This window comes from Dermacentor variabilis, chromosome 8 (assembly GCF_050947875.1).
Source record: "Dermacentor variabilis isolate Ectoservices chromosome 8, ASM5094787v1, whole genome shotgun sequence".
In the NCBI taxonomy this organism is placed as follows: Eukaryota; Metazoa; Arthropoda; class Arachnida; order Ixodida; family Ixodidae; genus Dermacentor; species Dermacentor variabilis.
In genome coordinates, this window is record NC_134575.1 from 138,389,544 (window position 1) to 138,533,722 (window position 144,179).

General features: G+C 47.6%; 1 protein-coding gene across 6 annotated transcripts; it reads left to right on the forward strand.

The window, feature by feature from the left end:
• The first annotated feature begins 30,429 nt into the window (after nt 1–30,429).
• On the forward strand, nt 30,430–102,764 carry LOC142591302 (uncharacterized). Of its 6 annotated transcripts, none has more exons than XR_012830451.1 (6): nt 30,430–30,551; nt 42,006–42,157; nt 66,204–66,307; nt 79,766–79,848; nt 83,698–83,775; nt 102,538–102,764. XR_012830451.1 is itself a non-coding variant. In XM_075703630.1 (5 exons), exons 1-5 carry the CDS (start codon nt 30,471–30,473, stop codon nt 97,459–97,461), a joined length of 549 nt encoding a protein of 182 aa, XP_075559745.1. In that variant the 5' UTR covers nt 30,430–30,470; the 3' UTR covers nt 97,462–97,564. The 6 variants fall into 6 exon arrangements, 1 of the variants encoding a protein (XP_075559745.1); XR_012830452.1 differs by lacking the exon at nt 66,204–66,307 and adding an exon at nt 77,251–77,287; XR_012830450.1 differs by lacking the exon at nt 66,204–66,307.
• Nucleotides 102,765–144,179: the final 41,415 nt, after the last annotated feature.

The window sequence follows — 144,179 nt, forward strand, 5'->3', positions numbered from 1 at the left end:
ACGGGGAAATATCCGGCCGTACCAGTAGGGGCGAAAACTGGTAACTGTCCAAACTAACGCCAGGCACTCCCGTTCGGTAATTAAAAAATTCCTCTCGGCAGGTGACAGGAGGCGGCTGGCATGTGCAATTACGCACTCTACGTTACGCTGCCATTGAACAAGTACAGCCCCATTTTCATGGCCACTGGCATCCGTGTGAAGTTCAGTGGCGGCAGATAGATCATACTGAGCGAGCAAGAGTATGAGAGCGGAGAAGGCTTTGGTTTTGAGCAGCCCCTCATCTGCAAGCAACGTCCTTCTTAGGCGAGTCGGTGAGTGGACGAGCGGTTTCAGCGAAAGTCTTTATAGAACGACGCAAGTACGAGTATAGCCGAACAGAGCTTTCTGCATCTGCGGCGCGACACGGAATAGGAAAGTTCAATACAGCAAGAATCTTATCAGGCAAGGTTGAACGCCAGTGGCGCTGACGAAATGGCCAACAATGGTAATTTGACGACGTCCAAAGTGGCACTTGGTTGAGCTCTATTGCAGGCCGGCGCGTCGCAAAATGCCAAGAATAGCCGATAGACGCGATAGATGATGGGTGAAAGTTGGTGAAAGCACTATGACATCGTCTAGACAACACAGACATGTGGACTATATATAGCCGCGAAGTAAGGGGTCCATCATTCTTTCGAAGGTTGCCGGGGCATTACAAAGGTCGAACGGCATAACTTTGAATTGGTAGGGGCCGTCAGGTGTTACGAAGGCAGTTTTCTCATGGTCCATGTCATCTACCGAGATTTGCCAATAGCCTGATCTGAGGTCAATCGATGAAAAGTAATTGGCTCCGTACAAGCAGTCCAAGGCGTCATCAATACGCGGCAAGAGGTAGACGTCTTTGCGTGTGATTTTGTTGAGGTGTCTGTAATCCGCACAAAAGAGCCAACTGTCGTTCGTGTTCCTGACAAGGACAACAGCGGACGTCTACCGACTACAATATGGCTCGATAACGCCTTTAGTGGGCATCTTAACAGCTTCTGGTTGTATCACTTGTCGTTCGGCATGGGAAACACGGTACGGCCGGCGGCGTATCAGATTGGCGTCTTCGATGTAAATACGATGTCGCGGTAGGGTTCCAAGAGACGGCAGAGGTCACCAGCTTGTGCAGGGAGAAGGTCAAGTACAATGACCTTGTTAAGCTCGTCTGTGAGAGTCGGTGAATCCGAGGTTCCTGTAGAGGGCGATGAATTTCAGCGTCAAGAGCCGATGTCTAGCAATCGTTCACAGGCGAGATGTGGCCCAAAGACATGCCTCAGGGAAGAATCTGAGTCGAGCATTTAAACTTGAGGGAGCGAAGCGATATAACCTGTAACAATGAGCACGGTACGGTGAACGGAGAAATTTCTTTCAAAAGTATGTCGGTGGTGAGACATAGTACACAGAAGCCAAGCACGTACCCAGGGGGGGGGGGGAGGGCCCGGCTCCCCCCCCCCGAAGTTAAGCGGACTACCCCCCCCCCCTCCCCGCCAACGGAACCACTTTTCACACACAATCCTACAGCGCCATCAAATCAATGTTGAGATTTGACAGCTATTCGGCGGTCAACATTTTGCTGCCTTTTACACTCCTTTTGGATGGCGATAGTTATCGGCATGTCCTGGGGTGTGAAGGCCAGTTTTCTCATCGATTCGGTGCCCGCGCGATTAATTCGAGATGCGTTCAGTTGTCACCATCTATTCCAACCGTCATGCACATCGCTGCTGCTTCGTTACTTAGTGTTTAGACTGATCTACGGACCAGGAAAGGCATTCCTTTCGTAGTCAGCTAGTCTGTATGCTCGAGGAACGAGTTGCGATAGGAGAAAACACCAGTTTCGTTTAACTTTTCCTTTTGTTTCATTATTTCCTCGAGTGACGGCTCGCCACGACGCTGGCAGATCCTCGGAAGCATATACCCGCGATATGGGTTAGATAAGATGGAAAATAAAATAATGCGCAACAGCGTCCATGATCAAACCCTGCAATAACCCTTACACCCATCAGCAATATGACTGTAACCCGTAACCTCATCTGGTTTTTCCCCAACTGTACAGCACTTTTCGTGCGAAATTGGCAACTAGAAACAAGAGTCGCAAGCACGTGAGAAATTACGCGATATACTAAGGGAGAGAGCCAAGGCAACAACCAAACAGGAAGGAAAAGCGAAAATTAACAAAATTAACCAGTGTTTATGAAAATATTTACAGATCAACATCTTTTTATTTAAAAAGGAAGTAGAGAAGACGCCACTGGAAGGTGAGAATGATTTTGTGCGTTTGAAATGACGCTTCTACATTTATCAGTCCAGCCGCCTGACGTAGCCACTTCTCTGCTGTGCTTTTGTGGGTGTTTTTTGAACCTTGCGCGGTGGGCGCATTACGTCTAGCACCGCAGCGTCCTGCGCTCTACGCGGCTGTACGGGACTAGCGGCCACCCTTCGTTACGGAATTTCCCAAATAACAACACGAGTCGCTTTTGGCACTTAGAGCAGTACACGAGAGATCCGAAGGAACTGTGATTCTTCCGCAAATATATAGATCTCTATAATTCTTCCAAAGCTAATTCAAGAAACGTTACTATAGTGGGATTACAACTTAAGTGTGCAGTGAAGCCCCACCCACGCTCTCATAACCGCCAGCCACTGTTCCTCCGCGAGGCTGCAAATAATTCATACTTCAAACTCTTCCCGTTACCCAAATAAGGCGGTAACCGCAAAAATAACATTATTAGCGCATAATTTTATACATTTTCCCTCGCCCATTATAGTGGAATGGCGAAAGTCTAATTCTTTATTGAACTGAAATAAAATGGTTGCATCGCTGCGACTCTTTATTGTCAAGTTTCACTTGAGTTGGCAATGAAATTTATGAGTAAAACGGTTTCAGCAGTGAAATGAACTGTACCGCAGACTTTTGAGGATTGAATTAATTAATTATGGAGTTTTATATGCCAAAACCACGATCAGATTATGAGGCAGGCCGTGGTGGGGGACTTAGGAAATGTGGATCAACTGGGGTTCTTTAACGTGCACCTAAATCTAAGTACAAGGGGGTTTTCGTATTTCGCCCCCATCGAAAATGCGGCTGCCCTGGCCGGGATTTGATCTTGCTACCTCGTGCTTAGCAGCCTAACACCATAGCCACTAAGCGATCACGGCAGGTAGACTTTCGAAGAGTGAAATGCTCAGACTCCATACACTTTGTACAGACTCTGTTGCACACCTGATTGCTTCCGTCGATGAAAACACTCTTCAAGAACAGCAGACGCTCCGGAGGTATCAAGTACGATGCCATATTGAAAAGGCCCCAAGACGACGATTTTGTTTGCTTCTGTGATTGCTTCTGTGATTGTGAACCCCGCGCGGTCCGTGTGCCTCGGTTGCGAACTGCTGTTCTTTTTAAGTTGTATGAGTGATGGGACAATGATACCGTCGACTAGAACATCCATCAAGTTTTGTTTGGTCATTAAAGTGATCAGAGGGTTTCGCAGTCAAGTCGTCAAAGCAGCGTCACCTACGAGAGCTAGGCCCGTGAGTTTTCCAGATGCGAGCGTCTGGGCTGCATCGGGGACGGTGGGAGATAAACATGCGACAATAGGGCCGATTGTCGCGAGCTGGTGGCGAATGGGACTGGTGACGTCGGAATGAGGACGAGGGACTGTTCGAAGGAGCACGAGCATCATTGTTTGGCTGTTGCGGTTCCAATAGAGACTGGTAACAACGTTCGCTCTGTTCGAGGCGATAACTTGTGAATGGAGGTCGCAGTACGGCTGTTACAATGGCGAGCGATGTGACCGATACGCCGGCAGGTAAAGCAGATTGCCTGATCGTCTGCGGTTCGCCACTCGGATGCATTTCGGTAGCGTGCAGGTTGCCGCGGACTAGTCGATGGACCTGGAGCATGAGAGAGCTACGAAGCGGCAATGGCACTCACAGAATGAACTCTTTCTTCAGAGAATTCTTTGCGGCCTATCACTTGCACAACTGGTTGCAAAACATGTTGTTAGGCTTACTGGATCGTGAAAAAAGGGCTATGAGAGCCATGGCTTCAAGTTCTCCGCAATATAGGCATAAGGTCATCTTATGATGATAGTCGCTGTACTCCTAGCCTGCGCTCAAAGAGGATGTCGCAGCTGCATTCGGCAGACGTGCAAACGGCGTTGCAATGCGGCAGCTCTTGGCCTGCTCAAAACATTGACACTTTCTTAAGATGCTCTTCACTGTTTCACAGTTTTTGCACATCATCAGGTTGCAAGCATTGTCGGTAATCCCCTTCGCTACAAGCCAACCTTGTATCCCTCAGCCATATCCCTGTCGGCTTTGCAGCACAGAGCCCGTACGTCCTGTATGTAAGAGACGTGTGACTCTGTGGACGTCTGGGCGCGGGTCGCTAGGTCTTTCTTAGCGGTATTGTTCTGCCCGGCAGGACGGCCGAACAAGTGCCTCAGCTTCTGTTCGAACGTGTTTCAGCCGTTAAGCTCTTTCACGTGGTCGCCATACCGCACCTTCGCCGTGCCTTGTAGATAGAACACCAAGTTAGCCAATATAACCGTCGGATGTCATTTCTTATGTGCAATTACATGCTCATACGTGGCGATTCAGCCTTCTGCGTCGAGGTGGTTAATGCCGCAGGGCGTTCGTGGATCCCGCGGCTGAGCCAGCACAACCATTGGGGTTGTAGGCGTTGATGTGGTCCGTGCCATGTCGGATTCTGTTTCGTTCGTCTTGGTGACCAGTCTGAGGTGAGCACCACTGCGGAGCTCCGTTGTTGTTTCTGGCGTGTACCCCGCACCTTCACTAATTTGTTACGTTACAGAAGTCACATATAAAAATATATTTACAATATTTGCAAGAAACGCAATAATGAATAAACAAGTTGGCTGTGGAGACCGATTCCACCTCTAGTGAACTCGTCTTCTTCTGACTGTCGCCACTCTTGGTTGTGCAGTAAAAATACAGAAAGGAATATGTACGGAGCTCGACTTAGCGGAGGCAAAGCATACATGTTTTCCCAGCTTGAGAACGACTGGCTTTATTCAAAAGTAAAAGCAAGTTTGTCGAGTGGCTCTAGTGACGCCCCGTCGGGTGAACAGGGCGCAATGACCTCTGCGGTGAGGCAAAATGGATTTCCGAGGAGTGGGGAAAATGAAGTAATGGATGGTCGCTACAGGGGAATTCCCCCTAGAATGTCGTAGGCTTAGGTGTAAAAGGAGGAATGAGTGAAGACCTAATAGTCGACATAAGCTGGTTTAACGCGGTCGCACGAGACTCTTCTTTTTCGCCCCGAATTCAATCTTCAAGGTGTTCCCTGAACGTGAAATCACACGAAAGTGGCCTTCATAGGAAGGAGTCAATGGTGGCTTGATAGAGTCGCGCCACAGAAATACATGTCTAGTTGTGTCCATTGTAGCGAAACTGAACACAACCTGCCCGCGAGCGACAATACGTCGGGGTGTAGGTCGAACCTGGTCGAGCCAGGAATGTAGCCTAAGTGCTGCGCGGCCTCTGGCGGAGTGCCTTCCTGGGTGATGAAAAACTGGCCTGAAACGCGCATTGCTGACCCATAAAATCTCTGCTGCGCTGATTCCGAGGTCATCTTTGATTGTTGTTCGCAACCCCAGTTGTATTGGGGGTAGTGTTTCCACCCAATGCCGTTTGTCAAACGTGGTCGTCAAAAACCCCTGCATTTGTCGGTAGAAACATTCGACGAGCCGTCGGTGTGTGGTGTTATGAAGGCTCGTGCCGAGAACTCTCGCCAGGACATTTGGAACTGCCGGCCTCGGTTAGTAGTTATGCTTAAAGGCCAACTGTACCGCGACACCCACGTAGAAGAAATGTTTCCACCATGGTTTTGGCCCCGATGTCTTGCAGAGGCGTCACCTCAGCCCAACTTGAGTCCCAGCCGATACACGTGAAGAAGCACCTGAAAATTTGACAGGGTGATAGACGCCCCACAAAGTATAAATGCACGTGATCGAAACAGATCTCTAGTGGTCGAAAGGGCTGCAAAGCTGAACGCGTATGCCGCGTCAATTTCATGGCTTGACGAAATTCGCAGCTTTTGAACGGGAGTCCACGCGTAACCTCGTCCATGAACCTTTGAAAAGTTTGTGCCGTTTCCTTCAAACCGTAAGGCATACGGACAAAATCAAATAGGCGACATGGAGCAGTGACTGCTGTCTTCGGAGTATCGCTGGGTTCGACAGGAATTTCGTGGTAGCCATTTATCAAAGCAATCTTGCTGCATTTTTGGTCCCTGCGAGACGGGCGCCGAAGTCCGGTAAGGGGGGATGGAGATAATGATTCGGACTAGAGACGGCATCAAAAGCTTGGTCATCACCTCAGGACCGCCAGTCATCACTGTCCTGCTGTGGAACCAGATAGACGTGTGAGAACCAATTGCTGGAGGAAGGAAGAATAACTCCGAGTTGAAGCATTCTTTCAAACTTACGGCGGGTGACTTCCAACCTCCGTCCAGCAAGCCTCCGTGGCCAGGTAGAGACAGGTGGGCTGGTAGGGGTGATACAATGCGTACCCTTGTGTTTTACGAGCAGCGAGCATATTGTTGCGGGGCTTCGTGAGTTGCCCGTACTCAGCAAGTATCTTGTCGTCCGCTGAAACCAATCGAAAGGTACGGGTGCCAGATGAGGTAAGGTTGAACTACAGGCCAAATACTTCCAGGTATGTGACGTTATTGTTCAGGCGCCAATAGCAAACGCTCACTTCTAGGTCGAAATGGATGAGGAAGTCCACTCCCAGCATGGCAAAGTGACGTCGGCGATCACAAACACTCATCTGTGCAAGCGCCGGAGTCCGATGTCTGACGTTATTGACGGGAGCCCATAGGTCTTGATGGCAGTGTTGTGTGGAGCGTGTGTGTGGCCTTGCTGCATTGGCTATCTGCGGCCGTGGCAGGGACGATGGACAGCTCGCCTCCGATGTTGATCAGGAGCCGAGTGCCGGTGATCCAGTCAACCACGAAGAATGCGCGGCTTGCTCGAGGGCTGATGTCACATGCCACCGTTAACGACTGGTCAGTGCGTTTCCTGTCCACGAACAGGGCTGACTTCAGCGACTTGCCTGTTCGAGAAAGCGACGTTTGTACCGGCACGAATCTCGTGGCGAGTCTCTAGGTGCACTGCGAGACTACGAATGTTTCGCCGAAGTTAGTCGTCAATGTTGCCGCCAGTCGCCTGCTTCTCCAGTCCACTGGTAAGGCGCTCGAGTGTTTCCTCCAGGCGCGAAGAGTCGGTATCCTGGCTCTGACACTCTCGCAGCGGCAATAAGTAGCTGCGCCGAAGACGTGCAGTCGAATATGCGGTCAGCGAGTACAGCCAGCCGATCGATACTGATCTCGTCGGAACCCGCCCGTACCATGCACGCGGACTGTGGAAGGCACTGCAGCAAGAGCTGGGGCAAAATTGTAAGCTGCCTCTCCTTTGCGGAGTGCTCACCCAGTAACTGACACCACCAGTGCAGCAGATTTGACGGTCGTTGGTAGCCGATCGGAAACGAGCTGTTGCCGCTCGAGGTGCTGCAGCACCGTGTGTTTCGTGTTGTCGTATGTGGTGCCCGAAGGCGTACTCCCCAGCATAGGTTCCGACTACGAGGGCTGTCAGGGGTCCGAGCCCCTTACGAATATTTCCGGAGGGGGGGGAGGCTCAGCACTCGCGGCGACGCTGAAGCCTCTCCCCCTCCCCACTTAATGTGTCATTGCCAGAGTTTTGTCACTCACATCAATTGAAAATTCTTTTGCCGTGCCTCGGCCTTTTCACTTTATATTTTACTGTGGCAAAAAGCTTACTGCATCATTGTTCGCGCAGACGTGCATGAATTTCAATTCACACTTTGCTTTATTTCTGCAAATACTGACAGTAGGAGACCAAGCGCATTAGGAGTACTAGCGGTAACTGCCTCATCCATATTTTCTCACTTCAACATTGTTTTTTATTCCCACTGTAAACACTGCACATGCGCAATATATTTAAATATATACACACAACAAAGTTTATTATATTTTCAAAACGAAGGATGTAGCCAATCAACAATTATTTCTAGAGAGAGAGAGAGAGAGAGAGAACACAAGGGTAGGAAAGGCAGGGAGGTCAACCAGAACAGCATCCGGTTTGCTACCCTACACTGGGGGTGGGGGAAAGTGGAATAGAAAGAGGAACAAAGGGAGAGAGTAAACACTGAGTACGTGTGGGAGGTACACCATACATAAGGACACTATAAACGGTCTCTTAAGCCCGTGCACTTCAAGTACTGCACTAGTTCATGAATCGCTTTTCGAGCCAGTGACGGGTATCCGAGTATCCGAGTTCACCGAGTATCTTTGACTGGGTGAACGGTCTCCAGTCCAGTCGGCGTAAAGTTGCCCGCAGAGAGAGGCGTTGGACATCGTAGCGAGGGCAGGTACACAATAGGTGCTCGATGGTCTCCTCGCACCCACAGGAGTCGCACATTGGGCTCTCGGCCATCCCCATACGGTAGGAGTATGCGTTCGTGAACGCCACTCCCAGCCACTAGCGACACAAGGTTGTTTCGCCACGGGAAAGGCTAGATGGCAGTTGTAGCCGTAGCGTGGGGTCCAGTTTACGTAATCTGCAATTGAAGGCACTTGAAATCCAGAGATCTTGTGACTTCTTGCCTGCAAGTAGGGCGAAGTTCTTTGGCAGCATCCGACCTCGCCAAAGGTAATTTTTCTAAGGTAATTATTTCTAAAGGTGTGGATAACTTATGCCTAGAGAATGAATATGTTGTTGTTTGTTCCCCGCATTTCAAAATGCCTTGCGTTCTATTTTTACACTGAAAAAAAAAGAACTAAAGTTTAGTGAAGCCTTCGGGAGAGTCTTTTACCAACGGCGTGTGAAATGCACGTGAATGATATCTGTCTCAGCCTAATCTCTCCAGTATGTAAATCTAACGAGTCATTAAAAAAACACTTTTCACAATTTACAAAATTTATAAGGGATGGAAACATCGTCACTTGCACTCAGAGGTCATAAATACATACAGGTTGTCCCCACTAACTATCATGCTCCAAGATTTTTAAAAAAGCAATGCGTTACTCGAAGAAACCCTAGCGCATATTGTTTCCGGTACACTGGGGTAGCTGCAGTAATTTTTTCGCTACTGAGATTTAGTTAGGTAATTGTAATTAATTATGTAACTCGAGACGTACAATCCTAGTTACCAAAGTGTCCATGAGGCATTTGTTTCACAGCCAAGGGACATCTAACTGCGGTATTTTGACCGACGTACTAATGGCGTACTAATTTGTTTTCGACTGATAAATAAACCCTGCGAAATATGGCAAATACAACGTGACTGCGCTCCCATCTGCATCATAAAACAGCGCCCTCGAACAGGCTCCTTCTGAGTTAGCCAGAACAAAATGAAGGAAATAAAGAAATCACCGCCCAGGCACTCCGTACCGATGCTTAACCAGCGAAGCTGAATCGTGCGGCCCTGGTATTTATGACTGGGTCAATCCCGACAGCTTGGTAGGATGCGGGATCTTCGGCACGCGGCTGCTGCTTGCGCTCGGCTGCACGAGCCTGTTTTTGTGCTCGGGCTGCAGCATCGGCACGGCGTAGACGAGCTTGTTCGCGGTTGTGATAAAGCGGACTCAGTACTGCGTAGCTGCAGAAGGAGACCTATTCGAATACGTCCTCTAGGCAGCAGCTGGTGTTCGACAGCATTACGAATTCATGGATAATGAGGTCACACTAAAATCTGGTGTACTTTTTGTTTGTTTTTTTGTGCAGGCGTCCCAATTGCCAATACGGTTAATTTAGAAGTGGTTATTTACGTTCTTGAACGCGTCGGTTTTGCCTTTCCTCAACACGTGGGTCGATTACCGGGCTGTCGACTTCCCTTTAATTTTTTTGCCACAAACACGTTTTTGCAGCACGTATATACTCTAATGAAAAATAAAACCGTCACTTTACTTTGGCTTTGATCCGAAGCAAATCTCTGGCACGAAATATAGCTGCGCGCGCACTCTTTCGATGCGGTTGCGAGCAGAAGAGCCTATTTCATTGCTTTTCGCGTTTCGTGCGCAGTCAGAGCGGCGCTTCGCCTGCGTTATCAAGCGGCTTTTGTTATCGATGCGATCAGTCGGCATTGAGAGACGGATAATAAGTGTGACGTAGAAATGAGAGGAAGGAATAGCTGCGAAGCCGCGAAACCTGCTGTTCGTGCTCCTTCTGTACCATTATCAAGGTGATGGGCTGTCTTCGCGTCTGCGACAGGTAGTGCAGATGCTTTCAATCAGCTTATTTGAGATCGCTGCTTTATGATGCGGGTGGGAGCGCAGTCACGCGGTATTTTTATATTTAGAGAGGTTTGCTTAGCAGAAGAAAAAAAATTTTACGAAATTAGTACGTCGCTGAAAACACCATAGTTCGATGTCATTTGGGGTGCATACAAATGCCTCATTGACACTTAGATTATTAGGACAGTACTTCACGAGTTAGATAATTAATTCGAGTTACCGAACTAAACCTCAGTAGCGAAATATTTACTGGCGGCTACTCCACTGCACTGGAAACAATACGCACCAGATTTTCTTTGAGTAACGCAACTGCTCTTTTTTTAAGTGTCGGTGCATGATAGTTAGGGCACCCTGTTTAATTGACTGAGTAACAGAAATGACGCCAAGCCGGATTCACTCGCAATCACAATCAACAGCAGTCATGCTCGGGAGCACTATACTCGGACTCACTGAAAAAAAAATGCAGAGAGAGGCTACGGTTTGGCCGGAAAGGTGAAGCAGTATTAATGATAGGGAAGTATACGACAATTACACGAAGGAAGATTACACCACCGAGGGACGCCAGATTCTGGGTGGCGGGAGAGGACTCAGGCTGTGAAACTGCACTGCCACCTACTGTGAGGTCTTTTAAATTCTCATATAAAGGCCGTCACTTCAGTGAACAATTCTTCGAGGTCACACGAAGTTTCTTCAAGCGCAATATATATATATATATATATATATATATATATATATATATATATATATATATATTAGGGTTGGAGTTCGGAGGGCTGGTCGGGTAAAAATGAAAACTTTCCGCCTATGCTCGCTAGCATGTCGTCTGTGGCGTCGGCGACGCGCAGGTACTTTGCTGTCTGTGAATTGATGCACCAGAGTTGAAAACGAGTCTCCACTTGCACAAATCCAACTCGGGGATACTTGGGAAAAAAGCTGGGGAGGTGAAGCTCTGCGGCGATGTCAGGACGCGTAATCGTGGCGTCGTCTCTGTCAGCAGGAGTAGGTGCTGGTTCATCCACGGCTAGTGTTCGAGGCAAAATGTACATGTCTTGGTTCACCACTTGTTGGGAGATCGGTTTAGGGAAGGTAATGAATACAAGTTTTGATAGCTTGAGAACGGAGAGATGACTCGCTTTATTCAAAAGTAAAAGCAGGTTTGCCATATGGCTCTGGTGGTGCCCCAGTCGGCCGAGCGCGGGGCGATGACCAGGGGTCAACCTTCACTCAAACATCAGCGTGCCGGATAGAGCTGGCGTCTACGCTTTTTTTTTTTTCGAGCGCGACGCCTATGACAGTTTTGAGGGAACTGCTAGGTTTGGTTTTGAATTAACATAACATTATTTGCCTACTTCAACCGTTTAGAAGCTATCCATCCATCTATCTATCTATCTATCTATCTATCTATCTATCTATCTATCTATCTATCTATCTATCTATCTATCTATCTATCTATCTATCTATCTATCTATTGATCCTCTTAGAGTCATATAGACGTTTCGCCTGTGGCCTCAAGATTAAGTGTTGCCAGGTGATCACATTACTTTTTCAGTCAGTCACTATGGCACACTGTTACCGTGTCCGTATTAATAAGTGTTTAATGCGTCCAGTCAATACGAGGAGTGGCGTTTTACCACTTGGATGATAGAACCCGCACGTGTGGTGATCAGTTAAAACAAATCGTAATTTATTGCCCATGCGCACCTGCCCTTAATAAAACGACCCGGTTTCAAGTCCAAGAACCTCGTTCCTCCTTTTGTGCTGAGCTCTTTGCTGTCCGAGAAGCGTTGTGCTCTGTGGCCGCCTTTCCCATGGGCCCCACGGCCCGCATCGTCATCCGCACTGATGCCCTCCAGGCGACGCGGCTTCTGCGACGCGTCAGTCGCAGCCCTGACATATGCCAACAGATCCATCTTCTGGCGGCACGCATCCCGCAGCCAATATCTGTCGAGTGAATCCCACGTGACCTTCTAAGCTTCCCAAGCCGTGCGGAATCTGCGACCCGTCTAGCGACCTCTCCATCGTCACTGCCTCAACTCTTTCACCTAGATGATGCCACCCTCCTTTTAACAAGGAGCACCTCCAGCGCCGCACACGTGCTCTCATACCTCCGTGTGCGGTAAACCTCCCCCGCGGTCTCACCCGTGCAGAGGAGGTTGCGATTCGGAGGATCCGGGTCGGGGTTGCCCTCACTCCTGCCGTGACTAGGAAGTGGCCGCACTTTCGCCCGCTATATCCTCGTCCTGAGTGTCCACTCTGCAAGTCGCGAAATGTTGAAGCCGACATCCACCACCTGCTGTGGGTTTGCCCTGCACTGAAACCGACGAGGCTCCGGCACCTCGCAGCAGCGGGACTGTCGCCGCATAATCAGAGCTATTACACTGCTTGGACGCAGGGACCGCATTATCGATCCCTCTTGGACTTCATTAGGTCAGCAAATCTATTTTTATTCATTTAATCATCGTTATTCACCCCCATCCCATACCCTTGCATGCCCTGAGGCATTTATCCTCGCATTAAAAAAAAAAAGTCTAAAAGCCGGATGGCACCACCACATAGCATTTGAAAAGTAATTTCGAGTGCACTTAAACATTCACGCATGACAGATTGAAAACTGGCACATTGATGCTTGAAATGTGCGGTTGTGCTGTCAGTGCATACGACAAAATTGTAAACATAGCACAAACTTTCAACAACTTTAGAATCTTTGAACAGGCATAGGACAGGCAGGACAGGCAGGACAGGCAAAGCAGAAGGGTGGGTCTAAAAATTAATCTGCACAAAACTAAAGTAAAGTTTAGTTGCTAGTTGAGCTACTGAAGCGTCTGCAATAATTGACAAAATTAATATTACTGATTACCGGGGACGAATTTCAAAATAAATCGCAGAGAATAGAAAAAGACAGTAGAGTACAAAATTCGTGTGTTTCATTAGAGATACCACATCAGAGCATATGTTTAGCCACAAGTTGAGCTACTGAATCATCTGGAATAATAAGCAATAATTATAAATCAATGGATGCCGGGGCGAAATGCGACATTAATCAGAAAAAAAAATAGAAAAATAGTACAGTACCAAATTCATTTCTTTCACTATAGATGCATCCCAACATAAGTTTAGTTACAAGTTGAGTTACTCAAGTGTCTGGAATAAGTAGAATTCACTGATTACCGCACACCATAGCTTCGAATAGTAGACTTTAGACACCCGCCGCGTGAGCACTTAGGCGAAATTGCTGTACACCCAGAAGTACACCGCAAAAATGATTACGTCACTAACGATGTCACACACAAGAAGGTGGCGTGATATTTAAACACCTAATTAATAAAAAAACAGTAGTCTGGCATAGACTTAACATCTGCCTAGCAGAGCGGGTCTGACGTCACTCCTTCCTCTATTCCTTCTCCTCTGCTAGCGCGCAAGTGCTCGAAACCGCTTGCTCGCAACCGCTACGCGGGCATGCTCGTTACATGCTCTGACGTCACGTTAGGTACACTTCGTGCGCCGCTGGTTAGGCGCATATTACGCCTGCCCTCCCCCCCTTGCACGCGCTGCACTTTCTCCTCGCCCTTCTCACTCCTCGCTCGCATATCGTGCCTGGGGAAAGACGTTCGCTCACTTGCTCCTCCGAGTTCGGTTTGTGCCTTTCATTCACGTAAAGTTAACCTAAAGAACAATGCGAGGTGCGGGTGCAACTAAGAGACACCTAAGTCCAAGATTAGGGTCGCCTACCATTTTTATTTTTTTTTTTTTGCTTTCGGTTACATTTTTCGAGTACATGTACAGTGACCCACGCAGTGAATGATGTATCTACTGCTGATCTCGCAAATAAATCTATTTTTGAACGTTAGCGATGTGTGCGTACATCTCAGTAGCACATGTAGCTGGTCTTGTCGGTTCATACTGTACTACGAACCATAAGACATATGGTCGCTTCGCGCAAGTCGACATGAAGGTAACGGAGAAAGGGAGAAGTAAGGGCTAATCTTAGTAGGACCCTCATCAATTAGGCCGATTTGTGCTAAACGCCATAGCTTTAGTTATCCGTGCTACAGTAGGAAACAACTAGCCCAGCAACAAGTATTACTCATAAAGCTTACAACGACAGAAAGCTGAGCTAGTTGGTAAGGATTCATTATGCAAAAAAAAAAGAAGTGAGGCGTGCAGACAGCACACAAGAGTAGAGAAGTGGACAACACGAACGCCGACTATCAACTGAAGGGAGCACAGCGGCGAAAAAAGAAAAGAAGACACAAAACTCATCTGCGCATGCTCAGGAATGGTAACACCACGTGTCAGTCGGGTACACGTGCCGGTCTACGTGAGAGATAACTGCTAAGGCACTTAATCTCTTCCTTATGTAAAGTAATCGAAGGCTGACTCACGTACGTACTTCCACCATTATAGATATGCCATGCCTCTACCATAAGGCGCGTATCTTCATTCTTATGCCTGTACAATATCGCGCATTCATCTAACTCTGGCGTGCAGTTACAATCTCGGCAATGTAACGAAAGATTAGAAGGCGATCCACCGGTTAACGACCTTTTATGTTCCTTTAGCCTCTGATTGATACACCGTCCCGTTTGCCCTACGTAGAACTGGCCACAGCCAAGGGGAATTTTACAAACCACACCCATACGACAGTCAGTAAAACTGTTGTTCTTATTGTGCTTCACTGGACAAATATCTGTTCGTTCTTTGCCTTTTACCCGCTCCTTTTTATTCTGCACGGCAGCGCATATCTTACCTAGCTTATTGGGAGCAGTGAAAGCAACATTAACATCGTATATACTTGCAACTTTTTTAAGCCTGTGCGACACTGAATGAATATACGGAATAGCCACTACTCTTTTTTTGTTATTACTGCTTTCTGTAATCACGTCCGTCCCTCTCGAAACCGACTTCTTTAGGCGCTCAGCCACAGTGGCCACCGCAACACTAGGATAACCTGCTTCTAATAGGCGCCGGACCTGCGCTTTAAAACTGGCGGTCATTTTGTGCATGCAGGATCTGGTGAGGGAAGACCTAAGGCACGACATGGCAATTCCGTTTTTTACTACTTAGGAATGCTTGGATTGAAAGTTTAGCAACGGCTTCGAAGATCTTGGGGAGTACTGCCAACAAACATGATTTTGTTCGAAGATCAAGGAAATGTCAAGAAACTGAATTACGCGCCGCTGAGGAAATTCCTTGGTAAACTTTAATCCTCCCCCATAAAGTTTAAATTGCTCACTTACTGAGGTAGCAGCACAATCGAATTCTTCCCTATTGCAGAAAATCAGGTAATCATCAACGTAACGAAATATCTTGATAACTCTATCACCTAAGGTTTTCTCTAAACAGTTGTCAACCTTACTCAAGTAAATGTTGCTAAGAATAGGGGCAACCTTTGAGCCAATACAAATGCCTGATTTCTGCAGAAAAACGCCATCTCTCCACCCAATCAGCGTCGACTTCAAGTGCATTGAAAGAATTTCAAGAAAAGCTCCCGTGGAAACACCGCATCTGTCAATAAAAGCCGACTCTTGCACTTGTTCTTTAATGCACTCATTTATGGAATTTAGCAACCCGTTATGCGGAAGGAATAATACAGGTCTTCGATATCCATACTAAAAGCTGTACAATCACCAGGATTTTCCTCTCTCAAATACTGATTTAGTACCTGAGAATTACGTAAGAAAAAGTGGTCTGAAAAAACTACGGAAGCTAAGCAGTTCTGTAGATAACTAGCGACACAGACCTGCCAAGTCCCTTTCTCTGACACTATAGCACGAAAAGGAATTTCTTGTTTATGGGTCTTGGCCGAGAAAAACAATTCTACGGTGAGGGATTTAGCTTTCTTGATATTACAGACAAGCCTATCAAGATTATGTCTTGACAAGAGGTCAACCCCACGTTGCTTAACTACCGAAGGCTTGAGTTTTACTGGCTGTAAATTCTTTTCTATGGCTGAAATCGCTCTTTCTGAAAACGTGTCATCTGGCATAGTTACGTAATAACCTTCCTTGTCAGATATTACTGGTCTATGTTTATGCTCCACAAGGTAATCAACTAACGGTCAGACAGGGTCAGGCGTCTTAAAACGAGAATTTGATTGTTTAATGCTAGCAATGCAATCCGAAATACAGCGTGAGCGTTCTCCTTCCGGGACGAACCTGGTTATGCAGCGCGGTATGCTTAAAACGTCAACGGGCTTTACGTTAGGCTTAAAACAGTGCTTAGAACCCTTGCTTTAGGTCCTAAGCACTAGAGGAATTCGAAATCCCACAGGTATCGCCGGAAGAAGTAAAGAAAGCCTTGGGCGCTATCCAAAGGGGGAAGGTAACAGCAGATTTGTTGAAGGATGGTGGGCAGATTGTTCTAGAGAAACTGGCCACCCTGTATACGCAATGCCTCATGACTTCGAACGTACAGGAATCTTGGGAAAACGCTAACATACTCCTAATCCATAAGAAAGGGGACGCCAAAGATTGAAATATTATATACAGATCAGCTTACTGTCCGTTGCCTACAAAGTGTTTACTAAAGTAATTGCAAATAGAATCAGGAACACCTTAGACTTCCGTCAACCAAAGGACCAGGCAGGATTCCGTAAAGGCTACTCAACAATCGACCATATTCACATTATCAATCAGGTTGTAGAAAAATGTGCGGAATATAACCAACCTTTATATATAGTTTTCATTGATTACGAGAAAGCGTTTGATTCAGTCGAAACCTCAGCAGTCATGGAGGCATTGCGGAATCAGGGTGTAGAGGACCCGCATGTAAAAATACTGAAATATATCTATAGCGGTTCCACAGCCACCGTAGTCCTCCATAAAGAAAGCAACAAAATCTCAATAAAGAAAGGCGTCAGGCAGGGAGATACGATCTCTCCAATGCTATTCACAGCGTGTTTACAGGAGGTATTCAGAGGCCTGGATTGGGAAGAATTGGGGATAAGAGTTAATGGAGAATACCTTAGTAACTTGCGATTCGCTGATGATATTGCCTTGCTTAGTAACTCTGCAACTGCAACTGCAATGCATGCTTACTAACCTGGAGAGGCAAAGCCGAAGGGTGGGTCTAAATGTTAATCTACAGAAAACGAAAGTAATGTTTAACAGTCTCGGAAGAGAACAGCAGTTTCCGATAGGTAGTGAGGCACTGGAAGTCGTAAGGGAATACATCTACTTAGGGCAGGTAGTGACGGCGGATCCGGATCATGAGACTGAAATAACCAGAAGAATAAGAATGGGCTGCAGTGCGTTTGGCAGGCATTCTCAGATCATGAACAGCAGGTTGCCATTATCCCTCAAGAGAAAAGTTTATAACAGCTGTGTCTTACCAGTACTCACGTACGGGGCAGAAACCTGGAGGCTTACGAAAAAGGGTTCTACTTAAATTGAGGACGATGCAACGAGCTATGGAAAGAAGAATGATAGGTGTGACGTTAAGGGATAAGAAAAGAGCAGATTTGGTGAGGGAACAAACGAGAGTTAATGATATCTTAGTTTAAATCAAGAAAAAGAAAGGGCATGGGCAGGACGCGTAATGAGAAGGGATGATAACCGATGGTCATTAAGAGTTACGGAATGGATTCCAATGTAGGGGAAGCGTAGCAGAGGGCGACAGAAAGTTAGGTGGGTGGATGAGATTAAGTTTGCAGGGACAACATGGCCACAATCTTTAAATGACCGGGGTAGTTAAAGAAGTATGGGAGAGGCCTTTGCCATGCAGTGGGCGTAATCAGGCTGATGATGATGATGACTCAACAATAGACCATATTCAGACTATCAATCAGGTGATAGAGAAATGTGCGGAATATAACCAACCCTTATATATAGCTTTCGTTGATTACAAGAAAGCGTTTGATTCAGTCGAAATCTCAGCAGTCATGGAGGCATTGCGGAATCAGGGTGTAGAGGACCCGTATGTAAAAATACTGAAATATATCTATAGCGGTTCCACAGCCACCGTAGTCCTCCATAAAGAAAGCAACAAAATCCCAATAAAGAAAGGCGTCAGGCAGGGAGATACGATCTCTCCAATGCTATTCACAGCGTGTTTACAGGAGGTATTCAGAGGCCTGGATTGGGAAGAATTGGGGATAAGAGTTAATGGAGAATACCTTAGTAACTTGCGATTCGCTGATGATATTGCCTTGCTTAGTAACTCTGCAACTGCAACTGCAATGCATGCTTACTAACCTGGAGAGGCAAAGCCGAAGGGTGGGTCTAAATGTTAATCTACAGAAAACGAAAGTAATGTTTAACAGTCTCGGAAGAGAACAGCAGTTTCCGATAGGTAGTGAGGCACTGGAAGTCGTAAGGGAATACATCTACTTAGGGCAGGTAGTGACCACGGATCCGGATCATGAGACTGAAATAATCAGAAGAATAAGAATGGGATGGGGTGCTTTGGCAGGCATTCTCAGAGCTTGAACAGCAGGTCGCCATTATCCCTCAAGAGAAAAGTTTATAACAGCTGTGTCTTACCAGTACTCACGTACGGGGCAGAAACCTGGAGGCTTACGAAAAAGGTTCTACTTAAATTGAGGACGAAGCAACGAGCTATGGAAAGAAGAATGATAGGTGTGACGTTAAGGGATAAGAAAAGAGCAGATTGGGTGAGGGAACAAACGCGAGTTAATGACATCTTAGTTGAAATTAAAAAAATGGGCATGAACAGGACATGTAATGAGGAGTGAAGGTAACCGATGGTCATTAAGGGTTACGGACTGGATTCCAAGGGAAGGGAAGCGTAGCAGGGGGCGGCAGAAAGTTAGGTGGACGGATGAGATTAAGAAGTTCGCAGGGACAACATGGCCACAATTAGTACATGACCGGTGTAGTTGGAGAAGTATGGGAGAGGCCTTTACCCTGCAGTGGGCGTAACCAGGCTGATAATGATGACGATGACGACGCCGATGATGATGATGATGATGATGATGATGGTGGTGGTGATGATGATGATGGTGATGATGATGATGAACGCGTACACGTCATTTGACGCGGTGAGTTTTCACGGTTTTGTGACGTCGCGTGACAGGCAGGCGAAATGGGTGCAGCCCGAAAACTTTTCACCAATAGCCGAGGGCTAATGGCAAAAAGGCGTCGAATGAGATATTACTATTTTTCTTTTTTTCGGTTCAATCATGCATAATAAGTGTGTACATGTCATATCAGATGGAGAGCTATTGCGGTTTTCGTGACGTTGCGTGACAGACAGGCGAAATGGGGATGGTCCAAAAACGTTCTTGTCCAATCGCGGAGGGCTGATAGCAAAATAGGAATAGAAAAGTTTGGAATAGCTTTAGGTTATAGCGCCCCGGGTCACGCAATACATCCAGTCATCATGGCCAACCCGGAAAACACTTCCGACAGAACTGACACCCTACCATGATGTACGGGAGGAGCTTTCTGTAGTGGATGGGCTTCTTTTGCGCACAGAACGTGTTGTTGCACCTGTTAAGCTAACTGCTACCTTAATCCATTTAGCACACGAGTCCAACCCGAGAATAGTCAAGACCAAGCAAGGCATCAGAGAAAAGTACTCGTGGCCGTTCCTTGACGAGCAAGTGGAGGCCGCCGTCCGAAGTTTCACTGTTTGCCAAGCCTCGTAAAAGTGCGCCGAGAACTTACAAGCACCATTCCAGCCTGTCCCACTGCCTGACAGGCCCTGAGACAAAGTGCCAATAGACATCATTGGGCTATTTGAACGTGCACCAACTGACTGTCGGTTTGTCATTGTGGTGGTGGACTACTTCTCCAGATGGTCAGAGATTGCGTTCTACAGTGACATCACTTCCCGCACGGTGATAAACTTCCTGCTTGGTGTCTTTGCACGAGAGGGTTACCCTAAAGAACTAGTCTCGCATCACGGCCGACAGTTTACGTCAAGTGAGCAGGGCCCCTCGAGCTCACTTCCCTCGTTCGTATCCTCGTTCTTTTTTTTTGATATTCTAGATGAAGGTCGGCAGGCACCGCTTTTTTTTTATTATGGTCAGTAACAAAGTTCTATAAGCGCCGACACTCACGCCTGAATAAGTGAGGCTGCGTACACCTGTCTCTAATTCATCGACGAGGCTGCGCGGTTGACCGAGATTCCGCGAGTCACGCACTGGCTTGATGTTAAGTAGCCGTGACATGTGGTCTTTTATATTTACTTTCTTGCTGCCGAACCTCTCCTTTAATAGCGAGAGAGCAACTTCGTAGTTTCCTTCCGGCAAATGAGGTCTTGCTACCACAGCCGCCGCCTTTCCTGTCAAGTAGCTGTTGAGGTACTTGAATTTGTCTACGTTTGAAAGGTTTTGGTTAGCCTTGATAGTCGACTCAAGTTTACTCCAGAACCCTTGCCACTCTCGAAGCTCTCCGTTGTATTTGTTGATTTCGAGCTTGCCAGCTTCACGGTGGGGCGTATTTGCGAATTGTTTGCCCTAGATTCTCTTTGATCTCAGGAGTTTAGTGCGCGATCTGATGAGGCATTTATGCAGCTATAGTCGCGTAGCATGGGTTGCACCTTTCATTTCACCACGCTGATTTTTTCTCTGTACATTTCGGAGCATGCAACTTCCTCTTTGAAAGCTTCATCTTCGACGCCTTTTTCTATCTCCCGATCTAGCTCCTTCAGTGAGTCCTTCTTAAGAGAAAGAAGATTTATCTTTTCTTCCAGCTCACCAATTGATGCGCTGCCATTCATGGTGGATACTTCGTTGAGCAGCTTGGTTGTAGATGTTCGCACCACGGCCGCTCTTCGCTTGATTCTGTCGATACCCATCTTTTGACGTCGCTATTTCCGGGTTTCGGCACCAAAATGTTGTGGAATAAGAGACGGATAACTTTTAACTTATGAAAAAATGACAGAGGTCCGTTCGCTCCGAGCGCATTAAGAAGACTCATTTATTTTCGACTAAAAGGTACGGGAAAGGGGAGAGAGTAGAGAGACAGGGAAAGTCACAATACACTGTGCCAAACAGGCTTACGTGCACCCCGCACGTGCAAGCAACCCGCTCCAAACCTTAAAGTCAACACCGCACCGCCCATCGCTGTTCGCAGAAGGCGTCCGCCAATATTTTGCACGCAGTTTGAGGGGTGTCAAGTGTCGGGCGGTTCTGCCACAGCGACCTCAGCAGTGCCGTTTTAGGTGGGGGTCTCATCCTCGCTACATCGTCGGTGGCCCCCAGCGTGGGAGTGATTTGGCTCCAGAATGGAGCATATACAAGGTGAAAGCAGGAGCCAACGTTTGGACAAGTTGTCTTGTCTTTTTCAAGGCGACATATGCTGTCCTCGACACAGTATACATAGGTGGGGTTCTAAAGGCGAGAGGGCGTACGGCGGGTGGGTGCAGTAACAAGCGAAGGTGTGTTAGCGGAGAGGGTATCGAACTGGAAATAAAGCAGTGCTGTGCACAAGGCCAGGGACACTGTCGTCTGTCAATCACGTGTCAACGGCTGTGTGTCAGCCGGCGTGGCCGGTATCCGCGGGCTATCGTGTCTCTGAGAGAGATAATACAAGGAGCGGCAGAAACCGGTGCTCGTACAAAAATTAAAAGAAAATATGGAAATAGAATAAATAAATAAAGAAGAGGAAAAAGCGAAAAAATACACTAACCAACCAAACTAGGTGTTGTTTCCTGTAGCTTGAAATTTATCATAGCGAATAGGTACTAAAGCTCCCTTTGAAACGTTCAATTGGTTGCAATGTCTTGAAGTTATGGATAAGGTATGATGCTCTGTATTTTCCTTCTCATTTAGAACGTAAATTTGACTGTGAGATGTAGAGTTCAAGTTCATCAAAGTTATGATCTGGTTGGTTGAAATGCTCGGCAACGGCTCTGTCAAGCTCTTTAGCTGTGTCCGCGCGATGTCCGTTTAATTTGACGTTCATTGATTGTCCCGTTTCGCCAATATGTGCTATCTAGGTGATGTCGAATTGCCTGCGCCAGTAGTGACATCATTGCTCTCCGTCGCAGCCGAGCGCGCGCGCAGCAGTTCCACTCCGGCTCAGAAATGGGTAGGCCAGGCGTCATGCGTACTCCTGAGGAGCAGGAAGCTTTCGATCAGCAACACCGTGACCAGAACAGGGAACGAACTCGTCTAAGTAGTGCCGATGCTGCAGCCCGGGCGCAAAAACAGGCTCGTGCAGCCGAGCGTAAGCAGCAACTGCGTACCGGCAGCCTACTCCGGCAGCCTACGGCAGCCGGCAGCCTACAAAGCCGTCCTTTAATAAACCGTCGGGATTAACCAAGTGATAAACACCGGGGCCACACGTTTCAGCTTCGCTGGTCAACCATCTGTACAGAGTGTTTGGGCGGTGATTTATTTAAAATAGGATATGTAGTCGCTAAAGAAAGCAAGGAGCGAAGAATGTCCAGTCCAATTTTAAACGCTGAACAAAGAACAAATATAGTCACAATAATTGAGAAGAAACTTGGCAAATGGCCAAGAAAAGAATGGGAATACAGTGAGCTTGAAAGTATAATAACGAGAGAAATAAGAAAAGGGAAGCAACGCGTTTGTTGGATAAGAAAACGGAAACGAAAAACCTTGTGGAACACAAAGATACGGGGAGCGACCGACAGGCGACAGAAGGCATCACGACAACACAGAGAGGCAAAATAAGTGCAGTTGCCGCAAGGTAAACTAGACAGAAAATGGGAGGTATAACTAGAGGAAAAATTTACAGTTCACGTACTGGTTCAACCAAGAATAAAAAGTGAAACTGAGCGTTAGTTATCAGAAATACGGGAGATGAAGAAGGTCATGTCTAGAATATTTTGAACGCACATAAACTTATTAGGCAGGTCGTCTGGAACGATAAAACGATAGAAAACACAACGATAAACGATAACGATAAACATCATATCCTACACGAATATGGAAACAAACTGGAAAGGGACACGGCATTAAATTACATCCGAAAAATAGCATCCGGATCTTTTCAATGCAATGAGAAGGTTCTAGTTGAGGAAAAAGCAGCATGATGGAAAAGGAGCTGGTTCTGAGAGATATCAACCGGAAGAAATCCGAAGAGAAAATTCCTGAGCGCACAGCCAGAAGATTGGACAAGTACCCGTTAGGCTGGTTAACGAACTAGGACCAAAATGTAAGGATGTTCTGTTCGAAGCAGCATAAGAATACTTACAACATGGGCAAATACCAGACAGCTGGCAGCATGCTAAAGTGAATTTAATTTATGAAGGACTGGGAGAAAAAGCGTGAATGCACTCGTATAGACCGCTGACCATTACATCGGTAATATACACGTTAGCAATGAAGGCGATTAAGTTAAAACTGCAAGCATGGACAGAGAATAATGGCATATAGGGATAACTTCCAAATGGCTTCAAAATGGTAGGCGCCTGGATGATAACTGACTGATAACTCGGCGCATTGAAATATCCAGATTAGAAAAAAGGCCGTTTTATATGGATGTTTTAGACATTACTGGAGCGTTTGACAGCGTAGACGGCAACATTTTGTGGGAAATTCTGGAACGGGAAGGCTTACGCGACGATTGTGTATAGGTTTTCCGTGAGATTTACCTAGAAAATACCGTTTGCTTTGAATGGAAGGAGATGAGCAGCGAAGACAAAGTTGATATCAACAAGGAACTCAAAGAGTGGTGCCGCTTATCCCCACTGCTGTTTATGATGCACATGGAAAAGATGGAAAGAGCGCTAGAAGTAATCAACATCGCATTTACTCTCCCATACAAACTAGCGGGCACAGTACTAGAGCAGCAGCTTCCAGGTTTATTTCATGCGGACGACATTGCGTAGCTTCTTAAAAAGAACCATGATATGCAACGGGTGGCTAATATCTAAGCATTGGAGATTGAAATTTAGCGTTAAAAATCTGGTTGCATGTAGGGTATCAAATGCAAAAAGTTAACAGCTAGTGTTAATACAAGGCCAGGATATACCTCAGTTAAAAGAATACAAATACCTTGGCATTTGGATAAACGAAGGAAATAGATATATGAAAACACAGGCAAAAAATATATCAAAAAGGAAGAGGAACGTGGCCATAGTGACGAACAGAGTGCTATATGGATACAATAGGCACGACGTGCTCCGTGGTATTTGGGATGGTGTAACGATTCTAGAAGTTACATTTGGAAGTGCGGTTATATGCTTAAAGTCTGGGGTACAATCAAGACTCGGTGGCAACCAAAGGTCAGTGGCACGCCTTGCAGTGGGCGCTCATGGGAAACTACAAATGAAGCTGCGCAGGGTAATATGGGCTGGACAAGTTTTGATATGAGGGAAGGTCAGAGTAAAATTGCTTATGAAGGACGACTGAGGACATGGAAGAAAGTAAGTGGGTTGCTGCAGCGTTCAGATATTTTTACTTGTAAAAAAACACTGATTCGGCGTGGAGGAAAAAATGAGGACGCATACCCGTAAATATGAGACCGGTGTACTAAATAACATACCAACAAAGAACTCCAAACGAGAAGTCAGACAGGCTGAGACAACCTCATGGCTGGCGGCAACGGAAAACAAACCTGCTTTGAGTAACTACGTAAGAGGAAAAAATCAAATCTGAAAAGAAACAATTTATGATTACTCAAAGGGAAGCTCTTTACCTTCGAAGCCAGATCAGGATGCTTTAAAAAGCTCACTTCCGGCTTCTTTGGCCGCCTCTGTGTGTCCCGTAATCAACGTGGCGCTTGCGAGGCACTTACCCGTGCAGTTTACAACTGCGATGGCGTGTGCGCTTCTCCCTTCTCCATACCGCGCGGCGTCTACGCCGTTGAAGTTGATGTTGCCAAACTTCTTTTGAAGAACGGTTGCTCATTTCTCGTGTCTCCCGATGTGGTGCGTGGGGTGCATGTTCTTGTATAGCGGCGGGATGGTCAGGCAGTCGCGGACTGAGGCCGCAACCACCGTCTTTTCTCCGTGCGGAGTGTGGTACGTGATGCCGAGCGGCTCGAAGATGCGTGGACCTGTCTTCGGTCAGGATAATCGTTCGTATTTCGTAACCTCTTGTGCCTCGATTAACCCGTCAAGTAAGTTGTGAAGTCCGAGCTCTGGAAACTTGTCGGTGCTTGCGTTGAATGGAACCACGACCGCCCTCTTGAAAGCCTTTCGTATCATGCATTCAACCTTGTTTTTTTTTTCGACCATATCCACTTCAGGTAGGGGCAACATACGTTATGCGAAGTGTTCTTATTAATTGTTCGATATGTTGACTTCTTTTCATCGCGCTTGACCGTTTTATGTGAGGATGTGTCACACAAATACTGCCACCTGATTGGATTGGGCTTAACATTACAGCAGCACAATGAAGAAGTGCCCTAAAGAAAGGCGGCATAGTCGGGCCTTTTGCTTATGAATTCTTTATTGACTGCCATTCGTTTCCTAGTGTTTCCTCCCCCCCGATGCATATCTCCCTTGTTTTGATGAACTTTATTTATGCTTCTCATATCAGTGTCATGCATTGAATACCATCTTGCATTGTGAATGGTGCAATATTCGTCACCAAACGCCTCTTTGTCCTGTCTGTATGTGGCTGATTTTACATACCAAATAAGGGATCGTACTTGTATGTTATTTTTGCTGCAACACGATTTATTTCCGTTTCTGATTGAATTATTAAACTGCTATTTTTTCAATTTCTCGACCATTATAAGAATATCAGGACCAGTGGTCTGAGTATTTTAACCTCTTGCAAATAGCTGCTCATTAAGAACTAAACTACCTGCTTTCGTTGTTTCTGCGTCGAAACCACGAGAAGCTTGAATAAGTGCTGGGCTTACTGACGCTTCAAAACGACTGCTTGCTAAGACAATTGCATAATTAAAATAGCTTCCACTGTGCAGGTCCTTACACTTCACATTCGCCTTAATTCTACCCCAAAAGCGCCAATGAAGACAGTCTAATTATTCTCGCTATGCAAGTATCTCTTCAATGAAACGAACTCTTAACCTACCTGATTTTTCGTCACGTCGCAAATCTTCTTGTCTCTCCTTTTTTCACAAAGTTTTTCATTTGAACCCCTTTGGAAGAAGCCCTTCTTGCCCGCACTGACCACAGTCCTAAAGTCGGGGTGTCATGTGGCTGTACAAACCGGTACTGTGACTCATTCATCCCCAAGAAAAGCACGGACTGGAATCGCCTCCCCGCATCAATCGCACTCATCACTGACTCTACCAACTTCAAGACCGCTGTTCAGAATGCCGTTTGTTGATATGTTTTAATAATTTGTGTTTGTATCTTTACTGCATTACTTTTATTTTCGACTCCACTCCTTTCTGTAACGCCTCGGGCCTTGAAAGTACGTGAAATAAATAAATAAATAAATAAATAAGTAAATAAATCTTGATATTTGTCTTACATTTATCCTATAAAATCTCGTCCATAAGTGGCATCGCTTTGCCTGGAAATCTGAAGCGTGTGTAGCAGCTCAGTTTCCTTCTTTTTTGTCATTAAACAACGTCATTCTACGCAAGCGGCTCTTGACGTAACGATTTAATCTATTTGATCACATGATAAGATACTGCTGACAGTTTACGAGAAAGTGAACGGCTGCGCTGGGCGAGCAATCTAGTGCTATGCGGAACCGAGATTATGCGCTTACTTCCGGGTGAATCGGGGTGCAGCAGCCCAGATCTTTCGCTCGGTTTACAAATGGCACCACTGAAGCTTCGTTCGCAATGTGTGGTGTGCAATTTCAGTTCAACGCTAATAAGCGGAACATATCCAAGCGTTGAGATGAACCTCGCTAAGAATATTATTTGGACTGAGACAGCCCGGCCACGGTTGCCGCATTTCGATGGAGGCGAAATGCAAAAATATCCGTTTATTTAGATTTAGGTGGACGTTAAAGGACCCCAGGAGGTTGAAATTAATCCGCAGTCACCTACTGCGGCGTGCCTCGTAATCATATTCTGGTTTTGGCACGAAAAATCACTGCTTTTTTTGGACCGAGACTGCCACAAGCTGCATGTTATGAGCGGTTATTTTTCTTGCTCCGGGCGCTCATTTTATTGCAGAAGACGCGCTCAGGCAGTTGTTCCTGCATGTAGAATGTTAAAAGCAGTTACATGAAAGTAAAGCGATGGTTGCGGAAATTCATACGGCTAGAATATTGAGGTTACCCCTCACATACAACTACGGCGGCAGTGGCGTTTGCATGCCCTCTCATGGATAGTTGCGCCTCTAGCGGCGGGTGCTGTCTCTATATAAAACTGATGCGGCAGTGGCTTTACCAGAAAAAAACATGGAAGGACTCGGGCAATACGTTGTGTTTCTGTATTGATTCAATACTAAACACATTACCGTGGGCAGCTACCTTCAGATAGGTTCTGTGGACTTGTTAAAATATTTTAATAATGCTTTATTACATATTGATAAAAGTACAGTCCAATATTAGACAGAGCAAATGGTCTCCTCAATTTACGGAACACATGAGTCATAAACTATTGCCTAAATGGAAACGCCGCGACAACAAAATCCATACTCTTTCGTCCGAAAAACAAGCCTGTAAATTTTGACGCGGTTCACATCATTGACTCTGTAACTGTTGAAACTTTGCCTCTAGGTGCGCATTTTCATGAAAATGCGCTGCGGAAAAAACCGAGGCGAGCTTGTTCATGCTAAACATTCCCACACAGCAGACCCCTAGTCAAGCTTGCGACTTGTTTAACCGCAAAGAACTTAAACCCTTTTATGGAAAACACGGGGAAGGCGAGGGATGGAAATTCAAGACGATGAGCAAAACGAGAACAAGGTGAAAGCAGGAGCCAAGGCTTCGACAAGTCGCCTTGAAGAAGACAAGTCCACTTGTCGAAACGTTGTCTCCTTCTTCCACCTTGTTCCCGTTTTGCTCATCGTCTTGAATCCTTTTATGTAATTCGCTTTTATCTGCATTACCTACTTGCTATTTTTATGGGGTGCCGAATTGACACGAACCAATACAGGAAATATGGAGTGCAAAAAAAGGGCATTTGCAGATGATTGTTGACGTTCCACGCAGTTCACTCACCAAACCAATTTTTGCATGCCCTAAGTTACAACCAATCCGTGTCGTCTACAGTTCACTTTTATTTGAGCGATATCGCACTGATCAGAAACAAGCGACTGCTTCCCGAATAAGTTAGCAGCGTTACAAACACACGCACATCCTTTATGTACACTCAGTATACAGGTTTGGAAAATCTTTTACACATAGGTTACTTACGGTCGCCAAATGATCCGGTATTTACTCCCAGTAACGAAAAAACTAAATGCCAAAATGAAATAACGCCATTTTTCGTTTTTAAAGAACCTTCCCCGTTTAATATGCACCCATCGCAAGAATAACTGCTATGTTTCACATTGTATAAAGTTCCCGTCTTTTTTTTTTTTTTTTTTTACAAACATTGCTGTTGGTCTAGCTTTGTCAAGCAGGGCGACAGCCTTTCTCAAGCGGTAATTGCCATTGTGAGTGATAGTATGCCCCCTTGATGTTGTACAAAGTGATTGATTGATCTAGTGTCAAAAGTGGAAACTAAATGCAATTTCATAACTATACTGGTCATGGGTTTGACGCGTGAGGCATTTTTGCTCATGACAACTGTACTCCTCGTCAGTCATAATACTACAAACCCTCCTGACAACTTTACTTGGGAAGGGTAATGAAAGGGTAAATAAACGTAGCGTCAGGAATATAGTGTGTCTCTATGTTCCTCAAATGCCAACAGCACACCGTCGGCAGTCAACGCGAGATCAGTGCTGCTGCAATCTTCTCATTAGCATTCTAATTCAGATATTGAGGGATCGCTTTTCAGACAGTAAATACTGATATTGTGTTGAAGAACACAAGAGGCTGTAAGCAGAACAGAATGACACCACAATACGCCCAAGATAAGGCAAGAAATGGGACTGGCTTGTTCCAAAGGCAGTAGAGAAAATTGAAGGTAGTGGCAGCTGCACATTTGTCTTGTACCGCTGAGTTAACCAAGCCGGGAGGGACGCCATGTCAAAGTGGTTGGCACAGAACGTCTTCAAATCTTTGTTGGCGTCGGTTCACGCAAGGAAGCCTGACTACGTCACTTCGATGTCGCGGCCAGCAATTCTTTCAGGCCAGCAACACTTTTCTCGCTGTAAGTACTAGACAATGGAAAATAATAAACCATCCATCGGTATCGTGAACATTCAAAGAATCTTTTATGGAGTTAGGAAAAATAAGACTCTCCGCAGTTGCAGGAAAATTGGTCTTGGTACTGGGGTCTAACCCGGGACTAACAACTTTCATGGGTGGTTGCTCTGTGATCTGCGCTAATGATGAGGTCAGAAGATTGCAAAGCGACGTCGATAGGTTGGATGACTCGACGCACAGGGGCGCGAAGTCTAGCAATTGAGCTCTCCGGAATTGAGTTCTCCGCCTGCACATTGGTGCAGGCGACTAGTTTATTGATCTTAAACCTTCCTGCACCTTGCGCACTTACGCATAAGTGAACTGCCGTATTCTGTAAATAATAATGTGCTTCTCGTCTGCTGGTAACTACCCGGCTAAGCTGTTCTTTATCGCACAGAGACCTGCTTCGTTTCTGTGCAACTGGTGTCCGGCTGTGGTGTTACTGACATAAAAGTACGAATGGCCTTATCAACAATCCGCGTAAACAAATACGGACATATTGCCCGCGCAGCGATTTTGATTGGGAGACAATGAGGACGTACTAGATGTCCGAATCCTTGTGGATGTCTGAAAGTGGCTGGATAGAAAGAACTGGAAGCAGCGTTGAAAAAAAACATGGCAGTTCATCTTACAACCTTCAAATACGCGTCTGTTGAAGATTAAAAATACCACGTTCATCTAGAGGATGAGTAAAACGAGAATATGGTAAAAGCGGGAGCAAACGTTTCGACAAGTGGACTTGTCTTTTTCAAGGCCACCATGAAAAAGACAAATCCACTTGTCGAAACGTTGGCTCCCGCTTTAACATTGTTCTCGTTTAGCTCATCGTCTTGAATTTCCATCGCCCGCCTTCCCCGTGTTTTCCACGTTCATCTAGGTTACATGTGCAGCGGCAGACTTGAAGCTAAACTCGTTTAGCTATTGTTCAACAACTTCGCGACACGACGATCAAACACAATTGAGAATAATGAATAGGATTATTGTCTAGTGCACCTAGCCACGCCGTTCATATTAAAGTGTCACAGTTCACCACGCTTTCTTTGCTGGCGACCCGCAAAAAGTGCCATGTTTCGAATAGTAGTGTATATCGCGGTTCTCTCAGTAGCATGTGGTGCTTACGCAGTTACCTTCGACAATCTTTTAACGGTAAGAAAAACAGCGTTATGGACGTAGTGCCTACATCCAATTCTATGAGTACATAAGGTATTTTATTATCGTTAACGATGGATAATATACAGCTAAACTGAATTTGAGTGTCAAGCTCCTTATCAAGCATTTCCATTGGTGCCTTTAAACAAATAATTGGGGTTTGCCTCATAGTTACTTTTCCAAATGACGAAGGCGCAAATCGTAAAAGACATTACTATCGTGACGCAGAAAGTGTGCTCACTAGAATGTGTTTCAAGAGTAGCAAGTTAACCTGAATATATCTCTGCAGCGTGTCTCTTGAGTACACTAATATCGCAAACAACCTGTTCCTTACTGTACGCTTTCGGTACCATGCATTATAAACGCCCTTTTCGACATCACTATTTTGAATTCCAGTGCCATTCTTCAAAAAAGCAACACTCGACGATACATTGAAGGCAGCAACGTCTGGTATATAGTTTTTACTATACTACAACGTTTTACTCTGCTACAACGTATGGTATGTAGTTATAGTTTATAGCAGCCTGGTTACGCCCACTGCAGGGCAAAGGCCTCTCCCATACTTCTCCAACTACCCCGGTCATGTACTAATTGCGGCCATGTCGCCCCTGCAAACTTCTTAATCTCACCCGCCCACCTAACTTTCTGCCGCCTCCTGCTACGCTTCCGTTCCCTTAGAATCCAGTCCGTAACCCTTAATGACCATCGGTTATCTTTCCTCCTCATTACATGTCCTGCCCATGCCCATTTCTTTTTCTTGATTTCAACTAAGATGTCATTAACTCGCGTTTGTTCCCTCACCCAATCTGCTCTTTTCTTATCCCTTAACGTTACACCTATCATTCTTCTTTCCATAGCTCGTTGCGTCGTCCTCAATTTGAGTAGAACCCTTTTCGTAAGCCTCCAGGTTTGTGCCCCGTAGGTGAGTACTGGTAAGACACAGCTGTTATACACTTTCCTCTTGAGGGATAGTGGCAACCTGCTGTTCATGATTTGAGAATGCCTGCCAAACGCACCCCAGCCCATTCTTGTTCTTCTGGTTATTTCAGTCTCATGATCCGGATCCGCGGTCACTACCTGCCCTAAGTAGATGTATTTCCTTACCACTTACAGTGCCTCACTACCTATCGTAAACTGTTGTTCTCTTCCGAGAGTGTTAAACATTACATTAGTTTTCTGAAGATTAATTTTTAGATCCACCATTCTGCTTTGTCTCTCCAGGTCAGTGAGCATGCATTGCAATTGGTCCCCTGAGTTACTAAGCAAGACAATATCATCAGCGAATCGCAAGTTACAACGGTATTCTCCATTAACTTTTATCCCCAATGCTCCCCAATCCAGGTCTCTGAATACCTCCCATAAACACGCTGTGAATAGCATTGGAGAGATCGTATGTCCCTGCCTGACGCCTTTCTTTGTTGGGATTTTGTTGCTGCCTTTATGAAGGACTGCGGTGGCTGTAGGGCCGCTATAGATATCTTCCAGTATTTTTACATATGGCTCGTCTACACCCTGATTCCGTAATGCCTCCATGACTGCTGAGGTTTCGAGTGAATTAAACGCTTTCTCGTAATCAATGAAAGCTATATATAAGAGTTGGTTATATTCCGCACATTTTTCTATCACCTGATTGAAAGTGTGAATATGGTCTATTGTTGAGTAGCCTTTACGGAATCCTGCCTGATCCTTTGGTTGAGAGAAGTCTAAGGTGTTCCTAATTCTATTTGCGATTACCTTAGTAAATAGTTTGTAGGCAACTGACAGTAAGCTGATCGGTCTTTTTTCAAGTCTTTGGCATCCTCTTTCTTATGGATAAGGATTATGTTAGCGTCTTTCCAAGACTCCGGTACGCTCGAGGTTATGAGGCATTGCGTATACAGGGTGGCCAGTTTCTCTAGAACAATCTGCCCATCAACCTTCAACAAATCTGCTGTTACGTGATCCTCCCCAGCTGCCTTCCCCCTTTGCATAGCTCCCAAGGCTTTCTTTACTTCTTCCGGCATTACTTGTGGGATTTCGAATTCATCTAGACTATTCTCTCTTTCATTATCGTCGTGGGTGCCACTGGTACTGTATAAATCTCGATAGAACTCCTCAGCCACTTGAACTATCTCATCCATATTAGTAATGATATTGCCGGCTTTGTCTCTTAACGCACACATCTGATTCTTGCCTATTCCTAGTTTCTTCTTCACTGTTTTTAGGCTTCCTCCGTTCCTGAGAGCCTGTTCAATTCTATCCATATTATAGTTCCTGATGTCCGCTGTCTTACGCTTGTTGATTAACTTAGAAAGTTCTGCCAGTTCTATCCAGCTGTAGGGTTAGAGGCTTTCATACATTGGCGTTTCTTGATCAGATCTTTCGTCTCCTGCGATAGCTTACTGGTTTCCTGTCTAACGGCGTTAGCACCGACTTCTATTGCGCACTCCTTAATGATGCCCATGAGATAGTCGTTCATTGCTTCAACACTAAGGTCCTCTTCCTGAGTTAAAGCCGAGTACCTGTTCTGTAGCTTGATCTGGAATTTGTCTATTTTCTCTCTTACCGCTAACTCATTGATCGATTTCTTATGTACCAGTTTCTTCCGTTCCCTCCTCAGGTCTAGGTTAATTTGAATTCTTACCATCCTATGGTCACTGCAGCGCACCTTGCCGAGCACGTCCACATCTTGTATGATGCCAGGGTTGGCGCAGAGTATGAAGTCTATTTCATTTCTAGTCTCGCCGTTTGGGCTCCGCCACGTCCACTTTCGGCTATCTCGCTTGCGGAAGAAGGTATTCATTATCCGCATATTATTCTGTTCTGCAAACTCTACTAATAACTCTCCCCTGCTATTCCTTGTGCCTATGCCATATTCCCCCACTGCCTTGTCTCCAGCCTGCTTCTTGCCGACCTTGGCATTGAAGTCGCCCATCAGTATAGTGTATTTTGTTTTGACTTTACCCATAGCCGATTCCACGTCTTCATAGAAGCTCTCGACTTCCTGGTCATCATGACTGGATGTAGGGGCGTAGGCCTGTACAACCTTCATTTTGTACCTCTTAATGAATTTCACAAGGCCTGCCACCCTCACGCTAATGCTATAGAATTCCTGTATGTTACCAGCTATATTCTTATTAATCAGGAATCCGACTCCTAGTTCTCGTCTCTCCGCTAAGCCCCGGTAGCACAGAATAATCGGAATAATCGAAATAAGCGTGAATAATCGGAAAAGATTAAGCGAACAGCACGGCTTTGCAGAGATTCAATGTTGTTGATTATGTATGCTTGATCGGGATCCCATATGGCAGAAGCATATTCATTTTTTGGGCGGATCAGCGTGATATAAGCAAGTTTTTTTAAGTGTGAAGGTACGTGCTTGAGGTTACGCTTAAGAAGATCGAGTGCTCGGTTAGCGGATGCTAAGACGGTGTTAATATGGTAATGCCAAGTTAAGTCAGACTGAAGATGAAGGCCAAGATACTTGTAAGTTGGCGCAAGTTCTACTCTAGCATTATTGAGAAAGTAGGTGGTAGGAAGTCGAATGGAATGTTGGTAAATGACATTAGCTTGGTTTTAGACGTATTTAAAGGCATTAACCACGAAGAGCACCAAGCGGTCACCGCATCAAGATCAGTTTGTAAGGAAAGTCGGTCAGCGTCATTACTAATATTGCGATATATAACACAATCATCTGCGAATAATCGAATTCGAGATGAGACACATTTGGGTAGATCATTATTAAAAATTAAGAAAAGTAGGGGATCGAGGAGGCTGCCCTGGGGGACTCCAGGTGTTAAAGGAACAGAAGAACAGTTACAGCCATTAGCACAGGTAAATTGTCTGTTGGAGAGAAAATCTTTAATCCATGCAAGAACGTTTGGGTGAATATGTAAGTGTGTTAATTTGATTAGAAGCCTGTGATGAGGAACGCGATCAAAAGCTTTAGAGAAGTCAAGAAACACTGCGTCAACTTGGAATCATTCGTTAAATGCGGAAAATATATCGTTAGTAAATCCGGCGAGCTGAGTGTCGCATTGTTGTTGCAAGTGTTGTTGTCCTTGACAGCAGGCAACTCGATGCGTGCATCATCATTTTGTGTCTTACAGAGGCGTAAGGTTTACTTGCTGGGGAAAGCGCATCTATCATGTCTTGCAAGACATACGCTCGAATTGTAATTGTGGCTGGATAATGATGGTAAATTACTCGGCCCTCAAAAACTTTCAGCGTGGCGTAGTTGTAATGTACCCGGCTTATGGTCTATAGAAAAGAGGGTTGAATCCTGGCAGCTAGTATCCTCCTCTTTTTTATTCTGCTGAAGTGTTTTCCGTCACTTTCGTTATTTTGAAAAAGTACATACGGTATGCTGACAACGCGTTTCTTTTTTATCTCTAAAGCTGCTTGTCGCACCAGCGCCAAGCACCTCCCGTCATGCCGCGCCTGTAGTGGCTCCCCAGTATTTTACACGACACTGGGCCCATAATCCGGCAAAGCACTATGGCTCTCTCCAGTACGCTTTCGAAAATACCGGCGAAATATTGCCAGGCGTTTGTGCCTCTTGCTCCCAAAAGAAGACGAGGACGTGCAAGCTCACGAGCTCACGCCTTGGTCTTTTGTCGGTGCTGCGCTGCTCCTTCGACGACACTGTCTTTAACGGCCTCTTTTAGAAAGCGCCTTTCTATTAAAGGTAACATTTTTCTGGTGGAGGTGCTGGGCATTCTCGACCCATGCAATGGATCCCTCCCAGCAGCGGGAACGCTAGACCGATACCGGAGCTCACCCCAGTCTACCACACCAGCCGTAGAATCCCGGGATTGGCCCTTGGGTTTAAGCCTTTATCTGCGATGAAAACGACAACGTCGGCAGGCATGCATGCTACATCCGATACTACCACCACTAAGTCTGCGACGTCTGCTCCGGTAACTCCTCATTACAAGCTGCAAAAGCACGTGCCAAGTCCCTTCCATAGAGACCTTCTTGAAGGCATCGAAGACTGGCTGGCGCACTTCGAGCGCGTAGCGAAGTTCGATGGATGGGACGACGAAGCGAAGCTTCGAAACGTCTACTTCAGCCTTTTGGATAGTGCTCATACGTGGTTCCAGAACCGCGAAAACGTCCTGACGTTGTGGCGTGAGTTCTGTCGCAGCCTCTTGCACACCTACGCCCGCTCCGATCGCCGGGAACGAGCAGAATAGACCCTCTAATCTCGCATTCAGAACCCTAATGAGAGTGTGGCTATGTACGTAGAAGACATGGTGCGTCTCTTCAGGCAAGCTCATGCTATCATGTAAGAAGACAAGAAGCTGCGTCACATGATGCGAGGTGTGAAATAACAGCTTTTTGGTGGACTCGTTCGTAGTCTGCCCAAAACGGTTGTGGAGTTTCTCAATGAAGTCGTCGACATGGAGAAGGCCCTGGACCAGCGCTTGCATCAGTACGATGGACAAATGAATCTCTCCTCTGCTACCAGTGGCCTAAGAGGTCTCACGATTGACATCGAGTCGCTTCGCGCGGTTATTCTATCTGTAGTCCGCGACGAGCTGCGACAGCTGCATCAGGTGCAGCAGCTTTCAGCCAACTTCATAGCTAGCGTCATGCGTGACGGAGTGCAGCATGCGCACAGCGCACCACGTTACGACACAGCATTTTAGACCGTTCCACCACTTCAGGCGTTCGCAACTTCTAGTGAACCTCGACGCACAACTTACGCTGACGTTCCAAGAGGCAACTTCGCATCGCCGGCGACAACTCTCTCCTATCGTGAGCGAATACCATCGTGTGACTTATGCCGACGCATTCGGGCACCCTACCCTTAACCAGCGCCGCTACCTGCCGTCACCCCGTATGCCATGCTTCAGTCAGCGCAGGCGGTTTCTTATTTTGGTGAGGCCTGACCAGCCATGTGTAAATGGAACGTTTGGCGCATGCCCGACCGACGCCCGCTCTGTTACCAGGGTGGCGAGACAGGTCAGGTTTAGCGAGAGTGCCAGTACCGCCGCCTTGTACACCAGGAGTTTCCTGTTAATTCACTTTGACCGCCTTTTGGACATGTCGTGAGCGCGGAAGGCGTCCATCCCAATCACGGCAAAACTGCCACTGTAGCTGCTTTCCCTACTCCTACTGACAGGAAAAGCGTTCGACGCTTCCTGGGACTGTGCGCATACCTCCAGCGCTTCATACGCAATTTTCCTTAAATGGCCGAACCAGTTAATCGTCTCACTAGAGACGAAACGCCGTTCATCTGGAGCTCTGAACAAGAAGCGGCTTTCACTAAGCTTCAACACCGCCTGACATCGCCCCCTGCTCATGGGCATTTGGCGAGGAAGCCTAAACGCAAATTCATACCAATGCCAATAACGTTACTCTGGCTACGCTGCTCGTACAGTGGCAGGAGAACGGTGAAATTGTGATAGCTCAGGCAAGTCGCACCCTATCCGGACCTGAGTCCAATTACACTACCACAGAGAAAGAGTGTCTTGCCGTCGGATGGCCCGTTGCAAAGTTTCGACCTTAACTCTATGGCCGCCCATTCGAGGTCGTGACGGATCACCACTCCTTATGCTGGCTGGCAAACCTAAGAGACCCTTCTGGACTACTGGCGGAGCCTGCGTCTGCAAGAATACGACCTGACCATAGTGTACGTGTCAAGCACCACACACGGCGGTACCGATACAATGTCGCGCGCGCCTGTTGAACCTGCCGATCACCACATCGAAGATGACAGCGCTTTTCTCGGTATCATAAGCGAGAAAGAGGTATCTACACGACTGCAAGAAGATTCTGAATTGTGACCCATCATTGAACATCTAGAAGGCCGCAACATATCTCTTCCCGCGCAAATTGCTCGCGGATTGTCTTCGTTTGTTTAACCACAGCGCACCTCATACAAGAATAATTCTGCTGCCAGAAACAAAGCCTATCTTTTGGACGTGCCAGCAGAGATTCTTGACGAAATCCTGTTCGCATGCCACGACGAGCCTGCGTCTGGCCACTTGAGTTTCACTCGAACCCTTGCTAGGGCATGAAAATCGTACCACTGGCCAAAGCTCTACACTTGTGTTAAAGGATACGTCCAAGCCTGCCCTAAATGCCAACGCCAAAGGTGTCCCTTTTTTGAAACCTGCCGGATTGCTGAATACTATCGAGCCGCCTCGAGGGCCCTTCGATCTAGTCGGCATGGACCTCCTGGGCCCGTTTTCATTGTCTACTTCCGGAAACAAGTCGATCATCATCGCCACAGACTACTCAACCGGTTATGCTGAAACAAAGGCTCTTCGTAAAGGCACAGCTTTCGAAGTTGCGCAGTTTTTTGCACACAACATCGTAATACGTCATGGCGCCCCAACCTGTCTCATCACAGATCGAGGGGTGGCGTTTACAGCAAGGCTGCTTGAAGACGTTTTTACACAGAGTTACGCCACGCTCCGAAAGAGGACTGCCTATCATCCGCAAGCAAATGCAAACGATGACCGACATGCTGTCGATGTACATAGACGTGCAGCATAGGACGTGGGACGAGGTACTACCGCACGCAACGTTTGCGTACGATACCGCTAGGCAAGTGACCACACGCTTCCCGCCGTTTTCTCTTGTTTACGGTCCTGAAGTTCACATGACGTTAGGAGCCATGTTACCATATGACAATTGTGGGAGTTTTGATGACACCAAGCGTTTCGTGCAGGGTGCCGAGGAACCACTCCAACTGGCTCGTGTGAACATCAGGAAACAACAATGAATTCACGCCCGACACTACAACCTCCGCCACCGACAATTTCACTACCAACCTGGTGACCAAGTGTTAGTTTGGACCCCCGTGTGGCGTAAAGGCCTTTCGGGAAAACTTAGTCGGCGAGGCCACTGACTCGTTGAAGCATTTTGTGCTTCGGTAAATGAGTGGCCTCAGTTAAAAAGTTCTTCTGGGTGGCACCCAGCCAGCACAACGCCGACAACCGTGGCCCGAGATTGTGCACCTCGTGTGGAGAAAACGATATCGCACACCATAATAGTCATGGCTTTCGGACCATTTGTCCTGGGATTTGTCCTGGGACAAGTCTTTCTTCCCGTCAACGTTTTGTTCAGCATCGAGTCCATGCCCTTCTGGGAGCAGGGGTAATATCAGGCGCTTGTGCCATGCACTCGGGTATTTTACTCCCTGAAGAAGACGAGGACATGCTAGATCACGAGCTCGCACCTTCATCTTTTCTCTTTGCTGCGCTGCCCCTTAGACGACTCGGACTTTAACGGCCGATATTAGAAGTCGTCTGTCTATTAAAAGTGACAGTATTACTGGCCATGGCTCACCACTGACGTTACTCGCTACGTCAAAACCTCCGGAAGCTCTCAGCGATGCAAGAAGCAACCGACCAAAACAACAGGATTGCTGCCGCCTCTATAACTTCCTCGCCCAGAAGTCTTGCGGTTGGGACGGATTTATTGGGACTCTGTCCGACATCCAGATCTGGGACAGATCTACCTTTTTTGCCACCGACTACCTTACCCGCTACGCCGAAACAAAAGTCCTGACCAATGGTAATGTGGAAAATGAGGCAAAATTCTTCGTTGAGAACATCCTACTACCACATGATGCCCCAGAAATCCTCATCACCGCCCACGGAACGGCTTTTACAACGAAACTTACTCAAGCCATCCTGCAATATAGCCAGAGAAGCCACTGCCGGACTAGCGCCTATCACCTACGAATGGCCTTACGCAACGCCTAAATAAGACTGTCGCGGATATTTTGGCACGGTGCGTTGACGTCAAACACAAGCCGTAGCATGCCGTTCTTCCGAACAAAACTAATCCTTAGAACAAGGCACTGCCAGAGCAAACGCAGATGATGCCATTCAAGTTGGTGTAGGAATGAAGCCCGGCAACGAAATTCGACGTCGCCGCCTATCTCGAGTGCGCCGACCGACAACTCGCCCGCATGGGCGTCAAGAATCGGTAAGGTGCGAACAGCCACCAAGCTTTCGACGGCACTGTGTGAAATACCAGCATGGCAACTGTGTTTGGGTTTGGCCTTCGATACGCCGACGAGCAGATAAGAACTTTGGGGATGCTGTTTCGAACCCTACAAGAGCATCCGACACATTGGGAGACTGGACTATGAGGTCGTGCCAAACGGCATGTCAGAATTAGCAGCGCCGCTAAGGACCTGAAATAGTACATCTTGTGCACCTTAAGCCGCTCTACCAGTCCTAACAAACTTTGAGACACTGTTTCTTCGTCGCTTTTTTTGTCTTTACTATGAGTTCTTTTGGCTATCGCATTAAGTTTGTAGCATAAGGACGATGCTTTTTTTCTGTGGGGCGCATCGACAGGCGTACTTGTTTATATTTACCGTGTGACCGCATTTCACGGGCTAACAGATGCTGAAGTTATCGCTCAGCACAAGACGCGCCTTTTTGTATCGGAAGTGTCTCAAATGTTATCGCTTATCGGCCTGTTATGTGTTTCCGCCGAAGCCTGTGCAACCAGATTGCATGCGCAACGCAAACAACTTTGTAAGTTCTAATAGGCACACTACCACCAACCACCAGCGATCAATATGGAACATTGACGAGTCATGTGTGAATTGCCGACGGCTGAAGCCGGGGTTCAGGCTTCTATGATCGCCGACTGTACACACCGCTTTCGCTGTGCTTTGAGTGCTACTTGATTTTCTTTGTACATGTTCGCCCAATAAACAATTGGTGTTTTGAAGTTACATTTTGGCGGTGTGTTATTCTACGCATTAGTGACAACGTGACAATATTCAATGATGTAAGACTGTGAGACAAAAGAAATTTTCTTTAGGTTTACTTTTCAAGTATGTTTCATATCATTAGGCTGAACTCAACAGACGCAGCTGAAACGTGAATTCAGATATGTGAAATCCAGGTCAGTTTAGACTGAAGTGTGACCATGCACAGCTCTCGTTCTCAAGAACTTCGGACTTTAGGTTACACACAAAACTTCTAACAGACTAGTTCGATAGGGCTAAAGAACTTATTTAGACTCATGCGTGGTGGGATTTAACTGAACTAAACTGCCAAAATGTTGTCATCGCTGCCTAGACAGTTCTGGCTTGTATATTACGACCTTCTTCTATTTCGGTGTCTCATTTCTTACTCATTTTGCGCTGTGGCGCGCTGCAAAAAAAAAAGGTGCGATGAGCTCTCATATACTGATTAAATCAAATGACCATCTGCGGCATGGATGGATGAAAAACTTTATTAGGGTCCTTTAGGGCGCGCACTAGCGCGCAGCGGGCCGCTCCCACGTCGGGACAAAGAGGCCGAGCCTCTCCGCCGCGTCGCGGGCCCGTTGGACAGCCCATAACTGTTCTTCGAGGTTGGGGCTGTGTAGGGCAGCATCCCAGCGTGAAGAATTGTTGCTTTCATCGCCGCGTAATGCGGGACCTCGCCAGAGCATGTGAGGTAAATTCGCTAAGTCAGTGCATATATAGTGCACATGCATTTTTTGTCTGAAGAATAGCTATATTATATTCATTGCGTGTCAATGGTATATACAAGCGCTCCATAGCGCCACATGGCCACCACTAGCTCTATTGTAGACCCAGTATTTTATACACTCAATATATAATCTGCCCCCATATTACTTTGACCAGACACCCATTCTCCGATTCTAACAGAACACTCATTATACCTTTTACGCAATAGATCTTTCTACGAAGTCATCTTCTTAAACTAAGCCATAACAGGCACGTCCCAGTTTCGTGTCATAAATGGTGTTGTCTTATAGTGTTAGGATCAGAGTGTAAATATTAGGGGCACCACTTGTTGCCTAAATTTTTAGCTTTGCCTCATGCTTCTTGGGTATTCTCAAGTTTCCTAGTGACGGCGAATACCACAATCACTGTTTGTTCAATGAGTACTGGGGTCATCATCAGCCTGGTTACGCCCACTGCAGGGCAAAGACCTCTTCCATACTTCAACAATCCCGGTCATGTACAAATTGTGGCCATGGCGTCCCTGCAAACTTCTTATTCTCATCCACCTACCTAACTTTCTGCCACCCCCTGCTGGGAGTACTGGGGTAATAGCGAAAAAAGTTTATGCTTTTGTAGATGCAGTGGCCAAGCGCTTGCGCTAATTTCTGATACCTGCAATGAGCTTGTGGCATCTAAGAATTCAAGTATCGTGAATCCTCAATGAACGAGACACATGAGGGAGCTGAGTCGGTTGTCTATTACTGTTCTGTAGAGACTCAGCAGCTATTTTTCGATACAGAATGTGTAGCATTTCTTTAAAGTCAATGAAAGTGAAAAAATATCACCGATGCAATGAATTCCTATATTCTCGAATCGAAGCGGAAGCATAGCGCCTTCTGCGAACGATTTAAAAAACTCACGTCCAAACTTGTTACTCAGATGATATTCACATTTTTGTTAGCCTTTAGAGCCCTAAATATAGTCAGCCGAATCTTACTAAAGGGACAATCTACACGGTATATTTCCCATTTTTCTAGGCACTGAATACCACCGAAAGGATTTGGACCCACACACGGAGTTTGAGAGCCCATCATAGCGCTTGCGTACACAAATGCCAGCACTACGTGAAATTGAGCCTTGATCGTATGCAGTACAAGTTCCTCGAATACTATAAATGCTCCGGCAAAATGTGAGTAAATAGACTACATAGACCGGGTACACCAATTCGTGTAAAGTACGTTTTCTTTAAGATATCATCGTTATTGTTTAACTTATGAACGCTATATTTTCTTTTTATCAGGCAGGGTCGTTCATTCTTTGGTTATATAGAACAAACAGAAAAGCGCAAAACAGGTTGTCTACCAAGTTGGTGTTTCCAAATTCCCCGAATTTTAAAGGTTTTCCCTGACTGCCTTTGCTAATTTCCCTGAGTGACACAGAACTTCGTTTTATGTAAAAACGGGCTGACGCCATGTCGCCCTATGGTGTCACTCTCTAGTAAGCATGTTGAAAAAACGACTTGATCCAGTTTCAGTAGCAAGGAGTAGTGTTTATTTGTTTCAAAAAGAAAACAGAATGGAGGCGTTAGTAACGTGCACAGCGAAAAGAAAATATTTTCGGAAAAGGTAAAATTGATTATCGAACATTTTCGAATAGAAACTAAAAGAGATGCATACACAAGCAAATATTTTCGAATATGAGATATTTTTTATCAATTGATAGCAAGCTCATTGGTATGAGGCCCGAACTTTGTCACAAGTGAAATTCTCTCTCAGTAGCTGGAAAGTCAACCTCAACTGTCCTGACATACTCTCAGCCTGCGCACAACGCCTCAGTGTTGCGATTCACTGCTTTAAAGAGTTTATTTTTGTTTGTATTAGGGACTCCAGCATCTTTGCATTAGCCAACGCTTTGTTATTTGAGCTCAAGCTCCTTCAACGAAGCAGCGGCACGCGTTCTTTCCCGTTAATTCCTCAATGCGCAGCTCCTCTCTGCTCTCGTCCTCCTTCCGCCGCGCGTTCGCCCCACGGACCATTTGCAGCATCCTTTTGGTCAGTTGTACAGTCAACGTCGGATTTTTCGGACTCCCTAGGGGCCGTGAAAACGTCCTGAAATCAAGCAGTGGGAAAAAAATTACTGCATGACTTTTACTGTGCTTAAGGGCTAAACTCGCCGCAGGCACATTCGAAAACGCTCTGAAGGCCTACCACTGCGCTTATTAGGCGTACCGGTGCTCCTACTGCGACAGGACACGGCGGGTGCACGCGTGTATATTTAAGGAATGCATACTGTTTCCCGCGACAATTGCCTCTCCCGGCGCTTAAGGTTCACCGCAATATTTCACGTATACTTCACCGCGTCATATTGTCGTACCGAGGCGAAGTTGACTTTCGGAAAGCGGCATTATGCAACGCGTCGCGCTTTCCGAGCTTCAAAGCCAATCGCGAGGTTTACAAAGGTGGAGTCGGTCCCATTTCTGACAGCAGCAATTTTTTTTTTATGACGAAAGACGGCACCAAGCATCAAGAAGCTTAATAGCGAACGCCGAAGCAGCTAGGCCTAGCGTTGCTGCGGTGGTGGCTACGGCTGGCAGCGGATTTGCGTGCGATAGCGCCGGTTCGAGGCACCGAGGTAATCAAAATGACGGCGGTGGTGGCTATGAATAATGCCGTTTCGGAACTGCGCTCACGTAAAAAAGTCCGGAAAATCGGACGGTGAAGGGTTGTTGCTTCAGAAATTTCATACGTTCTTATAGATTGATTCTATGGGGTACGTGGTTGTGCCGCGAAGCCATCCGAATTGTCGGGCATCTCCCAAAAATCAGGCTTCGGGAAAATATGTCGCTGACCCTTTGTTGTCAAGGTCAGTGAGCGGGGATAACTTGTAACTCTTGTATTTTCGCTTGGTTGGCGTTATCAGTACGTCACTGCGGGAAGGTTGAAAAGTTTACGGTCAATTTGCCACGTTTGCCATCCATGCTAGCTACACATATATGTCCAGGAAAGATGGATATGAAAGCACTGCCGCTATATTATATCTTGAGGAGGAGGATGGATGGATGGATGGATGGATGCAAAACTTTAATGAAGGTCCTGAGGTACGCGACTCAGCGCGCTGCGGGCCGCTCCCACGTTGGGACAGTCAGGCCATACCCGACCGCCGCATCGTGGGCCCTCTGGACAGCCCATAGCTGCGCCCCGGCATCGGGGCTCTTGATAGCGGAGAGCCACTTGTCCTCATTAATCTGTTCTGTGCCTCGTAACGAGGGGCAACGCCAGATCATATGGTCTAGGCTAGCGATGTCATTGCAGTGCCTGCAAGAATCAGTGGCATAGGTGTCGGGATAAAGCTTGTGGAATAAAACTGGGCTGGGATACGAGTCTGTTTGCAATAATCTGAGGGTCAATGCCTGCGCTCTATTTAACTTCCTGTGTGGAAGGGGAAAGTCTCTCCTGCCGAGATAAAAGTGCTGCGCAATTTCATTGCATGGAGTCGGTTGATCTCTGTTCTCCACCACTGCGGGCCGGCGTTGGAGTTCTCCATGGTCGCGGAAAGCGAGACCTCGCGCCTTGGAGTGGGCCAGCTCGTTGAGGTTTGTGGGGCCTCCCACGATCGATCCCATGCGAGCGGGGAACCACGCGAGGGTGTGGGTAGCGATGCTTTTGCCGTCGAGGATGCTACAGGCTTCCTTACACACAACGCCAACGCTGAAGGCGCGGATGGCTGCCCTGGAGTCGCTGAAGATATTGGCATGCTTGTCGTCCAGGAGGGCCAAGGCAATGGCCACTTGCTCGGCCGCACGCGACGACGTGCTTCGTACCGAAGCGGCGTTAACGGTCGAACCCCTGTGGTTGATCGACACTACCGTGAAATTGTTGCTGTTGCCATACTGGGCCGCGTCGGCGAAGCAGCTGCCGCCAGGGAGTTCTGTCGCGCGGCGTAGGAGCGCCACCACCCTGGCCTTCCTTCTTTCTACGTTGCGCTGGGGATGCATATTGCGCGGGGCAGGCGATATGAGGATGCTTTCTTTCTGCTCTTTCGGAAGGCCCTGGTAGGCGTCTTCGACAGTGGCCGGGGGACGCCCATCTCTGTTAGGAGTCGTCTGCCTGCCCTGGTGCCGGAGAGCCTGAGAATCTGTGCCCTTTCTTGTGCTTCTGCAATTTCTTCCAGGGTATTATGAATACCCAACTGCAGGAGTCGGTCGGTGCGTGTGTAGTTTCGTAGTCCGAGCGCGCTCTTGATCCCCCTCCTTATCATGGCATTTAGCTTGTCTCGCTCGGCCCTCTTCCAGACGTGCATGGTCGCTACGTACGTGAAATGGCATAACAAGAAAGTGTGGACTAGCCTTATCAGATTCTCTTCGCTCAGGCCTCTCCTTCTGTTAGCCACCCGCCTGATTAGACCGATGACGCTATCCGTCTTCTTTGCTAGTTTGTGAATGGTGATGCTATTCGTGCCCGCCCCTTCGAGTGTCATTCCCAAGATTCGAATGGACGCGACTTTGGGAATGGGATCTCCGCACTTAGTGTAGAGATTAATGTCAATTTCAGTGGGGGGTTTCCAGTTATGTGGCTTGCGGCCCTTTCTAGTTGGGCTGTAGAGAAGGAGCTCGGATTTCTTTGGGGAGCACCGGAGTCCATAAACTTTTATTGTAGAACCAGCACTTTATGATGGCCGGGCCTAAGCCTCCCACGAAGGGACGTCGAGGGCTTGCCTCGCCGCCGCCTCGCGGGCGTGCTGGGTCGCCCAGGTTTGGTCGTCGAGGGCGGAGCTCCGCAGAGCCCCATGCATCCTCGACGAGAGAGTCGTGGTGTTAGTCTGTGTGTACTGTGCTGGGCACTCCCATAGCATATGCGGAAGCGTAGCCGGGTGAATTCCACAGCACCGGCAGTTGGGGGTAGTGTAGACGTCCGGAAATATAAGGTGAAGGCGGGCGGGTGAAGGGTACGTGTTTGTTTGTAGTAGACGCAGGGTGGTAGCCTGCGCCCGGCTGAACTTTGGGTGAGGCGGGGGCGAAGATTCGGCGACTGAGGTAAAATGCCTTAACGAGATCGTTATAAGTTGTCAGACTGTTCCTGGTGTCCAACTCATCTCCAGTGACTCCGACGCGGTTGACTAGGCCTCGCGCAATGTAGTGGGTGAGCTCGTTGAGATTGGGGAGGTGTGGGTGGACAGGGCCCGCATGGGCCGGGATCCATGTTAGGGAGATTATGCTGTCTTTAGAGTGTGGTGCCTGGCAGAGGATCCGAAGAGCTTGGGGAGAAATACGGCCTTTGCTGAAGTTAGTAACGGCTGAGCGAGAGTCACACACTATGGTGTGACAGATGGGATCTAAAGTGGCCAGGGCGATGGCCACTTCTTCAGCCGTCTCGGCAGTGGGGGTAGTAACGCTGCAGGCGTGGTGTAGGACTCCAGCGCGTGTGGCAACGGCCACAAATCGTGTGCCATGGGAGTATTGGGCTGCATCAACAAATGTGATGCCAGGTACGTGGGCAAGGGCTTTTATGATAGCTCCGGCCCGAGCTTGGCGCCGGGCCCTGTTATATTCAGGGTGCATATTTCTAGGGATAGGGTCTATGTAGATCCAGCTACGGATGTCGGTCGGGATCGGTTGTTTGGGGCCCTGTTGCTGATGGTAGGTGAAGCCAAGCGTGGACAGAATAAAGCGCCCCATTTCAGTAAGGTTGAGCCGTTCAAGCTGAGAGCGTTGTTGGGCTTCAATGAGTTCGGAAAGGTTGTTGTGAACTCCCAATCTTGATGGCGCAAGATTTTTCAACGAATGGGCCATCCTGTGGATATATGGAATGAACATAGGGGGCACTTTCTTTTATTTTTCCTTTCGGCCGATGTCATGTGCGGCTCATGATAGAATTTCTTTAACAAATCTTCCATTACCCAAGCCAGCAGTGGAGTTGAGAAGCCCGCAGAAAGAAGACTACAAACCTGCAAAGTAAAGATATTTTGAATGGCATGTTGACATGACCTAGTTCGTGCCAGCTCCAAACATATAAGAAAAATCGTTCTCTTTACAGTTTTCTAATGAGAAAAGCTAAACGGCACAATTCATTCCGGCGCAAGGGTACGGTACAAGCAATATACCTGATTCGCAGGAAGCGCGTGATGCATTTCTAAAAATTGCGACTTGTCCATACTGAGAAGCTCGCAAGTAAAACAGCTGGCAGTTGGAAGTTAGCGTTGTGTGTGTCCCTGTGCGTCTTCTTTTGTTTCGTCTTTTAATCGCGCTACCGTACACCCCGTGAAGAGGCATCTCACTGTTGTGTCCTTGCCTTCGGTTATAGGTAGTAGAACATTGGCAAATAAATCAATAGCAATGGCTTGATTCCACGGACGGAAAGCAAAGTTCGTATACATAAACTTAAGGCGCATGTACAAATACCTTTACCAGGGCAAGGCGATCGCATACAATTAAATGTTCGGCAGGTGTTAACTCTTGTAACACAGGAAGGCGAAAGCCTGCTGCACAGTTGCTAACACATGAACTTATACAATCGGGGTTAGACTTCTTTGTAAGATATAGTAGTAATGCATTACGTTGCACAAGCGGGGCCAGATTTCTTGGAATACATAACGAGCCGCAATGGGAAGCACAGGTGCGGCACTAAGACTAAGGCACCGCGGCACGCTCTTCTTCCACAGAGACGCACTTTGGCGGCCATCCTCGTAAGCCGCAAAAGCGTGCAGGCTCCTTCATCACTCGGCGCCGACAACCGCCCCCGATCCGACTGTGACGTCAATGCGCAAAGCACGCTTTTCTGCGTACAACACCTGGTGCGACAGCAATCACAAAACTTAAATTCGTCAGACACTCAAGACTGCTTACGTGGGAGAATGCGAAACAGTTATACGGTTCCTAGCTTGGATGATGACCTTGGATGACCGATACCGTTCCAAGGTGATGGCCTCGGAAGGTCACCAACGCGCTCGTTTTATAGACTCATGACGGGGCGCCACCTCCTCCGCACCGTCACGTGCGCCGCCCAATGACGCACAACCTAGCCAGCGAGGTGGCTGTGGCACGACTTGTGCAGTCGGGCACGCAGTGGGCACGCTTTTAGTAAGCCATAACCGTGGAGCAGCCGCGGTTTTAGGGAAGCCTGCTCGTCCTGCACCCCGTAAGTCCGGGCTCGCTTTTCACCCAGACCGAAATGTGGCAAATTTCTTTTGCAAAGCCACTAATTTACTTTCTTGAGAGGAAATTCCCCGAGAAAAGTAACGTCCACCTAGGCATTTTTTGACACGCGCCTCTTTACGGCGTCGGCCATTTTTCCTCACGTCGCAGTTTCGCCAAGGGCATCGCCAACATAAACACCTAAGGCTTCCGCCTTAATAAATTGTGAAATCCAAAAACACATTTGACTATTTAGATACTGCTAGATATATTTTAGCGGCTTTATTTTCCTAACAAGCTTTCGACATCACTCCAAGTCTTCCCGTGCATACACAGGAACAGGCCCGAATTCTCGTACCAGACTACAAAGACGGCTTTTCGGTTTAGTCGAAGAGACTAGCAGTAATAGATAAATACTGTCTAATAACTTATGAATGCGTTCAACTATTTGATTAAAGTCCGTAGCAATGCTTCTCGCGATAACGAGAGGACACAAAATATTATGAAGATCGTATGCTGGACGATACAAGTGATCTAGCAGTCCATACTTATTTGCACTTCTCCTGCAGTTTCAGTGAATAAGAAGTTAAAACTCTGCGTTCCTGCCTGGAATATTGTCGTGTGATCATAGCTATAAAGAAGGACGTAACCCTTCCAGCAGATAGATGACAGGCAAAGCCGGCCCTGTAAGCAAAAGTGTTTTATTGCGATCGCAACAATTAATATGAACACTCGAGGCGTGTGTATGCCGTTGCCGTCGCCGTGAGGTTCCGTATAAAGTTCAGGGGCGATAACATCGTCACCACGCGTCGTACGCTGTATGTGCGAGTGAAAGCGTGCAAGGATGAGGCAGCGATCGCGACTGTCGCGAACGCAACGCGGAAAACCGAAGAGTAAGCGCGCCCTCTTCCGTCGCGCGCTAGGCTCTGCGACGGCGGGAACAGTCAGCCGCGCGCTGTGTTTTCGCGGCTTAGTTCACGCTGGGGGATGCGAGATGCAGCACGAAGGCCAATTCGGTCCCTGCTGCTGCCGCACTTCCTCAGTCGAGCGTTTTGACAACGAATGTCATCGCTGTCATCGAATGAAATATGTTCATGTTTGTTGTGAGTGCGTGACACCATGCTTAGTGATTTAGTCGTGACGCCTGTGTTTACAAGATCATGCGGCCGATAAATCTACTATCCTTACATCGCATCGCTGTCCAATAATTTGCTACCTTAATCCATGCTTCGCTGTTTGGGCGAAACTGTTACTTTTGTTTGTTGAAGGTTGTCAAAACTGGCTACTGCCCGACAAGAGTTGGCAAGGTTCATTGAAAGAAGGCCGCCTTTATGAAGCAGTGCAGCCCCTTTTATTTCAAGGTCTTGCCGAACTCGCAACTCGCAACATTCCAGATGCCAGTGCGTAATGGACATGAAATTCACAAGCCTGAAATTGCAGACCTTTTCGGTCTACCTGGATGACATCGCCCTCTTTGCTTCAAACATTTACGATCGCCTAAGGTGGTTTTGGTTAGTACCAGAGGCCATGAAGGCATGCGATTTTCCTGTGAAGCCGCAATGCGCCACTTCATTAATGAAATTATACTGTTCATCAGCCATGCGATCAGGGAGTTTAAGACCGGCCTTATCTGCAGGAGACAGCTGCCAGTCGAAACGGTCCGCTGAACGCTGACAAGAGGGCAATATAGGACAGTTGTCCTATATAGTATAGACAGCACAGACAGTATTGGAATGGAACAATAGGACCGTTGTGAGACAAGCACAGAAGAAATTTATTTACAAAGCCGTTGCATAACATCAAGATTTTGTCTGGCTTTGTGACTTCGAGAGTTATTTGCCAACTTCTCCTACGGATAACAGCGGTTTTTTTAATGTATTTCGCGGCAAAACATTGACAACATCGCTAGGAATTCAGAGGAATTGAAGAACTTCAAGCATGTGCTAGTGAAAGCCGCAAGGATAAGGGCGAAGGCCGTTTCTATGTGCAAGGAGATGGAACTGCACAAGCTGGCTACCTCAGTCAACAAAAGCAAAGGTGATGGCTTGATCGTGTTTTTTACGGCCAAGACGCACAAAGAAGATATCCCTTTCCGGTCTATCGTGAGTGAAAGAGGAACTTGGCAGAACGAAGTAAGCAAGTTTTTGCAGAAATGTTCATCGCACCTGAAAGTGGACGACCCGTTTGAAACAAAGAACTCGGAAGCTGTTACTAGTTTTATAGAGTCGAATGACGATATTGGCCATGCTTTTTCCATTGACATAGAAGATTTGTTTTATTCTATCCCTCACACTGCATTGTTTCAGGCTGTTCAGAAATGTATTGAAGTTAATGGCGAAGTGTCTTTTCAAAATTCTACCGGGTCTACTGTTAATAGGTTTTCAGCATTGCTTGAGTTTTACCTCAAATCTACCTTCATCCAGTTTAAAGAAGACTATTACGTGCAGAAACAAGGTATATGTTTATCGTATACCCTGTTACCTTGTGAATACTTATCGAAATTTGACAGAGCGGTAAACGAAGGGATCGATCGTGACCAGGTTGTTAGCGTGTTCCATTATGTTGACGATTTTATTGCACTTTTAAAACAGCAAGCCAGTTACACATATGACGACGCCATCGCAGGTGTACTACACATTTTTCAGCGCCTTGGAAAAGGTCTAACATTCACCCATGAACTAACAAAGGATAATAATATTCAGTTTTTAGACAACGCTATAAACTTCTGTGACGACCATGTGTGCTGGAAATATAACCCAAGATCCCAAAAGAAATTGTTGCCCTACGATTCGGCTCATTCGAAAATGGTAAAGCGGGCAATAGCCACCCAATGTATCATATCAGCCTTAAGAAAGTCCTGCACGCACAAAATACAAGAAAGCTTTGACAGGCAGATTGTAAGGTTGGAAGAAGCAAGTTTCCCGCAATCAGTCATTTCAGCAGTAGTGGAGGCAGTGCTTAAGAAGATAAAGACGGAAGGCAATATTACTGAAGACGCAAGGGAGCGCAAAAATAAGAAATGTAAAGTTGTGCCTTATGTTCACAAGACTTCCCACAACGTAAAAAAGGTTCTGAAACGGTATGGAGTTGAGATAGCGTTCTCGGCTCCCGGCAAGCTCGCTGGGCTATGCTCGCGCATAGGAAGAAGTAAAGATAACTTCCAAGGGTGCGGAACAAAGCACTCCATTTCCCACGTAGATTGCAGTGTTGGAGTAGTTTATCAGATACCTCTATCATGCGGCAAAGTTTACACAGGCCAAACAGGAAGGTGTGTGAATGTGCGCTTGCGTGAGCATGAATTGTCAATTAGAAATAAAACGAATGGGCGCCTGCCTGTCCACTGCTTGGCGTGCAAGCCGATCATGAAGGAAGTAAAGATTTTGTGCCGCTGCCGAGACAGCCGAGCCAGAGAGCTACTCGAGGCGTACCATATTAGAAAGAAGGGACAAGACTGTGTGAGTGACACCTCAGTTTATTTACACAGCAGTGAGATTAGGTTTATTGACGAGCGTAGGTAGGTCGCGTTTTGCTTATACAAGGTTTTACTTTTCTTTTATCTTGCCTTTTTTCGCGCACGCGCTGTGGTGTATGTCGGGAGTGTACTTATATGTGGTCGTTGTGGAATAAACATTAGTTGCAAGTCTGCGCCCGTCCATGTCCCATGCTGTCTTTGTCGTCCGTTTGTTCGCGCAGTTAAACAATGTTCGCCTGTACTTCTTTGTCTTGTGCTGCCTTTCGCTTTGCTATTTTACAACGAGGATCGACCAACTGGCGTAGTTTTACATTCTGTTATCAAATAACAAACTGGAAGGTGTACAAAGAAAATCACTAACCTAAATATACAAGAAACATAAATTGACAGACTCGTCCACCGCCCAACGTAAGAGAGCCTCAATCATAAGATTATACGATCGTGCTGTACTACAGCGTTCTGAGGTTGTGTACTAGTCTGTACACAACCAGCTTAACACATACTTCCACATATATCTCCAGAACAGAAGCACGGCCCAGATGCCACTCACACGCCGAAACCCTCAATGACCATTATTTTTGTACAGACTGCTTTGAGAATTCATTATTTCCTTTGGCAATAAGAGAGCGTAATAACCTGAGCTACTCTATTAGTGGCCCAGCTGCTCATTAAATACAGTTCCTAGTCCTTCAAAAATAACTCTGCGCGGTTTACAGCTTTGATTTACGTGCTGTTTTCTCACTGATCTTGGTATGCCACTACTTTCTCTTGTTTTCTCTATTGAGGCTTAATTCTTATTATTTAATTTTAGTTATGCCCTTGGTAAATGCCCTGAATCTACATAATATTGCATACTTTCTAGGTTAGTATCATTCCTATTCCTTTTTATCTAGATATTCTAGCGTCTAAAAAGCACACCATTTCTGTCGATAAGTGTTTTTATTCTGACAATTAGCTTTGTAGAATGCATCAAATGCACGAGTGCATTCTGTTTGTCCTCCTTATTACTTCTTTTCTTTTAGGCTTTTAGCGCACGAAAAGGGACGAGAGACAGAGGTACGACGTGGACACAGCGCTAACATAGCGACATAGCAACATAGCGCTGTGTCCGCGTCGTACCTCTGTCTCTCGTCCCTTTTCGTGCGCTAAAAACCTGAAAGTTATGGAATACCAACATGCCCAAACCTACGCTCTTTCAAGTTTTTTTTTTTGTCACATATGGTTAAGAAATTTTTCTTGAATTGGTTTCATCTTTCCTCGTAAGATTCTGCTAGGTAACACATGTTATATCCGTACCTGGAATATGTGATGGTATATTTATTTCTGTTTCGTTAGCCAAGCCGAAAAATTCTTCTAATGACACTTTGTAATTATACACTTAACTTCTATTCGCTTTGTTATTCGGAACTCCTACTTGCCCTTCCTGTTGTAATCCCGTGAGGCATTGACAGTATATGTATATAAATAAAAAATGGGGAATCGTTCCACTCTGTGAAGGTGGATTATCAGTTAAGCTGTAGCACAGAACACAGGGTTAGACAAAGGCACATGTATTTAGTTTCTTCATTTGGTAATGGCAGCGACGAAAGCCTTGTGATCAGTGCAATATACACTAGTTAGTTCCGTTACAACTTCAGACATGACCTTGGGGAATGAAATATATACACGACCGTTGCAGAGTAGTTGAGTGACTTGGATTGGTGTGGCACTTCAAAGCAGACAGTTCTAGCATAAATTGAGGGAAACATGTTTTGTCTGGCTTTCAAATGTCCACATTGAAGTCCCTAACGATGATCACACGGCTAGCGTCATCACAGCAAAGTCCATGATGATGAACTTCTCGATATCACACTTGGGTGTGCCTGTAGATATATACGCAGTGGACGTCACCCCTCCGTCTCGTTTCGACGGCACACATATCCCCGAAATTGGTGGCATTGTCCTCTTGCGAGTCAAGGCTCTATGGTTTTACATACGTTTTGTTCTTTCGGTTTCTGGCAATGCCTCCTGCTCGTGACTCAAAGTGCTGTTCAGAATCGATTCCAGTATACCAATCAAGATTGAAACAATGCTTCTTGATTGATATATTTCATTCACTCTTATTATTATTATTATTATTATTATTATTATTATTATTATTATTATTATTATTATTATTATTATTATTATTATTATTATTATTATTATTATTATTATTATTATTATGTGCCAAGTGCTTGAAGCTTGCTTCACCTCTGCCGCGCGTCGGCCCGGTATTACACTATCTCAGGGATCAGCGCACGCTCACCTTTTTATTATTTATGGGCCAACACAAGAACTACATGGACATCTTGATTTGTTTATATCGTTTACTCTATTACGATATTGTCACACCCTCGAGGCATGCTCAAGAGACGAGCCGCCTTGAGAAAGACCATGAAGTGTCTGGGCTTCCGGCGCGAGCGAGTGCCTGCCTGGTGGGATCCGGCTCCAGTGTAAATACCATGTAAATAATCTCTGTTGTCTCCGTCTTTTCACGCGTAGCATTTTAGTGGAGATTTGCGATCGCCTTCCTCATCACGGATCTCCGCAGGGGTCGGTACATAGAGTTGGTCACATGCATCCCGGTGAAGATACCACATCAAAACGGCTGTTTCTCGTGAGGCCACTCAAATCGTCACGGTTGCCCACCATGGCGACCCTGGTGTGTCCTCTGGCCTGGAGGCACACTATGTCGATGAATGAATCAAGCTCTATGAACGCGTCAGTGCTAATGACAGGTTGGACCCTACAATTATGTTCCCCAATGACATCGTTTATATCAGCGGCACTCCACGCATATGGCTCCAAACGTATGAAGACGAGATAACGAGCTGGGACAAGGTGAATAAAAACCTACGCAAACTGTCCGACGAACCCTTTGTGCGCAAGGTTGCAGGAAGGAAGGCTTTTGCGACTCGTGTTCAGACATCTACAGAGCCGTACGTTTCATACATCCAAGACGTCTTGGCTCTTTGCCGCAAAGCTCACGACACGACGTCGTTTAGTCTTGTAGACTAAAAGCAATCGCGGACGATGCTTTAGGTTTGCTTGTTTTGGGCAACGTTTCGACTATGGACGCCATTATAAAAGAATGCCGTGGCCTTGAACAAGCTATGAGTCGCCGTATCAAACACCACATCCTTCCGCTATCCAGTGCTGCTGCTACGTCGACACGTGAGGGCTGCCCGCGTCATCCCACCACCTGTGACGATGTAACTCGCATTCTTCAGCGCAAGCTGAAGGCCGCCTGTTCGCAAGCCTTATCCGCTACGCTTCCCGATCTGCCTGCAAGCACAATTGCGATTATTCAGGCCGTTGTCATATCGCAATTTCAGAACATCGGTCTCAACTTCGTGTGTTCGTCGACTCAACCCAGCTTTCCCCAGTTCTATCGTGGCCCTCCTTGCCCTCCTTGTCTTCGGCAGTCTTTTTCCGCCACATATCACAAACCGTCCTAATAGCGTACCCCTGATGACAATCCTATCGGCTTCCACTGCTGTCGCTTCGCTCACATCGCTCGTCAGTGCCGCAACCGATGGCCACCACCTCCTCGGACATACGCCGCCGCGTATTCCCGCACCTTTGGACCTTCTGTTCCCTATACCATCCGCCATGAACCGACTGCCGCTGATGCCCCTGCTCCCAACCTTCGCTACAGCCGCTTGCCCTCACCTCGACGCCATCAGTCTCGTTCGCCTCAATACCGCCGCTTCTCTCCGCCGCTTATCGCAGCCCGCACACAACCGAAAAACTAGGCACTGCAGTTTCTGGAAGTGAAGCTGCGCTGTTGATTAAGCCCTCAAATCCTCTGCTCACGCTAGCTACGAATCAAAACGTTCTAGACGTTCGCGTTGACGGCTATCCTGTCACTGCACTCATCGATACAGGATCCCTTATTTCTATTATCAGTGCTGCCTTCCAACGACGACTGAGAAAGTTCCTCACCCCTGCGTCAGCACGCGTCGTCCCCCTATGAAAATGGTCATTGCCTTTATGTTTCCTTTATGTTTCCTTCTTGTGCCCTATGTGACCTTTATGATTCCTTCTCCTTTGTGTGACCTCCGGGACGCCAACTTTGTGTGTACGACATGTTTACTCATCCTAACGTATACCTCGAGGAAGTGACCTTTATTATGCCTCTAGGATGTGTCCTTCATGTTTACGGCAGGATGTTAACTGGGTGTGTACTATGTGTACCAAGTGCACCTACATGTGCACTTGAGTGCACATGTAGGTGACATAGAGTGCACATAACAACTGTCTGTACATATAATACAGGCAGATATATCTGTACTGTGTGACAGCCATTGATACACTCTGCAGAGTCATTGTAAGTACTAAATCTTGACTTATGCTTTCCTTTGCCCCAAGAAAACAACCCTTATTATAATTATTGTAGGATGTGCCCTTTGTGTTTACGGCGGGATGTTACCTAGGTGTGCACTTCAGTGCACACGTAGGTAACATGGAGCAATAATCTATATATGGTGCATGCACTCTTTATATGTTACCTGCATGTGCACTTGAGTGCACATGTAGGTAACAGAATGTGCGCAGTGAGCATCTTTTGCAAATAGTACAGTTAGAGCTATCTGTACTGTATGTTAGTCACTGGCAGATTCAGGGAAAAGGCACTGCCTGCAACCCTCACACTAGACATACCGACCGGCACTAATTGTGGCTATATTGTGCGGAAAATTGAGCATGCCATGAAATAGGATGGTGTATACCAATGATTTATGCTATGCATTCTCTTAATATATAAAGTATTTCTTACTTTTTCAACCCGCTATTCTCCAGTAGCAAGTCAGATGCAGAAATCTGCAGTATTTAACCTAATATGCAAGACTTTCATGAAAGTTTTGTGCCAGATAGGCTATCAAATATAGTTGATTGAATGTTTAAGACGGTTCTCATAGCAGGCGTCTTGCAGATGCTCCGCTTCGCCTCCAGTTTGGGAAATAATCTACTTAATTTACACATCTGGCTTACATATATATATATATATATATATATATATATATATATATATATATATATATATATATATATATATATATATATATATATATATATATATATATATATATATATATATATATGAGCACTATGTTACCTGTGTGGGCACTCTATGTTACCTGGCTGTGTACTCCCTCGAGTGCACATCCAGGTAACATAGAGTGCGCCCAGTGATTATCTTTTTACACATGCTACAAATAGGTCGTCTACCTGAAAGATGTATTAACTTTACCTACTGGCGTATCAAAGTAAAAAAAAAACATGGGGGGGGGTGCGCCTGCCTCCCCCTCCCTATGTATCTTGGCCCTATTGATCACCACGCGCCATCAACAGTACATACGTACATCAAAGCCTCATGCAGCGAATAATCCCTCACGAGAAATAACAATTGCGCGGCGGCTGGAGACGCGGTGGCACGACGCGCAGTGTTCGATGGCTTGCGCTACATGAACTGCAAAAGAGGCGGATGCCTCCGCGGCCAATCCGCCGCTATGCTGTGAGCGTATATGATTATACAACCATTTAAGTAGCTGTTCCCGGTGTTATATTGGTTTCATGATAGCCTCATTACACATAAATATCTAATACGTACATTACGATTGTCTCTATATTACGCTCGTAAGATTTCTTTGCAGCCATCAGCGGGAAATGCAAGCGCTGCCACCTCCAACGCTCAACTGGAGCTGCCGCTAACTTTCAGAACGCCTAGTTCGAAAGAATGTAGTGAAATTGAATATCTATAACGTTTCTGATGCTCTAAGCTGAAAAAAAAAAAGCTCGAACATTGGGAGATGCTGCCACTGCTCCACCTCAAAACCGTGGTCTTCGAAGCACTTTTTGACATGTTGCTTTTTCTACACTATTTTTTTTTCAGGCCTGATATGATACTATGATACTATGATATATGATGATACCTTTTCTCTACTACTCACGCAGATTATACACAAAAGTTTGGTCACTAACCAATGCAGAACCGGTGGTTGATGCTAAAAGTGCCTTTCTTTTCAAAACTGCTAGTGATTGCTGTAGCGAGATAGCAAAGTGGGCGAGTTGGTTACGATTCATCGTACCTTTAGCAACAGCGCAAAAGCAACGCGGAAACAAGGAACAAACACTCCGGAGAAACAGCGCCGTGTTGTTGTGTTTCTTCCTTTTGTCCGTGTCGCTTTCGCGCTGACCACAAGTACGAGTAACTGCTGTGTCGATATTAGCACGCGTAGAAGTAGGGCAGCACGGATCCCGTAAATGCTTCCTTTGGCGTACAACTGAACAATTTATAATTGTGAGTTGGCTGAGTATGAAAGTTGTGTGCGGAGTATGGCCGTATTTGATTACGCGAGCATGCAAGCAGTACGCCTGTTTCACTTTGGCCGAAGTTCCGCTGCCGCTGCAAGGCAGCCATCGCCACATTTTGTCGCCTTTATTCCTTACGCTACGTGCAAATATGGTTCCACCTATTCAAGATAAGGCCTGACATTCTCAAAAACACGCCACTGGGCGCCATAAGAAGCGTGTATATGTGTGGCGATTCCGAATTTCTGATCGGTGGGTGTCACAGCTATCGCGGCTGCCCGCACACCGTGCGCCATCCCAAGCGACGGAGCAGCACATGATGCGCGCTGATTGGCTCGTGTCCGCTGGCAAAAGTTCGCGCATACTTCGTCTAAAATCTCTGCATATACTTTAAAAAAACAAGGCAGCGCACCAAGACACTTTAAACTCAATAATTTGTGTTTAAATACCAGCCTTCCTTCCAGCAACGACTTTTTTTGAATCTCGAAGGCCGTGCTTTTCCAAAATGCACGCCCTAAAAGGCAATGTAGATCTCGGAGGCTAAATTCACTTTTTAACCGCGGTGCGGCGCTTCTTCAGTGTGACGGTTCGGACGGTGCAGACGGCGGTACGGACGCTCCTGTGGTCGAGGCTTCAGCGACTTCGTTCGTAGCTAAGTACCTTTTTATCTTTATTAGCTAGTGTTTTGAAGTATTTTCTGTTGCATGGAGTAGGGGCGCAAATTTTGAATTCTTGGTAAGAGTAACAAACGCACCGGCTTTGTCTAGGTCTGGCGGCTCCCCCGTTAGGCCTAGTTGGTAGGAGGGACCTATTGATAGGCTTCGTTAATTATTTCAGCTAGCTCCTCAGATTCTTGCATGGGGTAGGGAGTGACAATTCTTTATTTTAGTTTGGGATAGCGGTCGAGGTCGGCTTTGCTTGAGTGATTTGGCGAAGTTCCTCGTTGGGCCTCGGGACGTAGGCCTAGCGATGAAATCGAAGAACGCGAAGGCCGCGGGGAACGGGGAGCAAGTGCAGTGCGACGAGTGCCTGCGATGGTGCTTCCTCGACGAAACTAAGTTCCAGAATTTAGCAGACGCGGAGGGGTCTAGCTTCACGTGCAGGTCGCGCGAGGGCGTCAGGGAAGCCGTCCAAAAACTGGAAGGGAATTGGGCGGCTAAGTTCGACGAGCTTAAGGCAGAACTGAGGGAGGAACAGGAGAAGCGGGTAGCACTGCAGGCGAAAGTTGACAATTTTGTCAAGGTGGAGGCGGCCCAGGCCGCGCAGTTAGTAAGGACCGTGGCCGAGCTTGAGGCAGAAAAAGAAAGGAGCGCCGAACTGGAAAGGCGGCTCGGCGCGCTGGAGACGCGGGCAGCGGAGAAGGTCGGGTCAGGACAACAAAGTGTTGGCAAAAACTCGGAAAGTAGGGTAGACCCTACAGGCGAAGTGGGAGGCAGGGAGCCAAACCAAGCCGTCGCCAGCTCGCCGCCGGTGAAACGGCGTAGTTATAGTGAAGCTGCACAACGCGGCCCGAGTGAGGCGACGCTGCAGCCACAGGGGCGCCAGCGGGCGCAAAGGGAGGGGCAGCAGGCACAGGCTGCAGTCGAACGGTTTGCACGCAGAAGGGTACTGGTGATAGGGGACTCCAATGTGGGGAGGGCCGAACAGGGCGTGATGGCGAGAGTGAAGGCGGACGGGCGAGTACAGGTGGAGGCGCAAGCTGGTAAGGGCATGGCTGAAGCAATGACCAAGGCGCGGGAAGTAATTGGGGTCAGCACGGAGAGCGACAGCTTGGTCATTATGCATTCTGGGCTCAATGACGTGCTTAAGGGGAGAAGCCAGGACCTTGAGAGGCACAGTGAGACTGGGCTGAGTAAGCTTAGAGAGGCCTCCGGGAGGGTGCATGCGACCATATGCACTATCCCAGAGGTCCAGGGCCAGGCTTACCAGGTAGAAAGGAGGGTGGTTGAGGCCAATCGGGTCATTAGGAGTCTGAGCGGACGACTCCGGTACAGCGTGATGGAGGTCAACAGGGACGTGTACGGAACCGGCTTCCGACCTTTTGTGCAGGATGATATTCACTACAGTGGTGCCACTGGCAAAAGGATAGGGGGCAGGATGGGTCGCCAGGCAACAGCTTTTTTAGGGGGACCCAGAGCCCTGAAAGAAGCAGTGTAGGCGTGGACGATTCGAGGCAGGAGCCACAAACACGCGAACATCGGTACTGTAGGAGAGGTCACAGGAATAAGCGCAAGAGCCAAATTAAGTCAGACATAGGGTTCATTAACATGCAAGGTGGCAGAAATAGGCTAAAATGGGAGGAAATCGAAGAACAACTAAGGCAGGAGAACTTAATGGTTTATGGGTTTGTAGAGACACATCTTAGGGACATGGAACAACCGCCCTGTAACCCTGATTATGCATGGGAATACTGCAACAGAGTGCAGGGTAGCAGAAAGGGTGGGGGAATGGGAGCACTCATTCGTAAAAATACAAATTGGCAAAGGGTCAAACAGGAATGCAAGGAGCATTTATGGCTAGAAGGAAAAGTAGCAGGGGCGAAAACACTTCTGGGCTTTGTATACCTTTGGACAGGATCAAATGCTAAAGAGGAAAACAAAAAAATGTTGGACTGCAAAGCAGCGGACATCAATGAGCTAGGAAAAGGATGTGAAGTAATTGTATTAGGAGACATGAATGCGCATGTTGAAGATATGGATGGGTACACAGACTCCACAGGTAACATGCTGCTGGATATGTGTGAGAGGCTTAACTTAGTTGTCTGTAACTACTGAAAAGTGTGACAGGATCATAACATGGGAGGGAGGGGGTCGACACTCGACAATAGATTATGCGTTGATGTCACATAGGATGTACGATAGATTAGGAGCCATGATTATAGATGAACAGGGCTCCAGAAGTATAGGTAGCGACCACAAACGTATCAAGTTGAGTTTTAAGAGGGAAACTAAAGCACGAACGACGCGCGAGGAAACGCCAGATGTGATTTTTTACTCAGAAGACGAAGTGGAAATAGCGGCCAAACAAATTGAAGAGGAAATATCAGAGAGTACTGAAACTGATTGGACTTACCCAAAGTTAATGAGACTATTTGAGCGTGAGCTAGGTAAGGCGCGAGTCAGGAAAACAAGGCAAGGGATACGAAAACTCAAGAGCTGGTGGGATGAAGAGGTTAAGAAGGCCATAAAGAAACGTCAGGAAGCCTCCAGGGAACACAGGTATTCCAAAAGTGAGGGAGAATCTGAAGCAGAAGTAGAGAGGAAATGGGTAAACTACATAATATGCAAAAGGGAAGCATCTTATTTGATCAACGAGAAAATCAAGACAAAAGGGTCCCAATGGCTGTCAAAAATAAGCAATAAAAAGATAAACAGGCAGCTAGAAAATTCTGGCAACATCTGAACTCCTTGGGTAATAGGACAAGCCTAGAGCAGAGGTATATAGTAACAGCTCAAGGTACTCGGTTAGAAGGAGAGGCGGCAATGGAGCATATAGGAACCATGATGAGGGAAAAATTTACAAAACAGACAAATGGTACATGCAGTACGTCGGAGAGGGATAGCCCGGTCAACCCACTGCTTTCGCTTTGACAAAAAGAGTGGGAAATGGCGGAGAAGAGGGTACCAAGTAGCACATCGGCAGGCCCCGATGGTATTCCAATTATGTTAATAAAGAAATTGTGCCCGAAATCTAAGGAAGCATTGAGGGAGGTGGTGAGCAAAATGCTAGTGGATGGTAAAGTACCTGACGAATGGAGGCTAAGTAGGATGAGAATGATATATAAGGGAAAGGGGGACAAAGCTGACATAAATAACTACCGGCCTATAACAGTGACGTCAGTGGTTTACAGGGTGGTTATGCAGATTATAAAGGACAGACTGCAGGCATGGGTAGAGAACGAGGGGGTACTTGGAGAGCTACAAAATGGGTTCCGGAAGCATAGGAGGCTAGAAGACAATCTGTTCTCGCTAACACAGTGCATTGAAATAGCTGAAAAGGAACACAGACCCCTATGGCTGGCTTTTTTGGACATCAAGGGAGCCTATGACAGTGTACTTCAAGAGGGCTTGTGGGGCATTCTGGAAACTTTAGGAGTGCAAGATGGAGTAACCAATTTCTTAAAAGATATCTATAAAGGTAACCGGGTGATTATACAATGGGAAAAGCAGGTTTCGGAGCCTGTGATGATTCGGCGGGGGCTTAGGCAGGGGTGCCCATTGTCACCTCTGATGTTTATGCTATACCTACAAGGTCTAGAGGCCAAAATACAGCAAAGCGGACTCGGCTTCAACCTATCATTTCTCAAGCAAGGAAAATTGATTGAACAGTCATTACCAGGACTGATGTACGCGGATGATATTGTATTAATGGCTGACAATGCAGAAGATCTGCAGGAATTAATGGACATATGTGGTACAGAAAGAGACAGGTTAGGCTTGAAGTTTAGCAAAGAAAAATCAGCAGTCATGATTTTTAATGATAACAGTTGCGGCGAGCATAAGATACAGGAGGCCACGCTGGAGATAGTCGATAAATACCTTGGGGTGTGGATAAATAATGGCATTGAGTATCTGACAGAGTACGAAAAATATCTAACGACTAAAGGTAACAGAAGTGCAGCGATTATGAAGAGTAGGGCACTGTGGAACTACAATAGGTACGAGGTAGTACGAGGGATATGGAAGGGGGTAATGGTACCAGGCCTGACTTTTGCCAATGCAGTTCTATGTATTAGAACAGAGACCCGGCAACAGTTGGAAATTAGGCAACGTGGTGTGGGTAGGCTCGCTCTGGGAGCACATGGCAAGACACCAAGTCTTGGGCTGCAGAGGGATCTGGTATGGTCTTCTTTCGTGGGCAGAGAGGCGATAGCATTTGAGGAGAGATTGAGAAAAATGGGGGAAAAGTGGTGGGCTAGGAAGGTTTTCAGTTACTTATACACGAGGAATGTTGACACAAGGTGAAGGAAGCGAACTAGAAAATTGTCAACCAAATACTTGGGCAGTAGCGGGGGGCGCAGGTAAGGAATCATCTGTCAAGAAAAAGGTTAAGGAGGCAGAGAGGGGTATGTGGAGTACAGAGATGCAAACCAAATCGGCATTGGAGACATACAGGACGTTTAAGCAAGAAATAGCCAAAGAAAATATTTACGATAACTCTAAGGGAAGCTCATTGTTGTTCGAAGCCAGGACAGGTGTACTGAGGACTAAAACGTACCGAGCCAGATACCAGGAGATAGATTTGGTGTGCGAGGCGTGTAGAGAGGAGGAGGAAACGGCGGAACACCTGATACTTGCTTGTAAACAACTGCACCCTGCAGTTGAATCTAACGGGGAACTATTCAAAGCATTGGGTTTTAAAGACAGTGAAAGTAGAATAGACTTTGAACAGGTAGAAATAACTAAACGGGGGCTATCTGATTGGTGGACAATATCAACGCAAAAGTAAAGGAGTAAATACAGAGGTATGCATGCATATAGAACCATTAAAGGCTAGGTGGCGCGCGCCGCCGCCGCCCGATTCAAAGGGTTGAGCCACAATCATCCATCCATCCATCCATCCGGTTGACGGTGAGCTGGGCCACGTTGTGTTGCTGTGAGCGGTGAGAGTGCTCGTTGCAGTTACAAGGTAATTTAATCATATTTTCGAAGTGCCTAAACAAACTGTGGTCCGTACCGTGTGCATTAACCATCAGGAAACCTCTGGACTCGTGTAACGCCATTAGTTCGCCTTATGTTTCCTGTGATACGCCAGTGTCTTGTGTACTACAGCGCCCGTCCGAGCTGCCTTTGTTCTCGCCTGTCCGCGTTCGCTCGTGGAATACCTGATACTGTGGCTTCGAATTATGGTGCGTGGAAGAATTTGTTGAAAGTTGTGCTTTCGTGCGCTCGTGTTCATCGGCAATTCGACAGTGTTCGCGCCGGAAAGAGCGTCGTGGCGTGGTGCCTGCGAGACGAAGAAGCCGTTTGCTGACCACATTGAAGGTAAGCAGGTCTGACGCTTGCGCGCATTCTCGCAGCTTTTGGTTCATGTAGTAAGGTTTGTGGAACGACAACAGAACACTTTCTGAGCGTACGTTGACCATGTTGCTGCGCACATTTAGCAAAGCGTTTCACGAGGGGAGTTTCCGTGAAATGTATTATTTCTTACCGCTGACTTGCTTTATGGAGTGATGTGCTACCACCGCTGATTGTTGGGACTTAATGGGTAAATATTTACGTAAACGCTGAAATTTACTGTTTTCTCGCCAGTTTCCTGGCAAGAAATTCTTCCGTAGATATGAATTTCCGCAAGTTACGTGTGTAATGCATGTCGATGTGTCACGGGCATCGCGAGTTGGCACGCGACTGCGATGTTTGACACTTGAACAGATATTAGCTTGTGTGAAGATTACTTTATTGATAGTGTTCAGATTGAAGTCCAGCTTCGCGAGAACTTGTCTGCATTGTTTGTGTTCTTCGACGGGCTCGTGTATTTGTCTTTTATATTGTAGGGCAAACATAGACCGACATTACAACAGCGAAATGTCTTTTTAATCGAGGCATGTCAATCAGACGCTCGTTTTCATTAATATTTTCATCCGAAGAACAGGATGTGAGTTCCTGCGATTGTTAAAGACAATGGCTTGTAGCACTGCCTAATAAGGGATGCGATTTTCTTGCGATGCTTTGCGCTCGATGTTTGCCACTCTTATAACCCACATTCCACGGCTGGCTGTTCTAGTTAATAACGATAGCGGAATGTCGGTCAGATCAATGAGCAAAAGAAGTAGCATCGGAAAAGGGATCGCTACAAAATCGCGGTCTAGGTTTTAGACCCTTCGTAATCGATTGTTCATTTGATTTACTAGATATTTAAGTTTTGGTGATAATTTCCCAGGTAGTCTGATGTTTGCGGCTGGTTTTATTCCCGCCTGAATTTTACTATATAACAGTGTAACCACTTGAGATATAACTACGAGACATCTGTACAAGCAGGCACACAAAGATTTGTTGGCCAGTTGCCTACTCCTATAGGTCATGTACTACTTAGCATCTGCTGCAGAAATGTTTAAAAGAATTTGGGAGCAATTTAATACCTGAGTGGACTGGCAGCTCAGTCTCTTTCAAACAATTAGTTAAAAGCTTCTGTGTTGTCCTGATGTTTTTATCATCTGTTTTTGACTGCTCCACGTTTCTTAGCCGTGTGCATAAAGGCCAGGCTGTTCTTGCTTATATGAATATTTTTGAATAAGTGAAAAAGATTGGCTTTTGTTTTGTTTTTCAGGTGCCTTGTGAGCTCTCACCCAAGCACCACATTCCAGAGGTCTGCTGTGAGCAGACCTGGCAAATTGAAGTAACATCCAGATAGTCCAATAAACTGTTCGTAGTTTCAGACAAACCTTTGCAAAGTATAGTCAAAACTTTCTTTTAAAAGTGCAAGCACTGATCCAACCTGATCTTTCCATTCAAACATTACATTTTATATTAGTCACAAAGACATAACTAGAACAGCAGCACTGCAGTGAGGAACGTACAGTGGTACTCCAAGTGTTGTACTGAAATAATCTATGAAGTCTAATTAGTTTGTAATTTTAGAACAAATTGGCATGAATTTATGTGCCATAGCAGAGTTTTAATCTGTGCGCTGCATCATGTAGGGAACAGTAACCTTACAATGAAAACCAATGCAAAACTTTTTAACTAAGAAAAAATTTATAAATATAAAATGTGTACACGGAACTCTTCATCTTGCATGTCTACGTAAAATACAGGATTTAGTCACTGCGGCCACATAAAGGATGCATAAAGGTAGGACACACGAAGGAAACATAAAAGCAGTGGCCAAATTTCAACATGGAGGAAACAAAGTACGTTAACATAAGGGATACATAAAGGGAGGACACACGAAGGAAACATAAAAGCAGTGGCCAAATTTCAACATAGAGGAAACATAAAGTACGGTAACATAAGGGATACATAAAGGGAGGACACACGAAGGAAACATAAAAGCAGTGGCCAAATTTCAACATGGAGGAAATATAAAGGACATTTCCTCATGTGAACTGCGGGAAACATACAGTAAACATAAAGGACATAACCATTTTCATAAGGGTCTGCGTTGCGAATGGCGGTACTGTCCCTATCGTCGGCATGTGTACTGCGCGTGTCAGCATGGCCGGCCGCCACAGTCCTGTCTTCTTCACCATGATTGCTCATTGCCCCCACGGCCTAATTCTCGCGCTCGATTTTCTTTTCGCGCATTCAGTTCTTATTGACCTTTCTGCTAGGACCCTTCACCTTGAGTTGCCGATTCTTGCAGAGCCATTTGACGCTATATCCCGTGCCGCTTACGCCCCACCGGCTTCATTCGCCTACCACCAAAGTCATCAGACCGTATTGAACTGTCGCCTTCCCGACTTGATGGTAAGCACCTCATCACTTGTCAGCCTGACATTCCCCTACATTACGACGGCACCCTGCCTCACAATGTTCTTGCTTTTACTGCTAACCGGACTTGCATGCCTATTTTCAAATTTGAACTGGCAATGAAAATTCTAGCGCCAAGTATTTCCCTTGCCAACATTGATTCGCTTGGCGACCATCAAGTGGTGGCTTTATCAACCGACGATCTATCCGAGCTTAGCAAACCCCTCACGCCAGCCTCGGGCGCCAAACCCAGCATCAGGAAAATGGTTGCGCCGGACCTGTCCTCTGCGCAGGCCGAAGACCTTTGCAAAATGGGTCTTTAAGGAACATAAGTGATGTGATGTGAAAAGTTTATGGTCCTACCAAGACAGTTTCAACTTGAGCGATCGCTCTTTAGGTCAGATGCTCTCCGTCAAGCATTGCATTCATGCTGGCGATGCTACGCCTTTCCACTGGCGACCCTATTGAGTTTCTGCGCCGGAACGCCGAGCCATTCAAAGTGAAGTTTGAAAAACGCTCAAAAAAAATCGAGCCTTCTTCGAGTCCATGGGCGTCACTTGTAGTATTGGTTAAGAAGGACGGCATGTGCCGCTTCTGTGTAGACTACCGTCATCTCAACAAAATTACTCATTCGCGTATACCTGTTCCCGCGTATAGACGACGCCCTTGACTGCCTCCCCGGTTCCAGCTATTTCTATTCTATTAATCTTCGTTCTGGATATTGGCATATTGCTGTTGACGATATGGACAAAGTAAAGACTTCGTTCATAATACCCGATAGCCAATACTAATTTAAACTGATGCCCTCTGAATTATGCAACGCTCCGGCCCCATTTGAGCATATGCAGGACTCTTTGCTCCAAGGTATTAAAAGGTCCACATGTCTCTGCTACCTCGACGACGTCATCGTCTTCTCGCCAACGTTCGACATTCAGCTTGATTGTTTAGCAATTATAGTCAATGTTTCTCAAATATTAATATTATTAGGGGTGGAGTGCTTCAAGCCTGCTTCACTTCTGGCGCTGGTCGACTCGGTATTGCATTACCTCGGGGATCGGCCCACATTTTTTGCCCACGGACACGACAGATGCATTGGGGTTTAGAGGTATACATCTTTCCTGTAAAGATACGGCAAAACTAACTTCACAATGCAATGCCTACTGACGATAACGCGAATAGCGTTCAAGCAATATAGCGATATAACGTAATACCGAAACCACGTTTATTTAACACGCGTAGTGGTAATTCAGGGACTTTCACTGACTTGGCTTTTTGCCAGATACTCTAATATCATCGTACATTATAATGGCACTTGCTTGTCAATGTCGCCCATAAACATGGCGTCACTTACGACGACAGTGTGACGCCGACGCAGTGACGATGAAATGACGAAGGAGGAATGACAACGATTTAAGAACGAAACCGGTGTAACAGCGACGGCATAACAATGAGATGCCTCTTAATAAATTATGAGATGATGCAACGACAGCAACGTGAGGACGACGGCATGAGTACAGTGACGTGATGACGATTGTATGAAGGCGATAGCATGACGACGACGGCATGAAAACAGATGCATGATAGCGTCTGTCTGACAACGATGCAATGAGGACAAAGACACGACATGATGGCATAATTACGATTTAATGACGACATCGTGTTTACGATAAAATGACGAACAAGGAATCTCGTTGATAGATCGACGAAGGTGGTATGACGACAACGGGATGGCGTTACTGAAGTGATAACTACGGTGAAACGCCAGCGTGACGACTATGGCATGATGACAAGATATCACGACGGCTCTTTCAGGACGAATGCTCACAACGATGGCATGATGTCGAAGTTGCAGTGACGACAATGCAACGACCAAGACGGCGTCATGATGACCATATAACAAAGAATGCACGACGACGATTGTATGACTGCGACGCAATGACGACGATGGCGTGAGGATAATTGACGTCGGCATGAGGTTAATAGAATGATGATGAATGTATAATATCAAACGCCTAACGATTACTATATCGTGAAACCTGTAGGACGACGACCGCGTGACGGCGTCGCTATGTCGAGAGTCGGTTGACGAAGCTAGTGTGAGACGATGGCACGACCCCAACGGCGAAACAACGATGGTCTGACAACAGATGCATGATAGGAACGGTCTCACGATAGCGGCATGACAAGAGCGCCATAATCACGATTGAATGACGACAGTAATGATTAGAATATTGCTACGGGCATTCACTAGTACACGGGGAAGAGACGAAACCGTATATTACGATAGTTACAAGCTGCTCTTACCACACGATGGCTGACAGAATCTCACGCGGCACGTCCCGTCCTCTTTCTTTAGCGGAGCAAAGCGGTCCATAAACGGCATGCCCACACGCCATGTCTCGTAACATCGATCCCGGCGGACTGAGCACCGTCACGGCGCCTTCTGAAATCAGTCAGCACTGTTGGAGAAGTAGGGCTTGAGCCGCCACACATGGACAACATCAGTAGCAGACGTAAAAAAGAAAACGCGCGATGGGGGAACGGAGTTGTGAGGTAGTCAACGTCGCTGAGATTGCGGAGAACTTTGTATGGTCCGGTGTAGCGAGAGAGGAGCTTCTCGCAAAGGTCTTAGCGTCGAGACGGCGTCCAGAGTAGGGCCAGAGATTCAGGAGAGTACTCGACGTTGCGGTGTCCGTTATCATAGCGCTCTTTTGGGGAGGCCTGCGACGCACATAGCCTAATGTGAGCGACCTGGCGAGCTATTCTGGCTCGAGAGATAACGTCCTGAGCATATGCGGTGGCTACGGCGGGATCAAGAGAAAGGGGCGTCTCGATGGGCAAGGCGTGGTTGCGGCCGTACTAGAGAAAAAACGGCGAATAGCTGGCGGTGTTGTGCCGTGACGAGTTGCAGGCGAAGGTAACGTAGGCTAGGGTAGTGTTCCAATCGCGGTGATCAGTAGAGACGTACATAGACAGCATATCCGTGAGAGTTCGGTTGAGGCTCTCAGTAAGACTGTTGGTCCGAGGCTTTCATAAGGCGACGTTCATTAGAGCAGCTACGAAGAATTTCATCAATAACCTTTGCTGGAAAACAGCGGCTAAAATCCGCAAGAAGCTGGCGCGGGGCCCCGTGTCAAACAATGACGTCATTGAACAGAAAGTCTGCAACGTCTGTAGCGCGGCTACTGGGCATGGCGCACGTGATGGCATATCTGCTTGTATAGTCAGTTGTGAGTGCAATCCATTAGTTGCCGGATACGGACGTAGGGAAGGGTCCGAGAAAGTCAAGACGGACGCGAGAAAAGGGCTCCGATTGAATGTCGACGGGTTGAAGCAGGCCAGCATGTGGGAGAGCAGAACGTTTGCACCGTTCACAGCGCTCGCAGACGGCAGTGTATCGGCGCGCAGAACGATACAAGCCAGTCCAAAAGAACCCCTGTCTCACGCGGTCGTGCGTGCATGAGACGCCGCGGTGTCCCGCGGCTGGAGCGTTGTGTAGATGTTTTCGGTGCGCAGCTGTCGAGAAATCGCTATAAAAGATTCCGGCCCGTCAGGTTTCATGTTACGACGGTATAGAACTTCAGTGCGTAGTACACACTGACGTATGTTAGGGATTCATCCCGACGCTGTTCGGGGCCGATGTCGCGTAAATCAGATATGGCGAGCACACAGGAATCATTGTCATGGCCAGCGAGCCTAGCAGGGTCCTCGCGTTGTATGACCTGGCGTTCGGAATGGGACGCATGATATGGTCGCCCTCTGATAGGAATAGCATCTTCCGTAAGTATTCGACCATTTACGATAAACATTTGACCCAGAGAGCGGTCATCGAAGTCGAAGATATCCCTGTGGGACGCTAGGAGGTGGTGGAGTTCCGCGGCCTGACAAGTCTGAAGGTCAGGGTCAATCATCTTGGTAATTTCGTCCGGGACTGGACTGGCCGGGCCGGTTGCTAGAAAGGACGAACAAGTTTAAGCGTTTAATGCCGCCATGTCACATGCATCAAGCGCTGATACATAGGCCACTGAGATGCCTTGCGGGAGAACTTGGATCGAGTGCAGAAGTTGAGGAGCAGGAGCTGCACGTGGTTGCAGACAACCGTCACGAAGGTGTGCGACACAGCAATATTTCGCGTCAACAGCACGTCAAATAGTGGAGATACTACGTAGTCGCCGTTGGGGACTGGCGGTGCAGTCGTCAAGGCAACACACGTGGTGGCTTGCGGTGACAACCGAACGTAATCGACAGAGCATAAGCGGGGTGACGGTGAAGGTGGATTATCAGCAAGTTGAGGCAGCTCAATTTGAAGGGTGCCGGTTGCACAGTCAATGCGAGCGGCATGCGCCAACAAGAACTCGAGTCCTAGAATGACGTCGTTGGGGCACTGCTCGATGACAGTAAACAAAACCGATATATGGTGAGCGGCGATGGAGATACGAGCTGTGCACATTTCGATGACTGCGGGACTTTATACATCAGCCACGCGAGTAATACCAGTAGCTGCGGAAGTAAGTTCTTTCTTGAGGGGGCGACGAAGTTCATTACTTATCACGGATATTGGTGCCCCAGTATCGACCAGTACGGGACCAGTTAATCCATCAATGTCAATGTCAATCAAGTTTCATCGTGTCGGCTATCCGAGGAGAGGATTTAGTGGAATTCGGAGATGCAGAGTCACCTCTAAGAGCTGCATCCCTTAGTTTCCCTGTCATAAGTTGAGAGGCAATGTCGGGCGTGGTCGTAGAGGCGGACGACGGACGACGCGCTGGCGGCGAACGAGACTGGTGACCTCGGGGAAACGGAGAGCGGCTGTGAGGCGTAGAGGTGGCACCGACTTTGTACGGCTCAAGAGGCGGGAAGTGGCGATAGCTATCACTGTTGCATGACTGAGTGGGCTGAAAACGGTGGTAGTTGTCAGTGCGGCTAGTAGTGTCATCCCGGGTGAATGTCACACTGATCTCGGGGCCGTGCGGATGTTGGGAGAGATGGAGTCGAGAGACGCAGGCGAGAACAGCAAACAGATTTTACTAAGAGCAAACTCAAAATAAAGCACACTCGAAATGTAACTCAAAACTCAACTGACAAAGATCAAACTCCACACTTGCTTAACCAAAACAATGTCCTTATCTTCGCCTACGTGCGTCTTTAGCGCGTTTCGCGCGAAAGTCCAGCAACCCTGGCCTATGGCTGCACGCTAGCGAAAAGGAACGCTCTTAAAAGGTTCCGTTGTCGCTCGTCCCTCCAAGTCCGACTTGCGTCGGCTCTTGGTCACCGTCAGTGCTCCCGCCGACTCCGCAAGTTTTGCTTCCTTGGTATCGGCCGGCCAGCTCCTCCGTCTCGGATGCCGGCGTCCCGTAGTATGTCGGTGACGTTTCACTGAGGCCTTCCTGGCTAGGCCTAACACCGGGCTCCGCCGCTACCTCTCCGTGTGCCGACGCGAAGCCCCGGGGACTATCGTCCATGCTTGTCTGCCGAAGAAGGGGGATCCAATTCCTGGAGTGCCCGGCAATGCCATGGGAGGCTGCAGCAGGTCCAGGGAGCCCCGCTCGAACGTCGCCGAGGTCGACGGCTACAGCCTGGGTCGCCAGCGTCACGGGCCTGTCCGAACCTCCAAGGCTCCCGTCGCCAGTGCCAAGCTGGCGCTCCAACGTTCTTAGCCCAGAGCCACGTCGATAATCCCAGCTTGGCGCCGCTTCTCCTCCGATCACACCACGGGTCACGCGCCTCGAGGGCTCGTGCCGTTCGGACCGGTCGGCGCACATCGTCCTCTTGTTTTCTTTTCTGTGCCACATTCCTCTTACATATGACGGTGAACGGTGACACCCAACGTTTGTTGAAACAGTGCTGGACGGGACCGATACGGCGGCAGTTAAATAGGCCGATCATCTGCCGTCAGCCATTCAGTCGGATTCCGAGAGTGAGCATAGAACCGTTGTTCGTGGGGTGGCGATCTTGGGCGAGGCGGCGACCTAGGACAAAAATCAGTGTCCGAGAATGATCAACGGGGCAGACGGCGGAACCCAAGTTGCCGAGTTCCTCGCGCACAACGGACTGAACCCGGGAAACGGCTGGCATATGAAAATCGTCGTGGCCGGTGTTGCGAAGAGCAGGAGCAATTGCTTCGATTTCCCGACGGATGAATTGTGTAAGCTCCGACGGCGGCGACGACTGCAGACCAGGGACCTGTCCGTCTTCACATGATTACGTCGGAGCGGGGTTCGGTAGCCGAGCAATCGTTCTCGCAGTGCGCCGGATCTTGGCCTACTCAAAACGCCAACATTCTTCAATAATTTCGTCGACGGTCACGCAATACCGGCACAGTAATAGGTTGCATGCATCGTCGGCGATTCCCTTCATTACGTGACCAGCCTTGTCCGACTCTGTCATGTCACTTTCGACTTTACGGCAAAGAGCCAAGATGTCCTAAATGTAGAATATGTGTGGTTCGCTGGACGTCTGAGCGCGTATGAATAACTCTTTTGTTGCGGCTGCCTTTCGACCCATGGGCTTCGCAAACAAGGCTCTTAAGTTTTTCTTTGAATGTGTCCCAAATTCCAATCGCTGCCTCGTGGTTCTCGAGCGATACCTTTGTCGTTCCTTTAAGATTAAAAAGCACGTTCGCCAGCATCAGCGTTGGGCCGCAACAATTGATCTCACTCATTCGATCATAATCGCCAATTCAATCTTCGACGTCAACTTCATCGCTACCGCAGAACGTCCCTGGGTCTTTAGGATGCGTAAGGAAGATCGTTGACGTTGTTGTCGTGACCGATGCATCATCCCATCCCATCACCCCATACCCCCATCAACTTGCAAACTAACGCAATGTAATCATGAACGTCCACCAACTAGCCCCGTTCATTGCTTTACTAAAGCAATACATAATGTTTGTCTTTCCAACGGAAATTGATGACATTGGCACAATAAATGTTCGATTTTCTCTTCGCCACCGCAGGCGTCGCACGCCGCTCGGTCGGTCATTGCAATCAAAGCAGTGTGCGCCTTCGTGAAAGCCACTGCCAACAACAGCCGGTATAGAAGCGATGCCTCACGTCGTTGAAGCCCGGGTGGAGTAAAGGGTTCAATTCGTGCAACCTGGTGTGCCTTATATTTGGAGTGTTCCACTCTGTTAAATCGAGCTTGTGTGCCAGGTGACAAAGCTACCTTGCAGTGTCTGTCCTGAAAAGAGATATGGGCACTCTGTGTTGTTCTCGATGTGCCTGTCGGGCAGCTTTGTCTGCTTTACCATTTTCACTGATCACGCAATAACATGGCAGCCATTGGAAGATACTTTCGTGGCGTTTCTATTTGACGCCGTGGTGAAGTTTGACAATTTCGTATGTGAGTTCTTCGTGAGCTTTAGGTCGGAGAACTGACTGCATGCATTGTAAAGCTGCTATCCAGTTGGAAAACACCGCCCATGTACGAGAACTATATGTGTCAATAAATTCAAGCGTGCTGCAGAGAGCCGTGGGTTCGGCAGCCGTAGCCGTCGTATCATGTGACATCTTGAATCGCAGTGTTATTCCTCTCATCGGTATAAACACAGCACCGCCAGAACTGGTCGATGTAGTCGATCCATCAGTACATATGTATATGTTACTGTGTCTCTCGTACAACAGGAGTAAACAGAATTTTTATAGTGCAGACGGTGGTATATCTGACTTTTTCTGATGTCCTGGAATTCTGAGGTGTACTTCAGAATGGCACGAACACCATGGAGGAGATACTAGCCTGGCCACAGGTGTGTACCCCGATGTAAGCGAGGCACAATATGCACTGACAGTTGTGCTGAATGACGTGAGGGGTCTTTCCCCGGTGAGTGCGCCGAGGTGGTGGCAAAGGGTCCGGGCAATGTGCCTGACATGTGCACGCATTGTCTCGACGCCGATTTGTGCTGTGATTAAATAATCTGAGCAATTGTAATAGCTTCAGCCGTTGATGCACTGTGTAGTAATCCGAGGCCTATCCTCAGAGCTTGGGCTTGAATGCTGTGAATTGTACACAAATTGATTTTCTAGGCATTGGATATAGCAGGTAGGCTGTACCGAAGGAACCTAACAAACAACACCCCGTATAGTTGAAACATAGGTTGTGTGGACACCCCCCAGTTATTTCCTGCAAGGAGCCTGAACAGATGACAAATAGCAACGAAACGCTTTTTCACGTGGTTCACGTGAGGAGTCCAGGACAGGTTTCCGTCAATCACAACCACCAAGAACCTGTGACGTCTGCTGGGCGATATCATTAGCCCATTGATTGATATGTCGTATGCAGACATTGGCTTGTCGGAGTGGAAGGCGCCCAGACGATAGCATGACGAAAGATCACTGAGCCGGAATGAGGACGATTGTGTGAGCACGACAGCGTCACATTGGCGCTTTGGCAAGCAATGCATGACAATGATGTTGTGATGACGACATGAGGACAGACGCATGGCAAAGCTGGAATTAACATGATACAGTGACAACGAAGGAATTACGACCACGAGCCCGCACCCAGTCGCCCATGCTATCAGACAACATGGGCTACTGGGACGGGGTAGTAAGCGTGATGACGATGATATGACGAGAGTAAGATCACGAAGCTTGAATAACGACGCTGAAACGACCTCGATGGCATCACGACTAGGAGCACATAGCTAGTCGCCCAAGCAAGTAGACAACTTCAACCACTGGGTCAGCTTAAGAGGACGGACGGACGGACGGACGGACGGACAGACAGACAGACAGACAGACAGACAGACAGACAGACAGACAGACAGACAGACAGACAGACAGACAGACAGACAGACAGACAGACAGACATTCTCAAAACGGCTGAAGTAGACAAAGAATGTGTGTGCATATACCAGGTGTCGCACTTAACTTGCGCCGTACTTAAAAATATGCAAATGCCACGTAGTTGGACAGAACGAAGGCAATGCGGTTTGCCGTCACGTGCACATACCCAGACATATTTTTGCATTCAGGAGCACTATAATCGGTATCTGTAGATGGTGCGCTTCAAGTGACCAGGGCGGTTGTACGGTTCCTATGTAGGCCGGCTTCTGTCGATAAGAAAAAGCCCCTCTCACTCCAATAGTTCCGAATTCATTGATACATGTGGCCACCAACTCCCACAGCCTCAGGTGAGTTAAGTATGGCTTCGTAGGCGGCACTGTTGTATGCGCTTTTGACCACAATAAAACGTGCTATTTATATTTTCTTAGGGTGTTCTTGTTCTTGAACCCAGGTAATGCGGTCAGTAACGTTGTCGATGGATAAGCGACCTCGACGAAATCCCGCCGTGGCGTTCGCAAAGATGTGGAATCGTTCTAACTGCCGTTTCAAGCGAACAACTTTACTGACGCGGATTGACAGAACAGTCGGACGATATGACGATAAATCAAGTGGAGACTTGCCAGATTTCAAGATGGCGATCAAGCCGCTTGATTTACATTGTTTAGGAATGACGCCATTGTGCCATGACTCTTTATGATACTTGAGCCGCTCATCACGTGCGTCATGTCCACGGAGGCATAGGACAGCGTACCTGTTGCCATCTGGTCCCGGTGATGAAGAACACCTGCACGTCACCAGCACAGCATCGAGCTTTTCGAGTTAAAAATGTGCCGTTCATTTCTGGTACACGGGACTCAGGTATGTCACTCAGTGCTCCGTTGCCCTTTCAGTCACTTTCAATGGAACACAGTAAATTCCTTAAAAATAAACGCAGCGAAAACCAAATGTATTTTATTTGCGCCGGTGCAAAAGCAAATAAATCGTTGCTTGGACATCTATTTTGACAATTCTAAAATCGAGCTTGCGAAACAGGTTAAAACACTAGGAGTCGTTTTTAACGAAGATTTAGATTGGGACGCTCATGTTGACCTTGTAGCTAAAAAGTTGGCGAGGGCATGTGGAATGATTTGCAGATTGCGACAGGTGATTCCACCGAAACTTAAGCTTCTTCTATATAATGCCTTATTCCTCCCGCATATAAACTACAGTAACCTTGTTTTGGGGACAACATCTCCAACAAACATTCACAAATTACTTGTAATACAGAAAAAAGTTATTCGCCATATCGCAAATGCCCCATACGATTCCCATACGCGGGATTTGTTTCAGTCACTTAATGTCCTTTCTGTCAAGCATGCATACATATTTAACCTGTTCTTAAAATACAAGAGAAGCTTAAAACACACAAATGAGCATTTTCTTCGAATGAGCTGCCTCAAAAAATACTTGCAGCTGCCGTACAGCGTAAGGCAAAGAGAAATATGGAATTTGCCATTTTCCCGAACCAATAATGGTTTTAACAGGTTACAATATCGTGTACCATTCCTGCTAAATAGCCTTGAAAAGAGGCATATAGACCCGAGGACCATCACTAGAAAACAATGGAAATAATTTTTAATAGCAAACGACGGTCTTCAACTTTAACAGGGAAAAAGGGGAAGAAAAAAAATGTAATGTAAACGTTTTCTCTTATTTTGCAGGTCACTTGTTTTCGTATTACCTTTGTATGATTCCTTTACTGTCCGTACGACCTGAGTGAAAATGGTCTAAATTGGACCAAAAGTGCGTTTATTTTCCTTTTCCTGTATATGCTTTCAGACATGTTGGCCTGTACGTGGGATGCTATTGTACGCGAATACATTTGTCTTGCTTTTTTTCTGTGAGATGCAACACATATATGTAAACAATATGTATTTACAATGAGTGTAAAACCTTCGCGCTGCCAGTCAAACAGGGGCAAGGGCCTCGTCAAGCTGCTTGTAGCAGCTTTCTTGCTCTTGTCCCAGCATTCTTTTTGTCATACGCGGAAGAATGCTGAATAAGGATTTTTGATTTTGATTTGATTTTGATTTGTGAGCGGCGTTGGCAGAGAGCCAGAGCAGGGAAGGGCTGGCTTTGATGCGGACGTGCACGTAGGGCCCTAATTGTTCCCCACAGGTGCGACAGCAATCTTCGGGGATCAAGTGTGACTGACGTAAGATTTCCATCGCTTTACTTCCAGTTTATTCAGTGGACGCTGCGCTTCCTTTTGTAGGAGTCGTCAAGCGCTCAATTGTAGAACTGCAGAATATTTCTATCTTTCAATATATTCGAGTTTTGTACAGGGGCATACACTTTTTCTTTGAATTCATACGAAAATTATTCCTTACGAGTCACCCGCCGTGGTTGCTCAGTGGCTATGGTGTTGGGCTGCTGAGCACGAGGTCGCGGGATCGAATCCCGGCCACGGCGGCCGCATTTCGATGGGGGCGAAATGCGAAAACACCCGTGTACTTAGATTTAGGTGCACGTCAAAGAACCCCAGGTGGTCGAAATTTCCGGAGTCCTCCACTACGGCGTGCCTCATAATCAGAAAGTGGTTTTCGCACGTAAAACCCCATAATTTATTTCCTTACGAGTACAGAGCTCGTGCGCTGCAGCTTTGAGCTGCACAAGTGGCGTCGCCTGTGGCGCGGAGTGGTGCTAGTTAGTCGGTGCCGAGCGCGTGCGGGCGAAAGCATGGTGGCCTCGAAAGAACGACGCGGAATCGCGGTCGAAAAAGAGTGGAACTGTAGTGTTCCGTGTAGGCCCACGAAAACAGCTACAGAAAGCCCCCCAGTCAGCTCCGGAAGATAAGAAATTTTAAAAATTACCTGGGAAGTTTTACGAGAAGGAGCAACGGGAGCGCTGAATCTGGGCCATGTGGCCGGCGAGTTAAACACGCTCTTCATTTTAGAGTGTCTTCTTTTTCGCTATTATTCAAAATCGTCGCCTCCAGCTTGGATGCGATGATGGCCGCAGCCAGGTGCACAAGACTTCTGTGCAGGAAGTATGCGCAGACTTATTGACAAACAGATCCAGGGCATCAACTGTTTATACCATATATACCAGATGCTTACATGTGCAGCGTGCTCCTTCAGTGTGCCTTGGGTAATAAACAACTGGGTAATAAAAAATGAAAGAATCAGAGAGGAAATGAAATAACGATCACTTTGCTTAGTTGAAGCCGCACGTAGCAGTCGACGTTTTTCATTTGCGCGACGCAACTGCAAACAACGTCCGGAAGGGCCTGCTGCACTCATAATTTCTCTTCTAATACCGTAAACATGATTGCTGGCGTAAAGATAATTGCCGCGTGGCAAGCTGCTTCTCTTTAAATACTGTTCGACGTTTCATATTCCGCGAAATCCGCAAAATAATACGCGCTGTTAATTTCGCACACCGATTGCTCCCGTACACCTACGTGACACGCAAGCGGGCATAGCGCCTGCAACAAGTCACGACATGATTACGCGCGCGGCCGCTACTGGTGGCGCTGGTTATTCTAGCGCAGCAGCGCCACCATACCACAAGAGCACATACTAACATCGATCTTAGCCAAAAGACCAAAGCGAAACAGTGATCACGACAGGGACCAAGAATAGGAAAGACACATACGCAGCACTAACTTTAAACTAAGCGTTTTATTAGGTAGCACGTGTCATTTATACAATCACAGCGGATTGATAGTAAAACGAAGGAGACAAATACATAAAGGTATAGTACAGAACCCACACGTGCCATCACAGTAATCGCATCGCACCCGGCCATTTTGAGGCGAGGATCACAGCAACTTTTCTTTGTGCGATAAGCCCAAAGATGGAAAGCTCAAACATTCTTATTTCATGTTGTCAATTTCGCATGCGTGAATTATCCTGCACGTCCATCTTGCCTTGAGCCCTACTTAGAATTGTCATGTTTTTGTAGACTGGGACGCAGCCGAAATCGTGGAATTGGATTTCTAAATGGCCTGACATCACTTTGTTGACGTTGTACTGGTGTTCTTCAAGTCTCTGGTTAAGGCTCCGGCCTGTCTGACCTATGCACGCTCTTTTACATGACAAACGTATAGTACATACGATGCCTTCAATGCAATCCACGGGTTCTTAACGGTGCGTTATAACACCAATCGAATTTCTCTCCTGTCTGGATTAACCTCTTTCAAAGCCCTTGCAACCTTTCGGGAGCGAAAAAAACTACGTCCACGCCACACTTCCTTGCGATCTTTCGCGAATTATACGAAGGACAGCAGCAGCAGCGCAAAAGTCGAAGAGGCAAAGAAAGCTTCGCTTTATAAAACGCAAGCCTGGCGTGGTGCTTTGCGTACGCAAAGGTCCCTTTGTGTACCCAAACCCGTTTACGTACGCAAAATCTGAACCTCCCGCTGCAGCTGCTTGAATGATAAGCCACTTTAGCGAATGCTTTAGAAAGAAACAATCTTCGGATCTTCTATTTTCTCTATAAATCTTCTGCTTTTCATTTTTCCACTAATTATTGGACTACTGCAATGTGCATCCTTTAGAGCTTCATATGAAGGCAGATATCATAGCATATTGAGCAAGCATTCAATCTGTTCCCTATAGCAAAAATATTGAACGTACCCTTTTGAACATTAATTTTCAAAGAAAGTATAATTTTTCATGGTTACACACAGGCAGAAGCGCCACCTGTATGGCCAACTAATTCCTCATATGAAAGGACAACTGGGTCCCGTTATGCGCGTGAGCATGTGCCCAGGTAAGTGCACAGGTATATTTGTCGCATATTTCATGCCTACGCCTTTCAGACTGTCACATAAATACATGTGAGACCCATAATGGCTTTCAAACTGATAAGCATGATTGGCTACTTGAGGAGTTTTGAGCCCATCTACTTTTCATACTTTTCATATTTATTTCGGTACTCCCATACTGGGCCGCCCGCAGTGCCAAAGTACAGCAGACTCTAACACCCGACACGATTTTTTTTTATTAATATGACTTTGGGCGCTCAATTCCCGAATTGCAATGATAACCCTATAATTCCTAATTAAACAATTATTTAATATATGCTATTTTAATATAGCGTGGATGGAACGGAAGAGGGACCCAAGATGCCACATCGCTAGACGCTACCTTACTGCAGATACCCACGAAATATAAGAAAATACTACGGGACGTACCCGCTTGCGCGTTGTGATTGCAGCGCTCCTGAACTGTCCGCGTACAAACTAACATATCATCTAGCAGGGCGCGCTGCCGCTTAAAAGGCGACAGGGCAGTGATGAAGGCTTTGGCTGTGCGATTTACACCAGCGATGTGCTTCCATCGCGGCGGTTCATGATAGCGATAAGCAGACGCAGCGGCAGGACACCCGGCTAAATACTGTGTTCGTTTGTGCACGGAATGCTTGGGAACAGCGCAATCATGACGCTCAAGCGGGCATTTCACGCGGTGTTTTTTTTTTCTTGCGTGTGCGTCTATATCGTGGGCATCCGCAGCAAGCTGAAAAACACTAATACCTAATAAATAGAAAGACAGAAACTGTTTGTTCAGACGTTTCGCAAACCACCCTTCCTAGCTTCGTTGCTTCGGAAGTTGGTTAATTAACCTTGGTCAATTATCTAACTAAGCAAAATACAAAAAGTTGCGTGACGCACTACATACAAAAGTGAGCAACATGCATTTGGTCGCATCGTATTAGACTGCATCGGCATATTTTTAACTCCAGCTAAAGTTAGCTGAAACACCCTACTTATACATTTGAAACACATTTCAAAAACTCTAAGCGAGAAATACGGACATTCTTCAACACTTTTTGCTAAAATGTAATGACTAAGGTGTGCGACCGAAGTACTTCTATCCAAACAGTGGAAAATCTTCATCGATGTATCTCCTTGTAACTGTGGAGATCTTTCAAAGTCCTTAAATATATGAAAGTTCCTACCTGCTTTTGCACGCAGTGCAGTGTGCGCTTAGGCGAAGTGTAGCACTTCGATTGGCATTGCGAGACATCTTTGCGCCTTCCCAAGCGTGTGCCCCCCCCTCCCCCCCCCCGATGCGCACTGGAAAAGATCTATTATGATCACCGCTTTGCAGCGCAACTCATGCCGTGTCGCATTGCGAGCATTGAATCCGTCTACGTGGGGCAACGCACTTGCCAGTGTTGTGCACCTTTGTGGTTAGGACCATGCATGGGTGTCACACAAGGCGCAGAGATTTGGGCATGCTGTAATAAAGGTGTCCATTGAAAAAATAAGACACTTCCGTTTCTTAGGCCCGTGTAGATGGTCAAAACACTCTACAGTACTGCAATCGTAACACTGACCGCGCCACAAAAACGGACCCACTCATCTGACACCGAAACATATGTGGTCACACATTCAGACTGAGAAAAAAGACATTTACTAGCTTAATCTCCGCACTTAACTCATTCATGTCATCAATAAGAATCACAGCGATAACTTACCAAAACAATGCCAGAGGCAACAAAAATTAGGCATACGATGGTTATGAAGTACAACAAAGTACATCGATCTTACGTCGATTACACAACATAACAGGCCTCGAGCCTACGCGCAGTGCGGAATCGGTGTTGCCAACCGTAGGGTATTTGCGGCAACCGCTGCTTGGTATGGCCGAAAGGCCACCCGGAACACTGTCAGGGAAGTGATGTTTATTTTGCCCCGACCTCGCGTTTCTTTAATGACATACAAATAAACCATGGGAAACTAAAAAACCCTCAAAGCCTGGCAAATCGTACCCGCTGAAACTAAGACTATGACATTGAACCTAATTCACGTAATATAGCGAATATTTTAGTTGATCTACACTAGAATTTGCGCGATAAAAGAAAAATGAATCTCGTGCATAACTGTGCACAATCATAAATTGCACTTATCTCATAGATACACAAGCTTTGTGGCTATTTCAAGTTGTATATTTTTGGGCGAGGACTGCAATTGCTAGATAGCCGCGTGGGAAGAGGAAGCTTTAGCTCGAGCCAACTCCAATTTCAGCATGCAAACAGATGTGACACTCACAAGTTCTCTCAAAGACCATCGATAGACCAATTCGAACCAGATCGCTTGCATGTAAGAAATAAAGCTCCATTCTACAGACGGTACAAAGCAGAACTTTCATTTATGGTGCCATAGCTCCTAAGAAAGTTGCTGAAACTTGATCAGTCAGAAACTGAACCGCCAGAAATAAAAATTCAGATTTCCCTAACCAATCCATTGCATCACTATAAACCGTGTCTGCAAGGGAATCTTAAGCGTACAAAGGCGATGCATAAACTTCAAATTACAATAAATTAACTCCTAAGTGAAAAAAATTTCATAGCAGAAAATTATTAACGTGATAGCTTTAAGAGCCCTCTGTCCCAGGAAATCTGGTGTCGGCGTCGGCGGCGTTGTCCGTTAGAGAAAAGTCATCCCGAACCACACAGGTCTTCCGCGTGGCGCATAGTCATTGCTGAACTAATTTCTCAAAATAAAATGCGCTTGAAAATACGTAAAGTACAACTTCCACACAACCTACAGCCATGATAGCGGCCGCGGACTCTAGGTGTGAATACTAATGGACCTGAAGGGTGGGTTGTTGCCTTTAGCCTAATGAAGTGAGTTGGACACATGTGCTGATGAACGCTATCGTGTTCCACTCTTGAAGGCGAGGCTTGAGCGCCCTCCAAATATTTCTTGCCAAGTTTTCGTTTTGCGTACGAAGTTTCTGTCTAAATATCTTCGGCCAACAACCAGCGACAAACAGAAAATGTCATTTGTAGGTTTAGAGCAAGAACACAGGATAAGGTAGGCGTTTGGCATGACCATAGAAGTCGGACCCATGTAAGATTTCCGACTACAGCGGTGTCACACACGCTTCATAAAGGAAATAAAATATATGCCTATCGTTTACATATGACAAGAGCTCGCTGTACAAATTTTAAACGAACTGATTTGTGGCATAGGATGAAACCCACTTCCAGTTTCTTGTCTGTGGTTTCGCCCCTGATCCGAAAAGTTTTTCGTTAAATATATTTTTTTTCGTTCATTATGGTTACCCTTGGTGTGTTTTCCCTCTTTCAATAGAAAGTAAACATTTTATCGGTATATTTATGCCCACCGTCATTAAAGCGTAATGAAATGTTTATGAATCTTGCAACATTCCCACTCTGGAAGTAGCGGTAACTTTAATAGCGGTGTATAAGAATGATTGTTTCGCCTTCATACGTATTCCAAGAGGTACCGGTTACAGAATATTGATACTGAGTTAGAGCTGTAACTCGAGGCTTTATCAATCTTCATTTTGCCCATTTATTCTGTTTTCTAAGAAAAATGTTGTTTTATTGAAAGCTCTCCTCCTTACAGTTAGTATATTTTATTATTCTCTTTCAATGTGACACATATAATGAAATACTTTGAAGTAAATGGTGAGCAAAACGATATTTATGTTTCCGTGTATTTAGTGTTCCACGAAATGCCCTGCAGGTGGAATCCCCCCCCTCTCCCCCCATTTTAGCTTTATAGCATTGGTGTAATGGTAGAAAATGAGTGCTGTTGCGTCTTACAGATGTGCCCTCCAGATAAACCGAACTCTATACTTTCAGGTGCTCCTGCGGTAGATTATACTTTACGGTACTGGGACCATTATGAGCGGTGCGCCATTTATACTACATTATTAAGAAGTAAGTAGAACAACCACATATTTAATCTTTTTCTGGACCAATAAATTAGTAGGTGCCTTACAGTATAATTGTTTTCGCGAGAGTACGATTCAAAAGTCTATCATACACTCAAAATATTTATGGGACAAACGTCAGTTTAGTCAAAATTCTGCCGAAGAAAATGTCAAAACAGCTTTGCTCAAGCCCATGCTTTCAGTACACACTTCATTGTAGGATGTCTAAATGGTAAGCGCCGCGTTGATACTTTTGTTATGATATATCTTTCATCTCTTAAATGCGACAAGCAGGCGCACGGTTTGCAATGTAAAGCCCCAGATCAAGAAAATGGATTTCGGACACGCATCTTTATTAGTCACATTGTTGCATTTACACAGCGGTTCATTTGACCGTGGTGGTATTTGCGGCAGGCGCAAAAAAGTTGCAATTTCTTCTGAAAGGCGAAGCTTCGATTGCGATAGCAAATTAGTGGACGGCTATACGAAGCAAGGATAGTAGTTTTACCGGCCGTATAAACTTGTAAACATAGGCACAATAAGTAAATCAACAAGCATGGTGTCAAGCGAGCACAAGCAAACATGAACAGATCTGACTCGATGACCACGGAAATAATAATAATATTTGGGGTTTTACGTGCCAAAACCACTTTCTGATTATGAGGCACGCCGTAGTGGAGGACTCCGGAAATTTTGACCACCTGGGGTTCTTTAACGTGCACCTAAATCTAAGCACACGGGTGTTTTCGCATTTCGCCCCCATCGAAATGCGGCCGCCGTGGCCGGGATTCGATCCCGCGACCTCGTGCTCAGCAGCCCAACACCATAGCCACTGAGCAACCACGGCGGGTAGATGACCACGGAAACTCGCTGTCAAAAACGCTAGCGTAAGGAAACGCGGAAGCAGCAGCGAGCGAAGTGACATTTCTTTAACAGGGATAAGCGGGCTAGTTGATGGTCGTTATTGGAATGCATCATGTAACCGCACAAAAACAAGGGACGAAGAAGGAACACACAAGATAGGCGCGGAACTTCAACTAATATTTACTCCAGGAAATCTCACATTTATACAGGTATCGTAATCACACTTGCCAATCAACAGACAGCCATCACTCGACGTTGGCATGCGGGCGTGAGTGCCACAAATTCGCTTGTAAATATTTGAAATCTTTATCGCTCAATGACACTGAAGAGCTGCTTACGCTGCTGCCAGATTGCATTTTTATACAGCAAGGTTCATAGATTTCACGGCTGAGTGGTGACGCAAACATCTTCAGAACCTTAGTGTCGCGGAACCTAGGCGTGCAATTGCGACAGTGGCGACAATGGTCAGCCAGTTTTCCACCCCCCGCCAATCCTTCTACTCCTGCGCGGTGCTCCTGCAGTCTGACGTTTTTTTTTTTGTGCTTGAAACCCTTGCCAAGGAAGCGCGGGGCCCATCAGAGCTCCGCCCAAGCGTAGCGCCGCAACGTCGTAGACCTGTTGCCATCCCGTACTACCACCAAATCTCCCACCGCCTCAAAAAGGTGGCTGAAAAATGGGAAGTACCGGTGGTTTTCACGGCGCCCAAAAAACTGGCGGGCATGTGCAACATGGTGCAGGGTAAGAACAAAAGAAATGAATGTGGTATCAAGCACGTCGAGAGGTTCGTCCCATGCAGAATAGGGGTAGTGTACCAGACACCTCTCTCTTGTGGCAATAGCGACATAGGGCAGACGGGACGGTGCCTAAACGTCAGACTGCAGGAGCACCGCGCAGGAGTAGAAGGATTGGCGGGGGGTGGAAAACTAGCTGACCATTGTCGCCACTGTCGTAATTGCACGCCTAGGTTCCGCGACACTAAGGTTCTGAAGATGTTTGCGTCACAACTGAGCCGTGAAATCTATGAAGCTTACTGTATAAAAATGCAATCTGGCAGCTGCGTAAGCAGCTCTTCAGTGTCATTGAGCGATAAAGATTTCAAATATTTACAAGCAAATTTGCGGCACTCACGCCCGCATGCCAACGTCGAGTGATGGCTGTCTGTTGATTGGCAAGTGTGATTACGACACCTGTATAAATGTGAGATTTCCCGGAGTAAATATTAGTTGAACTTCCGCGCCTGTCTTGTGTGTTCCTTCTTCGTCCCTTGTTTTTGTGCGGTTACATGATGCATTCCAACAGTGACATTTCTGCCGTCTATAGCTTCAACGAAAAGTGAGCGCCCAGAACACAGCACGCACGAAGCTACGTGCCGCTTAGGCACCTAGATGGCCTAGACTCTGTCCCCAACGCAGCTCGCTCTGAACCGACCGCGCGCAGGCGCCACATGCGCAGTTTCAGCCGGAGTAGATCATCGCCCCCAACCCTCTCTCCCCTCCCCCACTGCCTCGCAACGTTGAGCGCCTCGCGCACGATGCCGGATAAGGCGCGCTTCCTGCCAGCTTTCGTCTTTTTCACGGGGGCGAGATTGAGCCTCTTCGTCGGCTCCCCTCGCACGCCTCCATTCGCGCACACAGCGTAGAGCACGCGGCGACGGTGTTATCGCCTTGGACTTTTTACGGAACCTCATGGTGACGGCGACGCCGACGGCGGAAATGCGCTTGGAGGGTCCGTATAATTGCTCTCGCAATAAAAACGTTGGAAGACGTTCCTATACGCGTTACAAAATATTTTGTCCACTTAAATTGAGAGTGAAGCTCTCTCTTGTTATTTCTAAGTCGTACGCCCAGCAAAGTTTCTGCTGGAGAGACAGAGATACTTCTGTTAGATCGCAAAGGCAGAGAGAGAGGAAAGGCAAGGAGGTTAACCAGAGGCGAGTGTTCGGTTTGCTACCCTGTACATGGGGTGAGCGATGTAGGGGTTGTAAAGACGACAAAGAGTGAAAGGAGAAAAAAACGGAAAAAAAGGAAGGAGAAAAAAAGGAAACAGGTAACAGAAAAGCCGTTCCAAACACAGGCGTTCACACAGGCCTGTAGATCTCAAGAAGCGCAGTAGCGCTTGCATGGTCTCGTGATGCGATGTTGAAGTCTCGTCGATGTTTCAGAATTCTTCGACGGAGGCTGGTCGTCCAACTGGCTCAGCACGACGGAACGCGATTGTCTCTGCACACTGTAGTGCGGGCACTGGCACAGAACATGACGAATCGTTCCCACGTCGTCGCAATCACCACATGCTGCATTGCCAGCCATCCCTATGCGGAAAGCGCAGGTATCGGTAAACGCGACGCCCAACCATAGCCTACACAAGAGGGTCGCGTCTCTTCATGGAAATCTCGGTGAAAGTCGAAGGCTTAAGGTTGGACCCACGGTGTAAAAACGGGCGTGGTTCAAATTGTGGTTCAGTCCACTCTGATGTAGTGCATTGGCGTGCAAGTAGGCTGAGCATCTTTGTAGTGTCTGTCCTAGACAGGGGGATCGATCGGCGGTTGTCTTCTGCATAAGCTGAACGAACCGCTTGATCGGCACCTTCATTGCCGATAATACCACAGTGAGTTTGTAGCCACTGAAAAATTATTTCCTGTGCTTTCTCAGCCAGGTGGTGTATGGCTTCTTTGATTTCAAATACCAACAGTTCATCCGGATTCAAACCGTAAAACTGACAATAAACACTATAGTGCCGTCTTCGAGTCGCAAAACATCGACCATTTCTGTGTTGGTTCGTCATTAATAAAGTGTAGTGCGACTCGAAGCGCTGCGAGTTCTGCTGCCGTCGACGCTATCCAGTGAGAACTTTTCAACTTAATAGTGGTGGCTTTTGCTGGTATGACGACAGCTGCGGGAGAGCTCTTCGATATCACGGAGCCGTCGATGTATATGTGGGTGTAATACAGGTACTTCTCATTTAATAGGAGTAAGCTAAGGTATTTTGAGAGCCGGTGATGACATATCTGCTTTCTTTCCGGACGCCAGGTTTGGTTTTTGGTTGAATAAGGCACCAAGGAGGAGTCGGAGGTGTCGCGGAAGGTGTGAAGCAACATGGTATAGCCTCACGAGGTGTGGACACCGTTTGGCAGAACTAGACACGTGGTCTCTCCGCAGGTAGTGAGGCTAGCTGGTGGCAAGGAGTGCGGGCAAAATGCCTTAAGTGCACTCTTAGTGCTTCAACTGTGATGTGAGTCTTTATGAGGTGGTCTCTGGCGATTCCAATAGTTGCCGCTGTTGACGCACTTCGAGGAATACTTAGACAAATCCTGAGCACCTCAGCCTGAACGCTTTCAAAAGTGCGTAGGCTTGTTTTATTGCTTTAGTCAATACTCGCGAGCTGTACCTCAAAAAGCCTAGAAAAAGTATGTTATTTAGTTCCAGCATAGCGCTTGTGGACATCCCTAGCTCTTTCCAGCGAAGAAGATGAGGTGACCGAGGCCTGTCAACCGCTTCTTCATGTACTATACATGGGGGCTCCACGAGATATCTCTGTCAATTATGACACCCACGACTTTGTAAGACCATACAAATGGTATCATCTGCCCATTGTATAACACACTGTAGTGCGTCATGGGCTTATGCGTAAATTCCACAAGTGCACTTTTATCCGATGAAGTCTCCAGGCCTTGATTGCGGAGGTAGAGTGTAGTCTGAGTGGGAGCTTTTCGGAGACTTGCGCTCAACTGTAAGCGGGCCACTCCGGACGCCCAAATGCATATGTCGTCCGCGTACATTGATAATTTCACTGTGTTCGGAAGATGATCAAGGAGACCAATCAGCGTGAGGTTAAACAACGTAGGGCTTAGTACCCCACCCTGGGGGACGCCACAGTAGGTGTAAAGTACAGGAGTGTGACCGTCCTCGGTGCTCACAAAGAAAGGTCGCATAGAGAGATAGCTATGTATCCATCTAAACATCTGATCCCCAAGGCCTACCTCTTCGAGAGCGGTGATGATGGCTTCATGTGTAACGTTGTTGTACGCCCCTTTGTCGTCGAGGAACAAAGAAGCGCAGAGACATTTACATCCTTTTTGGGGCTGAGCTTAGGCAACCAGGTCGACGACATTATCAATCGATGAGCGGCCACGTCGGAAGCCAGCCATTGCATCCGGGTAGACATTATGGTATTTCAAGTACCACTCCTGGCGTCCGAAGTTCATCCTTTCCATGACTTTGCCCACACAGCTCGCCAATGCAATCAGGCGATACGATGAAAGCTCCAACGGAGACATGCCAGACTTCAGTAGCAGAACTACGTGACTAGTCTTCCAGCTTGAGGGAAGTGTGCCAGTTAGCCAGCATTCATTATACATTTCAAGCAGAACACATCTCGCCCGTCCACCCAGATGTAACACAGCTCCGTAAGAAATTCCATCAGGTACTGGTGAAGAGGTACGGCTATAGCGTAAAACTATTCCAATATGTTTTTATTCCAATTTCCTGACGTAAAATTTGCGTAACCGCCGACGCAAGCATCGGACGGTCACCCGCAGGGTTGTCTGAACAGACCAATCAAACGCTCTCCTTGTTCATAGGAGGTCACTTTTGAAAAACGAATAACATTGACTACCTTGAGCGGCTTGTGTTATCTAATTGGCTGACAAGAGGCGAGGAGCACGCTCAAGTAGAGGGGGATCGATGGGGCCGAGCCACTGCACTGAAAATCGATAACCGAATGAAGAGGGTGCTGCCGGCGTCTGCAATTGGTCCGCTTTCCCTTACTTAGCTTGCGGTAGCTGGTCGAAAATCGCGGCGACATGCAACGGAAGGTTAAGAATGACGCTAGAACGGACCCTCAGCAAAGAAGAGTTGGCAGAACGAGGTTGTAAACGTGCCGAAAGTGCTCGAAAACAATATATAGCCACGAAAAAGGTTTATTATACGCAAATAAATCCATGCTCCCCGGCAGGTGCGAGTAGCCAGTGCCTGAGCGATCGGCGGCAGCCAACGAGGCGGCCGGCGGCTATTCAGAAGAGAATTAAGCTTTGTTCGTTACATTAATGCATCTTTAACGCGTACGCGTCACTTTGACGTGGTGAGTTTTTGCAGTTTTCTGACGTTGCGTGACAGGCAGGTGAAGTGGAGGTGGTCGAAAAAAGTTTTTGACCAATCGGGGAGGGCTGATCGCAGAATTGGAATAGAAAAGTTTGGAATAGTTTCACATTATAGTGTCCCTGGGCCGCTCTCTTCGGCTACGTGTCTCTATTTTGTTGTTGTTGTTGTTGTTGCTGTTGCCTATAGCGTGTGTGGCCCCTACTTACGATGGGGGATTGGTCAGGAAATGGGTGAATATTCTCGTTGGCCACCTAGCTCCGCGTGCACTTTTGCACTTCTTCTTTCATATACTGTATTATTTTTATTCGGACGCTCTTATTTTCTAACTTCCTTTTTTCTTTATTTTTGCCACCAACTCCTCGTGCTTTGTTGTCCTCTTCATAGCTTCTGCTTTTTCTTCTTCTTCTTCCTTTCTTTATTGGCTCATGACACTGCTGTCATTTAATAGCCCGCGTTCACTGTCGAAGACGAAAGGTAACAAATCTCTCCCTTTTGCGTTGATTTTCGTACTTCCCCAGAGTGTATGAGGAGCGTTTAAGTCCCCGATGGTAGTCCACGGAGCAGGAGATGCTGGCAGGATCTATCGTATTCTTTTGAAATCAAATCTACTTGATGGTGATAGGTAGGCACCCACAATGGTAGCGGTAAATCTTTTCTGCTTTACTGTTAAGCACGCGTATTGGTTATCGTCATGAGGTGGTACAGGCTGAAGAATGTAAGTGAGGTTATGGCGAATAAGCATCATAACCTTGCTCTTTTCATCATTAGTAGGCGACATAATTAATTTCGCCTCCCAGATGATGATGACGGAAAGCGAGTGCTTGAGGCGCCGCACGTCAATGAACCTCTGGCTAACTTTGGTTACAGTGTATTTTGATAGGGTGTGCATAAAATCTTCGTAAAGCTATCATCTTGCAAAAACCAAGAAATTTACAGAAATTTGTCTCGGCTAAATAAGATACTGTAACACAGCTACAGAGCAGGCAAAACTACATTTACAAAATTTACAGAGAAGCCACAGACAGGATGGCAGAGTAACAACATCCACCAACGTGCTTTTTCGATCATCATCTTTGTCAACCTGCTAAGCGCCTTCAGAATACGGTGATAAGGTGGGACATATGACTCCCGGCAATCGCAGCACCGTCTCGGCGCTTAAACAAGGGAAGGGTTCTAGTCTGAAACGTACCAATTGAGACGGGGCTGATGCAAGTCGTAGGAGGGCACTGAAGATACAACGGTGTGATCTCGTATGTGACCTCGGTAAGCTGGTGTAAAACTTTGTAGGGCCTGTAGTAGCGGGGAATAAGTTTCAAAGACAGGGCGTACGTGGCGGCAAGGGGTCAAAAGGATCGAGGAGCCTAGTTTGCAGCGAGTCGTTCTGTGGTGGATATCGTAACGGGCCTTTTGAATGAGTTTCGAGGCAGAGAGACAGTTCGGTACGATGTCACGAGCTGTTTGAGCACGAGCAGCAGCATCGCTGGCACATTCTGCAGGAGCGTGCGTAGCTGATAGAAGTTATGTCTTAAAGGCTGACGTAGGGTGGTGGCCAAACAATATATAAATGGGGGAAAGCGGGCAAGGTCTTGGTGGGACGAGATGTATGCGAATGTCACACAAGACAAACTTTCGTCCAAAGAGCGTTGATTGGCTGAAACCTACACGAACAGCATCGGGATGGGCGGGGCTTGAAGCATTCTGTAAATCCATTAGTCTGCGGCTGGTATGCTTTGCTTAGCGTGTGAGGCGTGGAACATAAGCGAAGAATATCGTCGACAAGTTGTAAAAGAAAAGATCGACCGCAATCTGTCAGCAGCTGCCCTGGAGCGCCGTGGTAGAGCATGACGTCGTGAAGCAGGAAGTCTCCAACGTCACTGGCGCAACTTCTCGGCAGTTCCCGTATGATGGTGTATCGTGTAGCGCAATCTGTAGCTTGGGCGATCCAAGTGTTTCCCGAATGAGATGTCTGAAATAGTTAAAGAAAGAACAAGGCCAATGTGGTATAGCCTACTAGTTTGAATGTCTATAGGCTGAAGTGGGCTAGTAGGCTGCAAAGAGGAACGCTTGCGGCGCTGGCAGGCGTTAACAGTCGGTATCCTGAAGCATGGCGCCGGACTCGTAAAGAACATCAGAGCTACATTCTTGAAGCTCCGGCGCCCAGCGACCGAATTGTCCAGTCAGGTCTTTTAGGGACAAGTGCCAGCACTGCGCATGGTGGTCCGTGATGACCGACAAGGTGCGGCCAAACAAGCATGGTCAAAATTTTGCGACTGCACAAACTAGGGCAAGGCAATCGCATTCAATGATTGTGAACTTGCGCACTGAAGGGGAGATGAAGCGACAAATGTAGGCGATGATGTGGTCTTGGCATTCTTGCCGCTGTGCGAGAACAGCGCCGATTCTATGTCCACTGGTGTTAGTTCGAACTCCTGTAGTCACGGAGAGGTCAAAACTCAAAGATGGGAGGAGTATTATGCAATCTGGCAAGCGTGCAGAATGCATCGGCTAATTCAGGAGTCCGTGAAAATGTCATTCCATTACTTAGAGTCACGTCTACCGGCATAATTTGCGCGCACGAGATATAGTTCAAGACGGGCAGTTACGCAGTGTTATTAGTGATGGTAACGAGTGTGCTGGAAATGCCAATATTTCGGGCTGATAGAACATACTATATTGTAGTCAAAAAATAATATCCGTCTTAAATGCAAGGAACGGGACATCAAGTTCACGTACATAACGGCTTGAAGTGGTAGCTCTGGGAATGATGAAGGTTCGTATTTTCCCGCACACCTCCGCGTTCCACGGAAGTGAGGATGGCAGATGCCTTCTTCGCCTCTTACCACGGGGGTAGTAAACGGCTTTCCTAGCGGTGGCGTAAACCTCTTGACAACTACTTGCAAACGTAACCATCACGTGGCCGCGGAGCCTCGTGCTCATTGGACCGAGCAAGAAACAAGGCGGTGCTGTTAAAATCGGCGTGGGTAGCGACCGCCGGTAACAGGAGAAGACTGTGAGCCACGACCAAAGAAGGACCTGAGGTCAACATCGCATTCCTATCCTTTGTCGCACCCTGCCGTTGTTCGCCACACGATCGACCCCGGCAAACGTCGTGGGCGTAGCTAGCCTGCTTCCAACCCACGGAACACGGAAGCAGCTATTTGGTGTCTAAACGATGTCTTGAACGGCTAATTCAAAAGTCTAGTAGCTGTCTTGACCAAGACATTTTGTAGCCATGGACGTCTAGAAGTACTTGTGTAAGCCCTGCTAACGTTACGCTAAAAGTTGGCTAATGGACAGCTTGACAAGAACAACTGAAGACTTCATTAGACATTCCCTCAGATTTTTGCGGCAGCTGTTACAGTAACACGAGGTTTGCCCACAGTTACAATGTATTTTAAACGAGGCACGGGAACCAGAAAAAAAAGTTTATATTGTCGAATAGAGTGATGCACAGGTAGTTTTTCCAGATGTGAACCATGGGAATAGTGTAGTACAGCCGCATTGGTCGATTAGTGCCTTTTACTTAGACCAATCAATTGAATGTCGCCTGTCCGAATTATTTTTGTAAATTTTTGTAAATAAAACAATATCTGTATTGTATGCTGATATCATACCAATGTTCGCCGAGTGACTTAAACAAGAAAATCTCTGCATGAAATACGTCTTTATTGACAAAACTTTGCCCTGCTGGGTCGCCACCGAATTGAAATAGTTTCTAACAGGGAAACATTTTGTCAGTGATGCTGCAGTTCAGGCAAAAATTACATCCTGGTTTCAGCTACAGGAGGCAGCACAGCCTTACACCACTATACGAAACAGAACGCTGGGCTGCAATGAACTGTTAAGTAATAAAGGATAGTACACATGTGGAAAAACACTCTGCGAACCACTCTAACTAGCAATATAAATATATTCTTTCTGACGTCCATGCTTCAATTAGGAAGGAACAGCGCCAACTAAGACGATCACAAGTGGGGAGAACGACACAGGACAAGCGCCAACTTCATCTATCTTTATTCACCGAAAAATCAGCAAATATAAGGAAAAACACAGACATGCGCACAATGACCATAATGCATCATCTGCCAAACCGTTCTAGATAGGACATTTCGCTTTTGAAGAGGGTCACGGAAGTATTGCTAACACAGTTTTTTCCTCTTTTCTTTATATGGAATGCTTCCAAAACCTCACGTGCCTTTGTTTCCCTCCTTCTGCCAAGAACCTATATCTCTCCGAACCGTGGTTCACACTTCTTGCAGTACTGGCATTGTTTTCGTGGCGAATGTTCTGCTGCTCGGTCACACGCAGTGCAAGTTGCGCAATGTTTCGAAACATGCGCACCTCCTTCTGTGCGCATCTTTCAGCTTTGTCCTGATCCATGCTTCATTTAAGAGTAAATTGTAATTTACTTTGTGAGTGCCCCTTGTAAGGTAACGCCACATTCTTGCACAGCATCACGCAGAAATAATGGCCAGTTCTTCGGCATACCATCCATTGGTGAATTCCCTGCACGTTGCATGTTACCAGAACTGAAAAATAAATCATAATATGCTGTTATTTTTTCATACACTGTACGATGAGCTTTTTATGCATAAAACATGATTGCAAGCGAAAATGGAGCAAGACATCTACTTCACACCATGTCACATAGTCATACTTCATTACCTAATAAATTAGAAAAGATGCAGAAAGTGTAAATAACAAGAGTGACAAATAGCAGGAAAGGTGATCATGCATGAATCTTGAAGTTTGCCGCCGCTGGCAGAGCAGGCCAGCCTTCGTAGGACAGCACTAGCTGCCCACAAAAACTTGTTCTTACAGGCCACGCGTGAAGGTTCTTATAGACATAGGCAAGCAATACCTGTACAGAAGAGAGAAAAAAGACGAAGAAGGAAATAGGAATGTTCAAATTGGAACTTCAATAAGCAATATGTGCTAAGGAAGAAGTTTGGCTCACATTAAAAATAAATTTAAGCACTCCTTTTTCTTAAACTACGGGTATCTTAAGGTATGTATGTGATGATGTTTAAAATTACTAGTATATCTTCTGGCATACAGTTATTCAATTGCAGAACACAGTCAGACTAAGTGAACCTTCAAACTTTTATATGGTGTGTTGTGGCTAAAAAGGCACTTATCAACTTGTCAAACAAGTTTGAGAAGCTTCCTGCAAAATATAATCAGTTAAGAACAGTAATCCACTCTGCAGGTAAATGATGTACTCACTGAATGAAAAAGTTAAATAGCGCTTTATATTGTTAAACCAAAAGCAAGTTTGGCATTGTGCACTGTCTAGCTGTTGCCTTTGTTTCAAACTTAAACATGACACATTGCAGGGTAAGCAGGTAGCATTCAAAGGAGAACTGGTGATAAAGTAGTGTCCTAAAGCAACGCTTCCAGGCAGGGTCAGTCATCTTTATTGATATATTTTCATGTGACCCTAATTGACTTAGGGCAATACCTCACACCAATGACGCATCACCTTGGATGATAAGTCATAAAAATTGGAAGTCTCTCATGATGTGATCAAACGATAACAGTCCACTGTCTTGGAAGTGTTAACATGCTTGTTGCGCAAGAAAGTGCAAAGTGAGTTGTATGGGTAGCAAATTCATAGGCACATCTATAGCCTCAGTAATTCCGAGCATCTACGTTGACTCGCAATTGAGAAGCCACTGCACACAAAAAGATGTATTCAAGCAATGGTCCATGCTGAATAATTGTCCACCTAGTGAAAGGTCAAACCTGGCACCCTAATGTGCCAGGGCAAAAGAATTGCTAAATTCTGATAACACCTCCAATGATATTATTGAAATAGATGACAAAGTACAGCACAGGTAAAGTTATAGTTATGACAAAATTTTAAAAGCACCTCTGTGAACAGCTGGAACCCTCAGCATCATACCTGTTCTACACGCACATATGTTGCAACACAATCTCTATCTCAGAAGCAGGCGCCTCCACACATCATTGTGCGATCTCCTCACAATAAGGTTAAAAAAAGTCTGCACAAGCTACCTGATGTGATACATTTGCCAAGTGCCAGCCAAGTGCTGACGGTGGTAGAGCCGAATTGAAGTTCGTTCTTTAATGGAAGCCTCGGACCATGTTTTATCAATTGTAGCGGAAAAGCATACCTTTTGCAGCGCACACATAAACCTTAAGTTAGACTGCTTGCTGATACTGTACAGTAAATTCCTGTAAAGAAACTAAATGACACAGAAAATATTTAGAATACAGAACTAATCACATACTGGCTTGAATACATTTGTGCATTAAGGAAACAAGGTGTAATGTACAATGCTGTACCAAATTTTTAATCATGCATGGAATACTGGTAAATGACAAGACAACAGAGTTAATTTGTCAGTTCTTACATAGCACTGACTACCTGCAGTTAAATTTTGTAAGGCTTAGATAAACTAATTTATAGTAGAACTGTTTATGTACACTGGCACTGAGAAATAAATTGGTTATAATAGTGGTACCTTATAAGGAACCAGTGCAAAAAAATGCCTGTTTATGAGAGACCAACTAGCTATTTTACCACGAAGCGCTCCCTGGCGCTCCCTGCCCTTAACCCATACACAAAGCACTGGGAGGACCAGAGAGGGTACAGTGCATTGGCTTGCACTGATCATGATGAGCTCCCGTCATCCAGCTAGCGCTAAGGGACAAGAAGGGTGCCGAGCCGTCTATAGAGTGAAAAGAACAAAATAAGAGAGCATCAAGTCAGTTGAAAGACACATTTGCAATTACAAATGAGGTGACTCACAGTAATTCATTAATAAATGCCAAGCAGTCGTGATTGCAATCCCAGATGAAGCACCTACTAGGCTAAAAGTTTTACTGCTTATTTAGAACAAGACACCAGTGAAATTTTCGCATCAGTAGCCGATTGCATTTGGAATTGTACAAACGAAGCAAACATCGCAGTTATATTTTTGTTTTGCTATAAAGTGGGAACGCTACAAACTGCATGGTCACTGACGCGCGCGCGCACGCAGCGCTGTAAGCCATGCAAGAACAAAAGGTCACAAAATAGGGCGAGTTCAGTCTGGTTCAGGATTTCAGCCAGCGCGTCCTCACCGAATGCACTCCCTTTGGTTGATTCGTGCTGCGCTAACAACAAAGACTAACAAGCAGAACCCTCGTATAAAAGTAAAGATGACGAAAACTCGCGGGGCAGAAGAGCCCATCCATCAAGAATTGTCGCGGGTAACACCTAAAAATATTCAAATTGTTGACGAAAAACGAAGTGCAAAGTATTTCACTTACCGAAAAAAGTGTTATCCGAACTTGCGACGTACAAAGACGCACCGAAAACAACGAAGGCGGCGAACGCACATCCCGCCATTGTGGTATTGAGCCGTCGGCGAAAACACGCGATACAGCCGATGTTGCGAAGCACTGATGCAAAACACATGGCAAACAGCATCAGCACAGCTAAATGTATCCAGTTAATATCCAGTATATATGTACAGAACGGCTTAGAATGACGCACAACTGGCATAACGAACTCTCGACCGAGACATGGCGGGCGGCAGTGGCCGTTTTTTCAAACATCCTGCCTCCCAGTGTTTCCAGCACGGAATGAGATGCCTGACAAATTTGTAGCGGGTCTACTTGACTGCCGCCGAAGTGATCGCAACGCGGTGGCTCTGTGCCGCTGTGGTCACTGCCTCACCGGCGTTTCGCTCCTGCTGCTGTCAGTACCTGATGTGCGAGCATAGAAGAATGGTTTCCAGGTGTCGTGTGCGCGCTCCGATGGAAAACAATAACATGCCCTTGATTGTTGAAGTTCTGGTGTGAAATTATTTACCATTAAAGCCAACTTATTATGTTGCTTCCTGGGAGTTCGATTTGTCTCTGGCGTCTTATATTCGTTAACGCCGGCGGCCAACGATAACCGCACTTTTAACACGCCGTTTGGCATTTTATCCACTTTTAGACGAATAGATCTAAAAAAGTTCTTGAGTTAGACGTTCTGAACGTGTTTACCAAAATATACTTTGGTGACACCAGTAGTGGGTTTCACCGCAGATAGAATATATACTAGCATATTCCAGGTGCTGAGGTTATGCTTAGAAGAAATTCTATTTTCAGTCTGATCATAGACCAAGGCGTCTATAGCCGTTTGTAGCCATTTCAAGAGATTTTTAGAGGTTCTGTGTTTCGTGGCAAGTGAATCCTCTGGAGCAGTAAACGCTGTTTTGTTTGTTATTCCCTGCCGTCTGTTGTGTTTCTGCTTATCCTGGTACCGCCGAAGTACGGCCGTACAGCGTGAGCAAAGGGGTGTTGGCCGTCAAGCCTAAGCCTTACGTACAAAGGCGGCTTGAGAGAACCCTAGGCGTAACAGTCGCACGTGATCGACGGAGCACAAACGCGCTTGTGTGGACGGAGCCTCACCGTGAAGAGGGAGGTCGAGCTGGAGCACACCACTTCCGCAATCAAACAGGACCGGCGGAATGGGCGAAAATGTCCATGCCGAGGATGAGTTCATGGGAGCACTGCTCGAGCACAGCAAGTAGTACAGTCGCGGAGTGGTTGGTGACATTTATGCGTACCGAGTACATCCAAAGGACAGGAAGTGTTCCTCCATTTGAGACATAGATGTTTGATAATGTGGGCGGTGTAAGAACCTTTCTCAGGCGATGACGAAGCTCTGAACACATCACCGATATCTGTGTGCCAGTGTCACGAGATCAGCGACGAGTACACGGTCCACTTTAACGTCTATTAGGTTGCGTCTAGTCGGCAGTGTGTTCAGAGCATTTTGAGAGCAGGTCGTCAATGCAGCCTCGCCTCCTGGCGCAGCATCTAGTTTTCCGGTGGCACACGCCCGATCGGCGATGACGGGCGGCGGAATTGAGGCGAGTGAGATGACGGACGACGAGGGAGTGGCGAACGGCACTGGTGCCTTGCTTATATTGTGAGATTAAATATGACATGGTGGGAGCGTCATTGCTGGTGGCATATGCCATAGTGCAAATTGAGGTTTTAAATCGTCAGGATTGCTCTTGGGGCGGCGGTTATGGGCATAGGGCGCATAAAGAGGCCAGGACCAACCGCTGTTGCAATAGGGGGCGACGTCACCTATACTATGCCAGATAAATTTTACTGTACAAGTTATATAAATATGGCATTAGAGGTACGGCTCTCACATTAATAAAGAATTACCCCTTAAATCGTTACCAGTACTCGAATATTACGAATGCAAAGTCCAGCTTAGGTCACATACATTATGGAGTTCCACAAGGATCAATCCATGAGCCGCTGTTATTTCTGCTTTATATAAATGATATAATTAACGTGCCCTCTACACCAGAAATAATACCGTACGCTGATGATACCAATGTATTCATCTGCGGAGAAGACCTAGAAGTCCTCCAAGTAGAAACCAATGTGTGTGTGTGTGTGTGTGATAACTTTATTTGGAATCCGGCGATTGGGAGGCCCGGGCCTGGGGCCGCCTAGATGGCCATTTGTCCACATGGCTCCACGGTAATGAACAAGAGTTAAACACTAAAAGAACTAAGTACATCATATTCCGCGCTCGTAACAAGTGTATAAAAGAAGAAATACTTATCCAATTTCGCGATGAATCTATCGAAGGTGTAGCAACACGTAAATTTCTTGGTGTCATATTTCACGAGCATCTTGACTGGTCACCTCACATTGAAAAAGTTCGCACTGCTATATCTAGGTCCACTGGTATCAGGTATAAAATAAAGAACCTTTTGCCTATCTGGCTAAAGAAACAACTATACCACACACTGGTACATTCGCGTTTCCACTATTGTCTTCTTGTCGGGGGCACAACACCTAAAACAAGCATAGAAAACATATATTTATTACAGAAGAAATTTTCGAGCCTAATAGATAATGCACCATACCTTAGCCACACTTCCCCATTGTTTAGAAAACATCAACTGCTTACACTGTGGAATGTTATAAACAAAAAGATAGCGTTAGCTAGTTACCTACAAATGCATTCCGATCCTCCGGCTTTTCTTTCATCAGTATCTAACGAAAACACACACCTACAGCACCCGGCACATATGTTACAATAAGGAAAAAATACGACCGAACTACGGCACCCAGAAACGTAGCTACAGAATTTACAGTTTTTTAAACGATCACCATCCTGCTGTAAACATTATCCAGGAAAGTAAATCATTCAAAGCTTTCAAAAATAACATCACTATGTATCTTTTGTTGCTGCAGGCATGACCACTCATTTTTTTCTGTTGTTTCTTACAGTATTTTCCCAATTGTACATAAATGTTCAATATGAAATAACTCCCGTTTCAATTTTAACCAACAACTCTGTATTTCCATCTCGTTTAGTGTTTATTTTATGCTCTGAATGTCTTGTGCTCTCGAATGGGAGCAAGAAGGGCGCAGACTCCTTGTCAGGCATCCACTTGCCTTTCGGTCTGCGCCCTATAGGCAACTGTACCATACGCTGTCTGAATAAACTATTTGACTCTTGACTCTAAAGCAAACAGGCCAGTCATCGGCAGTCGGTGCAGTCGGGTTTGAGGAAGCGACATCACACACTGAGTTCACGCCAACAATGGACAGCTCGTCACTAACCAGGGCTTGAACAAGTGCTGTCATCAAAGACGTAGACTCAAAGGCGCGGACACACGTGGAAACAGCGGACGTAGCCTTGATTTCGCGCCGGGTAATCTCTGTCACGTCCTCCGGTGCTAGCGGCACCTGGAGTGCAGTGCGTCTTCGCAAGACATTGTTGCTGTCGTGCTGGGCAGCCGCACGAACTGATGGACGATGCGTTGGCTTTTGGCTTTTCCAAAACGCTTTCACTTCCGCAAGGTGGCATCGACCGTGCGGTAGCCCTTGCAAATGAGCAGATTGAATGCGTCATCTGCTATCCCTTTTAAAACACGTCCCAGTTTGTCTGACTCTGTCATGTCGGCCTCTGTTTTGCTATAAAGGGCCAGCACGTCCTGTATACAAGAAAGGTAGGCCTCCGCAGATGTGTGGGCACGTGAAGCCAGCGACTTCTTAGCAGTGGTCGTGCGACCAATGACTTTTCGAGATAGATCACGCACCTGCTTGACCGTATCGTTACATCGGCTGTGTTTACCTCCACGCTTGTAGATGGCCAACCAGTAATCGATATCGAAGTCATCAGTTCCGATAAACGTGCCTGGATCTCGCTGCTGCGCAAGGACAACCGTTCACGTTGCCGCCGCTGGGCAAGAGGCCACCACTTCTGCAACTGTGGAAAAAACCAAGGGATGACCGCTGCAAGGCTCCGTCGTAACGAGTTTTTGCCCCACGCTTCAACCAAAACTGCGACGGATATAACGAGTGGGCAAAATTATATTTACAAAAAATGGTCTCCAATCAATGCTTTGAAGGCGGTTCAACAGCCAAGCTGTAAACGATAACTAGAACGAGTACCCATTGGGTCGTAGGTGGAAATTATTCACGTGGCGACATTCACATGTACTTTACCTGATTATTCGCTTAAGACATTTCGATGGCCTGTGACTTGCCTTGCGCCGCTACTTCGTGCACCTAGAAAAAGCGGGCCAGAGAGATGAAAAATTCGCCGCGCCTTTGAGGCACGCTGCTATTCAGGAGTCTTTACTGTACGTGACATTCCCATGGCACTGTCACAACACAAATCACTTGCTAGAGAATTCTTGTACGCACGAAGTGTAGGTACGTCACTGCCTCCTTCGCATGTTACAGTCAAGCTGCCGTCGCCGCGACAGCTTGCGAAACGATAATATTTACCGTGAAACGTATGCGGGGGGCGCTACGTGCTTCGCATTGCATGTAGGCGTGATTCCAGAGAACGTATGCGCAGTTCGCTTCACTTCGCAGAGTGCTTGCAGCCTCTGCCTCACGGGCGTATGAGCGATTGCATTTGGGGGTATAAGCCACAAATGATGATAGTTTTCTGTCGACGTTATGCCATGGAGAAATCCCTAGATCGTAGCCATAACAGATTTGCTGTATTATGCACAGCGAAGCCACAGCCAAGATGGCAGAGTAACAGCCACGAATGTCGTTGTTCTATGATCATCTTCGTCCTCCTGCTGAGCGCCTTCTTTAGAGTGCGGGAATGGCCTGTGACAATACGTAAGCATTTTGTTCAAGTGGAAGTTTATGCTAGGCAATGATCGGTTCATTGCTATTTATTCACTAGTCGCAACTAATTTGTCACTTAGATACCTTGCGGAGCAGTATATAGAAAAGCGCCTTTAACTTCGCACTTTTCGGGCATTAGATCGGTTGGTTGTAAGGAAGTGCGCCCACCAGACGAGGGAGCGGAGTTTGACCCAGTAAACAAAATTCAATTTTTGCAATAGACTGGTAGAACACTTGTAAAAAGCGCGATTCAAAAGCCTTCCACATGTTCCGTTTTATTCTAACGATAACTCCCACCTTCATCAAAAGCTATACTATAACCTAGTGCGAGATTCCTATAAGTCTACTTGTTTATCACATACCACCTTCGAAGCCTGTTGCATTCACACCTATGCACTATGATCCTGAACTTCAAATGCCCATGAACCGTGGCGTCCGCTGCCATGTTTTTGTATTGAAGATAAAAATTTGCTATGGTGTGACTTGCCCAAATGCATAGTAATTCATGAAACCTCAGCCATTCTAGAAGGTTGCCAATCTTCGTGCTTCTTATTTTGATTATACTCTTTCAATGAGTACTTAAAAGTACTCAGTTTCTACGAAATCGCTGGGCCCTTGGTGTAGTGCATTCTGGACAATCATTTGTTGAAGACTACTTTCAGTTCTATTCTTTCTTTCAGGCAAAATTGAATGTGAAATGCATATATGGGATGACAGAGTGGATACGAAGTTACCCAACTGTTACATGCATTATTACAAATATTGTCACGAGCAGCATCTCCTTTACAGTTCAGTTTGCAAGAAACAGCAGTGACTTCGTGAAGTGTAAAGTGCGTGCCGTAAGGTGCTCTGCGCAGACGCTCTACACAGTGCAAGGGAGTGTCAAATAATAAATTGAAAACTACGCTGTCGGTTTCGTCGCAGGCTCTTATTTTCACATTGCAGAAAGCAAGATGCAGCTATCTCTCTCTCTCTCTCTCTCTCTCTCTCTCTCTCTCTCTCTCTCTCTCTCTCTGTGTGTGTGTGTGTGTGTGTGTGTGTGTGTGTGTGTGTGTGTGTGTGTGTGTGTGTGTGTGTGTGTGTGTGTGTGTGTGTGTGTGTGTGTGTGTGCGTGCGTGTGTGTGTTCTCCACTGCGCTTAAAATTTTCATTAGGCATTTATACTCCAAGCAACACTATGATTCTACCACAAAGAGACCTCCTTATAAAGACTGCAGTTTTATTCAAGAAAATCGCTTGAAGGAGTTTCGAAAATCGTATCCCTTTAACTGAAGGCCCACTGGACAGTGAATGGAGGCTGTTGCGAATGTCAGCAGCTAACGGATGCTTTATCACTAATGTGCTCTATGTAGCTTTACCATCAACATCAGGAACAAATCTTGTGTGAGAAGACAGGATTGCAGCAACAACGGTGCCAGGGAATGCTGATAGTGCCAGGTTAACTTGTCGAGTGGGTATTCATAATGTTATAACACATCATTTTAATAAATGTGTTCTTTCTCAAGCAGTAGCAAGGAGCATTCCTCTTTCTGGCTAACTGGGCTTCCACATGATAGTGCTTCGGACTTTGTTAAATGTAAGAAAAGATTATGAAAGTTGCTAGTTGGTGGCTGTTCATATTTTTTTCTTGTGCAAAGTAGGAAACAGGGAAACAGTAAAACAAAAAAACGATAAAGTTGCGCACTATTCATTTGTCCGCGTATTCCTGTGTGCGTGTTTCCGTATACAGTGCAAGATAAAAATATGAGAGGTGTCACGGCAACTCAACGTTTCTTCAGCCCGTGAAGACATTTCCAGCAAGAGCTGCGAGCTGCCAAAATGTACACTTTCACATATGTAACTTGTGCTGCAGTGAACTCAGAACAGTTCCTTCTGGCCGATGACAATGCAATATTAGACTGTCTGTGGGACTTCTGCGACAGCGTGGTGGGCAACGTCACGTCACTCTGCGATGCTCTGAGTGAGTATGGAGTTTATTCCTAACAAATGTGTTTGTACCAACAAAAACAACGCGTGGGCGACCAGACAAGTTATCCACTTGCATTGTAGACTAAAACGAGCCAAGAAGCAGGAAAAAATTCTTAGCGCTACGTCTGCTCAATGATGAGCTTGCTTCTAAATTTTCCGATACCAAAACTAGAAACTTCATTGAATCGAGCCTAATGCTTTGATAAAAAGCCCCGAACCATTGTGGCGTTATTTAGAAAAAACAAGTACATTACAGCGTCAAAATTTTGCTGACGGGAGAGAGAGAGAGAGAATCAACTATTGTACTGACGGGTGCCTTGTCAATACTGCATCTAAAATGGCTAAGCTGTTTAACCTTTACTCCTCCGTATTTACCCCTTCCGAACATGAATCAACGCCTGATAACGCTCTTCCAGTAATATCTTCCGACTTTATAACATATTTTTACGTAGGAAGACGCAGATGACAAGCTATGTACAAGTATATTTACAATACGCCGCGCTTGGCCAAGCGGCAACTGCCCGCGCTAGCCTCCAATCGTCGTCGTCGTCTTCACACTGCTCGCCTCTTCGTGATCGCAAATACTGTTCCGTAGCACTACACCCAGCGGCATAAGCGCCGTCTCGGAGCGACTAAAGGCCGGACTCGGAAGCAGTGTAGTAGGCCTTGAGCCTACTGACGTGCACGACATCGCTAGATGCCAGAGTAGATGACGAGGTTGAGCTCACAGGGGCAATTTCGTACGTCACACGCGTCACCTGGCGCAGCACGCGGTAGCGCCCTGTGTATCGCGAAAGGAGCTTCTTTTGAAAGTCCGACGTGACGAAAGGGCGACCACAGGAGCACGAGCGCACCAGACGAAAACTGTACGTCACAATGGCGGGTGTTGTACTGACACTGCTGAGTGGTTTGTGAGGCCGTCAGTCGAGCACGGGCAAGCTGGCGCGCATGGTCGGCGAGGGTGATGGAGTCGCGCGCACACTCGCTTGTTGAGATCGGAGCAGGAGGAAGTGCCGTGTCTACGGGCCAGGTAGGATCGCGACCGTACAGTACATAAAATGGAGAAAATCCGGCGGTGTCGTGCCGGGTAGAATTGTACGCAAATGTTACGTAAGGAAGGGCAATGTCCCAGTCGTTGTGGCCCTTGGAAACATACTTGGACAGCATATCGGTAAGAGTACGGTTTAACCGCTCTGTCAGACCATTGGTTTGAGGATGGTATGAGGTAGTCAGCTTGTTTTGAATGGAGCAGGAACGCACAATGTCGGCGATAACTTTCGAGAGGAAGTTTCGACCACGGTCAGTAAGCGGCTGTCGGAGGCGCGGCGCCATGAAGCAAGATAATGTCACACAGGAGAAAGTCCGCGACGTCAGTGGCGCAACTGGTAGGGAGAGCCCGCGTGATAGCGTATCGGGTGGCGTAATCAGTGGCGACGGCTACCCATTTGTTCCCAGAGGATGACGTGGGAAAGAGAGCGAGGAGGTATAATCCAACACGAAAGAACGGTTCCACAGGGACGGTGATCGGCTGGAAATGACCGGCAGGTAGCACCTGACGTCTTTTCCGACGATGGCAAAGATCACAGACAGCAATATAGCGTCGGAAGGAGCGAGCGAGACCAGGCCAATAAAAGCGGTGGCGGACGCGGTCGTACGTGCGGGTTACCCCAAGATGTCCTGCAGTGAATGCGTCATGCATTCAAAGAGCACAGTCTGTCGTAGATGTTTTGGCACAAGAAGTAGATCAGAGCTGTCGGGGAGGAAGTTCCTTCGATACAGAATGCCGCCCTAAGGACATATCGGCGAACGGATGCGTCGGTAGCTGTAGAGCGCAGACGCTCGATAAGTGCTCGCAGCGATAGGTCTCGGTACTGCTCATCGGCGATGTTAGCGAAGGCAGACGCAGAGAAAATGCCGCTGGCGCTACTACTGTCGGCGTCGTCAGGCTCGTCTACCGGGTAGCGAGACAGGCAGTCAGCGTCCTTGTGTAGTCGGCCAGATTTATAGGTGACAGTATACAAATATTCTTGGAGGCGTAAGGCCCAGCGACCAAGTCTTGCTGTAGGATCTTTCAGTGAGCATAACCAGCAAAGCGCGTGATGGTCTGTGACAACGGAAAAGGGTCGGCCATATAAGTATGGGCGGAATTTCGCAACCGCCCGAACTAGGGCTAGACACTCACGCTCAGTGATGGAATAGTTGCGCTCCGCGGGCGAGAGTACCCTGCTGGCGTAAGCGATAACACGGTCGTGGCCGCGCTGGCGTTGTACCAGTACTGCGCCAATTCCGTGACTGCTGGCATCAGTACGGACTTCGGTAGGCGCAGAAGGATCGAAATGGGCCAGAACGGGAGGCGTTGTGAGAAGGTCAATTAGATGCGAGAATGCAGAGGCCTCGTTATCGCCCCACTGGAAAGGGGCGTCTTTATTCAAAAGCTCGGTTAGTGGTCGTGCTATGGCCGCGAAATTTTTCACGAAACGGCGGAAGTACGAACAGAGGCCGATGAAGCTGCGCTCACCCTTGACACACTTTGGAACAGGGAAGTGCGTAACAGCATGAATCTTGCCTGGGTCCGGTTGCACTCCGTTCGCGTCAACGAGATGTCCAAGGACGGTAATATGGCGACAGCCGAATTGGCACTTCGATGCATTGAGTTGCAGACCGGCTCGACGAAAAACGTCCAGGACTGCTGAGAGGCGCTCGAGGTGCGTAGCGAACGTTGGGGAGAATACTATAACATCGTCCAAGTAGCACAGGCACGTGGACCATTTGAAACCGTGAATAAGGAAGTACATCATGCGTTCAAAAGTGGCAGGGGCGTTACATAGACCGAACGGCATCACTTCGAATTGATAAAGACCGTCGGGTGTTACAAAAGCAGTCTTCTCGCGGTCGAGATCGTCCACGGCAATCTGCCAGTAGCCGGAGCGAAGGTCAATAGAGGATAAATAGCGAGCACCGTGGATGCAGTCAAGGGCGTCATCAATCCGAGGTAGGTGATACACGTCCTATTTCGTAACCCTTTTAAGGTGCCGATAATCCAAGCAAAAGCGCCATGAGCCATCCTTCTTTTTGACCAGTACAACAGGTGAAGCCCATGGACTACATGACGGTTCAATAATGTTCTTGGCAAGCATTTTGCGAACTTCTGCGTGAATAACTTGACGCTCAGCCGGTGACGCTCGATACGGGCGGCGATGAATAGGAGGGACATAGCCGGCATTAATGCGATGTTTAACAGCTGTAGTTTGGGCCAAAGGACGATCGTTAAAGTCAAAAATATCGTGGTAGGAAAACAAAACGCGGTAGAGCTCACGAGCGTGCTCGGACGACAAGTCGGGCGCAATCATTTTCTGTAAGTCGGCGACGGTACAAGTTGCCGACTGCGATGGTATAGGGGAGGATCGGATGAATTGTCTACTGCAATGGATGCTACTGAGTGATCCTCGAATGAGCAAAGCTGGGCCAGAGACATCCCGCGTGGCAGCACTTGTGTCGTCAAGCCAAAATTCACCACTGGCAGGCAGACGCAATTCGCCGTAATAAATAAAACTGTATGAGGTACTGTGATCCTGTGTGTAAGCAGGACGTCTTGCATATAGGAGCCGCGATGTAGTGACCGTCGGGGACTGGTGGGGATGACACTAAGTCAACGTAAATCAGTGCCGAAGGTGACAAGAGAACGAAGTCGACAGAACTGAGGCGACTGGGGTTTGGTTCAGCGGCATCCAGGACAGGCAGGTCAAGGCGGAGAGTACTGGCGGAACAATCGATGAGAGAAGAATGTGCGGATAGGGAGTCTAAGCCGAGGATGATGTCGTGGGGACAGTGGGCGATGACTGTGAATAGCACGATGGTTGAGCGATCGGCGAAGGAGACGCGTGCGGTACACATACCAATTACGGGGGCTGTTCCACCATCGGCGACACGGACAACAGGCGTCGTGGCAGGCGTGATAATTTTCTTGAGCTTGTTACGAAGGTCAGCGCTCATTACCGACAAAGGTGCCCCAGTGTCTATAAGTGAAGACACAGAAACACCGTCGACTTGCACGTCAAGAAGGTTCAGATAAGTGGGCCACGTCAGTAGATGATTTGGCGGCGTATGGAGCAATGCAGCGTCACCTCGAGGCGCTGCATCGTCTAGTTTTCCGGCTGGGAGTGGCGCCCGAAGGGAGTCGACGAATAGGAGCGACGGGGCTGTGAAGAGCGAGATTGTCGTCGTTGTGGCGAAGGCGAACGAGAATAGAGGCGGTTGGGTGCAGGAGAATCAGCGGCGACATTATCGGAGTGTGCGGCATAGGGACGAGGAGGACCACATGGGGGGGGGGGCGAGAGTAGGCAGTATAAGTAGACCGGGTCGGGGAACTCCAGTGACTGCGACAGTGCCGAGAAATGTGCCCGATTCGATGGCATTGAAAACAAATGGGCTTGACGTCAGCAGTGCGTCATTCAGATGGGTTGCGGAAACGTGGTGGGTAAGAAGATGCGGGATGGGGCGGAATCGAAGAAGCCGGGCGGGCATCAGGACGATGGGCCGAGCAGATGGTGTGAAGACCCATGTTTTCAAACTCCTGGCGGACAACTGCCTAGATCAGGAAAACCGTGACTGCAGATGCTTTCGTGGGACTGGAGTCGAAGGCAGCCGGATAGGCGGCCTCGATCTCACGCCGGATGATCCTGGTAACATCGGCAGTGTTGTTGGGACGAGGAGCGTCGGCACAGGAAGATATCGCTGGGGTATTGGACAGACGGGCAAACTGCTGGTGAATACGTCGGCTTTTAGCGAATTCCAGGCGGCGGAACTCTTTTATAACTGCATCCACCGTGGCCATGTTGTTGCAAACGAGCAAGTTGAAGGCGTCATCGGCAATGCATTTGAGGATGTGGGAAACCTTGTCCGACTCAGTCATGTGCGCATTAACTTTGCGGCACAGAGCCAAGACATCCTGAATGTATGTGACGTAGGGCTCTGTTGACGTCTGCACACGGCCGGAAAGCGCCTTCTGCGCGGCAAGTCGGTGACCGTAGGGGTTGCCGCACAAGTCTCGAAGCTGTGTCTTAAGTGAATCCCAAGTGGTGAGCTCATCTTCGTACGTCCGAAACCAAACTCGAGGTGTGTCACCGAGGTAAAAGACTACGTTGGCGAGCATGATAGTAGGGTCCCACCGGTTATTGCGGCTGACGTGTTCCTACAGGCTGATCCAGTCATCGACGTCTTCCCCATCTTTGCCCGAGAATACGCCAGGATCACGGGGAGCGGGGAGAGTGATGTAGGTCGTCGAAGTGGCAGCAGGTGTCGGAGCCGGCGGAGTGGAGTCGTGAAGGAAGGCTCGACGTACCGTCCACTGCGAAGCTCCGTGACGAGGTACAGGGAACGTCCACCTCCACCAGATATGTTACGTAGGAAGACACCGACGAAAAGCTATTTACAAGTATATTTACAAGAAAATACGCCGCGCTTGGCCAAGAGGCAACAGCGCGCGCTAGCCTCCAATCGTCATCGTCGTCTTCACACTGCTCGCCTCTTCGTGATCGCAAATACCGTTCCGTAGCAATATGAAGGTGCATTTTCTGTACAGCTTAACCAGACAACTAAACTGTCAGCAGGTCCAGATAATATGACAAACGCAATCTTTCGTAGGTACACTGAACCCGTTGCTCATTTTTCAACACAACTGTTCCCTCTTTTTGTCGGTATTCCTTAATTGCTGAGGACCGACCTACGGCACGTGTAGTGTCAATGTTTAAAAATGGCCATCGTCTACACATTGCAAGCAACAGACCTATATCTTTAAATTGCACGTCACGTAAGGTCTTCGAACATGTAATCACGCAATACATCACCTCGTTTCTTCAAGAAAACAGCTTGTTGTCGCCATTCCAACATGTTTTTTGGGGAAAAATTATCGACATCGGCACAACTGCTCACAATAATCCACGAATTTGCTTAATCTCTTGATAAGATTAATCAAATTAGTGCTGCTTAGATTTTACTAAGGTCTTTGACCCTGTTACACACAGCAAACTCATTTCTAAATTACACAGCATATGCGTTCCAACGGACCTCATATCCTGGATTTGCTCCTGTCTTAACAATCGAGAACAATATGTTAAAGTAAATAATTACCTGTCCGGCATATTGTCTATATCATAGAGAGCCTCTCCGGGCAGCGTTCTGGAACCTGTCGTTTGGGTTATATAAATGAGATTGTTACATCAATAGACACTTTACAAGTAAATACATGGCTTCTTGAACATGACTGCATACTTTCTAAGAGCATTAATACCACAAAGAACTAGAAATGCCCCCAAACTAAATTACATGCCGTTTCTAGATGGTGCGAAGACTGGCATATAAAACTAAACAGTGCGAAATCCACTTTCGACCACACATAAATTAAGAAATGTCCTCCTAATCATACGCATTTCTTTAACTGTTCATTCACTAAGGTGTATGAGTACAAAGACTTAGGCGTTGCAACTAGAAGTCACCTGACCTGGTCAGTCATAGTCATAAAATGTGCTTATCTGCATCGAACCAGCTCAGTTTCTTCAGGCACAAGCTAAAAACGGCATTACCAGATAGCAAACGATTGACCTAGAATGCTTTTATACGACCTAAATTAGAATATTCAAATGTCATCTGGGACCCACATCTAAAAAAAGACATTAAGAAAGTTCAGATGGTGCCCCGAAAAAGAGTTCGTTTCATCTTCAATGCTTACGAGAGGACTGGTTCGCCAACAACGCTCAAGGCCACTAACAGCTTTCCTTGCTTGCGGTACCAAAAAGCGATTACTGGGCTCAACTTCCTCCACTCGCTTTAGTTCCATAAATATTAGTCCTGATACCTACTTAAGACGCCGACATTATTGGCCTCGAGCTCCACCACTGGAAAAGCTGGCGCCACCATCGGCGTGACGTCCTATTAGGGATCACGTGGACATAGCGGCCACGTCGGCTGCTTCGGGAGCGCCGAAGCGAGCTGAAAACGAGAGTTTAAATTCCCTCGTACGCTGCGGTCCTCATTTAGTGGCGAGATTTTCCTGCTTCGAGTGTCTCCTTTACAACGCTTGAAAGCACTACAATAGGTAGTGGCTGCCTTTTAAGGCGCGCAACATGGTAGACTACAGCTCGGTGCCGCAGTGCCGGATGTACGCAACGGAGCCCGGTGTCAGCCTTATTCACGCGTAGCCGCAGGACAAGCTGCGTGAAGCTTGCCTCGCGAAACATAAAACCGACAAACAGTCGTCGGCTACAACTCAGGTATGCAGCAAGCACAGACGCGAGGAAGATTTCTGCTACGGCGCCGGGTTTGCGATGTTCGGAAAACGCGCATTGAGACGCTCGCTCGAGTCCACTGCCCGACTAATGTCATGACGGTTTGGTTTATGAACTTGTCGATGCTATAGATACTGGCAAATTCACTGGAGTTCCTGGAAAGGGAGCGGTAAGAAGCACATTAAAAAAAAAGCGTGGCATATGGTCATGTTTATGTTACAAACTAATGCACTGGATTACAAAAAAGCAGCAGCGCGAAATCGCACGCTGTGAACACCGATAAACATAAAGTGCGATGCAACTCGAGAAATAATATTGAAACTTCCAAGAATTTAGAAGAAAAAAAAAGATTGAATCGTCGCGACGGCAGATCACAGTCCCCGTAGGCGTCGAAGTCTCTACAACGAAATTATTTTTGAACAGCTCTGATAGCGCCCACGCAACAATGGTTGCTTGTATGCTGTCAAATGCTCATATTCTGCGGCCTAAAGCTCATGGCACGGTGCGAAAACGCGCACGCGGCCAAAGCGAAACAGTGCGCGGACAAGCATGCAGACGCGCAGTCGGTCGCTGCGAATCTGTGCGACTGCTGCATTGAGGCTTCATTCTATTACGCTCCATTTAGTTATACAAACACTATAAGAACCTATTTCACATAGTTTGCTCTCAGCGTTTACCTACCTTTCACGCAAGGAGGAGGTTCGGGTGACTCTGTCGCGGCGAACTCGCGCAGTGGCGTTCACTGTACGTATTCGGTAAAGAGATAGCGTCTGTAAACGATTCTGTGCTTTCAGTTTGCCCAAGATTATTATTTAGACAGTAAAAAACCTCTCTCGTTTCTAGAGTACGTACAGAAATGTCCGGAAGAGCTCGTGCGTGGTGTTTTCAGTGAACGCTGACAGCAAAACCTATAAGGAGCGCGCCCCGTGATCCCTCATACTACGCCAGCGAGGCGCTTCCGATAATGGCGACTCAGTAACTCCTCGCCGCCAATAGGCAGACAAGACATTTGGATGCTCACACCCATGAACCATACTTCGCGCGCACTAATCTTTTCGTGTACTTCAGTTTCCTCACATTATCAATGAAAGGACCGCTGTACCATCTGTAGCATTTCGGAAATGAATAACCCTGAATTTGAAAATTATGCATGTTTCTTTTTCATGACCACAGTACTCAAACTATCCCAGGCAGCACACAAGCAATGGTCTAAGCATGGCCCGATTTCGGCAGAAATTGGTGCGAGTCCTGAACCAACGCTGGCACATTAGTCAAGTGCAACCCAATCCAATGCTGGTCCAGAGTTAAAGCCAAGTTTGGGCGAATATTGCGCCAATACAGCCGGCATTGTGTTGCTAGCGTAGTACCTGCGCTGAGCCATATTGTGGCCATTATTAATGCCAGCTTTGGGCCAATGCCCATTGTGTGTCAATTATTGTAAATACGCTAGCTCTACAGCACGCAGCCATTATTGCCGCGAACCTTTCGCAATTGTCCCCATACTGTCTACATCGATTGTAGCCAGAAAACGCGATATATATATATATATATATATATATATATATATATATATATATATATATATATATTGCCGCAGGCGTCACGAGAACGTGATCTTTTTGGGTGAAGGAAACTGGTCAATAAACCCACACATGCTACCTGAAGCATAAATACCATAGACGATAAATTAATGGAAATTAAAGTGGATGAAAAAACAAGTTGCCGCAGGTGGGAACCGAACCCACAACCTTCGCATTTAGCATTAACTAACTAACGAGGGTTTCGCATTAATTAACTAACGAGGGTCTCGAATCCGGCAACATTGATGCCTTCAGGTAGCATATGTGGGTTTATTGACCAGTTATCAGTTTATTGACCGCGCGTTATCAGAAGGGGCACTCCAAAGGGTGTAAACTGTTCCATGCTGATAACGCGCGTGCAGTTCGTTACTGGAAAGTACCGGGCTCGCAGCGTTAAAGAAAGGAAACGCATCAAGGCAGATAACGATTATTGTTGTGTGGCAGAAGGGGCAAGCCAAAGGGTGTAACTTTGCCTAAGAGTGTACTAGCACACATAAATACCCAAGAAAGTGGATGGGGTAACGACGCCACGGTAGTTAAATTGGTAGAGCATCGCACGCGAAATGCGAAGGTTGTGGGTTCGGTTCCCACCTGCAGCAAGTTGTTTTTTCATCCACTTTAATTTCCGTTAATTTATCGTTTCTTTATTTCATTTATTAAGCACAAGTAATTTCCCCTATGTTGTCCTTGGTGTCAGTGTTTCTTGGCTTCTCATGATATGACTCTATATATATATATATATATATATATATATATATATATTAGGTCAAGAAGCACAACTCCTCTACACAAGCGAATAATAGTCAAAGAATATTGAAAGACAATTTTATAACAGTTTACTTGCAAATAAATAAGCACCAACAGGCATATTCCCTGGACCTAAATGAGTGACGCTGCGTTATGTTAAAACAGTTCATTTAAAAGCAAGTGCCAAAGAGTCATCTGACTCTTTCTCACTTTGTCAGGTGATGGTGGATTCGGCAGGGCCTTGAGGATAGGAATTCGGGAAGCTGCCGAGCACGGTTGCCTGGCCAGGGCTTTCAGGGCAGCGAGTTGACGTCGAATGGTCAGTGCTCGAATGACGGGGCCAGGTCAGGCCCCTAAGGACCGCGATAACGCAGTGGTTTGATCGCATGTGCTACCACTTCCCACAATGACTTTCCCCTTAGTTGGAGGAGATGCTTGCGCTAAAAAATAAAAAGAAATATTATCCGAGATGTCGGAATGACAAATGCATTTGATAATGTTGTGAAGTTATAAATCACCGTCCTACAGGAATAGAAGTTTGAGCAGAGAGTTCGAAGTGGTGAATCAAAACATTTTGCTGCAAGAAATTTGTGAGGCAACGCTCTTTACTATTTCAATATGTATGACATATTTTGTGAAAGGTGTTACACAGAACATTTGGAAAAACACAAAATGCGCAGTATCTGTCCGTCTTATTTAGACCCCACACCTAATCAATGTAGCACTTCATAATTAAATAATTGCAAAAAAACATATTGCAGTAATAAAGCCCAATTTCAAGTAGTGTAGATACAATGCGGCCTTCATGCAAAATTTTATGTGTAAAATCCGAGAAGTTGCGTAGGAAGCACTAACGAAGATAGCCATTTATTAGACGGAAAGACAAAACTACCTTGACTAAGGACAGTCAGAACGAGCTCGATTCCTTGGAATGACTAGCATGATCAGGCAGCACCCATAGCATGGTGAAATCAAACATATGGAATTTGGGTGAAATTCGCAAACAGAGATTTAGTCATGTTCTACACCGGTGACTATTCAAAGGCTGTTAATAAAGGAAGTTAGGCAATTATAGACACTCTACCTTAGCCAGAGCTGTTTCAGTAGTATATATACCATGTGATAATGTTTGGGTTGGCAGCGGTTTATAGCATTCCCATTCTAATACAGCATAAAAGAATTGTCAATCCAGCTAACGGCGTTTCTATTCATCAAAAGTTAATGCATCTAGACCAGAATTTCATCAGAATCTAAATTCACGCGAGGAAAATAAAAACAAAAAAATCATGAGCCATTCCACTCTGTGAAGGTGGTTGATCAGCAAAGCTTGTTTAGCACACGACACGAAGGTGACACAATTTTGAACAAAGGTACGAACTCATTTATTGCCTTGATGGGTGGTCATCGTGACGAAAGGTACGCACTCATTTATTGTCTTGATCGGTGGACATTTCACTTGCAACTGCAATGACATTCTTTGATAATGCCCAACCGATGCGCGTACGCCACTGGGTGGTGGGATGGGCCGGATCGGTGTGGCATCGCAATGCATATGTCTGCAACACGGAACGCGTAAACCGCTCCTTTTTCGACACCGACGCACCCACATTGAAATCACTGACAACGACAGCAGGGGTAGTGCCATTGCAGCTAATTCACGCAGAGTGAGTAGCCATGAATTTTACGGGACCATGAATCATTGCATATTAACGCGATAGCGTTAAGGAGCTCGTGTCGCAGAAAAGCCGGTGTCGGCGTCGGTGTCCGCGGCGTTGGCCGTGAGCGATAAATCACGGCAGGCACTTCATAAATAAAAAGCAACTTCCAAGATGGGCTGGGTGGGAATCGAACCAGGGTCTCCGGAGTGCGAGACGGAGACGCTACCACTCAGCCACGAGTTCGATGCTTCCAAGCGGTACAAACGCGCCTCTAGTGAATGCGGTGTTGCCTTCGAAACGAGCCGTGGAAAGTTATACTGCGGTGTATATCGGTAATTATGAACATGTAACTTACAGAAGTCGCAATTACACGAGTAGCGAAGTGCGTTTCCGCTGCATTTCTTCTGGGCTTTCCGCACACGCAGAGCCATCTTGCGGTAAACATAGAAGACCCCCTCCTCTCCATGTACGGCGCTGCCCGACAGATGGCGCGCCACGCGCGCATTGGAGCTGTACGAGGACCGGTGCGAGGCGGGTAGCGGCATGGACTCTCTCTCCCCTGACAACGCTTCGCCTTGCTCCCTCTGCAGAATCATGCGGCCTTCCTTTCTTTAGATCACTATCTGTCTATCTTTCGGCCCGTGCCGATCACGACGTTTGGCTGGCGTGCATCGTTTCCCCCTCCGAGATACCGAGTTCTTTGGTTTGTTCCGCTTGCTCAGGCGCACGTTTCGTTGCTGCGCCGAACGCTGCGTTGCTCGACCATATGGCTCGACGCTCACCGCGTCCGATGCGGGGCGCCTCGTAAGTGATGGCTGCCCTGTAGCCCATTGTCTTACACCCCTTGGCGGGTCGACAGGAACGCTGTCGCGTTCCACTCTTGAAGGCGAAGCTTAAGCGTCCTCCAATTTTTTTTTGCTTGCTTACCGGGGCATGAGCCATTGTTCACGGGTATGAGCCATTGTTGATGACCGTTTTCGACATGCTGTTCTGTATGTTGTATGCGTGATTAGAATTTAAGCACTGTTCGTTTCACTGTGCTGAGTGCTTGTAGCCTCTGCCTTAGGCGGCTATGAACCATTGCATTTTTTTTGCTTGCTTACAGGAGCATGAATGCTTATGGAAGTATAAGCCACTGATGAGGACAGTTTTTGTTCACGGATAACAAAAATGCACGGAACCCTAGCCATATACAACTTCGCTGTACTAAAACAGCATATTTCGTGACTCTTTCGGCTCACCTGGCGCGATAGCAGAATTTTCCAGCAGTGAAGACCATTTGGATTGGATTGAATAGCCTTCTTCGATAACGCGTACCCATCATCATCAGCAGCAGCAGCCTGGTTACGCCCACTGCAGGGCAAAGGCCTCTCTTATACTTCTCCAACTACCCCGGTCATGTACTAATTGTGGCCATGTTGTCTCTGCAAACTTCTTTATCTCATCCGCCCACCTAACTTTCTGCCGCCCCCTGCTACGCTTCCCTTCCCTTGGAATCCAGTCCGTAACCCTTAATGACCATCGGTTATCTTCCCTCCTCATTACATGCCCTGCCCATGCCCATTTCTTTTTTTTTCTTGATTTCAACTAAGATGTAATGAACTCACGTTTGTTCCCTCACCCAATCTGCTCTTTTCTTATCCCTTAACCTTATACCCATCATTCTTCTTTCCATAGCTCGTTGCGTCGTCCTCAATTTAAGTAGAGCCCTTTTCGTAAGCCACCAGGTTTCTGCCCCGTACGTGAGTACTGGCAAGACACAGCTGTTTTACACTTTTCTTATGAGGAATAATGGCAACGTGCTGTTCATGATCTGAGAATGCCTGCCAAACGCACCCCAGCTCATTCTTATTCTTCTGATTATTTCAGTCTCATGATCCGGATCCGCGGTCTCTATTTGCCCTAAGTAGATGTATTCCCTTACCACTTCCTAGGTGATAGGTGCCTGGCTACCTATCGTAAACTGCTGTTCTCTTCCGAGAATGTTAAACATTACTTTAGTTTTCTGCAGATTAATTTTTAGTCCCACCCTTCTGCTTTGCTTCTCCAGGTCAGTGAGCATGCATTGCAGTTGGTCCCCTGAGTTGCTAAGCAAGGCAATATCATCAGCGAATCACAAGTTACTAAGGTATTCTCCATTAACTTTTATCCATATTTCTTCCCAATCCAGGTCTCTGAATACCTCCTGTAAACAGGCTGTGAATAGAATTGGAGAGATCGTATCTCCCTGCCTGACCCCCTTCTTTATTGGGATTTTGTTTATTTGGCTGTGGAGCCGCTATAGATATCTTTCAGGATTTTTACATACGGCTCGTCTACACCCTGATTCCGTAATGCCTCCATGACTGCTGAGGTTTCGACTGAATCAAACGCTTTCTCTTAATCAGTGAAAGCTATATATAAGGGTTGGTTATATTCCGCACATTTCTCTATCACCTGATTAATAGTGTGAATATGGTCTATTGTTGAGTAGCCTTTACGGAATCCTGCCTGGTCCTTTGGTTGACAGAAGTCAAAGGTGTTCCTGATTCTATTTGCCATTACCTCAGTAAATACTTTGTAGGCAACGGCCAGTAAGCCGATCGGTCTATAATTTTTCAATTCTTTGGCGTCCCCTTTCTTATGGATTAAGATAATGTTGGCGTTCTTCCAAGATTCCGGTACGCTCGAGGTCATGGGGCATTGCGTATACAGGTTGGCTAGTTTTTCTAGAACAATCCGCCCACCATCCAACAAATCTGCTGTCATCTGATCCTCCCCAGCTGCCTTCCCCCTTTGCGTAGCTCCCAAGGCTTTCTTTACTTCTTCCGGCATTACTTTGGGATGTGAAATTCCTCTAGACTATTCTCTTTTCCATTGTCGTCGTGGGTGCCACTGGTACTGTATAAATCTCTATAGAACTCCTCAGCCACTTCAACGATCTCATCCATATTAGTAATGATATTGCCGGCTTTGTCTCTAATGCATGCATCTGATTCTTGCCTATTCCTAGTTTCTTTTTCACTGCTTTTAGGCTTCCTCCGTTCCTGAGAGCATGTTCAATTCTATCCATATTATACTTCCTTATGTCAGCTGTCTTACGCTTTTTGATTAACCTGGAAAGTTCTGCCAGTTCTATTCTAGCTTCAGGGTTGGAGGCTTTCATACATTGGCGTTTCTTGATCAGATCTTTCGTCTCCTGCGACAGCTTACTGTCATCCTGTCTAACGGAGTTACCACCGACTTCTATTGCACACTTCTTAATGATGCCCATAAGATTGTCGTTCATCTCTTCAACACTAAAGTCCTCTTCCTGAGTTAAAGCCGAATACATGTTCTGTAGCTTGGTCTGGAATTCCTCTAGTGTCCCTCTTACCGCTAACTCATTGATCGGCTTCTTATACCGTACCCACTGCGGGGGTTGCCAAGATTTCGATGGTATTAGGAAGATGTTGCTAGTACAAAAAGTGGTCATGTGGAAATGGATAAACTTAATGTTTGGAGAACTTAAGAAAAACGTCTTAAAACCACTATGAATTCCTCCACAGCTGATCAGAGATCCCTGTAGTAGCTGCCAAGAGAGGAGGCTCCTAGAGAAAGGATACTTAAAATGGAAAAATTTAAACCAAGTTGCTTGAACGTTTGTTCTAAAATATTTTTCCTTAAAGCGGAAAAACGGCGACAGAATAAGAAAAAATGATCGATGATTTCATCTACTGCACAGAATGGGCAAAGAGACCAGCCCTATGACGATAGAAGTTTAATAATGGTGTTCGACAGCTTAACCGGGTAAACATTACTTCAGTTTTTCTGGTATGAAAGGAATTTTTGTGCCAAGGAAATAGGAGGTGTCGATAATCTGAAAAATTTGCTATCGCTGGATTCAAAAAGTCTAGAGCAATTGCATATTTCCTGTATCTAGTAGTAGTTAGGTAAGCTGATGCCGGAAGTAATGATAGTACAGGACCATTGAGAGCCTCTCTCGCGAGACTGTCAGCCATCACGTTCATGTATAATCCCCTATGACCAGGCACCCAAGGTAATCTAATTTAATTTATGTGGTCAGGCACTAAAAAATGAAGTGTACGTAAAAGGCTAGCACCACTATTTGTTGTGAGCGATGTAAATAAAGATAAAGAACTCCGTTGTTATCGCTACTGTCGATATTGATGAATTTAGCTTACGTAAGGCTAACACTACAGCTAGACCATTTATTTTTCGATTGTCTGCTTTTTCCTAGAATGATTACGTTTCCCCCCCCCCCTGCAGGGTAGTCGACAACTATCTAGTGACGATAGTTGTCGTCACTAGATATCTACTACGTCAAACACTTGCCTTGCTTCGTGTTGTCGACAAATTCGACTTCGCCCTGCCATCTGCTAGCCGCCTGGTTAGCTCAGTTGGTAGAGCGGCTGGCCCGGAAAGGCGGTGGTCCCGGGTTCGAGTCCCGGACCAGGACGAATTTTTCTTCAACTATGAGGCTTTTCCTTCGAGGAACCCGTATGGGTTTCCTTTGTAGCAATTGCTACGAACGCGTGGATGTCTGATTTTCCCTTTATTCATATGAAAATAAACATCTCAAATGTAATCACTGGACATCAGCAGTTGTTTTCAAATGCTAGACAACGCAAACTTATAATCCGCACGTCACTGCACCGAAATTATAGCACGCAAACGCAACAAAACAGTGCAATCGCCACCACGCACCGTGCTCTAGTCTGTCTCATATCGACAAATTGGTGCAGTGCAGAGCGACGTGACTGGAAAGAAATTGCAGAGTTAAGCAAGCAAAAAAGCTATAAAATGTTACGAATTTAACAGTAATATACACACAAATCGTGCAAGTGGAGCGAGAAGAAAATGTGCTTGAGTAGCTGGACGTAATTTTTAAGACAACAGTATCCTGAGATTTAGTCAATTGAAACAATCTTCCTTGTAAAAGACACAGCTTAATGCGCCGTTACCTAATTCACCCCTTCTGGCGTCTTAGAAAACTTACAACATGCGTGAAACAAATGCACCCACCTTTTTAAGATCCACGTTCCTGTGTTTCCGAGTTCATCCCAAATCGAAGACGGTGGCCACCAACGCCGAATTTGTCGTGGCACGAGAACCGAGTGACACTGTTGTTCCTTGCGCAGCATTTCCCGTTCACCTACTGAGGCGACCGGGGACGAAATTCAAGATAAATCAGAACAAGTATAGAAATAGTACAGTTCAAAATTCATGGGTTTTATTATAGATATACTTTCAGAGCATAAGTTTAGTTACAAGTTGAGTTAAAGAAGTGTCTCGATTAAGTAGAATTATTCAGAAATCACTGAGACGACCAGGGACGGGATTCAAAATAAATCAGGAAAAAAAAAGAAAAAAATTGCCTAGTACAAACTTCATGGGTTTCATTATATGTATCATATCAGAGCATAAGTTTAGTTACAAGTTGGGTTACTGAAGTGTCTGGAATAATTGCAATTAATTAGAACTCACTGAGACGACCGGCGACACAATTTAAAATAAACCAGAAAAAGTAGAAAAAATAGAACAGTGCAAAATTAACGAGTTTCGTTATAGATGCGGTATTAGAGCATAAGTTACAAGTTGAGTTACTGAAGTGTCTGGAATAATTACAATTAATTAGAAATAACCGATTACCGCATACCAAAGCGCAGAATCGCAGACTTTAGAGACCCGCCACATGAGCATGACTTGGCGAAATTCTTGGAAAGCATGGAAAGTTAGGCCGAACAGAAACAAAAAATTACCGACGATTACGTTACTTCCTAATGCGAAATTTGAGCGCAGCAAATAAGCTGTTTCACCTTTTCAATAGATTGAGGCAAAGAAATCGAGCAACACATGTATGCGCTATCACAGAATTTTTTTTTTCTTTTTCACACGTATTCCTTTAAGAAAGACTCCACTAACAGTTCTTGACAGTCATGAAGGAAGCTTAGTGGTCGGAGAAATAGACTGATATATTTCCAGAAGAGGGTTATAGCGCCGAAAAAACACAACACACAGCAAGCGAGACGGGACAGGCGCAGTCCCGTCTCGCTTGCTGTGTGTTGTGTTTTTTCGGCGCTATAACCCTCTTCTGGAAACATGCACCAACTAGCCCCCCAACAAGTATTACTCAGACTGATATATGTTCGACTTGGTACACCAATGCTTGATTCTCAAAGACGAGATCTATACAAGTGCCTCGCGAGGTTGTCACAGCCGTGGGACGCGTTACGAGCGAGAGGAACGGGATGTTCTCCCGCATAAGTGTGAGGAAATTGCTGTTTGTCGTTATGTCAAGCCGCCACCGATCTGGCTTTCTGATTGCCACCGCACAGGGCGAACGGCAGCGGCAATTTCGGCTCGTGCGGTGCACATATACAGATCCGCCGCCACCGATCTGGCTCTCTGATTGCCACCGCACAGGGGTTGCATTGGAGGAGGAGCGAAGAAAGGAATTAAGTTCGAGCCGGCGCTTTGACAACCGGAGACTCGCAGGAAGAGGGGGGAGGAGGGCGGCGTGTACACCCAGCGGCAAACGATGGGGGCAGAAGCGCGCGCAGCAAGCGGACAACACGATAAAGGGAGGAGGGAAGAGATAGCAGCGACTGACTGATGCCGCTGACGCCGATAGTGAGTCAACCCCAGCTGCGGAGTTGGTTTCAGGGACAACGCCGCCGATGCCGACACAAACAATATGATACCCTCGCTTCCGCAGCGCTAAGAACCAGGTCTAGCCGTGGGAAGGTGGTCACGTATTCGTCGACGTGCCGGGGCCTACGTGAAATAACCGGCGCGTCGGCAACTGAAGAGCACCCTATCCGCCACACAAGAACAGGGGGGGGGGGGACCCTTTCCTCCTCTTTCTGCATGGCGGCGACGGTGTTCTATGCAGTCACGTTATCTTGACTCTCTAGCGGCGTCAGCGGCATCCAGCGGTATCAGTCGGTCGCTGCTAGCGCTGGGGGGATGAAAGGGGGGCGGAGCTGGTTACGAGGCCGACGACAACGCCGACGACGACGCGAAACCCAGGAACGGACGCCAAAGAGCTGCGCTCTAAAATGTGCTGTGCCAAATACAGGCAACGACGAAATAGTCTTGACAAGAACGAGTACAAACTTTCAAATAATGTTTTTTTGTCCCAGGCGTGCATACAAGGAGCTTACACCAGATGCGCAATGAAGTAACAAACAAGCAAACTAATTCGAATAAGATCACAACGATTACGTCGCTGCACCATGCCATGCATGAACGTTTATTGGCTGCTAAAGAAAGAAATAGGGGTTTAACTAATACATATGCGCTCAATCTCGGGGCAATATACAATGGTTCCATCAGCTCTGTAGCACTGCAATTCTCGATTCTCCCCAAAATCTTGATCCTCCAAGGCCACGGAGCGCCCATGCAAAATCTACAATGCGCAGCCAAATGCGCATTACCGTTGTTTCTTGTCGAAAGCTCACGCTCCCTTGCACGATCAATAAAGCAGCGGCTAGATTGCCCGATATAAGACTTCCCCTGCTTGCTACCTTATGCACTGGCTTTTCTTTTTAGGGGGGGGGGGGGGGGCGCATATCGTTGAGGGTGAAGTGCAAAAACACCAGCGTACCATGCATGGGGTGCACGTCAAATAACCGCAGGTGGTTAGAACAAATCCCAAGTACCCCACTACGACGTGCCTGATTTTCACTTTGTGCTTTAGGCGCGTAAAACTCTTGCTTTTATGTTTGTATTGACATTTTTAAACGTCAGTTAAGCTCAGCAAGTCGTACAGAAATGCATTTAAGAATCAGGAAAACCCCATTTGCTTACTTCAAGCGCTGCGTTGTTCCAAGAAAGCCAGTTTACTAACCCATGTTGGCAAATCCGCCTGAATGTCAGTCCAATAATTCCCGCCTTTTTGAACGGCAGTGCTAATATTGTTTGTTGCATGTGCAAACAGGGTGTCGGATCTGTATCACAGTAGTGCTGCCGATATTCGATTAACGCTGTTTATCTTAGGCCATCATTGAGTAAGGAATCACAATGGCACAGCCCATATTGGAACCACGCTTTTAACCACTGACTGGCATCACTGACTGTCAATATAACATTGCATATTGTCGCGGGACAACACGGACGGAAGACAGGGAGACGTTCTTCAAGAACAGCAGGACAAGCTGTTCAAAAACTATTAAAACAGAGACACGACTTCTTCGTACTCACCCAGTCTCACTGACCCACTGGACGGAGTGCCTGAATGCCCCCATCGTCGGTGTCGTCTGCACAGAACACACGCGTCATTTGTCCCTCCCTCAGAGAGCATCGCTCCGACGCTAAAGCAGAAATGTCACTTGCGGAAGTAAGGGTCTCTCGCATAGTTATTCGCGCACATACGGCTTCATGCGGACAACGTGCACAAGTTCAGGATGGTGCGTGTGGCGCCGCGTACGATTGGGACTATCGGGAACGACCTCGTATGTGACATCACTGAGTCGCAGCAATAGACGATATGGTCCGAAGTATTGTCTTAACAGCTTTTCGGAGAGGACTCGTTTCCGTATCGGTGTCCAAACCAACACTGTCGCCGACGTCATAGATTACTATTCGACGGTTAAGATCATAGCGACTTGCGTCGTAGTCTTGCTGCTGGCAGATCCGCAAGCGTGGGAGTTGCCGAGCCTTTCATGTGCGCTGCGTAAACACATCGGCGTTGTTGCGTACTCCAGGGTAGCGTATCGCACTGCTACCGAGTTGTAGCGGCGCCTGCCTATCGAAGCTCGTCCGACGTTACTATTGGGTAGCGTAGCGCTGTCGGCGAGCTGCAGGCATCCGGTAGACCATGGCGACCGGGCAAGGACGAGACATTTTCTAGTGCGAAACTTGCACGGTTTATTCAAAGGTTGATGAAAGATGAAGAGAAGAGAATGAACTGTTCTAAAAAAGTACATTTCGGAGCCCCTTAAATAGGCTTTCTACAATCCTGGTAGGGATCTTGCTTCCGTCGACGTCACGTGACCGGCACAGTGTCTGATTCGCGGAAAGAAGGCCCCTCCTCCTCCGGTTATAACGAGCCTGCTGCAAGGAGGAGGGCGTCCCGCCTCCGGTTATACCAAGCCTCAGGTCCGGGAATTGCAGACGCTTGGCCTTCTCTTTTGGGCGTTGCTGGTTCGCGGAAGTTCCCCTGTAGAGCTTGACAGTTCGAGGAAAGGGTCCCTCTAAAGGCGCACACGCACACACAAAAGAGGCCTGTAAACACTGCGGGGCTTCCACCAGACCGGCAGACACTCGAAATGACCACGGCGAATTAGGAAGTCACGCTCCGTTTCGACGAGGCATGGTGGGTGAAAGTCCTTTCTGCACAAGGTGCTAGACGCCAACCGAAACAGGAGAAGTCGCGCTTCATTTCGACGAGGCATGGTGGCTGAAAGTCCTTTCTGCACGAGGTGCTAGACGCCAACCATAACAGCATCTCCGGCGGGGGAGGAAGATCCCGACGAGTAGGGGCCAGCAGCCGCTGTGCGAGGGATCGGCTTTTCAGTAGCAGAATTCCCCTCAGAGGTGACGAACCCTTAGTTCGTCGGTGGTAGATTCCTGGTAGTTGTCATCAGTCCTCGTGGCACTCTTGTGACTTTTCTCCCTGGTCCGGTCCGGTGAAATTGGTCTTGCAAGCAGGTCTCGCAACTTTTCGTCTCCTGCGTGGGCAAGCAATCACCCTAGAATAGTACCGGACCCACAACCACAAAGCAGCGAGCATAATGCCACCTTCCTCCAAGACACACCAGGCTTTAAAAAAAAAAAAGAAAACCCGCTACACCTTTTCCATTTCTTACGCGCGTCCTCCCTCCCCCTTGTTGCGTCTCGCCTGCGACACGTGGTTTTGCCGGCGCGACGGCGGCGGGGCGGCGGACATTTTGGCCCGATCGTCGTCACCGCAACACTCATCGCCAGGTGTTTCCAGGCGCGTCTGCGGCGATGCGACCGCCTAGGGATTTCGTTCCAGTCATTGTGCCCGAAACAGGCGAGGCCAAAGCAGGGATCTCCTTCCAGTTATTGGGCCCGAAACAGGCGATGCCCAAAGCAGGGATCTCGTTCCAGTCATTGTGCCCGAAACAGGCGATGCCAAAGCAGGGACCATCTTCTCGTTACAGTCATTGTGTCCGACCGGCAGCGCCACGACAGTGTGCTGCGCAGCGCCACGACAGTATGCTGCGCAGCGCCACGACAGTGTGCTGCGCAGCGCCACGACCAGGTGCTACGAGATCGTGCGCAGCGCCGCGACATGGTGCTACGGCATCGCTACGACAGTGTGCGTCACCATTAGCCCATTGTACATTCACGTGCTCGTCTTTTGAGGGGTTCCTTCTTGCCCTCAACTGCGAGAGTATAAAAACAGCTGCCCCCGGACGCCAGAGGAGGGCTCCGATTTCTTCCGTTGAGTGAAGTGCTCTCCCGTCTCTCTACTTCGGTCAAACCTGACCGCCAACTCTTTGCGATGTTAAAATAAACAAGTTGTTTCGTTGTTACCTGTCGACTCATGCTTTGCCGGGACCTTCGGATGCTTGCAGTTGTACCCCAGGCCGCCAGGCCAACGCTACCCTTGGGGCTTGCGACCCAGGTACAACCACGGGCGTCAGCGCCGAGTTCCCATCCGATCGCTCCAGTGTCGCGATCCAAATATCTGGTTGCCAGCGGTGAGATCGCCTACGACTTCAAACAACGGTCTGCCAGCGGCGAGATCGCGACAACGGAGGCCAGCAGCAAAGAGATGCAGTTGACTGTATGCTGAGCAGCTCAACGTCGATCCGGGAGCAGTGCAACGAGCCCTGTGTGACGACTGGTTGCCTGCAGCGGAACGACTGCGCGGAATTCCTGCCTGCGAGGTTTGGTGAGTGCGGGACTTTCTTCTACTGAGCTTTGCCAGGCTTTTTGTTAGTGTCAGAAACAGAGCTGGTAATTGTGGTTGTCGTTGCTGCCGGGTTAGTTTGCGGCAAGACAATAGTAAGCAGTAGAGAAAGCAGCATTCAGAGCAGCCATGGATTTGAAGTCGTTGCGCAAACCGAAATTGTTGGAGCTTGCAAGAGAGTTGGGTCTGGATGTCTCAGACAAACTAAGAAAACCGGAACTGATAACGGCTATTCTTGAGTTAGAGGCTGAGGATGACGAGCTGTCGGAATGCCTTGAGACTATTGAGGAGAGGTCAAAAAGACAGGAGCGCGAACTTAAAGAGCAGAAAGAAAAAGAAGAGCGCGAACACGCTTTGGAAATGAAGCGTCTCGAGGTAGAGATGGAACGCGCTCGTAATGGAAGTCAGGCACACGGTGCAGGAGAACGCGTATTGTTCAAAATGACTGACCTGATGCGGCCGTTTAAGCTTGGAGAGGACATTGGTTTGTTCCTGGTTAACTTTGAGCGAACGTGCGAGAAGCAGGGGTTCTCTCGGGAAACGTGGCCACAGCGCTTGCTCACTTTGTTACCCGGCGAGGCGGCCGACGTAGTCGCTCGCTTGGATAGAGAGGAAGCAGAGGATTTCGACAAAGTAAAATCGAGTCTGCTAAAAAAGTACCGGCTGTCTGCGGAAGCGTTCCGTCGGAAGTTTCGGGAAAATGAGAAAGGCAAAAGTGAGTCATATACAGAGTTTGCGTATAGGCTTATGTCGAACATGCAGGAGTGGCTCAAAGAAGAGAAAGCGTTTGGTGACCACGATAAAGTTCTGCAGTGTTTCGGGCTAGAACAGTTTTATAGTCGGTTACCGGAGAACGTGCGATACTGGGTCTTGGATAGGCCAGACGTGAGTACGGTGGCTAGAGCCGCTGAGCTAGCCGAGGAGTTTGTGACGCGTCGAGCTCGCGGAGCTAAGGACGGTCAAAAGGGTGAATTTGGCTCGAAGTTTGAGAGGCCGAAGTTCACGCCCATGAGATTAAAAGGGGACACGCGTAGTGCGGATGCGAGCGAAAGCAGTCCGACCAAACGTAAAGAGACGGCGGCAGCCAAACGCAGAAAGCGGTTCGAGATGAGGCGAGCGGGCGTTTGTTATACGTGCCAGAAGCCGGGTCACTTTTCGGCGCAGTGTCCGGAAACAACACCAAAAGTTGTGTTTTTTTCAATAGGCAGCACTGACGAGAACATGAAGCTTCTTGAGCCTTACATGCGAGACCTCCTCGTAAACGGGAAAGAGTGCCGAGTGCTTCGCGATTCCGCAGCTACGATGGATGTAGTTCACCCGTCTTACGTAGAACCCCATATGTTCACGGGCGAGTGCGCGTGGATCAAGCAAGCCGTGGAAGCTCATAGCGTGTGTCTGCCGGTAGCAAAAGTGCTTATTGAAGGACCTTTCGGAGCGCTTGAGACAGAGGCGGCAGTGTCATCTATGCTGCCACCCCAGTACCCGTACCTATTTTCAAACAGGTCCGATCACCTCCTGCGCGAGAAGGGGCTTTTGTTTGGTGAAGCTAGTGTTCAGGCCTTAACCAGATCGAAGGTTCGGGAGCTCGCTGCAAAGGCGGTAGTTGCGGGGCCGACGTTATCAAACAACGAAAAAGGGTCAGAGGCGCAGCAAGCTGATATTCAGAGCACGCCCGAACAGAATAGAATTGAGTCTGTAGCGTTGAAGGCGCCAGATACTGGAGAGGAAAATCCCGACGCGGGAAAGTTAGAAGAGCTATCTACTGATTTGCTCATCGCGCCTACGTCAGACGGACTTGATAGGTTGCTAAAAGTCAGCCGGACGGCTTTGATAGCCGAGCAAAAAAAGGATGGCAGCCTGGAAAACGTGCGCTGCAATGTCAAAGAAGGTATCGCCAGGAAAACTGCGCGTTTTGTGGAAAGAGGTGGAGTCCTGTACCGGAAGTATCTAGACCGCCGAGGAGTGGAGTTCGATCAGCTGGTCGTGCCTCAATGCTATCGTCAGGATCTGTTGCGCTTGTCACATGGGGGTTCGTGGTCCGGACACCTAGGAGTTAAGAAAACTAAGGACCGTCTCTTGCAAGAGTACTATTGGCCAGGGTGTTTTCGGGACGCAGACCATTTCGTGAGGACATGTGACACTTGTCAGCGGGTGGGCAAACCAGGGGACAAATCGAGGGCGCCGTTGAAATTGGTACCTATCATTACGAAGCCTTTTAGACGGCTCGTTATTGATACAGTGGGACCTCTGCCGGTAACAGCCACGGGGTACAGACACATTTTGACTGTGATCTGCCCAGCGACAAAGTTCCCTGAAGCAGTGCCGCTTAAAGAACTCAGCTCAGTTGAGATAGTTAATGCACTACTATCCATATTTGCGCGAGTTGGTTTTCCTGCAGAAATTCAATCAGATCAGGGCACAGTGTTTACTAGCGCTTTGACGACAACTTTTCTCGAAAGGTGTGGGGTAAAGCTGTTACACAGCTCAGTGTACCACCCACAGTCGAATTCCGTTGAGAAGCTCCACTCCGTCATGAAGCGCGTGTTGAGAGCCTTGTGTTTTGAACATCAAACTGACTGGGAGCTGTGTCTGCCTGGGGTGATGTTTGCTTTAAGGACCGCGCCGCATGCGGCTACGGGGTTTTCGCCAGCTGAACTGGTGTACGGTCGCTCGCTTCGATCTCCGCTTCGCATGCTTCGAGAATCATGGGAAGGTAGGGGCGACGACCCAGTCGTGGTGGAGTACGTGCTTAAGCTCCTCGAACGCTTAAGAAGGGCACAGGAGTTGTCAGGTGAAGCAATGACAAAGGCCCAGCAGAGGGCCAAGGTTTATTATGATCGGACAGCCAGGGCCCGTCGTTTTGAGGTTGGCGATGAGGTCATGATATTGCGCACATCGCTAAACAACAAACTAGACGTGCAGTGGGAGGGCCCAGCGCGAATTGTTCAGAAACTGTCGGACGTTAACTACGTGGTAAGTCTGCCAGGAAAGCGGAAAGCACAGCAAGTTTACCACTGTAATCTGCTCAAACCTTATAGACAAAGGGAAGCAGTGGTGTGCATGATGGTAAACGTTCCTGAAGAGCTTCCGGTCGAGCTTCCGGGACTAGGCTCAGTGACGAACAGGGAAGACACCGGTCAAGTCATTAGTGACCTTATCAGTAAAGCACCGCTGTCGCCTGAGCAGAAAACCGAACTACACCAGCTATTACAAGAGTTTCAAGGTCTGTTCTCTGAGAGGCCTGGTAGGACTTCTGTACTTACTCATGATATAGAACTTACCTCCACAGAGCCAGTACGATCCAAGGCGTATCGGGTGTCACCCCGCCAGAGCGATATTATGGAGGCTGAGGTAAAGAAAATGCTACAGCTCGGTGTTATTGAGGCAGGTGAGAGTGATTATACCTCCCCTTTGATTTTAGTTGAGGTACCGGGCAAGGAACCTCGTCCTTGCGTCGACTACCGCAGGCTTAATTCCATCACTAAGGATCAAATTTATCCGATCCCTAACATCGAGGAGCGCCTTGAGAAAGTTAGTAGCGCTCAGTTTATTTCCACCCTAGATCTTGTCAGGGGTTATTGGCAGGTTCCACTTACAGAAGAGGCTAGTAGGTATGCGGCGTTCATTTCACCAATGGGAACATTCCGTCCTAAAGTGTTGAGTTTTGGTTTGAAGAACGCGCCATACTGTTTTTCAAGTCTCATGGATAAAGTGTTGCGGGGACAGCAAGAATTCGCTTTACCGTATCTAGACGACGTAGCGATATTCTCCGCATCCTGGTCTGAGCATATGACACACTTGCGGGCAGTGCTAACCCGCCTGCGCGAAGCAGGCTTGACAGTAAAGGCTCCTAAGTGCCAGTTAGCACAGGCCGAGGTTGTCTACCTCGGTCACGTGATTGGTCAGGGTCGTCGCCGCCCCTCTGAAATAAAAGTGGCCGCTGTGCGAGACTTTCCGCAACCGCGCACAAAGACCGATATTCGGTCGTTCTTAGGTGTCGCCGGCTACTATCAGAGGTACATCCCTAGGTACTCTGATATCGCGGCTCCCCTGACGGATGCTCTAAGAAAGACAGAGCCTCAAACAGTCGTCTGGGACGAGACAAAGGAAAGAGCTTTTAGCGCCCTAAAGAGTGCCCTAACAAGCCAGCCTGTGCTACGATCGCCAGACTATACAAAAGGGTTCATTGTTCAGTGCGATGCTAGTGAGCGAGGCATGGGCGTTGTACTGTGCCAACGGGAAAATGGAGAAGTAGAACACCCCGTCCTGTATGCTAGTCGTAAGCTGACCAGTCGTGAGCAGGCGTATAGCGCCACCGAGAAAGAGTGTGCATGTCTCGTGTGGGCCGTTCAGAAATTGTCATGCTATCTAGCCGGCTCGAGGTTTATCATTGAGACAGATCACTGCCCTCTCCAATGGCTGCAGACCATCTCTCCCAAAAATGGCCGCCTCCTGCGCTGGAGCCTCGCTTTACAACAATATTCCTTTGAGGTGCGTTACAAAAAGGGGAGTCTCAACGGTAACGCCGATGGCTTAAGTCGAAGCCCCTAACGTAGGAATCAGCCTCAAAATTGTTTGTTACTGATGTTTTTCTTCCTGAGGCAGGATTTTTTTTAACATATTGCTTTTGTTTAGTGTTTCAAAGTGATGATAGGCTTTCTAGTGCAATTTTTCAATTTGTGGACGCGTTCTGAGTGATGCTAGACTACTGTAAGGAACTAGGCAGTGGTATAAAAAGGGGAAAGAGCCTGGCAGGGCTTAGTGAGGGTTGTGCCGTGCTTGCTGACTGAGCGGTTGAGTTTTCAGCGTAGTTCTAACGCTTGCCGGGAACGAGAACAAAAATGTGAACTCTCCCGAAGTCACTTTGCAGTGTCCCGTGCGAACCTGAACGAGAGAACGAGGCCTTCTCTGTGCGCTGCGCTCAAGAAACGTCAAGGGACGCCCGACTTCGGTTATGAGCATCATCGAGCGACATCCCTCCGGACAGCGGATGCAGTCCCCTGTCCATCGGGATCTCCTTTCCCCGGCGGGGCGGTCTGTTGCGTCTCGCCTGCGACACGTGGTTTTGCCGGCGCGACGGCGGCGGGGCGGCGGACATTTTGGCCCGATCGTCGTCACCGCAACACTCATCGCCAGGTGTTTCCAGGCGCGTCTGCGGCGATGCGACCGCCTAGGGATTTCGTTCCAGTCATTGTGCCCGAAACAGGCGAGGCCAAAGCAGGGATCTCCTTCCAGTTATTGGGCCCGAAACAGGCGATGCCAAAGCAGGGATCTCGTTCCAGTCATTGTGCCCGAAACAGGCGATGCCAAAGCAGGGACCATCTTCTCGTTACAGTCATTGTGTCCGACCGGCAGCGCCACGACAGTGTGCTGCGCAGCGCCACGACAGTATGCTGCGCAGCGCCACGACAGTGTGCTGCGCAGCGCCACGACCAGGTGCTACGAGATCGTGCGCAGCGCCGCGACATGGTGCTACGGCATCGCTACGACAGTGTGCGTCACCATTAGCCCATTGTACATTCACGTGCTCGTCTTTTGAGGGGTTCCTTCTTGCCCTCAACTGCGAGAGTATAAAAACAGCTGCCCCCGGACGCCAGAGGAGGGCTCCGATTTCTTCCGTTGAGTGAAGTGCTCTCCCGTCTCTCTACTTCGGTCAAACCTGACCGCCAACTCTTTGCGATGTTAAAATAAACAAGTTGTTTCGTTGTTACCTGTCGACTCATGCTTTGCCGGGACCTTCGGATGCTTGCAGTTGTACCCCAGGCCGCCAGGCCAACGCTACCCTTGGGGCTTGCGACCCAGGTACAACCACGGGCGTCAGCGCCGAGTTCCCAACAGATCGTACCAGCAGTCAGATCCAAATACCCTCAACTCTAAAAACAGCCATTTCTTGAAAGCGTTAAGACGTGGTTATTAAAATCAGCTAACAACCGACTACACTTCGGAAAAAAAGCGTATGAACGAACGTACAAATGTCACGGAAACCCGGGTGAGCATGAGGCTTTCGTTACTCTAGGGGCAACGACTCAAACCGTCGGCATTGCCGTTAAGCTTACCCTTCTTGTAGCGAATATCGAAGGTGTACTGTTGAAGAGCCAAGCTCCTGCTCAAAAGACGGCCGTTTTTTGTAGATATGGGCTGCAGCCAGGTGAGGGGACAGTGGCGAGTCTCTATGGTGAACCTTGAACCAGCAATATAGCAAGCTAGCTTCTGCACCGCCCATATTACGCAGGCGCATTCTTTTTCTGATGCACTGTATGCTACCTCCGAACTGAAAGCTTTCTACTGGCGTGCAGTACAGGATGTTCGTTCTCGTCATTTCTCTTTTGACAAAGCACCACTCCCATGCCCCTGTCGCTGGCATCACACTGAAGAATGAATGGCTTAGAGTAGTTGGGTGCGTTCAACACTGGCTGACTCGTTAGTGCTTTCTTCAGCCTACTAAAAGCCTTTTCTTTGGCGTCATCCCACTTTACCGTTTGTGGTTCTGTTTTATGCGAAGCATATTACTAGAGCTCAACCCAGCTCCTCAGGCGCGGCGGTGTCGCCTTCAAGGCTGACCACGTGACACCGTGACGTCACGACAGAGGAGAAACGGGGCTCCAACTCGCGCCGTCGCTCGCGGCGTCGCGGCGGTATGTAAGCAGCTGCGCTTGTTTCTAGGTGGCTTTGGCTCAACTCTTGCAAGATGGGCTGGGTGGGAATCGAACCAGGGTCTCCGGAGTGTGAGACGGAGACGCTACCACTGAGCCATGAGTACGATGCTTCAAAGCGGCACAAAAGCGCCTCCAGTGAATGCGGTGTTGCCTTAGAAACGAGCTGTTTCTAAGGCTCAGGCGTGCGTCGCTTGCTCAGGCGCACATTTCGTTGCCGCGCCAAACGTTGCGTTGCTCGACGCTCATAGCGTCCAATGCGGGGCGCGTAGTCGCTGCGCCGTAGCCCATTGTCTAACACTCCTTGGCGGGTCGACGGGAACGCTGCCGCGTTCCACTCTTGAAGGCGAAGCAGAGTAACGCATGAGTTGTTTCTTCGTTTAGCCGAACCAAATATAGCCAAGCAACAGCAGTTTACCAGGCTAAACAGTGGTTCAACAACTAAAATAAAGGCTAGTATGCTTCGCATCCTGGGCTTAACCTTAGCTAAGCCACAGCCATTTTTTCTGAGAGCATCCGTTAAGAACTCGCAATCTCGGAAAACCACGGGATTTATCTTTGGTAATAACCCGCCAAGCCAAGTAATGACCTGCTGTCCCGCTTGGTGCGTGGTTGCGGGAAGTTGTCTATTGCGGTCAGCTTAACCTCGGAAGGCAGACGATGACCTTGCCCTACTACATGACGTAGATAAGCTACCTCCGCGCGCCCTAATTGTCATTTGGGAGCCTTAACAGTTAAGTTGACCTCTCGTAAACGACACAGCACGGTTCGCAGGTGTTGCATATGGTCCGCCCATGATGAAAAGATTGCTATGTCGTCGAGATACGGAAGTGCAAAGTCCTCCATTCCTCTTAGCACCTGGTGCATAAGGCTAGCGAAGCAATATGGCGCATTCTTCAATCCAAAGCTTAGGACTTTCTGCCGAAAAGTTCCCATCAGAGAAATAAACGCCGCAAGCCTGCTTGCCCTCTAGGTCAACGGAACCTGCCAATACCCTCTGACTAAATCAAGCGTAGAGATGAAATTAGCACTGCTCACTTTCTCAAGCCTTTCCCCGATATGCGGTATTGGATAAGTCTCGTCCTTCGTAATAAATTGAGCCTGCAATAGTCGATACATGGTCGCAGCTCCTTTCCTGGGACCTCAACTAAGATAAGAGGCGAGGTATAATCACTCTCCTCCTGGCTCGATTACATCTAGCTCTAACATCTTATTTATTTCAGCGGCCATGACTTGACGCTGACGAGGTGAAACGCGATAAGCTATCGGATGAACTGGGTCCGATGAGGAACGATCGCAGTGGTCCTGCCCGGTGTGTATGAAGATACGTCTTTAAATTGAAACACGAGTTGCCTCAGTTCGGCCCTTTGATTGGGATTCAATTCCGCTTGTTCTACTAACTTGTCAATGGTGTCGTGAAGGTATTTTGCCTCTGTCACTGCTGTTAACTCCGGAAAGTCGACAGGCATCTCCTCAAGTTGGTTAAGGGACTTGTTCACAATGGCTTCCCTCTGCCGGCAGGGTTTAAGTAGATTGCTATAGTACACTTGTGGCGTCCTTCTTTTTCCCGGTACCGTGATTACATAGTTTGTTTCAGATAATTTCTGAATTATGCCAACCGGTCCTTCCCTTTGAACCTCTAGCTTGTCTTTAAATGAGGGTTTCAGGATCATTACCTTTTCCCCAACTTCAAAGCGTCGCGTGCGACCCGTACTGTCATAGTAATGCTTAGCATTTCTTAAGGCCTTGCGCATTTCCTGCTCAGCAATCATTGTGGCAGGGCTTACGTTCTATAACTTTCTCCTGCATACTGCCTCTCGAGACACTTCAGGCTCCGCTGCTTTCCCGACCTCTTCATTAGCTGGTGTACTTTCTGCATTAACTCCTATAGGGCTGTCCTGTTTGGTCCTGGTTGACGAATCCTGCATCGAACATGTTTCCTCCACCACTGGACATTCGTCCACTGCCTTGACCGCGAGCTCCCTTGCCTTGGAACGAGTTAGGGCGTGCACTGTTCCCTCACTAAACCCGATTCCTCTGCCTCGCAGCAAATCCTCGGATTTGTTACAAAACAAGTACGGATACTGCGGCGGGAGATGTGCTGATGCGGCGGGAGATGTGCACAGGGAGACAAACACTGGAGGCCCCTACGGCTTGCCTTATCGAAACACATTCCCCCGTGAACTGGCCTTCCTCTACGTACGACGTATGCACCACGTCCATTGTGGCTGCCGAGTCGCGAAGCACCCAACACGGTTTGCCGTTTATCGTAAGGTCACGAATGTACGGTTCCAGCAAGCTCAGATTTTCCACGTTGCTATTTAGTGATATCAATACTAGTTTGGGACTTCTGCACCCCACGGAGATATGCCCCGTTTGCTGGCAGTTGTTGCAAACTACTGGTTTCTTTGCCTCCAAAGTTTTTTTTCCTTTTGCCTTTCGGCACTCCGTTCGGGTGACTCCTTCTCTCCCTCGCTGTCCCCATCACTATTTTTCACCGAATCTGACCTTTCCATTGTTTTATACCGACTCGACTTTGACCATCGCTTTGGCTTGTCGGGTCTGTACTTATTGATCTCTTTCTTAGGAGCTTCGTTGACTTCGTCCGCACGGCAAGTTACGTACTCCTCAGCGAGATCGGCCGCTCTCGTGATAGTGTCTACGCCTGGCCTATCCTGAACCCAATACTTGATGTTTACTGGCAGCCGGCGGTAGAACTGTTCTAAAGCAACGCACTGCATTGTCTTTTAGGCGTCGCCGAGTGCACCCTCCTCTGAGCCATTCCTTCAGGTTTACCTCCAAGGTGCATGCAAAATCTGAGTATGACTCACTTTGGTCTTCTCGACTTCCCTGAATTTTCGCCTGAATGCTTCTTCTGATAATCTATACTTTTTAAGCAGATTCGCTTTGACTTCATTGAAGTCCTCTGCTTCTTCTTTCCCCATGCGGGCAATGATATCAGCTACCTCACGCGGCAGTAACATAAGCAAGCGTTGCGGCCACGTGTTTCTCGCGAATTTTGCCTTCTCACACGCGCGCTCAAACTGTACCAGAAAACGTCCTATGTCCCCTCCTACTGCGTACGGTGCCATCAAGTCTGTCATTCTGCGCCCGCTTTCCCCTGCCTAGGTCTTTCAGAATTTTGAGCTTTCAGGAGCTTAATCTCTAGGCACTTCCTTTCGAGTGCGTAATGTGCAACACGGTCGCAGTCTTCTTTTTCCTCTAGGTGCTTACGCTCTTTTTTTTTTCTCTAGGCGCTTACGCTCTTCCTCTTTCTCTGCAATTCTCTCTGGGCATTCCTTCAGTTCATTGTCGTCTGCCCCGATCGCTTCGATCGCCTCAATGATCTCCGGCTTTCTCTTTGATTCGGCAATTTGGAGGCCCAACTCTTTGGCCAAGCTCAACAATTCCGCCTTCTTTAGTGCCTTCAAGTTCATAGCTGCCCTTAGTGCTGCTAACTCTTCACTCTGTAACAACCTTGACGTACTCAAACTTCCGTCAACGGTCAAAAAAATCACTGCACTGCACTTTCCAAAAAAGTACGTAAAGCCAAGTGATATCTTCGTGAAGAAAAGCTGTGCACTCACCATATGCAGTCATCAATCCAGACACCTTCCTTCCTAACGTTGTCACCAGGACGAAGAGGCTACGATTTCATAGTTGTCGTCCAAGTTGGGGTCTCCAGGGTTGCGTATTCTAATCGCTGCCAGCCAGTTTGTTGCATACTCCAGGGTAGCGTATCGTATTGCTGCCGAGCTGTAGCGACGCCTGCCTATCGAAGCTCGACCGACGTTACTATTGGGTAGCGTGGCGTTGTTGGCGGGCTGCAGGCATCCGGTAGACCATGGCGACCGGGCAAGGACAAGACAATTTCTAGGGCGAAACTTGCACGGTTTATTCAAAGGTTGAAAGATGAAGAGAAGAGAATGAATTAAGTGTTTTAAAAAGTGCATTTCGGAGCCCCTTAAATAGGCTCTCTAAAATCGTGGGAGGGATCTTGCTTCTGTCGACGTCACGTGACCGTACAGAATCTGATTCGCAGAAAGAGGGCCCCTCCTCCGGTTCTACCGAGCCTCTGGTTATGCTGAGTCTGCTGCAAGAAGGAGGGCATCCCGCCTCCGGTTATACCGAGCCTCATGTCCTGGAATTGCAGACGCTTGGCCTTCTCTTTTGGGCGTTGCTGGTTCGTGGAAGTTCCCCTGTAGAGCTTGACAGTTCGAGGAAAGGGTTCCTCTAAAGTCGCACACGCACACACAAAAGAGGCCTGTAAACACTGTGGGGCTTCCGCCAGACCGGCAGACACTCAAGATGACCATGGCGAATTAGGAAGTCACGCTCCATTTCGACGAGGCGTGGTGGGTGAAAGTCCTTCCTGCACGAGGTGCTAGACGCCAACTGTAACAGGAGAAGTCACGCCTCATTTCAACGAGGCATGGTGGGTGGAAGTCCTTTCTGCACGAGGTGGCAGACGCCAACCGTAACAGCTTCCGTGTCAGTTTTGTCGTGTGGAAGCATCGCATCCAACATATTTCGTACATCCCGTCCGTGAACAAGGGTGAACGGAGTCATGCGCGTCATCTCTTGTTTCGCCGTGTTATAGGCAAAGGTGAGCATGTCATCCCAATTTTTATGTTCAACATCCACGCACTGAGAGCATGTCTTCAGTTGCTTTGTTCAGGTGCTCTGATAATCCATAGGTTTGTGGATGGTAGGCGTTTGACTTCCAATGAGCCGTTCCACTTGGCAGCAAGACGTGATCTAAATGTGCGCCGTGAATGCGGTTCCTCGATCTATTATTACGATGGTCGGTGCACCGTGTCGCAAGACAACATGCTCAATGAAAAAGCGCGCTACCTCGGCTGCTGTGCTTCTCTGGATTGCCTTTGTTTCAGCGTAACGTGTGAGATAGTCGGTTGCGACAACAAACGGTTCCCTGCAGTAGAAGTAGCAAGTGGGCCCAAAATATCCATTCCTCTTTGGTTAAATGGTCTTCGAGGAACCAGAACGGGTTGTAGGAGGCCAGCTGGTTTCGTCGGAGACGACTTGCGCCTCTGGCATTCGAGACAAGTGCGAACGGGATGTTTCACGGCGGTTGTAAGTCTCGACCAGTAGTACCTTTGCTGCACTTGCCCAATGCTCGCGTGTAGTGCCCAGAAGTCGCTTCGTTGTGACAGGCTTGAATTAGTTCCGTACGAAGAGCTGCAGGAATGACGACCAGATAGGGGGACCCGGTCGAAGAAAAGTTTTTTTTTTTTTGTAAATGATTCTGGCCCATAAACAGAGGTAACAGACGTCATGCGAAAACTCTAAGCAGTTTCGCAGATCTTGCCTCTTAGTAATTTATTGGTTCAAGCAACTCAGGGTCGTCCCGTAGTTGTTGCGTGATGGCGGATTTGTCCAGAACACAACGAAATGCTACGTCGTCTTCTTCGGGTGGAGCACGCGACTCTAGTCAGCATCCGTATGCCGTTTTCCCGACTTGTACACGACAGTCATGTCAAACTCTTGCAGCCTTAGGCTCCAACGCGCCAGTCGTCCAGAAGCATCTTTAAGGTTTGTCAACCAACAGAGTGAATGGTGGTCGCTGATAACTGTGAAGTGGCGGCCATACAAATGTGGGCGAAATTTCATAACCGCCCATACCACGGCGAGGCATTCTTTCTCAGTTGTGGAGTAACTAGCCTCGGTGCGTGAGAGTGTCCTACTTGCAATTGCAAGCACTCTTTCTGTGTCCTGCTGCCGCTGCACAAGAAGACCTCCCAAGCCAACGTTGCTGGCATCAGTGTGGCGCAATGCAGCAGCGATCTCATCAACGTGAGCAAGCACTGGAGGTGTCTCGAGACGTTGCCGCAAGTCGTTGAATGCACCTTGCTCTTCGTCGCCCCATACAAAAGCAACGTCGTCTCTCGTCAGGCGAGTTAACGGCGATGCAATGCGCGCAAAGTCCGCAATAAACCGCCGGTAATAGGCACAGAGGCCGAGAAAGCGCCTGACAGCCTTCTTATCGGATGGTACGGGAAAGTGTGCGACGGCGGCAATTTTTTCAGGATCCAGACGGATACCTGTGTGGGTGACGACGTGACAAAGAAACCGTAGTTCCGCAGAGCCAAAGTGGCACTTCTCCGGCTTCAGGGTGAGGCCGGCGGACTGTGTGGACTGCAGAACCGCTTCAAGCCGTTCGAGGTGTTCTCCAAACGTTGCGGAGACCACGATGACGTCGTCGAGGTACAATAAGCAGGTTTTCCACTTCAGACCCGAAAGCACAGTATCCATGATGCGTTCCGACGTAGCAGGGGCAGAGCGCAAGCAGAAAGGCAAGAGCTTAAATTCGTATCGGCCGTCTGGCGTCACAAAAACACTTTTTTCGCAGTCTCTCGGGCCTACCTCGATTTGCCAATATCAGATTTTTAAGTCAATTGAAGAGAAGTAACGTGCATGTCGAAGCCTGTCGAGTGAATCGTTATCTCCGCTTTTATTTAACCTGTACGTCTATGATTTGCCCCAATCAAAATGTCGCATATTTCAGTACGCCGACGACACTGTCCTTCTGTCACCTCAAGCATCATTTAATACTTGCGTTTATTTTCTTTAAGCAGATGCCACGTCTATAATGAGCTGGTGTACAAGTAACGGAACTGGGATAAATAGACAAAATGCTACTTTGCTTTCATAATCCCCATAAAAAAATTGATCGTCTTGTGCCCTTCTTTGTTCACGACTCTAATTGCATAAATTGCAGATGCATACTATTAGAGTTATCAACTATTGTAAAATATTCTAACGTAGATTGAAGACGGAGTCTTGAAAATAGACGCTTCTTTTTAATGGCGGGCCAGAAGAAGAGCGTGCAAAGGGGCCGCGTCCAGCGAGTGAAGCGATCGGACGCATGCCACCTCGGGTCCGTCATTTTTTGACAGGAGCCACGGACAAATTCGTCGAACCCCGACAATTTTGCATCCATCGGACGCAGCAAGTTGCCCGGCACACATGGACATCACTTTCATCCAGGTGGACCAAGTCTTTCGCCAATTTATAGCGGACTTTCACTCGTGCTTGGCAGTGCCGCCGCTAAGCCTAACGGCTACGCCGGCACCCGGCGACGAAGAAGCCGCTCTCCGCACCAACATGGCGAACTCCCCGCCTCAACGCGGTTAAGACCCGGAGGCCATGGCCTGGTCGACGATTCCTCAAGCCAAGGAACCTAATTCGGCAACATCGGACCAGCTCTGGAACGAAAATCTCCTGCGTCTCGTTGAGAGCCGCTCTCAGCGCCGGAACGCCAAAATGACGGCAGACGCCACATCGACAACCGGCAAGTCGAGCTCACCTCAGCACGGTCCCGTCTCGCGTGTGGCCAAGGACCGCCAACTTAAATCAACATGGAGGCCCAAACCTCTCCCCAAGTTCCAACCCGACGATTTCGTCGTGATCATCAAGCCCCGAGCCGCTGTGGCCATCGGGAGTGCCTTCCAATATGGTGAGCTGGGCCTAGCCTTGCGTGCCTACCTCGGCGCGCAAATGGTGGTCGAACTCAGCTTTACCTTTTCCCGCGAGCAAAACCTACTCAATGCGAGCACCAAGAACGCCTACAGCTTGGTGATTTCGTGATCAAATCAGCTCAGGGAGACGTGCCACTGCGGGGCCATCTCAAGCAAAATGGCGAAGAAATTTGCTACGGCGTCATCACTGTGGCAAATCAAGAAACAGTGGAAACTCTGAAAGATGGTATCCAGTGGAGGCATGGTACCATCTTAGAAATTCGCAAATTTGGAACCTCCAATAAGGCTCCCCTGACTTTTGCCGGAAAAGTGAGGCCGCGGACAGTGAATTACAACTCGGAGATTCTCCAAGTGCAGCCCTACCTACGCACTAGCCATGCCTGTGGTGTGTGTGGCACCGTGGGCCATAGAGCAGACTCATGCCCAAATCCAACGCAAGTGCGGCCTGTGTGGACTGCAGGCTCCTTTCGTGGAAGGGTTGCGGGCCCCTCATGAGTGCAAGCCGAAATGTGCTGTTTGTAGTGGCGGCCATGCCACGAACTCCAGAGACTGTACCGCCAAGTACCGCCTCCACACCAAGATGGCCGCCCGAAAGGGCGGAAAACCTGGCGCGACGAGGAAGAAGCCACGTCAGCAGCATCGCGCCACCGGCGGTGACTCAGTGCCCCCAAGCGGGCGGGTGTGACGTTCAGGGCGACCAAGCGCCACCAACGCCCCCACATGGCGGATCGGGGAAGCAAGCCCACTGCCAAGGCGACACCGTTGCCTGGGCAACTGCGGTCAAAAAGGGAAAACAGGTGAGCGGCTCGAGTAGGGTTGCCTCCTCCTCCCAACCACGTTCTCCTTCCCCTAGCTCGGCGACCGACGCCGAGTTTCACAACTTGGTAGCATCTCTCCGTGTCCAAAACGAGATGCTACTTGCCAAAATTGAAGCCTTAAGGCTGTTTCACATGGGGCGATTGGGGCGAAAAAAATCGTTCTGCCACGCACGTCGCAGAGCGATTTTCGCTCACAGCTTTCACGTGCGTTTGCGGCAGCGCGATATCCGTCGCAGCGATGCGCAAGGTTGCCTCCTGCTCACAAAGTATCCATGCCTGCATCGTTAAATAAAAACTACATGGAAACTAGTTAAATATTCGAATTTTCCTATTTTTATTAGATAATAGAATAGGTATACACCATTTTTAACGTTTAAAAGTGTTGAGAATTTACGACAGCTTGCAGATACGGTGAGTGAGGCGCTGCACAACACCGCAAGTATGAGCATGCGGCTTGCGCGGCATCGGTGGGGTGGTTCCGTTTAGTAGACTAGTTTCGTTGTTACTGTGGAAGCCGCAACTTTTTTTTACTGGATGAGTATTTGCTTTTGCAGAACAAACTACTGTTGAGTGTGCATGCATATAAGCAGCTGGCGCAATTTGTAGGGATGAAGAGGTCGACGACGGCGATCAAGTGGGTACGTGCCTTATGTTGAAGCGGCGTCCTTCTCCCGACCTGGATAGCGTGCAGCTTCTCCTTTCAAACGAAATGTGTAAGCGAAAGAAAAAAATGTGTGAAGTTCCTAAGCCGCAAACGCTGGTGGGTACGCCCTAAAGATAGCTAGAACTGACGCGCGACATTGCTCCACAGAGCTGTGAAACACACGTTGCCCCTCCCACATCGCGCCGATCGCTGCGACTAGTCGCGGAGAGCCCGCGACGTCGCGGCGGTCGCTGAGCGACGGAATTCGCTGTGTCGGTGACCGAAAATCGCGCCGTGTGAAACAACCTTTAGAAGCGAAAACCGCTGCTGCCCCGCCCCACTCTGCAGCGCTAGCAGAAGCCGTGGAGAGCGACGCGGTGGCGGCGGTGACGTCGGACGCCTTTGTGGCCAACCTTGAAGCCCGTCTTGACGCCAAATTCGAGACCCTTATCGGGACGGCAATGGAACGCATCATTGCCCAGGTCATGGAGGCCCTTCCTACCATGATTGCCCAACATGTAGCGAATCTCCCCCGCACATCTCGCAGGGCCGGTCCTCTTAATGATGTATCCGGCCGGCCCTCCAAATCGTCGCGTCGGACAATTGATCTGGAAGATGCTGAGGACAGCTGCCCCTTATCAGGAGCTGAATTTCAGCCCTTGGTTGCTGGCTCCGGGACACCTACATTCCCTCCTCTAACCCCTAAATCCGAACATGGCGAGGCAACCTCGGTGTAGGCGTTTCCCCTTGTCTAAATTGACCTCTCCTGTCACTGTAACTCAATGGAACTGCCGAGGACTACGGTCTCGTACTAAGCGGGCCAACCTTCGGCTTTTCCTTTCAACTTTCGAGCATATGCCCGCCGTGGTTGCCCTTCAAGAGCCAGGAAGGGGCGCCACCTTAGCAAACTATACAACGTTTCAGCAGGACCCCTCGTCTTGTCTATGCGTTCATAAAAATTACACCGCAAATATGGTCGACTTAGACCTCCACCTTGACTTTTCCCATGTAATGGTGACTCTCCTCCCCCTCAGCAAACAGGACTCACCATTGCACATTCTAAATGTCTACTGCACACCCAAATTGCCGAATGTATCATTCTCCGACCTTTCTAGCCGTGCGCTAAGAGTTGCGGGTCGGGACCCCCTCTTGATTGTTGGCGATTTCAACGCCCCCAGTCGAGTCTGGGGGTACCGGCGTCAAGAGAAACGGGGACGCAAGTTGGCGGAGCTTGCGTCAACGCTGAGCCTCACTCTTCACACAGACCCCGTCCACCCAACCCGTATAGGCAATTCCGTGACTCGGGATACGTATCCGGATTTGACCTTTACCCGCAACATTCAGTATGCAGACTGGGTCGACACCGAGCAAACCCTCGGTAGCGACCACTGCATCCTAAACACTACAATTCGGACCAAACCCTTAGCAAAACCCGCAACACAGGCCCGACTCCCATATTGGTCCAAGTTTAGGCAAAATTACAACACAGCGACATCTATACTCGAGCACGGCTACCAGTCATGGTCCCAACAATTGGTTTCTAGCCTTCGCTCCATCGAAACTAAAATTCAGCTTTCCGAGGCGGTATCGGACGTGGATAACCACCTCCTCCATCTCTGGGAAGCGCGGCATTGCCTCGTCCGCCACCAGTGGCGCCGACAAAAGCATAACCGCAAGCTTAAGGCTCGAATTGCCGAGCTCACCCAGCAGGCAGCCGAGTGTGCGGCCCAGCTCGCAGACGCCAACTGGGTAGATCGTTGCAACACGGCGGCGCGGCAGATGTCCAGCAGGAATACCTGGCGGCTCTTCCGCGCCCTTATCGACCTAACGCAGACACGCACAGAAACTCATAAACATCTACAACGTGCCATACACAGTTTTCACGGCAACACAACTCAGCTAGCGCACAAGTTGCGGGACCATTACTTGTGCACTACCCAGGACCCCTGCGGATCGGCGTACCCTAATGCAGGTTCGGAGAACGCTGCGCTGGATCAGCCGTTCCAGCTCCACGATCTGCGGGCAGCCCTGGCGAAAATGAAACGTGGCACAACCCCAGGTCGGGACAAAATTAGTCATATTACTCGCTAACTTACCCGACCCGGCCTACCAGTCCTTATTGGATTACATCAATTCAATCTGGCTCGGGGACGCGCCACTCCCCAACGATTGGAAAACCGCTCTGGTCACTTTCATTCCCAAATCTGGCAAGGCCATCAACACGGACAACCTTCGCCCCATCTCTGTCACCTCGTGTGTGGGCAAACTAATGGAGACGATGGTGCGTGACAGGTTGTCCGAGTTCATGGAAAATCAACACATCTTCGCAGACTCCATGTTCGGATTTCGCCCGCACAGGTCCGCACAGGATGTCCTGCTACAACTCAATCGGGACATCCTTGACCCGGTCGAATGCCCCCACAACGATAAGGTCGTACTCGCCTTAGACTTGAAGGGGGCCTTCGACAACGTTACTCACGAGGTAATACTCACCCATCTTTCACAAACCGGCTGCGGACGCAACGCGTTCAGATACATTCGGCAATTTTTGACAGATCGTCACTCCTACATTAAAATCCAGGACACTGAGCACGGCCCCTTCCGACTTGG

What these genes read in the sequence shown, in the direction of transcription:
- LOC142591302 (XM_075703630.1), top strand. Translation starts at nt 30,471, where the DNA reads ATGTTTCGAATAGTAGTGTATATCGCGGTTCTCTCAGTAGCATGTGGT. An exon ending in CCTTCGACAATCTTTTAACG is followed by an intron (nt 30,552 to 42,005) that starts GTAAGAAAAACA and finishes CCATTTTTCTAG; the next exon opens with GCACTGAATACCACCGAAAG. An exon ending in TTATACTACATTATTAAGAA is followed by an intron (nt 83,776 to 97,306) that starts GTAAGTAGAACA and finishes CCTGCCTCCCAG; the next exon opens with TGTTTCCAGCACGGAATGAG.